Below are 104,685 nucleotides of genomic sequence, written 5' to 3' on the forward strand. Positions count from 1 at the left end.
GCTCTCTAGGACTATTAAAGCTCAGTCAACTGCAGCATATCTGTACAGAGGAACATGTTATATCGCTGCTGAATTAAGTCCAGGAAATGAGATTAAACTTCAGTGGAATACAGGACTTCTGTAAAATAATGAAGACCCTGGGGGGCAGTTGGCTTTTTCTTTGTCCAAGTATTTTTCTTAATTCCTGGCCTTTTCGCCATGGAGCTTTTACTTGTGCATATATGTATGCATTGCACTTCTGCGGCCATCTGTATGCCTGAGCACGCTCAGTCAGTTTCTTGGCCTGCCACAAAGAGACAATATAGCATTATCTTAAGGAAGCCTCTCTTTGACATCATTATATGCACAAATAGTAGAGAGGGGGATCTTGACCAGACTAAACTGCACTTAATGAAATATCCAAGAGGCACTTCAGTAAAGTGGTAATTTTTTTTTTCCTTACTGCGACCGATTCTGTAAAGGTGCTGCTTAATCCATAAAAGGGACGTCTTACCATGCCTATAAAAAGTATTCAGTTCTTTGGATGTTTTTTCCTGTTTTGTCGCTTTCACAAGTCAACAAAATTTGGCGTTTTTGACTAATACATTGACAAAAACAACTTTATTGTGAAAATTGGTTTCTATAAAATAATGACAATGAAATAAAGTTAGTGAAGAAAGTAATCGTATAAATATTCACCCCCTTCGGGTCAGTATTAGGTAAATGCACACACAGATTGACACAATCATTGTGCCAATCTATTCACACAGATTGGGACCGCGTGGATCGGTCTCTTTGACTAGACCACTCCAGAATATCCACATTGTTGTCTTCAAACTATTTCTTTGATGCTTTGGATCAGTGTCTTGTTGGAAAATAAATGTTCTCCTTTGATCAGAATTGATTTGCAACAGCAATAAAAAGAGTGAAACGTTCAAAGGGATGAAGACTTTATAGCACATTACATAATGTTACATGTTTGCATTCATGTGATGGCAGGTTGAATACTTGTCTGGCTCTTCCTGACCTGTATGCGTCTCATTGACTAATTTTGCTTCTGTGTAAATAAATAGCTTACCCAGAAAGTGCTGCTAGAAATAGGTTTCTTTATTATGGTAAAAAAATAAAAATAAAAAGTGATTCATTAGAGCACAAAAAAAAAAATCCTAATTTCTATCTGAAAAAAAAAGAAACTCTCCTCCAAATAAACAAGATTTGAAAAAAAAAACAACAATTGATTGTGCAGGGGACATTATTTTGTCTTTATGTCACAATACTCAAAACATCATTTGGGACATTTGCATGTTTATTGAGTGTTTGACTTTGTGAGGAATGCGTGAAACGCAGGGGCTGCCAACACTCTGGTATGAAGGTGAGAAAGAGATGAACAATAATGGACTAATACTGTCTGCAGGGATTTGTTGATAGTGGAAAAAAAGTCTTTAATAAAAATCAGCCGGTGGCTGCTAAAGTGTGCAAAAGCTCACAGTTTGCACAGTGTCGCATAATCATGACTCAGAGAGAGGCCGTGTACTTAGCAGCTAAAGTTCACCTGAAACTGATATTTGACTTTGTAAGCATGACTTGAATAATTAGACAAAGTGTAAATAAAAGTTATGCTGGTTTCCACCACTTCTGCAGGGGAGTCATTATCACCGTAGGATGTCTGATTACCTGTCTGAACACAACAGTGTGACTCGCAGCACTGACTGACAGTTTAATATTAATAGCGTTCTTTCAAATTATTGCAGTTATTTTGGTACTGATTATACCCCCTGAATTGGTTTGACATTTGGGAGCAAAAGAAGACAAAAAAGACACTAAAACATTCTGAAATAGCATCAACATTTAGATCATTAACATACCTTTGCACAATGACAATAATGTACAACTAATGCATTGATTCTCTTATTAGTAAGCTGGCAGGATTTATTAGTAGAGATGCACTAGTCAAAATTTTGTAACTGAGCTCTAATCTCAATAAAAAAAAACTAAAAAAAAAAAAACTTTGAATGTTCAAACCAAAAAACAACACGGAATAAATGTGTTATTGACATTCTATATCATCTTTGGCATGTTGTGATAGCCATGAGCTGGATAAGCTTTACTAAAATGGCTGCTTCAGCATTTATTATCTATAAAATGTCGTACTGTATCCAGGGTTGGGCATTTATTGTAGTGTTTATTGTGAAAAATTTGATTTTATGATGAGAATTTTCTTTATTGTCACAATAAACTTTAGTTAAAAAAAGAAAAACTAACTGAAATGTTACTTTTGCTGTTTCCTCCACTGTTCTTTCCACAGGAGTATCAATAAATAGTAAATTCAAAATATGATTAAATAAATTCTTTATGTGCAGTTCAGTGATAAAAGTCACACTTTTTTTTTAAATTAAGTAGCGTCCTGATGAAGCTCTTTTCAAATAGAAATATTATTGAAGACCTAAAATGACAAATAGTTGCTTTCATCATCGCTATTATTGTTATCACAACTGCAAAATATGGTAACAAAATTCTAAATTCATATTGCCCTCCCCTAACTGTGTCACAACTTAGGTTTCCAAAAGGCTCCCAATTTGTTCTGCCTTCCTGTTATCTGCTGAACGTCTTGTTCTCTCTTCCTCTCTCACGGTCTGAATGAACCACTCATGTCTCCATATGTCATGAAAATGTAAACATCTTCTTAAATGTATTTGTTTCCTCTGACTTATGAGAATAACTCGGTAACACTTTATTTGAAAGGGGTTGAATAAGACTGTCATGACACTTCCATAAACATGACATAACACCTGTCATGAGCATGAATAAGTCTTCATGAATATTTATGACTGTTGTCATAAAGCGTCATTCGGTAAATTATGACACTTTTAATACAAAGTTGACATTATTCAAAATGTCTTTGTTATGACAACTTGTCATTAACCAGGAAATCATTACTGTTTAAACTTTACCTTTAATAACATAAAGTTACCTAATTTTTAAAGTGTAATCAGTAATAATTTTATAACAAATTTATATCAGCAATGATTTCTTGGTTAATGTCAAGTTGTCATAACAAAGACATTTTGAATAATGTCAACTTTGTATTAAAAATGTCATAATTTACCGAATGACGCTTTATGACAACAGTCATAAATATTCATGAAGGCTAATTCATGTTTATGACAGATGTTATGTCATGTTTATGGAAGTGTCATGACAGACTTATTCAGCCCCCTTCAAATAAAGTGTTACCAATAACTCACTTTGGGTCTAGACTAGACCTTTCCAATCAGCCAGTTACCAGACAGCACTGATCAAGCTGATCATTTTCTCTGATTTCTATGCAGCTCACACTTTTATAAAATGTGGAGGTGCTTCAAAAAAATTCAAAGAAATTCAAAAAAAAAAAAAAAGCCCACATTGAGTTACAAACACTGACCGAACCCTGGACTCACTGCTGCTGCCTCTGCCATGTGACAAGAGCTCCTTTTGAACTGTGACAAATCTATACTGGATTGTAGCTGGAGGACTTATCAGTTGGAAACCGCAGACACAAAGTGCTTATCCCACTTTCTCTCTATGCTTAACCCATGTTCCACATTAATATTCTAGTGAGTGAAGGCAGCCTTGGTCCTGTGTGCTGTGATATATTGGTGTCCCTGCTGAAAGGTTGCAGGCTGACACTCTGTTGTCTTATGTTTACTGACTTTAATGAATGAATTGCTTCGCCGCTGTCCAAATCATTGAAACCGAAACTACATAAATTTCTAATAAATGTATAGGTCTTGTATGATGTGCTTGAAAAATGTGAAAAAGTGAAGAAGATCCCTTTACAGAATTAAAACTTCACTGTAAAAATGTGCAAAAATATTAGGAGGGTTTAAAATTTGACTAGAAATGTGATAAAAAGATTGAAGAAAATGCAAAAGTGAGTCTGAGTGTGGAAGTATTTTAAGCAGGAATAAACACCTGGAGAACTCGAGGAATTAGCTAAAAACATAGATTAGCAAAAAACCTACTTGAATTAAGTTGAAGAAAAGTCTGAACATTAAAAAATAACACAAGCTGAAATTGAAAATTTAGTTAAGCAGGTGAGTTTAGTCTTGAGTTAAAATGACAAATGAATTTAACCCTAAATGTAAAGAGCAAGAGGGTCTTAATAGCATTCATGCAAATAGTAACTGAGTAATAAGCTAGATATGTCAGGAAAATATATTTTCCTTAAGAAATGTATTGCTTGCAGTACTGTAATTGGTAGTGTAATTGTGTTTAACATTTAAATAATGTAACATAATGGACATACAGGATTGAGAAGGGTTGGAAAATGTTTGGTACATTACTGACAACATCCCAGAAGCTTCCCAAGCCTAGGCTTAAGTTAGTCCAAATAGGAATAGAAACTTTCTATCAAAACTTTGGTAATTATTGATAATTTATTAGAAATAACTGGAAATTAGGGGCAGCATCACATCCAACCACAAATATAAAAAAATATTTTTGTTTATCCAAAAATCTTCCTGACATTTACTAGTTGAACCATAATAACTTAAATAAAATGCATGTACCTACTCAGTTACGTCATCTAAATGTCTCCCATTTTATGTGGTTTACAGACTCAGAGGTGAAGATTCAGTAATTTGTTGCCCTGGGCTCAGAAGTGTAGCCTCGGTAGAAATAATCTGTGGATGTGATGGAGGAATACACGGTGCCTGTAGGGGGCATGACCTCAATACTGGTGCAGGAAGCAGTGTGCTGTGTGTTTTTGATTGAGGAACAGCTTTAAAAACTCTGAAGTGTACATGCATTAAATCTGGTTGTTGGGCCAACTACATTTAAATTCCCTGTTGCGTGCTAACCTTTAGTAATTTCGGATGTATTCTTGTTTACACCCATAAATTCTTGTTAATTCCTGCTCTTTTACACAGAATGTTTCCAACATTGAACATTCCCAGAAGTTTGCATCCCTCCTCAGAGGGACAGTTTACAACCGACATATAATATTGTATGCATCATACAATATTAGCCTCATATGAACTTCATTTAGATACACACAATGTGACACGCTCTGCACCTGACGCACTTAAAAGGGAACCTACGGTGTAAAATTCTCACTTTACATTTTTTCTACTTCCATTTGGGTCTCAACTGCTTCTAAAAACAGTCTGTGGCCAAAAAAGAACCACCCAGCTATTTCTGGCAACTAGTTCATATTTTGTGATATCTGGAAAATGAGCCATTTCAAAAACCTCCCGATTAAGTCATAATTGAAGGATACTGCGTCATTACCTGGCAACCCTAGAGGAGCTTCGCCCGTTGCCTAGCAACCCAAGTGGAACTCCAGCATGTTTGATTTTGGCGCTCTATGCACTGTACAATGGCTGCAGGAAGAGACACGTTTTGTTGTTTACTTACCATCCAGAAACCACTTGTCGCATTCTTGTTAGTTGTACAGGAGGCTCTACATCTTATTTTCAGAGATATACAGTTGTATAATCAGAGTTCTATATGCAGCCACTTTCATGTTGAGTTGGAGGACGTGGCCAGCAGCTTATTTGGATTTAAAGTGACAAGAGGCTCCAAAACATCTTGTTCTGTAAAGAGCTCACAATAGGCAGAAATGAGCAGACTAAAATCTTATCTAAGAATGATGTTGAACATGTTATGTATAGTTCATAGAGCTATCCTAACCTGTTCAAGAAAACATAGTAGGTCGCCTTTAAGACTTCAGGTGAGACTTCAGTCAGTTTAAACTTCTGTGTCTCTGGATATTCATTGGCTCATTCATCAATACATAACAGGTGCTTTGGGGCTTTTCAGTGCAAAAGGTGTTGGTTTCAAACTATAAAGCTTGATTTGAATCAAGCACTAAATACTAGTCAGTGGGTATTTACAAAATGTACTAAAACATATGACAAAAATTGCACCTGGTTTGAGACTGAAGCTGCTGCTGCGATTGGAAAGCGTTGGTTTGGTCACTTCTGCATTTCCAAACTGGCACTTTAATGTGAACCAATACTGCTGTCTGTCAGCGAAAATAAAATATGAAATACGTGAAGCCGTTACCGAGCTACTGGTTTTGTGGCCCCTCGAATAAGTAAAGTCCAGTACAATTATGAATTATAGATGATATTTTGGAGTAGGGACACTAACCAGAAATGTACGACATCAGTCAGCCAGTGGGGCGTTTCCTCAGGGGATATCCGTACAATATGGAGGTTGTCACGTCATAGTATGCATTCATTGAAGATGTTCAGTTCATTAAAACACAATGTGTGGTATGATTTGATAAGTGATGTCTCGTTTACAGAGTTTTTCAATGGAGATTACACAAGTGCCATTCTCACCTGTGACTGACCACCCACTGAATAGACATGGGCTCCTTAACAGACATGGCTGTCGGATTAGGTTAAGCGTAATACCTTTCAAACAGTATTCAGTGCAGCCCACCACATCAGATCCTGAGGGATGCTGCAGAGTCTGATAATGATGCCCTGCATGCATGCATGTGTTGCTTATAGGCTCTGCAGTTTTACTCCATATGAATTTGTTATTGCAAGTTGTTGCAGGGCCTTGAAAAAGTATTCGTCCCCCTTGAACTCTTATATTTTGCCTCAATACAACCACTTCAATGTGTTTTGTTAAGATTTGATTTGGTAGACCAACATTAAGCAGTGCAAAAACGGTTAAGTGGAAGGAGAATGACATATTTTACTTAGTCTTATACACCTAATTGATGTCCAGTACAAACAATTGCCTTGAGACGTCAACTAATTGGTCATTATATATAGGAAATCATTTACTTTAATTAATGCTATTTATACTTGCGATCCATCCATATCTGCTTGTCTCAATAGTTTCTATATAGCAACCAAAACAAGAGAGAAAGCTACAATTCCGTGCAAACGTACTGTAATTTCCAGACTATTGAACGCACCTGAATGCCACTCACTTAAAGAGAAAAACATAATTGTTTATATAAGCTGCATCTGTGAATAAGCTACAGGTGTCCATGTTTTAACATAAGATATTTACACAGAAGATGGTGCACAGAAAGCCTTTTTTAACTTGGTGAAATAAGTACCGCTGACTTACACAAATATGTAAAGTAAATGCTATTTCCAAACAGTGCCTGAAACATGGCTGCTAAAAAACAAAGATACATTAGCCTACCAGGAAAAATCATTTATTGCTGTCTTTATTTTCCTCCTGTGTGCTTAAACCAATAAAGCCGTCTTCTTCAGTGTTGGAACTGAACAGCCTCAGAATCACTTAGATTAAATGTGTTAAAATGATCTAGTCAAAATCTAGACCTGAATCCAAATTGAAAATTGTTCTTTGCAAACCTCCACAGAATCTGGCAAAGAGAAAATTCAGCTTCTGGGTGAGCAATACTGGTAGGGACATTCCCCAAAATGTTAGTGGCTGCGACTGCAGTAATAGTTGGTTCTACAAAAAAATGACTCAGGGGTGAGGAAAACATATGCACGCCTCACTTTTCAGATTTTTGTAAAACAATCTTTGAGAGCCTTTTATCATTTTCGTCCGCCTTCATAAACGACAGCCTACTTTGTTCTGGCTAATCCGAATGAAATCCGCTGAAGTTTGTTGCAACAAGACAAAATGCTAAAAGTCAACCATTTAGATGAGTGTGTTGTTCTCAACCTGTGCTTTTTCAAAAACACTGAAAAGAAAATGACTAACCCATCAGCATTACTGCCATGCAGCCCACATGGTGCTGCATTCTTGTTAAACCCTTGGTATGTTTGTGTGTGCTGCTGGATGTATGGGTATCTAGAGTGTGGCGAGGCCCAATCAGGATGGACCAGGCATCTGAACGCGTGGATAACAGCTCTCAGCTGATTTGAACTGCTGCGTTTGTGCTCATGCTTGTGTCTTTACCGAGCGCCCGGCTACTCCGCCTGCTGCAAATTACCGGGTACAAGACACGGACACTCAGGGAGTGTTTTTGTGTAGCCACTTATTACCACTCGCCCATGTTCTCTGCGCGCCGCATATGTTGTTGTAATTGCCGTGTAAGTGCAGTAATGGATACTTAAGAGCACATATGTACTCGCCACCCTGGATTCAGTTCTCCGGGAGTAAATAATCCACTCTTGACGTTGTGTATTGAAATGTCATTAAACTGGTTAGGGCTTGGCAACGGCAGCGCTGATGATGCATGAAGGTCTGAGCAGCTTTGTTGAATGGCTGCTCCTTCCATTGTGTTGCTCCTGTTTATTTGCCCGTAGCCATGTTGGATTATGAATTTTTAATGCGAAGTACACCAAAAGGCGGAGATCATCTCCATCTGCGGGGAGTCTATTAACTCACCTCACACATGTGTACGTGGGTGTCCGCGTACATGCCTGCTCTATTTATCTTGCGTTTACGAGCATCTTTATTTCTGTCGGCGAGCGGTGACACCGCACGCGGTTAGAAGTGGATGTTGTGCTGTTATTTGGCAGAAGGCGCGTTGTTCACTGCAGAACTTGAGTTTTGTGCATCCTCCTGTCCATCAGGGTGTTATGTGGAGGCATTTTTGAAGTGTTACTATGGAAACCAAGCACTGCTGTTATATCCTGATGAGCCTTTCTGCGCTGCCTCGTCCGCTGTCACACTCCTTGCGTGATTTTAAAAAGATTTTTTTTTTCTAACAGTTTCCCTCAGCTGCTCTCTCTGAGTGGATTCATCAGCTTCTCTTTTATTCATCAACACCATGAATTGTGGCCTTTCTCACTTTTTTTTTCTCCCGTTTTCCCTCCCTTTTAAGCTCGCCCCCCACCATTTTTCCTCTTTTTTTCCATCCTCTCGTATTAATCACATCTTTCCTCCTTGCGTTTCTTCTTCACAGTTCCTGCTTTTTGCTCTCCTTCCCTACCCTTCCCTCCCTCCGCTGGGTTCCTTATTGCTGTTCCTTCCTCCACCTCCATCTCTTTTGTGTATGTCTCTATTTATTCTTTGCTCTCCTCTCCTCTTTTCTCTGCTGCCTTCCTCCCACTCGCTTCCTCCTCCTTTGCGCCTTTTCTTCTTCTTTGCCGTCCTCGTGGAGAACTCAGCTCGTTTACAATTAGCATGTGCACCTGCAATTAAGCCTGACAAACCACTGGTAATTAGACCTTTTTGAGAGACAGGTTTTCTTTTTATGTGGAGATCAGGTCTCCTCCACACTGTTCGGACTCTCCACTCATCTCTTGCCCCTTTTCCCACATTTGCTCTCTTTTTTTTTCTCGTAACAACCTGACCTATTTATTTTTGGGTCCCTTGAACTTTAAATGTATGGATTAGCTCTGCAAATGAGACCTGCATTTTATTTACCTCTTTTCTCAAATGCTGCTGCATGCTTAATTTAGAATTAGAGCATGAACTTAGTTTTATTAAGATGTCTCATGTATAGCTCTGCAGGAATTGTGGCCCAATCTGTCGCTCCCCCAGTTAACTTTTGGTTCAGACTATGACTAATTGTATATTTCTCTGCTTGTCACCTATCCCTGCTTACATCTTTTCATCTTTTTCCTATGTTCTTCCTCCACCATCTCCTCCTCCCGTCTCCCTTTTAGTCTGTGTGCAGTGAAGAGCTGTAAATGATTAAAGTAATAGTAAATAATAGGTAATCAGTCGACTTCAAGGAGCAGCGTATCGATCTTAGGGGTTTGGAGGGAGAAGTGATTCTAGAGGGTGATGCATTGGAAATTTCAGACAAACTTTATTGAAGGGATGCTTTAATATCGACATTAGTGTGCTCAGTAACATTTTACCCAACTCAAAGAACAAATTTCAGTGCGTTTTATCTGGATTTGATGGAGTGAACCAACACAAAGCACTGCAAAATAGTAGAGCTGCACAATATATTGAGTGTAAACTTCCTTCCCATTATCAGTACATGCAGTATTGCAAGTAAAGGAGTACTTGGACACAATATTTAAAATTACGCAATGTGATAATTGTCAAAATATCATTCACTACATTTCCATAATGTATTTGGCCAGTTGTATACCCACTATGCTCTCGCCTGATGAGATTTTTAGTAGCTGAGATGCTTTTGTTCACAGAGAGTGATGGAGACTTTGCATAGCGTTAAAGTAAAACAACAGTGAGATAATCATGATTGATATTGACGTTGCAAAATATAGTAAGAGTATTACAATTACATGTTTTACTTCCATCATACAAAGTGGTCCAGTGGTTTTAAAATGTTTTTTTTTTTTTTTTTGTTTTTTTTTTTTTTACAAATACCTTCAATAACCAGTCAGCAAGGGCGTAGGAACGAGTCTGTCATTGGGGGGGACGCATATCGGAAACCTGACAGATCAGTAAATAGCTTGAGCAGAATTGTCAAACAATTATGCCATCCAGGGCCGTGCAGGGACCACTAAAGGGGCAGGTGCTCAAAAAAAAGGGTACATCTCACCGCATTCTAGGACAGAATATTAACAAAGCCTCACACCTTTCAGAGTTTAATAAACAATGATAATTTACAAAATTGTGAGATACACAATCAAAGCTAAGGAAAAGACCATACAACTATGCATATGTAAGATATTTTATTAGTAATTTCTTTCTGCAGGTCTATTTTGTTATAAGAAAGTATTGCCATATTCAAACCCGCAGTTTAGCAGGATATGTAAATCAGAGCTAAACCACCAGACATATTTTGTCTTTACAGAACTAAACTATTAAAAATGTAAACAACAAATAATTTTAGTACGTTATTATGTGTCAGAAGAGGGCTTAGAAAATAAGACCAAAAAAAAAAAGTTTGACCAAAAGGGCACTTGGGGGCAAGGAGCAAAAGGGGCAGGTGCTCAAGCCCCCCCAGCCCCTCCCTCTGCACGTGCCTGATGCCATCAACACATCAGTAACGCGTTACTCTAATCTGACCCTTGTTTCAGTAACAAGTATTCTAACATGTTACTATTTACAATCCAATAATCAGATTAAAGTTATGCATAGTACAATGACCGTCATTCCAGGATGAACACTCACTTTAGCATTTGCCTCACAACTGGCAAGCTAAATATTATGGTAGCACAGACAGGCTACCAGATTCTGATATATTTTATTGGTCAAAAGACATTTGATTATTGGTCAAAATGCATTGATATAAATTGACTGGTAATTGAACTGGTTCTACCTCTTTCTAAAACCAAAGTAAAAACAGCTCATAAAATACGACTCCGCAGTTTTAAACTCAATACAGCAGTTTGACCAACAAAAACAAAATCTAAACAAGTTTTGTTCTTCTTGAACATCTCTCTACATCAGTGCAACAGTTTGATCTACAAAATAAATAAAAATTATACTTTTCATGTCTAACAGATACCTTAGCTCCTCACTGTTAACTCAGTCTCACTTTCCAGCTCTGCATTCAGTAACTTACTAAAGATCCATGAAAAACACTGAAGCAAAAAGACTAAATGTTTTTTTTCTCCTGTCATTTTCAGCCGCAAACATTTAACTAAAATATCTACAGATATGTGTTTCTGTCTCTGCCTCCCTCTGACTCTCTGCAGCCTGATGTTCCTGCATGGATTCATGTATTTACAACAGACACTACAGTAATGTACAGCGTCAGAATGTGAACTAAATATATAAAAAAATGTTTTTATCATACAGAATGAGAATTTAAACAACTTAATTTTCAGATGTATGCATTATTATACATCTCAACTCTATTTACTGTGTAGCAAAAATTTTCACTAATTTATCTTTAAACCTCTCCTCAAGCACTTTTTTTATTGTCTCCTGTAATTAATATAATTTTAATATAATTAATTAATATAATTTTTATATCTTTACACTGAAACTCCACCTGGCTCTCTTATGTCTTCCCTGATCTGCTCCTCTCATAATAAAATAGTTTAGCTTATTTAAAAATTAAAAACAGTTAATACATATTTCAGTAAACTAAATGAAGATCACACCAGAGCTTCTTCACCTTTCTTCAACATCATTCTAGCACTGCTGTTCTCCTAAATATCTAAATAATATAATATAATATAATATAGTATAATATAATATATAATTACACGTTAAGTGGTCGAGTATGATCAGATGTTGCTCACTTTAAATAATAAAAAGGCTAATTTCGTTGCTGTTTCAGTCTCATTCTAAATCATTGTGACTAGACTAGCTAACTTTTAAACAAAGTTAGCAGTAAAATTTTGGACATGTGACTATCCCAGAATTAAAACGGCTTAACCTAAAAGATTTAGTTCTATATATGAAAGTAAACTGACAACAAGATGTTATAAACAAGCGATATTCATGGCAACATTCCTGACAGACAGTTTACCTCCTTCAAACGGAGTTTCTCTGACTCCGTCTGCTGCTGCCTTTACTCTGAGCCGTTCAGAGGGGGGAGGGGGAGGAAGCGCTCCGCTGAATGCGCTGTTGTGCGCCTTCAAAATAAAAGCACGCGAGTGGAAGATTTTAAAATTCTTCGCAACAGCAGAGAAATTATTGGGGGGGACGAATGTGGCTCTCTTCAATATTGGGGGGGACATGTCCCCCCCGTCCCCCCCGCTTCCTACGCCTATGCCAGTCAGGCTTGATTTTTCACTTCTTTGGGATTTCTTTTGAATGTATTATGTATGAAAATATGCCCATGTTGTATTAATATGCTTTTGTAATATGTTTGTATTTTTATAATTTGTTTTGCTGCCACTTCTAGACCAGATCGTTGCAAACAATAATTTGTCTCTTAAGTCGTCTCACCTGATTAAAGAAAGGCGAAGTAACATAAAGAACTAAAATCAAAAGTGCCTTGTGCATTGGTATTCAGCATTCCTGAGTCAATATATTATAGAAGTGCCATGGATGGTCTCTAATAGCCATTAATTTATTTGTTGCAAGCTCCTTGAATAAGGAGTCACAAACTAAAACACTCCCACCATCATATTTCACAGCTGCTTTCTTCGTTCAAAATAAAAATCCTTATTCTGCATCAAAACCTAAACATGATTTAACTGTGCAAAGAAATAATATTTTTGTATTGCAGACAGCACTGGATTTATGTAAGTCTTGAAGTCATTTTGTATTTCTGCGCTTTGCAGGCTACAGAACCTGCAATACCACAATATTAGTCGTAGTGAGAGTTTTTGCCTTTTCTTTTTTAACTTGTATGTTTTTTTTTAATTATTATTTTAACTTCCCAGGACAGTCACAACATGAAAGCGTGTTGGTCTTACTCGTAGCTACTAGCTAAAACCTATTTTAATGTCAAACTAAAAATGGAAGAGTCAACAGTTTTCTAGGGGCAGAAAAGCAGTGAAAGTAATGTGGAAGTGGGAGAGAAGAAGGAGGAAGAAAAAACGAGTGAGAATCTCAGCGCAGCTCTGTTGGAGTGTCTAATGGTCACTTAGCCCGGCAACGAGTTCATGGCGCTTTGAGGCTGTCAATCTGTCAAAACGCACCCAGTACTACCCTGACTCTATCAAAACTGACTCACACATCCAGCCCACAATGGATTTAGTGTTGCTGGTTGACGCTCTGTGAAAGGAAGTCCCTCTCACTGTGTAGTTTGATACTGAGCCATAAGAGTCAGTTGTGTGTCTGACCCTTATATTAAACTAAGACAAAATACACAGTTAAAATATTCTCTTTTTTTTTTTAATAATTTGATCTTTTGTGTTTAATTTTTGTTTTTACTTGTATATAGTTTAAGTTTTGTGGCTTTATATATGAGAGAAATGTCTTTTACACTTGAAAAGTACGGTGTAATTTTCAGGTATTCTGTTTTGTAATTTCTGTTCCTTATCTGCTAATGTAGCTAACCCAGGGGTGGGCAACTCCAGGCCTCGAGGGCCGGTCTCCTGCAACTTTTAGATGTGTCTCTACTTCAACACACCTGAGTCAAATAATGAAGTCATTAGCAGGACTCTGGAGAACTTGACTGCACTGAGGAGGTGATTCAGTTATTGGATCCAGGTGTGTTGGGCCAAGGAGACATTGAAGAGTTGCAGGACACCGGCCCTCGAGGACCAGGATTGCCCACCCCTGAGCTAACCTGAACCACCACTGTCCCCCGTATTGATTGCACCAGCTACAGCTTCCCACCAAATCTCCAACAGTAGATGGACAGTATTATATTTCGCTTGCAGTGTTTACTTTCAAATTAGCATGTTTCACTGTGTTGCTGATTGTATCTTGGTCCCATACAGGAGCAAAACCTTTCACTTTGTGATACGTCACTCTTCAGACATCAGCTTTTGAAGGGGGGCTTTTATCCAAAATTCACATGTTTTTGTACTTCCATTTGGCTCTCTACTGCTCCTAAAAACAGCTCAAGCACTTTATGGACAATAAGTTAATGTTTTTTGGTGTTTGGAAAATGAGCCGTTTCAAAAACCTCAGAAAGGTCCAGTGGCCAATTGATTGCTTTCCCTGCATCGAGAAAAAGTTTCCCAGATCTTAACTGTGTCTCTCTTCTTTCCATACAGGGACGGCATTTACAATTCTCCACGATGCTTGTCAGCCTCCACCATTCTCCCTCCCATCTTCAGGACAAGTGTTTGGTGTCTCCCTCCTCAACTCGGCACTCTCCTCCTCCTTCGGACCAGTCGTGCCATCGCTCTCAACGCCAGCCACGGCTCACCCTGCCCTTTCTCTCCTTGTCCTTGTCTCTGCTCCTACTCTCCATACTCCTGTTGCCCATCTGCGAACCCCGGAGAGTTGGGGGGCCAGGAACGGGGCCTGGAGGTTCCCCAGGTGGACAAGGAGGTCAGAGAGGAGGCGGAAACCAGAGGGGCGCTGTTATCCCTCCTCATTACTCTCCGGGTTTGCCAGCACTTCCTCCTAACGCCCCCAAACTGATCAGCTCGCTCAGCATTGCCGTCATCCTGGTGGGCAACTCCAGCGAAGTAACCCTTGGTGCAGGACTTGAGAAAGAGGACTTCCTCCACATCCCTTATCCCCCTAAAGTCGAGGTGGTCACCATGAACGAGACGGACCCGAAGAGCATCATTAACCGGATCTGTGCGCAGATGATGAGGAACTCTCTACAAGGCGTAGTGTTTGGTGACGACACGGACCAGGAGGCCATCGCTCAGATCCTGGACTTCATCTCTGCTCAGACACACATTCCCATCCTGGGGATTCGAGGGGGGTCCTCCATGGTCATGGCTGCCAAGGTAAGAAGCCGAGCAATTTTATGTGGAGTTCATTTTCAAAAGAGAATAATTCCTGCTCGTGTAAATCTAACAATTCTCAACAAGTTGTGGTATCCTGTCAGCTTCAGCAGTTTGAACAGGTGGATCAGCCCAAATGGTCCGTTTTAAATCGAGGAGGTAGGCCTGCCCTCCGCCGTTGGCCCTCATTCCTTTGCAGCCTTTTGACAGATCGATTTTTTTTTTCCCTGTTAATTGACGTCACACTGAGCTTCCAGACAATGGCTCGACTCAACCTTTAAAGGACTCACAGTGTGAAGCTAACAAGTCCTAAAACATCTCTGTGGGACTGTAGTCTGGTCTGAAGGTGTAAAACATTAAACAGAGCAGGAAAGAAAAAAACAAAACAAAACAAATATCAAACAGGAAACACAACGAGAAAAGTATAATGCCACTATACAATATAAAAATGAACATAAAAGAATGAAAGTAGCTGATTGAAACTGACATTAGTGTTGAAGTCAGCTGTACGCAGCATGAGCCAGTCTGATAACCTCACTAAAAATACCCTGATTTTACGGTCTCATGTATTCACCCACGAATTTCAAGCAAAATAATTTCAATTGGGGTCTTATTGACTTTAATTAAAGCAAAAATGACTCCTCCTACTTATGCTGAAATATCATACCATATTGACTAATACAGTTTTAATAATCTGAACTAACAGAGCCTTTTTTTCTGCCTGTTGACTTGCAGCAGGAAGCAGATGGTGGGGGAGGGGAATTTAAACCATAGAAGAAGTAAAGAAGAAAATGTTGAGATTTTGAAACCACTGTCTGCACTCGCTGATTTATTTATGTTTCGTGGTTTCACTCTCTCTTTTGGTGTGAAATGTTTTCTCAACAGAGAGGCACTTATTGAGGTTTTCTTTTTGTTTCTATAACTGCAGTTAACCATGTATTATTTATACCCTTGGTAGGTTTAGGTTTTAATCTTACCAACATGTTTCTTCTGATTAGAAGTGATAATAATATTCCCCAGCCAGGATCCCCACTTGAATCTGATAGAGGATATGTGGAATGAGCTGAAGATTAGGGGGATTCTTTCACAGACTGATTTATGAGTGTGTCAATAAAGATCGACATTTTTTATGCAAATAAAAATCTAAATTATTGATATCTTTCAATGGCATAATGTGTTTATGCTGATACTATATTTTGGAAATTTTCCAAACATCATGCTGCCGGTCATTAAGAAGCAGGTCCTACTTACCAATAGCTAGACAGGAATATTTAAGGAGTTATTTTTATATGTATGATCATTAATATGCTACAATTTGTTTTAATCTGCAGACTTTATCATCATTTCAACCATGTAAGTTTATTTTTTAACCAATGCATCAATGTGGGTCGTGGCTAATCGAGTTTGCAAGTTTGTATGTGGCTAATTGAATGTACTGATAATTAGGTAATAAGTTGTGAGCCCAAGAGAATGCCAGTTGTTTTTTATTTCCAAACAGGTGGTTATGCAATGTCACCATAGTACATATACAACGCGTTTGAATTACACCATTTCTTTGGCTTCCCCCCCCCCAAATAATTCCCCCGGCTGCAACTTTGACCTACAAATTACTCATACTTGTTCAGTTTTCTTGCAATTGCACTGTCATGAACGTTAACGTTTTGCATTCTAATTAAGGCCTATGTCATATGAGAAGGAGCTCTTAGAGTGTTTTTATGTCTTAGTGTTTCTGAACACATTTCACAGTGTGACTTTGTTGTGAACTTTCTAGTACATCCTCTGGAGTAGATTGGCATCACTCTTACATGTGAATAATCCTTCTGAATGCAGCATAATGTGACTCTGAATTGTATTATTGCTTGTCTAAGGTCATTGCTGATGTCTTCCCTAGCTGGCATCGGGGTAAGACACACTTGTATGTTCCAGACCTGGAAGCTGTCAAAACCTTGTGCTGTTTAAGAAGTAGTAACACTTGATCCATTGCCGAACGGCCAAGTGTGTAGTTTTTCTTCCCTATGGCAGTAAAAAAAAAAATCTAAATATAGATCGGATTGCAGGCAGTTTTGCTAAATTTTGCAGTCTCTCTTCATAGATCTAATCTGAAACTGTTTTTTATACTGCTGCTTGTCTTAGAACGTTCCTACAAAATAGATTGTTGATCACAATGAGTCCTTTACGAGTTATAGGTTAATAAATAAGTAAATACAATGCAATAATAAACTGCGATATTTGTGTTTCATGAAATGTAAAGCCTTATGGGGGCGGGATTATGTAAAATTGACTTTTCACAACTTTATATTAAGTTATGATGTTACTCTTTCATTAAAAACTGCTTGCATATTGCATATTGCTTTAATTGCTCCCACAAAGTGCTGCCAATTTCCACAAAGTTATATTTAATACATGCAGCATTTTTTTTTTAACAACTGAAGGTAACGGCATATTTGATTGTGTTATGAAGTGCATAAAACCACCCAAATGAATCTGGTTTAAATTGAGTTCTCATAGAACATTTTAATCAAGGACTACATTAACTTGAGTAAGCAACAGAACCGAGTCCAGTTGTGTCCAGATTTTCTCCAGAAAAGCCGAACCAATCAGGAGACCTCGCCGTGTTTTTCTTCTAATAAAAGGCTGTTGCATAATAAACAAAAAGCGGCGAACAAGAAGACAGCGGCGTCAAAGATGAGGAACAAGGCAGATAAAGAGGAGAAGGACGGGGAGATTTTTAAAATAACACAATTATTTTCTCAACATATAATTACCACATTTGCAGCTGACAGCGTGACAGAGGCCACAAACCGAAAGAGACGGAGGTGAACATGTGGATGATGCTTAACAGCACGCCCGAGGGCAACAGGAAACAATGTGCATCTATGACTGAAAACTGCTTTAAACATCATCAGATGCTTAACACATTTTTCCAGTGATTACCATTCACTTGGCCTTTTTCTTCTGAAGCCTTTATTCTCGCTGCGCTACACATGTTCGCTGTCAGTCACACGCTCACGCGCAGAGCGAGGGGGTGAGCGCGGTGGATATTGTTCGCATGGCAACCACCTGCTTATATATTTCTCCTTACACACTGTACAAAAGCAGGCAGGAGGGCGAGATGACTGTTTTTTTAGGCAGACAAAAGCGGTGGCAAAAGAGAAAATGTCGCGGTCAGAGAGGGGCAAGTTCTTGAATAGATGAACGGGGAGATTAAAGCTAAATAACACGAGTGGGGAAAAACAGGAAAAAAGGCATCAAGAATAGGATGGTGATAAAGTGAGGAGGGTATTGACTGGAGAATTGCCTCTTACTGCTGCCAAGTAGCAATTTTTTTTTTCTTTTAGAAATGCTGCTCATGATTCTGTTATTTGTAGCTTTGACTCACACATCCCATGAATATAATCCAGAACCCTGCTACGGTGCTGAAAAATCCCCCCCAGAAAACAAAGAAATGGACCTTCTTTCTCAATATCTTTCTGCAAAAAACAGGATACTGACAAAATGAAACAAATTTGTTGTTTTATTGCTTAGCTTTCTTCACTAAACTGGTGCAGTTGTTAAGCAACAGTTGTAGTATTACTCAAATAATACCAGAATAAAGACGTACAACAATTTTTTCTCATAGTTTTATGACTAATACATTTCATGACAATATTCTGCTAATATTGTGCCTTTATTTTGCTGATGTTCATATTATTCTCATGATATTATGAGTTTATTGTCCCAATTAAAAGTCTCACACTAGTATATTACCAATATAAATGTTTTTGTAGCAAAATTTAAAGCCATGCTTTCCTCTTCCTTACTTACTTCGTGCTGAACTTTCACATAAAAATCCCAGCAAAATTATTTTTCAGTTTTGGGTTTTTAACCTTTTTTTTTTTTTTTTTAAGTGAATCAATGTAAGGATTTTAAAAATACTTTTACAGGACTCTGCATACAGAGTGTGAGTAGAGCAGTATTTTATAAGCCTTGGCTGTTGCAGATTTCAGGAATAAAGGACGTGACGGTATAGAAAAGTGCCATGCTGACATCCCAGCTGTGTGTCTGTGTCAGAACATGAGCCCCGTTGACCTTACACGTCTCAGCAAAGAGGAAGTAATTTTTGTCAATTAACCTCTTGTCTGCACCCCAAGCTAGGCTGTGTAGGCCTGGATTGGCATCTGCTTTTATTGCGCACAAGTCTTAATGCGTTCCTGGCCAATTTATAACATAATTTGTACCCTGAAGAACGGAAGAGGAGCTGGTGTTTAGACCCGCATGTGCGTTTTCTGTTATACTCTTCATTTGCTGGTGACGGCAGTATTCGTATTATTCCCCATTCCTATCAGTTCATTTCTTTACTTTTATTGTTTGGTAAAATGACGTACAGTTTGGAAGTTACGTTGAACTTCAACTAAACCCACCATCGTCCCTCGTGCTCATTGCAGACGACCCGATTTGTGACTGTATTCCGGCTTCCAGGAGCTCATTGTAATAAAGCCGTGCTACATCCAGGTTGGTCCATTATCCACCAAGCGATTTGCACGCTTCCGTTTAGCCATTAATTCACACTGTGCCATGTGTCGGTATTGGGGATAATAGGACGTCGAAGTTGGCCCCTGCCTGCACTCAACTATGGCTCCGGAGACTAATGAGGCCCTTCAGATCTTTTGTTGGGACATAAGCTGTGTGTGTCTGTGCAGGAATATGGACACGTACAGTGTGCTGGTATAGAAAGATAATAGCCTCTTTGCCTGCGTTTGGGGAGATTAGCAGCAGTTGTTTTCAGTGCAAACAAGGTGCACAGGAGCGCTCTGCTTACCCGGTGTCATCAGTCATAAATGGTACGCTCTTGTTTTTCTTCTCGGATTTGAGTGCTGAGTTTAATACTGTCCAGCATTCTTTTAAGCATCATAGTAAAATAAAAAAATAATAAAAAAAAAAAAAAAAAAAAAAAATATATATATATATATATATATATATATATATATATATATATATATATATATATATATATTCTAGGTTATATTTTTTAGACAAAATTGTTGTGATCCGTAGTTTTCTGTGTTTATTTTTGAGTTTTTTTCTGTTTATTGTGATCTTGTTCCCTGTGTGTCTCAGCGTCTTCCCCGTTGATTGATCCCAGCTGTGTCCCGTTCCTGTGATTACCCTCCCAGTGTATTTAGTCCCACCTGTTGTCTGTGATCCTCGTCTTTGTTAGCGTTTTTTACGTCTCTTGTCAGTCAGTCAGTTTCCTCAGTAGAACTGTGAAATCCTGAGGTTGCTTGTTTCAGTCTACAGTCTTCATGTCAGTTGCTTCCGGTATTAGCTGTGTGCTAATTTGCTGCCTGATCCTGGACTGTGAGCTTCTCATTAAACTCATCATCATCATCATCTTCATCTGGGTCTCCGCGTTCATTCTCACCACCACCAACCACACCTTATGACAAAAATATACAAAGTTCTTCAAAATGAAGCGTTCCTTCTAATTCAACGTGTTTTTTTTTTGTTGTTTTTTTTTACATCCACACATTTCAGTGCACTTTATTGGCATTTTACAAAATGTACCAACACAAAGTACTGCAAAAATAGCTAAGTGAAAGGAAAATCTAGCTACAGCTGTAGAAGTGAAAGAGAAACTCAAAACACCTTGCTTTTACAGAGGAGTGGCCAAAAGACATCCACATGACGAAGCATGATGGTGGCAGCATCATGCTGTGGGGATGCATTTTTTTTCAGCTACAACAGGGAGACTGACCAGAGTTAACGGAAAGACGAATGGAGCTACATGCAAGGTAATCTTGAAAGAAAAATGTTCAGTTCTCCTAAGAACATATTCATGTGTTAGTGTCCTAGTCAAAGTCTAGCCATCTATCCAATTCATGATCTTTGGCAAGACTGTTAAAATTGTTAATAGGTCTCCGTCCAACCCGATGTGTTTTATGTGCACTCCACACATTTTAGATTTATTTGAATTAAATGGTCATGTGTCATTTTGTTTCCGTTTCCCAACAATCCTCAACTTTTTATTGGACTGTCACCTAAAATCTCAATGAATTGCATTGCAAATTGTGGTTGTAATCAAAACGATGAAAAAAAAAATTCTTGAGAGAAGCAGTCCCTGTACAATCAGTAAACATTGCAGAAAACAAACAGGCTGAGTGTCATGAAGCCTCCCGTATCCTAAAGCCTCTTCTTCTGCTTACGGTTCTTTATTTTTGGATTTAATGTCGGTCTGTCTCGGGTGAAAAACTGTCTATATCAGGTGGTCAGTAATAAAACTCAGAGATGAATGGGCTGCTGTGTTTCGGCTCGCTCATGGTGGGATTTCTCCAGCAAAGAGAAAGATAAAATACTGTGTGTAAGAGCAGCAGGCCGCCATTGTATCCCAGATGAAAAAAAACCCTCCTCTCCTGTGCACACACAGCTCGCCCTGTCACTGAAAACTGATTCACTGCTCTTTGATTGATCACCGCAATTATACACCCTCTCTATCTTGAAATAGGCATCCTTTTGTTTGTGTGTGTGCTTGTGTGTGCGGTGTGCGTGTGTGTGCTCTTGTTAGACAGATGTGATCTGGGAAGTAAATTATCTCGCAGACCTGCTTGGCTACTTGAGCTCGACATACATCAGGCCAACTGTACAGCGATAAGTAGCTCCTTGTCAATCTGCAGCATCTGATGATGGTTTGAGTGGGTCACCTCAGTTCCTCCTCCGTTTTGGTCTCATTTCCAACTTAGGGCTTTTGGAAGCATCCTTCCTTAATACTCCAACGTCTGTTATGCAAGTTGATTGTACAAAATTAGATAATAAGCTATATTTGATTCCAGGTCCACTAGACTTAAAGAGCAACTATAGAATGCACATAAGCGAATAGAAAATCATCATCTCTGTAACATAAAAAATAATCAGAAAAATATGCAAATTTGAAACATGAACATAGAAGGAGAGAGTAAATAGACACCAATTTTGAGGCTGTCTCATTTATGTTTTAAGTACAAGCTTTGACTAGGCCATTATCTCATAAAAATACTTTGATTTAAACACCAGCTCTCGGCCCGAAGCATCGGTGTCCTGCATGATTAATGTGACCTCGCTCCAGCAATTATATTAACATCATGCTCTGTAGATATCTTTAAATGCTCATTTGATTCAGGTGTTTTAAACACATCAGAAACCGGGAAAGGTTTGGCTACCCCAATCTAACTAAACCAACTAACCCTTTAAACGATTCTCCCACCTCAGCTGTGGATTTCTAGAGCTCTTAAAATTTTGATTAAACTTTAGTTGAAACAGGCTTCTTGGCTGATTCTTTGACGGTCTTCCAACGATGACTGAACAGAGCTCCACAAGATGTGCAAAACTTGAGATATTGTTTTATAGTCTAAACTTACTTTAAAACTTTCTTCCTCATCTTTCTGCAGTGTTCCTTATTTTTCAAGATATTTCTGGTCACTAATGTTCACTTTTCTTTCAGATAACATGATATCTGAAAGAAACATGATAGCGTGTATCATTTTCATTCCTTCACATTTATCTGCGACTTTGACTTGATCTATCACCAAACATGCCAAAACTAATTAACATACAAAGTTAAACTTAAGGTTGGGGGATATGGATTAGATCTTTTTTTTTTTTTTTTTTTTTTTAGGATATTTGGTGGTACAGTTGTGATTAGGGATGTGCCGATCAGGTTTTTTCCTCCCGATACCGATACCGATCACCCATGAGGGCCGATACACCGATACCGATCACCGATACCGATCACATAATTATTATTATCATAAACACTACTGGTTACATTATGTGGAAAAAGGAACCATGAATTCACCTTAATTTAGACAAAAACTTGTTTTTAATAACTTTTTCCAAGAAGAAAACTAAACAAAACAGGCATTGTGCAAATTGTACTGCTATTGATAAAACTATCTTTAACAGACTGATAACATATGAAGGCTCTGAAGAGGCTAAATAATACAAAGAACCAAAATAAAACCTCTCAACATTGCCAAAAAAATTCAAGTATAAAACTTAACATTCAAAGGCAAAAACAGGTTCCATTACAATAAACAATCCAGAGTTACTGAATGAAAACTTCCTGATAGCATGGCGGCTAGCTGATTACTGCTAGCTCTGATTGGCTGTTTCTGACTGAGCGGAGTAATTATGCAGATCAGGGAGGAGATGGATTATTTTTTCAGAGATTATCTGTCTCATGTTAGGACAGCGGAAGTTTTAATACATATGTAAAATTTGTTTTTTAAGTTAGATGCTGCAGCTTTAAGCAGGTTCGGTGTGAGAGTCACTACCAGGTGGAGCAGAAGCGAAGCTCCGTCTGTGAAATATTACTACCTGTAGCGTAGCAGCGGTTCAACAGGAGAGCAGAACCAGCGTCTGACATCGCAGCTCGAAGACTTAAATAATTTCGCGGGTTATTTGTTTAGCTTTCTGACCGTCATGCTAATCCGGGTGAGTGTTTGTAGCTGTGCGCTGCTTTACCTGCTATCTGATCCTCCGTATGTCTTTTTTACTGCAGTGAGCCTCGATGTAGCCAAACTCCGTCAAGTATGGCATTGTTTTTATTCCATACTAGATTCGTCGTGTTGATGCATTTTGACCTGCTTCAATTTTCCGCCGCAACACGCAAACTTCCCCATTCACTCAGTGCGTTGTAGTTCCACATCGCTTAGGATTTGTTGCTGCGCGTTTGCGCAGTGTGACGGAAAGAGGAGACCAGCTGCACAGGCAGGTTGGAAATGAGAAGCAGGTGATCGGTATCGGTAAAAGAGACAATGATCGCCGATCACCGATCATGCACTTTTTCACGAAAATCGGCCCGATTGTGATCGGTGACCGATCGATCGGCACACCTCTAGTTGTGATAATGATAAACGTGACGATAAGAACTATTTATTACTTCTTTTTTATGCAACTGTGTGGTTGTGACTGCATGGCACAAACACAAACCCGTTACAGTACGCGCTTCTTTGGGAAACCAGTCACATGTAGAGGTGTAACTTGTATCACTAAGCTGCACACAGTCACTACATTTAATCATATTTTCAAATGTATTGATATTTATTGACAATCTCAATTAACAGGCAATGAAAAAAACCCCCAGTAAAACTTAACATTCCTGACAATAAAGACAATTTTGGGGGATTTTAAACATTTATTGTGACAACAGCAGAGATGAAGCTGCAGTGTCTGTCGCTGTCCTCACTGTGGTTAGGCTAATCTCATCCTGTTAGAGCTTTAAACACACTTCCTTTCGCTCACAATCACTCTGTCTTCATGAGACGCCGTGGCAGACTTCATTTGATTGATGTTCTTATTTTGCTACCTTTAACCCTTAAAAGCCCTTAACAGATGGAGCTTGCGATAGGATATAAATCTCCTCAGAAATAATCCTATTTACCATCCCTGTGGTCTTGGAGAGCCAGACGGAGGTTCTCTACGAGGACAGGAATATTTGACTCAGAAAGGTAAAAGCTAAGGAGCTTTGAGATCCGAATCAATCCAAGGAAAACGTTTGGAACTGATCTGCTCTTTTGTCCCATTTTATTGCTTTAAATTTCCAGCAACTTCCGTTTAGTGCATTTGAAAGCATTAGTAAGAGTCAAATATAGTGCAGTGACCTATGCGATGTTTCACCTCTCATTTGTTTCTGTTTTTCAAACCCCAAACTTTTTACTGAACCAGTCTCTTCAACCTTCTAAAAGCTTCTCAGAGTCTTCTTTGCCAAATTATTAATTAATCTTATGTTTGAGTGTACATCAGAAGTCCTTTTTATATTGGCTCTCCTTTACAGACCAGGAGCTATAATACTTAGTTGGATGTGAAGAAGCTCAATAAAGATTATGACACTTCTGAAATGCATTAGCCTTCTCCAGGCACCTCCATTAAAAAAAAGAATAGTTATAAGACTGACAGTAAGTTTATGGGATGAGTTCTGTGACCCTTAAAATTAAAAATCAAATCAATAAATTTAAGATTATTTTATTGCTTTTCTTCATCTTGCTTGGACAAATTTAAAATGAGTGTTAGATAGAGCTTAATTTACATTATCCTATTAATTAATTACAAATCCTGAAATTAATTTGATTAAAAGTTTTAATCTTGGTTTGTCAATCTCAATTAAATACTTTATTCGAGTCCCATCAGAGGTTTCCTTAATCCTTAAACATCAGAGTGTTTGCAGATCCTGAACATGCCACTCTGATAAACTGTTACTTCTGGAGATTATCGCTTCTGATGCCAAAATAAAATCAGTCTATAAATATATTGTCTGGAAATTATATTTTCTTGTGACTCAGTTGATTATTGCAGCAGCCAAGAATGTAATTTAAAAAAAAAAAACATTGATCTAGTTCCATCAAGCTGACTAATATATGTGCATAAATGTCTAAAATTCATGCAAATGATTAGCAGTTAAATGAAACATTTACCAGGCAGTTCAGGGAGTCTGCTAATTGAAAAAATAAATACAAGATGTAGAAAAGAAATTTTATTTTAAAAAGTCAAGAAGAAAAAAGTCAGATTTAGCATTTTTAGAAATAAATGTGTTCCCTCTTCTTAATTGTAGGTTTTAAGACTTACTTAGAGATGTTAGTGGCTCAGGGGTTTGCCCTGTAACCAGCGGGTTGCCGGTTCAAACTCCTGCTCTGTCTGTCCCTCACCATCATTGTTTCTTTAGGCAATACACTTCTCCTACCCTGTCTGATGGTGGTTAAAGGCCCCGGTGGCACCAATTGATTGAACTGTCAGCCTGCCTCAGGGAAGCACTGGCTACATTGTAGCTCACTACCATCAGTGTGTGAAAGGGTGAATGACTGATTGTAGCACTTTGGCATCCTCTTGAAAAAGCACAAAGCAAATTCAGACCATTTAACTGCCTTTTGAATGGTTGCTAACTACTATGGGAAGTTTCTGCACCTCCATCACCACACCTGCTGCAGATGGGAAAACACAGTCACTATTACAATCACTGTACAAGCAGCATGAGAGCTAAACAACCAATCGGTTTTAGCTTTCACGTGAAATCTTTGTGTGTTAATATGTTACTTAAGCTGCATCCTGAAAAAAAGACTTCATCCGTTAGCTTTCCAGATGTGTATGAAAATAAGAGCTGTTTGCATGTTTTCATGCACAGTAAAAGCAGGTTGTTCATTTCTACAGCTCAGTCATGCTGCCACTGCTGTCTGGAGCCACCACAGTCTCACCACAGAAGTTGTGTGCTTGCTCAAAACACTTTGGGAACTTTCACATTTCATGCTGCATAATGCATTATTGATGCAATCCAGAAGATCTAGGATTGCTACTAGGTCCTGTAGAGACTGTGGATGTTCTAGCAGATTTTTTTTTTTTTAATGTTTGATGTGCATTTGTTTATTTACTCCTGTAAGTGCACAAAAAGTACTAGAAACTGGAGGAAATGGAAATTTATACCACAGTAATTATAAACTACAATAATCACCATTCAATAGTTTCAGAAGTTGAGCTTGGACCACATTGGTTAAATGATGGTGACTTATGTTTTGCTAACTATGTAACTTTCATGTCATTTATGCTGGGTATTTTATTCTAGAGATTATGTCTTAAATTGATTTTAAGGCATTTTACTTTGTTTCCTGTTGAGTTTGGTTTAGGTAAAAAAAAAAAAATACAAGTTTAGATTTAGCAACAGACCATAGTTGGGATGTACTGATCTCCCAGAAAAAAAACAACAACATAAAACCTATTACCTCGTCACCTTGCTAAAACATTTTGTAATTTGATTACATTTTGTTGACAATTCACATCTGTTTATGCAATACATTTTTAAACTTAGCATATTAGTGTTGCTTTCATACATTTTTTAGCAAGTGGGGCTTTCATTGTCATTTTATTACTGTGTCTTATAAACAGGCACGTTATTTACTTTAGCCTTTTACAGCCAGCATGCAGACAGACTACACAACCGTCTTACAAAATGCATGCAACAATAACAGCAGAGACTACCGCAATGCTAGGTAAAGTTTTATTGAGTTAATATTTCATGGAGGAGCGGTATCCTAGCAGCAGACCACCACGACTCACTTCACAGTGCCCCCAGGATTAGACGGAAAGCTTGCTGTACTGTTACACTCCCCACTTTCTCACACACACAAATTAAAGGAAGTCGGGAAGGGTTAAAGTGAAATATATTTTCTCTTTTCGTAACACCATTTGCAGATACATGTATCTGCAATGTTGCAGATACATTTTTGGCTATACATTTTGCCCGCTTTTGCCTTTTCTTTTCCTGTGTTGGTTTCTGAAGCCACACCCTAACGACAACAACTCAGGTACACTGTGTCCTGCTAGTTGACCGAGCCCTCCATCAGCTTCTTCCCTTCTTTTTTTTTTTTTTCCAGTTAATTTCGTAAATTTTAATTGTGTCCTTCAAATGAGCTGAAAAACTTCTCCTTTCCCTTCTCCCTCCCGCTTCCTCTTTTTTACTTCCAACTCGCCTTTCTTTCCTTATAATGAGTTCGTTTTATCAACCACCGCGCAGTGCGTGGACAGGATGAATAATTCTGGAGATCACAGGAGGCTTCTCTGCATTACACTCGGTTACAACAGGTTGTCAGGCGGCTTTGGGAGCCGCATTCCGCTTCTCCCTGCCAGCAGTAACTATCTTGCCTTTTTAACATTCCAATTCATGAGGCCTAATTAGCCCCGCTAATCTTATTAAAGAAGGCAAAGATGGGTTATGATTTAAACGGAAGTGGATTAGGTTTTTCATGACGCCATACAATAGTGTGCCACTGCAGTTTTCTTACCAGATCACTTCTTAGATAATTTTTTATTTATAATGTGCTGATAAATGTTATATTTACCTTGAACTTTATAAAAAGGTTGAAATGCTGGAAACACAGTGTTGCTAATAGTACTTTAGACTATTTTTTTTTATTGACCTGAATGTCCCCTTTTTGTATCCTGATTCAACATGTACTATCTAAAAGAAAATAAAAAAATAGAAGGGAAGATTTCTGACTAGTTCTTAGGGTTGTCTTGAATTCTTAAAATTTGAAACTTAGTACTGATACCGAATCACATCTTGAGACGCAATACCATTTTGAAATGTGAGTTTCTTTCTAATTTAGATTTGCTCTACAAAAAATAGGCAAATTTTCTGTGAATTATTTGAAGTCACATTTCACAGAAAAATCTGTATATATTCATCAGTTGTTCATTTTTTGTGTGGTTCTGGTATTTTTACATGTTTTTTTCTGGGGGGGGGGGTGATTAAGTACAGCCAGCGGGATAGGATACAACTGAGTTGGACTTTTTCTGATTCCACAGTTTACTAATGTTTACTTGTTTTATTATTAGCCACACTAGCTGATCATTTAGTAGCCAAAAAAAGCTGCATACTTAGTAATATTTATTCTGTATTTTCAGAGCATTGCATGGTGCAGACTCTGCACCACATCCACTCCAGGGGAAACATCTCACTTAGCGCAGTCATAGGGTTATGAGAAAGTAGTTGATTTTTGAACAGATAATGTTAGCTAAAGCCATCCAGGAGGTTTACTGCGTCATTGTTGCAGATTCAAGATGTTTACTGGTGTTTTAAGAGTGCTGGCTATACATTGCATTTGTGTTTCCCTGAAAGACGGCACGACTCCGATCCTTGAAATGTTAGTGGCATTTTAAACTTCCAGCAGCGGCTTGTTGTTTTGATTCTCAGTCATTAATGTTCAGGTGAAACTCTGCAGAGAAGTGCAGAGGTGGGAGTCTGTGTCTCTGTTACTGGGTGAATTTGTGTGTCTGCTTGGAAATATTAAAACGTCCCTGTTTGTAATGACTTAGAGGCAAAGGAATATCTTTAAAGATGTCATCATTTCTTGGAAATATTGATTAGTTTGAGATAAAATATTAATTATTTAGACAACCTGTAGTTCCTAGAAGTTAAAGATACTTCTCTGAATGTATGAAGTACAAATTGTGCTGAGGTTATTGAGCGTACATCCTTTTGCAAGCCTGTTCTGCCTTCAACTTGAACAGTGTCGGTTCCAGAACATGACACCAACTGCATTTCTCATTTTAAACAGCAGATGTTACAACAGACTAAATCTGCCTGAGTCAAAAGAGACATAGCAGAAGATGGAATCCAGAGGAAGTAAAATTCTCATATATACAACCCTAGCTACGCAGTTTGCCCTAAGGGGTGTAATTTTTAAGTTCTTTTAAGATATTGAAACATTTTGGATCTAATTATTCCCCTTGGGATCATACTTAGCCATACATATAATTGTAAAAACAAAGATGCCTGCTGCGCTTCCTTGTAGGGTTGCAACAATAAAAAATTACAACCTTGAACCTAATACTAAGGAAATTAATCGACGGTTTTCAGTACTGACGCAACAACAGAATCAGGATCTTTTAAGGATCAGAGTTGAGCAAAAAATCAGATTAAATTACAATATGATAAAATGTTAACATTCAAGATAAAACTTTATACAATCTACATCCTTTGTGGAAATATGTTCCTTTGATTCAGTCATACAATTATTTATGTTTTATTATAACTGTTCACCTTTACTCTGCCACTGTGAGCTTTCATTTGTCTGTTAATTTGCTGTTAACAGTTTATCTATAATAAGATAAATTGTGTTACAAAACAAACATGGATCTGGAGCATACAAAGCAAACATTTTTACAGTGTAAACAAGGACCTGGTCTATACAAAAACATTTGGCAGCAGTTCTGTACAATTTCTGTCCTTCTGGTAATTTTGCAAAATATTCTCTGTAGTGACCACCAAGGAAGGTTGCGCTGGTTTGTGTTATTGTTTCACTGTTTGGAGGCCGACTGACCCACCGGCTAATTAACATTTTTCTGTGTTAATTCGTACTGCAGCCGAACGAAGCATTATTGGAGCGGAGTGTTTCAAAACCTTGCAGCTGGGAAGCGAAACTATCAGGACTCGGGAGCTCGGTTTGACAGAACATCATTGATGCTGTTGCTATCCATGAAGCATTAACACGATTAGCTTATGATGTTTGTTTGTTTGGAGCCGAGTGTCTTTTTACAGCAGCACAGCTGCCAGAAGAAGTGCAACAATATGGGCATATGTGAAATTGATTTTGTCACAAAGTAGTGTTTTTGAGTAATTTTGTTTTCTATTTTCAATTATAAATCCTTATTTTGACAACCACGGTTCCTGATGAGCATCAGTTGCGCCATGGCCAGAAAGGTATAATGCGTAACTTATAACTTTATTATAAAGTTATAAATGATCTCTTTTAATTTATTTGTTTTACATCAGAGTACAAGATACCTGGTGCGGTACATTACATTAGTGAAAAAACACAAAACAAACAAAAAAACCCCTGAAAATATTGTGTTTTAATGAATGAATATTACTAGCGGTGTGTGTGTGTGTGTCTAAGCAATGATGATGATCTGAATGACATTAACAGTATTTATGGCAGTTAGAAAACAACAGTCAAGTAATAATAATGACTGTAATAATAATAAATCGGCCCCTCTTAAGGTGACATGACACCGTTTTAAAATTGTGGTTTGAAAGCAACAAGTGGTTTATGCCGATGACTTGTTCTTGTTTCTGTAAAGAGCAGAAAAGAGAAAATATTCTGCCCTTGTAACCTGTTGCGAACCTGATCCTACCTCCATGCTGAACCCTGCGTAAGTGAGCAGCTGCACAAGGCGACTATGCTTTAGATTTTTTTATTATTTTTGATTTTCTTTTTTACGGAGCTTGTCATGATCACTGACTGACAAATAATTTGTTCCCACGACTTTTAAAAAAACAAGCAGTGATCAGCTTGAGTGATGGACTGCTGTTCTGCGTCTGGTGTTGTGTTCATGTGCCAGTCACAGCGGCCGCCTGGCTCGTTTAAAATCACAATATTAAGCTGTTGCCAGAAGGGCTGAACACATAAATGATAGATGCTTCAGCGCTGGCATGTTATCAGTGAGGCCATATTGAAAGAGGAGGTACACAACCCTGTCATCATGTTGTTTTATTGCAACGCTGAAGAGGATAGCTAACATGTGCTACACTGTCTAGGTGGTAGAAGTGCAGCAGCATACATTTCTCTATTCTGTGCATGGTAGTTTTTGTGCCGTAGCTTTAAAACATCTTTAAACTCTTCACAAACTCTCGTGAAGTGCAGTCAATATTCTCCAAAGCTGTGTGTGTTAGAAAGAGCTCCGCTGCCACTGTTTATGAAGCTGACCTTCATCACAGATGTGTTTGCAATGGTTAGGGGAATTCGGAAAGATAAAAAGCCAGCAAGAGATAAAAGACACAAAGATAAGAGCCGGTGGTGAGAAACCTCTCACATAATGTGGTGGTTTTCATGGTTTTGCATCAGGCTTGTGGAAGGCCTCTTAAACACAGAAAGAAAGGGCTGACTTGTGGGTATTTAATCCCTAAAAGCCAGAAAAAAGTTGAGTTTGTTCTAATTGCATGGAGCAGGGGATTGCAGTCATTTACATTCATGAGCGAACCCTCGTTTATTGGGATCGAGATAAGCGCAGCCGCGGAGGATGCTGAAAAAGCAAGGTGGAAGTTTTTGTTCCTGTATCAGTAAAAACACACAGTGTGTTTTTCTCTCAGCGTGGCCTAATGTGTGTTGTCATATTGCAGTCGGTGTGAATAAAATACAAACTAAAAAGAAGAGTTTGTTCTTTACAAGTTGGAATGAAGGTTGGAAATTGATTTTTTTTTTTTTATCCGTATCGAATTGTGGAGCCTTTTATTCATGATGCCTTCACACATCTATTCATTGTTACACCGCAATGTTTATTAGCTCAGAAATAATATGTTTTTAATAAAATTCCTTCAAAGCAACTACTAAGGCTTGGTCAAAGCCTCGTGCTGTTGCTACATCTCCTTTGTGAGAACAGTTGCATCATATATCCGCAAAGAGCAACAGCTTCTTAATGCGACTGCTGGTTATTCATAAAACATCAGTCCAGCGGATCATGTCCCATGCAGATGGAAAACTTCATAAATGGCTCCGTCTTTGTGGGATCCCAGAATGTCTGGAGTAGAAATCAGAATAGTTAATGTTGATGTTCATTTATAAAATACATGTCAAGTGAACCATTTTATAAGTTTGTGATGTGCATGAAAAAATAAAACTCCTTTTTTTTTTTTTTTTTTTTTTTTTTTACTTGCTGATTTTCTCTCTGTTGGTAAGGAGGATGTTCAGTTGTTTTCAGCTTGTCCCTATATTTGAAACTTTAATACAGGCAGATTTCACCAGCAGCAACATGCGCTATTTAAAATATATTAAAAAAAAACTACAGTGAACATCGAGCACATAAGCCAAAATTTCAGAGTTTACTACTTTGCTTGGCAACTCAGAGGTGTAGCAACAGGGTTTTGACTTTAACCCTCTTCGCCCCCTCAGTCTTTCAGAAATCACACAAAGTCCCAGCTTGACTAGGATGCCAAGCTGGGACTAGGCATCCTAGTCACAGCTTGGAGTGATTTTTTTATAAACAGCCTTTAAAAGGCAGAGAAGGCTTGAATTCTTTTCCAGCTGTTGTGTCAATTAGTGGACATTAATTCTAGTAGAATTAGAAGGTTTGTCACACTGTGTGAGAGAGCATTCGTTGCAAAACGAGGTTTTAGAAAGTAATATTTTAAAACATCGAGAGAGTCCATATTTATCAAAGGACCTCAGACATTTCTTGATCCATCATGTTCCATCACAGATGTTGAACACACAACTTGTCCTAAGATGTTCAGCCTCTCACTTGTTCTTTGACTAAATCCCAGACAGGTTTCTACATGTCGTAGCAAATAGAGCTTCTTTTATTTGGCTCTTCCATTTCTGTGCTTCAGAATGAACTTTATTGGCCACGATTGTGTTTGACATCTGTTTCAAGCACTCAGAGTACAAACATTCAGTATAAATATATAAACTTTAGAGTTAAACATCTCGCTGATGAATTTTGGGGTTTTCTTAATGTTTTCATGACTCAGTAGCTGTCACACGTGATGTGTTCATTGGCTGGAGAAGTGGTACTTTTTAAATTCTGACCAGCTTGTTACAGGTCGGCACCAGTCAAGCTGAATTTCAGCTGATTTCAGTCACCAAACAGGTTACTTGGTGTACAACCATTCAAAAGTTTTTCTTTTATTACTTGTGGGTTTAGTTTTTTTTTTTGTTGTTGTTCTTCTTGATCTCTCTACAGTATTTTGAGAATTAAAGCTACATGTCATGTTTACCTTAGCAAATTGATCTGGTGCACTTCGCAAAATTTAACCAGCAACTCCATAGTTTTATTTGTGTGTCACTAATAAAACGTGTGAATAAAACATTTCGATCACTGTTTACAGTTTTTTTTTTTTTTTTTTCAGTCAGACCTGACGCAGTTTCAGGAGACGGTACTAGATATGTGCTGCGTGCATTTATCTCCTCTGATGTGAGTCAGTAGGCTGGATTAAACACTCTTAAATCCTCTTGTAGCACAGAGTAAGTGCTGCAAAAATGTCAGAAAACATAACATTTATTTGAATATGCATCTGCATGCAGGAACATGTCATGTGCAACGTGTACACGTCTCCTCCGCTGTGTGTGTGTGCGTGTGCGTGTGTGTGTGTGTGTGTTTGAGCGGTGGTGAGCGGGAACTAGTATCTGTTGGTGACAGCTGGCGAGCCCCTCCAGGAGCCGCCACTCACACATTCAGCTCTGTTGTCTTTATCTGCGATGAAAATGACACACAGTGAGTGGCACCATGACTGGCGCCTTCAGCTTGTCCTTTAATCAGCCTCGACCCTCGTTCTTAATTTCCATTCTCCTGAGCTCATGTCTCCTGCGCGACTGAAAGTCCTCGTAATTTCTCGAAAACAAGGCAACTTCCATAATTTAGCTGGATCCTTTTGCTTCTCTGTACGCCGCCATCAGACTGTCAGCTTGCAGAGAATTGGGTCTCCAAACTGTTGCTGATGCATCCAAACGGTGACAGAGGCAGAGCCACGCCGCACAATGAGTCTACCACGTAAAACCTCATGTGCTAAATAGCGGATTTGGACTTTCAGGACTGGTTTCTATTTATAGTTCAGAGGATTTGAAATGCAGTTACACGGAGGACCTCGCATACGGTTTTTATTTTTTTAGCCTTAGTTGATATCTTACCGCCCACAACTTTCTATAGAAAGCTCCAGGTATAAAGTCAGGTAAGCTTGTTGTAGGTGTGTAGCTCTCGCTGAGTCTGAGAATGGTAGATTGAAGGTAAGCAGGGACTTTGCTGCTGTTGGAGCCTGCAGAGTGCTATCGCACACAGCCCTGTTTATGCTACCTACACTGATGGGGAGCAGCAAACCCCAAAATGTTCAGAGTCAAGAGCCACTCGCCTCCGACTTTATCCTTCTGCTTTTTTTTCCCGCACCCGTCTCTTTTTGCCTTCGCCGTCTTTTTCCTCTATCTTCACGCTGCATCTTTCCCTCTAATCTTCTCCTCTGTCCCTTTTTTTTCTTCTTCAGTTTTGGATCAAAGTAAGCCAGCACTAACTGGCAAGTACAGGCTCAAAGCTTACATTCCCACCCTTCAAAGGCAGTGCTTTGGTATTAGTCAAAGAAATTCAATGTTGCTTGCATTTTTGACCTACTGGGGAAAAAGTTGAATGTTACATATGCCATTTATCCATTTCTCACTTTCTGCCACAGACTCATTAGTCAAAGACACTGCTAAGCTAGTTATCTCTTTTTTTCCTTAATTTACTTTACCAAGTCTGCTCAATAATTTCTCTTGCATTAAAACATCCTTTCTTTCATCTCTTACATGATCAGCTGCCAATATAAACTAATAACTTCTAATGTTATAAAAAAAGGTTAAAGCTGACTTATGTAATGTAGCAAGCTAATAGCTAATAAAATCTTGCTACATTACATAAGTAGCTTGCTACAAGCTAATAATTATCTATTAGAATGGTTTTAAACAGTGATGTTTAATTCTAATCATGTTGGGCATTTGCACCATTGTTTAAGTTGTTTTCTGCTAAACACCTATTTTAGCTAAAGTCAAAGACTGCAATTTGATGCTAGCTCTGAGAAATAAGATCTAGTTTTATGAAGTAAGGATAAAAGAAAAAAGCAGTCAGTGTTATTTATTGTAAAAAAATTTTAAGTAGTTTGTTTTTTAAAATGTGAAAAACGTCTCTCTGAAGAATCTTCATGGAGAGATGGACATTTTATTAGCATTTGACATTTGAAATAAATTGCCAGAGGTGCATTTCCTTTTCAACAACAGCACAGACATAACAAAAAGCAGCAAGATACAAATCCAAAGTAGTAATTTACCAAAATCTAAAGTTTTCTGTGTCAGAGGAGAGCATGAGGACTGGTATGACTACAATAATGGCTGACATAAAGAAACTGTGATTTTAGTGACTTTTAACAGATTGTGTCGTGGATTCTGAAGTATTTTCATCCAGTTCAGACTTTTCTTTTTTTTTTAACTTAACAAAAATAACTTTGACAGATACAGTTTACGCTGAAAGCAGTGTATCTCTATGTGTCTCAGCCAGAGTTTGACTATGAACATCTGTGAGCCATGATGGATGATAATTGCTAATTGCTGCTGCCGCTAGTCTGGAGGAACTGGGATCTTGGTTGGAGAATGCAGCTCCAAGTAGGAGCTTTGTGGAAATAGGTGCTGCTTTGTATAAGCAAGCGTTTAGGTACCCCTAAACGGCACATTCAGGGATTTCTCAAAGATACATCAAGAATCAAAGCTGCATTCCAGGTGCGGTTTTGATGAGGTAATAACATTATAACATGATGTAAAGTTTTAAAAAAGTTGATTTTATGTAATAAAAACACAGAGAGGAGCTTTGTTGTTTTCCCATGTACGGTGATTGGATCAAATGTTTGACTAACAGGTCACCAGTCCAGCTGGTCAAGCTTCCAGTCACAATTTAATTTCTTTGTGAATACTAAATCTAGCCTTTTTGATGTGACTTACACTGTAGGATTTATAAGCTAAAATGCAGTTTAGATGTGAACTGCCCTTAGTAAAATCTTTATAGTCCATTCTCTGAGAGGATCTCCTAAATTATTTTGTTACGGTTCCAACTTCTAATTTTCTTTTATGTGATTTTCTCAGGGTGCCATAAAAAGAAGCAAAGTGCCTTAAAATGTAACTTACAAAACCACAAAATCTTAACTTTTAGGTTGTCCACATTCTTTTAAGAAGGGCACAGTGATCTTAGTAAGTTTAAACACTTAATAATTACCTCGGAAAAAATATCTCGAAAAATTTTGCAGCCAGAAATCACTTCGCTAATCCTGACAGACCCAAGACAGGTTGAGTCTGATTTAATCCCAACTAGTGTGAAAGCAAAAGCTACCAGTAAAACTTCTAATGTTAGTGAAATGATTTGTCTCATCCTTCTGGCAAAAAGTTATAATTAGTCTACAAACTTGAGTATTTTTTATTTTTACTGAGCTGCTGTTGCTGCTGACCTCCGGTTGTTCAGTGAGTAAACTTAACATGTGAGAGTGGCTATGCTCCAGTATCTGTGTGCATACAGTGCAGCCCGGTTTAAGTAGGTATTATTTCACACTAATGGCATCTTTAGCAAGGCCGTTTCTATGGCAACCGAGTTGCCAGGGTAACACTGCATGTCTCTTTGAGTTAGAAATGGTTTTCTGTATCCCTGACGTGCCTCTTTTCTGCGAGTCTCGCCTTCACTTTTTTTTTTTTTTTTTTTTTTTTTTTTTGCTTCTCGCCCTCCTCCTTCCACGACTTTTCCTTCTTTGACAGACCAGCTGCTGCCAGTCAGCAAGTCTTGTGCCGTGGAAGGAGACGCGCAGCGCAAACGCAAGGAAAGTAAGGAAGATGGCTTTGGCGTCAACGAAAAAAAAAAAAATTAAAATGGGAGTTATAAGAAAGAACGGATATTGAAATCGGAAGGAAATGATGAACAGCACTGAGGAAATAATGATAATGAGAAGCGGGAAAATTGAAAGAGGAGGGGAGGGCTACAGAGACACAGAGGGAGAAAGAAAGCTGATGAAAGAGACAGGGCGAAGTGATTGATATTTCCTCTGTGGCGCCATGTGTCTGTAGAACTACGTTGCCACACTTAGCAGCCTTTCTGATTTCACCGAGAGAGAGAGGGGAAAGGAGAGAGAGAGATGATGGATTCGGGAGAAAAGGGGCTGGAAAAAGTGCAACAGATTGAGAGAAACGCATGCAAAGACGAGAGGAAGTGGATGTACGGAGATGATTGCACAAATGAAAAAGCGACCAAGAGATTAATGCCTTGAGGAAAGTGGAGTGGGAGAGGAGACGCAGCGAGAGAAAATGGAGTGGAGACACGCTGAGGAGCAGCACGTCATGACAAGGTTCTGAACCGCGTGTCTCTCATTGCACGCTGCGCTTGACTTCAGCCTGCACTCTCACCCTGCGTGCTTGTAAGAGAGGAAGGAAGAACCGAAAAGGCAGAGTGCTGGGATGGGGGGGAGTGATGGATGGATGCAGAAGGAGAAGTGGAGGAAGGAGTCGGGGTGAACTTGACATAGTTAAAGATTCAAATGAACATGTCCAGCTGTAGATCAGCAGATAGGCATGAACTGTGGTGATCTGCAGCATGTAGTGTCGGAAAGAAGTTTGTATTGACTTATTATGGGCCAGAATTCCTTAAATAATGTTGGATACATTTTGGGTCACTCTCAGTGAATATGCAAATAAAATCAACTTGTATAAAAGATAAAAAAGAAAAGAACTGGATGCACAAGTTTGAATTTATTGCGAATATTCTCCAATCTACACAGAAAAAATTTCACATGCAGGCTCAAGGTTGTCTCCACATGTTGCTTGTATTTCTATAAGTCGCAAACAAATGCCACACATTTTGTTGCCTGAGCAGAAATTTGACCCCTGTTCTTTTCAGAAATGGCACAGTTCAAGTAAATTGATTGGGTTCCAATAGACAACTATTCCAGAAGCTGAAGATTTGCTTTCTCTCTCTATGTTCTCCGTGTTTCTGGAATTGTTGGCCTTTTGGAAAGTCTTTGGTTGTCCAAGTTTCAACCTTCTAACCCGAGCGGTCAGCAGGAACACCAAGACTGAAGCTGATCAGAAGCTAGACGATGCAGGAACACTTTTTCAGTCCACAATAAAGCAACATTTACGTCACAAAGATGGGTAACCAAGAAAGAAGCACAGGGATGTGTTAGAATGAACGAGTCGATGTTCAGACCTAAATCCATTTGAGAATCTGCAGAAAGGCGTATAAGTTGATGTAAAGTTCTCCATTGAATCTGACTGAGCTTGATTATATATATATGTATAAGAATGAACTAAACCTTCTGACTGTGTTTGTTTAAGACTGGTTGAGATATGCCCCAAAACTTTCTCTACATTTCTCTTCAACTCTAACTGCAGAGAAATGTTATTTCTACAGTATCGACTCAGGGTTACTGAATACAAATGATTTTCTATTAGTAATAAATATGAAATCCATTTTTTTTTTTTTTTTCATTTCTTAACGTGCACTACTATCACCAGAAATCTCACTGAAATACTCTGAAAGTTGTGTTTGTAGCTAAGTGTGAAACGGTTCACGGCTGTTCTTGGAAATCTTCCCTCCATTTTTTTCCTCAGACTTTGTGTAATGAATAATCTCCTGAACACCCATGCAGAAGCACAAATGCACAGTTTGTGCACACCAGTTGGTTAGTCAGGGTTCAAGTCTAATTATGTCTCACGCTCATTCGGTTTGGTGGAAATTGACCCAAGTAGCGAAGAAAGCTGCTGTGTGTCAGTGATTAATTACCTACTTTGCTAACGAGCATAATCAACTCCTCATGGAGGAGCTTTTCATTAGGTCGCTGGGTCAAAGGTCCCATTAATTTCCACCCCTTCCTACTGTCTTGCTCGACTTGCAAGTTTTTCACTCAACGATCTGGGCGCAGCTAACTGGTCGGCGCTGCTCGCTCTCATGTCCATTATTCTCATTAAATTGAGCTGTTTCAAACTCATTATTTGCTCCGTGGGCTTGACTCCGTCCATTGTTCTCTGTCGTCATCTCTGCCACTCTGCGTTAGGGCCGGGGGTTGTGGGCCCGACTGTCATAATGTGAGCACTGCCGGAGCACCGAATGTAGCAGCGGGAGATTGAATCAGACAATTAACTGCGTCTTCCTTGTGGTGCGAAGAACGGCAATGGCAATGCAGCAGAAAAGACAGCTCGAGGCAAACTCTTGCTCCTTGTTTTTTCTTATATCTTAATGTGTTTCAGTGACTGTGTGTGTGTGTGTTTGTGTTTGTGTTTGCGTGTGCACATGTGGTTTACTGGGCATCGCGTTGCTTCCAGTACGTGTGTGTATCTGTTTGTTTGAGGCTGAATGTGTTAGTGAGACAAAGAGATTAATTTGTTATAATTAGACATTCAGTTGATGATTAGTGTTGCAGAATTGAATACATGATGTCTTTCAGAGCAGATAACAGGCCGCTCTGGTGTTTTAATGAATTTAGATTGTCGAGTGTTGATTGTTACATAACATAAATCTGTTTCGAAACAAAAGACGGGCTCAAATAGGAAAAAATAAAATGAAGTGCTTTGCGGAGTATCTTAAGTCGATATTGGGTTAAATCATGATGCAGGTGTTTGTCACAATTAGATGAAATATGGAAACACGTTTCCTTAAGTTACAGATCCCGAATATCCTTATTTTCCTATCATTCAGGGTGTCTATGTTGCTAAAATGAAGCGAGTTAGAGCTGTCCTGTGTTACGCCCAATGCTCTTCAGGCTGTTTAAGAATCATGCAGAGTCAGCTTTTTTTTGTAGAAACTGCAGATTGTGGTGTTGTGTTGAGTTGCAGCTATCTGAGAAAACAACAGCACAGTCCAGCTGTCACTTTGCTGTCTTTAGCATGTAAGGCAAGAACAAATAGCAATAGCTCAATGATCGAAAGATTTAAAATTGGAATCATAGATATATATATATATTTTTTTACTATGCTTTATTGAAAAAGGAATGACTAAAAATGTACCAAAAAGTACTAGCATACTATTAATATAAACATAAATGAGGTAGTTTTATAATGAACTCTTGCTTGGGTTTAAAAATGCCTCATTAAGTCGGTTGTAGGTGGAAAGATAAGTATGTCACACTGCTAGCGCCACAAAGCTGTGAAAACGGCTCCATCTGGGCCGTTTACAACAGACTTTAGAACATAACTGAAAAAAGCTGGCACTGCCAACTCTGTGGTTTTATAGAAGTTTAAAATATTAACATTGTGTAAATGCCACCGCATCCGGCTATGAGAGAGCAATGATTATTCATGAACAGAGATGAAGAGAAATTGGAGGTTAAGCAGGAGTTTACTTTTTAGACGAATAATTTAATTTAAAGTATAAACAAATAAATAAATAAAGCAGCTTTCTCTAACCCAGTTAGCTTTCCATCTGAAATATGATATATCAGATCGGTGTTTTGGCCAATGGCATGGCAAGTAGCAACGTGCCTGGGTATTTCAGCTGCAACGTATTTTAAATATTGTATATATATGCTGTTTGCTATCCACTAGGCAAATTTATCTTGAATAATTTGGAGTCACATTCCAAAAAAATAAAAAATAAATAAATAAATCACAAGTAGGTAAATCTGCAAATGCTGAACTGCAAATAGGCAAGAGTCCACTGTACTTGATTGAATCAGGCTCATGTCTGGTATTATACTGTATTATTTACTGTAATATTTACCAATATATCACTTAAAATTAGGCGGAGTTCATCTTTGATATTGTAACAGAAACTCGTTTGCAGTTTTGCCTCAATTCTAAATGTATTTGAAAACTATTACTTGCTTGCTCTGTTAAGTACAAGTTATTATTATCTTTAATAAATTAATAAATTAGATCAAACACAAAAGAGTGAACCTGCAGCAGCTTGCAGCTGACATGTTGCACATTAAACACGTATTTCTTGGCCTGTTCAGCCACTGAATTGACTAATATTTTATTTTTTTGTGGCCCAGTTATTAAACATCATGAGTCAGTTTACACCTCGAATTGTAAGGTATTTACTGAACAGCTTGCTGTCTTGCTGTTTTGTTTGTCTTATGTCGTTTATCCTGCTGAGCAACTGATGTCACTCGAGTTTCCAGGCTAAATGTAGATCTCTAAGAAACATGACTCAACATAAAAACTCAGCTGCAAATCAGCGATGGATAGCTGGATCCTTTGTACTAACTGTCATTTAAAAAATTGTGAAGTTTTGTGTGGCAGTTTGGCGGCTTTAAGGAGACAACAAGGGTTTGGTAAAGCATTCAAGCTTTTACTTTCTTCTGCTTTTCAAAGATGTACAGTTGCAGACTTGCGGATCTTTTTGCATTCATTGTCACATGCAGACGTTGAGTTGGTTGGGCGTGGCCAGCAGCAGTTTATTTGGACTTAAAGTGGCAACACGGCCTAAAGCAGCTCATTCTGAGAGAAACTCGAAATAGGCAAAAATCTCATTGTTTTAGAATGACTTTATTCAAGGAAACATAAGATGTCACCTTTAAATTGTGACTTATAATTGTGACGCCATTAGATTTTAATCAGAAAACTGACTAAAAGTACAGTTTGCTCCCTGCCTGGTAGTGTTGGTACTGAACTGACTGTAAAAAGATTTAATTTTTGAGTTTCTGATTTACCCATCATGGCCCGATGAAGCTGGAAAGGGGGTTGAATAAGACTGACATGACACTTTCATAAACATGACATAACACCTGTCATGAACATGAATTAGCCTTCATGAATATTTATGACTGTTGTCATAAAGCGTCATTCGGTAAATTATGACACTTTTAATACAAAGTTGACATTATTCAAAATGTCTTTGTTATGACAACTTGACATTAACCAAGAAATCATTACTGTTTAAACTTTACCTTTAATAACACAAAGTTACCTAATTTTTAAAGTGCAATCAGTAATACTTTTATAACAAATTTATATCAGTAATGAATGATTACCAATAAGGGAAACATTTCTAGGATTCACCCCATTTGATCAGTGTTTTGTGCAAATGAAACACTCTCACCTCCAGAGCTGATAACTGCGACGCCTTAAACTTTTAGCCATTCTCGTTTACCTGCAAATTATTCAAAACATTGCTGGCAGCAAACTTTCTGCGTGGCAGAAATAATCCCGTGTGTTTCCAGTGCTTTTTAGATAAGATCTTTTTTGGCTTGTGTTGTTATTCTCTCAGGAAACACTCACTGGCTTGTGGATCTTATCAGCCTAGCATGCTCTATCGTTATCTACTATCTCATGTTCTGAGATCAGACTGTAAATCGCTGTTGCATGAATCACCTGCAGGCTTTTGAGAGGTTTCTTGTAAAGCAATATGTTTCACGGTATACTTCTTATTATATTTGTCATAAGCGTTACATTTTGGGCTGCACATGTGTGGATTATGCCTCGGTTGTATTTGCTGCTGTGCACCAAATGTCCCCATGTGGGAAAATAACGAACGGAGCTCAGTTAGATGACAGCACATTCACTTGTTAGAATGGTCCAGTCAAAGTCCAGATCTAAATCTACTTTAGAATTAGTTTCAGTACTTGAAGATTACTGTTTACAGACACTCCATGTGATCTGGAGCTACTTTGCCCAGAATCACGGACAAAAAAAAAAAAAAAAAAAATATATATATATATGTGTGTGTGTGTGAAAATCTTTACATTTACTCACAACTTAAGCACTTAAAACCACTGAAAAATATATTCAAGTCTGTACTTTTAACATCACGTCTAAGTTTTTCAAAGGTCTTACTTCATATTAATGTGATTTAATTATTCCCTAAAGATTTGTACCAAACATCAAGATCTTAAACACCACATTGGTTGACAGACATTTTATCTGTGTTTCAGAAATGCTGCCAAAAGAGAAACTTTATGACTTCATGACTGTTGAAGAAGTTCAAAGAACTGATCTAGAAACAGTTTTCAGAATAACTTGTGTCAATGTCTGAGGCTGGTTTAGTCCTTTTTCAACCAGGACACTGAGAATGTTTCCCCCCTTGGTGTGAATGACTATCACACAGATGTGCTGTCAGAAGCCCAGCGTGAGAGTTTTCATTTCCCCATGCGGAAATCCGGCAGCCCCAACAAGTAAAACACTGGTCGGCTGTTAAAGGACTTTAGTGTGTGGTGGCTCTGCAGGTGCCCTCTGGAATGAGTAATAGTTTTCATTTTTTTTCCCGGAAGCGGCTATGAACAAAACGTACCGCCAGCAGTGTGGAGACTCTGTGAAGCACAAAGGCGACGCAACCAAAGATGTTAGTTTCAGTCGGAGATTTGTGGGGAATGTGTTGATAGCGGCGTCGTTATGCCGAGACATGCTTTCCCTTTCTCACCTGTACCAACTTCATGCTGCACACTTAATGTAGTGTGCCTATAATAAGCGGCGTTAAGTGATTCACAGAGAAAGAAGACAGAATGCTGTCCTCCAGGCACCGCAGAAAGAATAAACTAATAACGTTTTTGAAAATAAATCACACTTTAAAAGGTCTTCTGCATTAGAAACTTGCTACGAGTTGTTTCTGGCGGTATGGATTTCGTAAAATACTCAATGGGCATTTAGAGCTGAGTGTTTGAACTTGTCCACGAAACTTAAATGGCAAATTGAAAAAGAACATAACCATCTAAGGAAATATTAAAACATTTCTCCTGCATCAACGTCTGCGTTTAACTTTCACATTTTTAACTTGTTTTGTGATGTGCAGCATCATTTAAAGCCTTAAATAAATCTGAGGTTGCAGCAGATTTGTCTCAGCTGTGAAGACAGTAGCCACATTGATTTCAGTCATTGCGACTATTTAGCACCGTTAGTAGACATATGGAGCCGAGGATGTAACCTGCCATTCCTGACACCGGTACAAATCTACTACCGCCACCTGAACCAGCCACCCACCAACACTGACTGAAAAGGTAGAAACCAGCATGTGCTGCTGCAGGCTGAACATTACGACACTTTGGTTGTCTTTAAGGTGCCATCGGTAGACAGAAGACTAGTGTGCAAACAGCTTCTGATGTACTTTTGGCTGTTCTCCTTGTAAAAAAAATTGTAAAGTTTATTCACGTTACAATGTGTATGCATGTTATTTTACACGTTTCTGCATATTTTTTGACATTTTATGAATTAGAGAAAATCCATAATAAATTCCAAACTTAAGCAGCTACCCCAACTGACCTAATTTAAGTAAAAATAAATTTAAAAAAAGTAGTATCCTGCTGCTTTCCAGCTAAAACATAACAGTGGTGAAAAAACTATTAGATGCACTGCAGATTTTTAAAGTTTCCTCACTTATTGGATCACTGTCACTTCTAAGAACACAAAGACAAGTTTTAGGCATAAGCGTTCTTTGTCTCAAAATGCTCACTTTCTTTAACCTCCCGTTTCATCCCTGAACACCATTCTGGGTCACACACCCGCTTCCGCTGCTCATGGCGCTGACGGGGTACGATGCAGGGCCGTAATTGCAGTTTTCAAGGACCTAAAATTTTTATAAGTATGATTTTAAGAACATAAAACTTGAAAGGGGGAAGTTGCCCTTTATTTCCCCATGCAGACTCCTCCTGTTATTTTAGTATTTTGAAATAAAGTTGTTTTGGTTCGTATGGACGGTCACTTGAACCGCCTTTGTTCAAGCAAGAAGTCGTGGAATCAAATCAACAAAAATCTTTCCGAATTTCAACTCAGCGTGACGTCCCCTTTACGCGTTCTGTTGCGAAGGTTCTGATTAACACTCGTAGACCCGATTGAGTAACACCACGTCGAACACAATGTGCTCTGATTGTTCAACCTGCAGCAACGGAATACAAATCAAAGAATATCAGCCGCATTAATGTTACAGGATGAAAATCACTGACCAGAAGTGGCTGCCGCTGATTTAATCGCATCTATTGTATTTACGCACGCCACACAATCATAGTGAATAAAAAACAAAGACAGATTTAACAGCATCGACACTTCATAGCTGAAGATTTTCATTATATGGGCTATCTTCATTAACTGTGACCTAAATAAATAAATAGTGTTTCCAAATATTCCCTTCGTTTGTCATTTTTCTGTCGCTTAGCATATTTTACATTATAAAAAGCAGCTCAGATTCTGACAGCGTGAAAAAGTTGTGCTTTTTAGCTGTGTTTCACCGACACTTTTTTTTTTTTTGGCCCAAAAATAATGTTATTAACTCTGTCGGACATTAACGGGAGCTTTAAAGTAAAACTAACAATTAGAAACGAAAACTTGCTCATTTATTATTAAATCGCTGAGTACAAAATGAATCAACACAAGATGCTATGCTTCATTGGAAATGTGAGGCTGAGGCAGGTTGGGCTTAAATGGAGCAGGAGTGGCAGCAGCAGCAGCAGCAGTGCTCAGGCTGTGAGGAGGAGAGGATGAAGATAAAAGTGCTGAAAGAAGAGTGTAATGAAGTGGAAAAAGCCGAGTGTTGGAGGGAAAGATGTGTGCACTGCCATCGGATGGGAGCTTTTTTTCCCCCACCCCTCACTTTTTTTTATGTTTGTGTTTGTGAAGCCTTGCCTCTGTGACTTCTGAGGGTTGCTTGCCTGTTTTCTCAAGTAAGTCTTTCTCCGGCTTTAGCAGCCACCCCCTCTCACCACCTCCCCCTCTCCCCACCCCCAATCCTTCTCTCCATCAGGGGTTGTCGAGCACTGGGCCGAAATGTCGCTCTTCTTCTACAAATCTAATTGGAGACAGGCTTTCTTTGGCATGACATGGAGATGAGTTGCCAAATCCTCTCAGCCCTCCCTCTGGAGGATCGCTCGGCTCGGCTCAGCTCTCGTGCGGCGCCGCTGCACACCGATGCAGCAGCTGCGGCGGCTGCGGCGGGCTGATCACGTGCCCTGAGAGGTGTCTGTGACAAACGAAGGAAAAACTCACTGTCCTAATGGGTTTAAATCAAGCAGCAGCTCCTGACTCGTCTCTGGCAGGCGTGTTTCATTCTAATGCCTCCTGCTGAGAGGATAAGACGCTCGCTCCGTCTGGATCATCTGGGGGAGGGGGGGAGGAGGAGGAAAAAACAGAAAACTTTGTGTATATTTACACAGATGACTGCATGCATTAGCATGTGGTTATTTCTGTCATCCGCTGGGATCTCCAGTGAGTTCAGTGAGAGCGCCGGCGTTAACCTCTTAACTGGAGGTCATGCTCGCACTTTAGGCTGCAGATCAGTACGTCAGGGAGCAGGAGTGACACACAGAGGTTTGTTTTACTTAGAGAGCTCTCGTGGCTTATCTGCACAAAGGTTGAATATTGCTCCTCGAGTGATTCACTCTCCCACCAGCTGCTCTGAGGAGTGTGTGCGCGTGCGTGCGTGTGTGTGTGTATGTGTGTTGTGGGGAGGGGGATTCACACAACTGTTGCAGGGTTTGTGCAACTATTTTGAGAATGGTGGGCTCAGGCTGAAACATGAAAGCAATGTTTGATGTGTCTCACGATCAGCAAGAAAACAAAAGATGCATAAAGGCAGCGAGAAAAATGATACAAAGAAACATGACAGCAATGAATTAACTGGCCCTGACTCGCCACAGATAAAAGAGTACACCAGTGGATTCTGAGATGCTGGGAAGATCTTTGTGATCAGATAGTTGTTTTATTTTTATTTTATATTTATATCTTTTGTGCTGTGATCTTTTTGTTAGGTTGACTGTAATAAACAAAGACAAATAAGTCGCAGATAAATTCCAGCTGAATGCTTTGCAGTTCTTCAATGAATTTATTGCGGCTGAACTAATCCCATTAATTTTAGTTTTTTTTTTTTTTTTGGGTCGCTTTTTAAACTGTCGAAGCTTAAACGAAACAAAGGTTAATAAAAATGAAATGCTGAACTGGAGGAAATGCGTTCTCCTGATGTCACATTAGCAGTTTGGACTGTTTGTAGAGTAAAAGCTACTCAGATTACCAAAAGTTGGACTATAACCATTAAAAACCAATCAAAGTACTTTAAAATAGATAATAAACATGCAAGTAGTCAATGCAGAGACTGTAAAACTGTGGTGACGATGAGCTTGCTTTATGGTCCCCTTCAACACTTTTTATGAGATTTTAAATTTTTTTTAGCAACTCTTTGTTCTGTTTAGTAAGATCAGGGCATTGCATTAATTAAATTAAGTTATGAATTATTTATGTTATGTATTAGGGTCTTATTAGGACCAAGGGAGAAATGGTCCAAGCCTGTTTTTTCTTCATATTATAGAATACTTTTTCGGAAAAGGTTTGTTTACTTGTTCTGAAAGGTTCATTGCGACTGTGCTGTAAAATTCTCTGTGAATTTTAAGGCCAGTTACTGAAATTAAAGATTTGTTTTGATTGTGCTGAAGAAAATTCTGCCATTCAAGACTTGTTATCTGCATTTCAAAAATGCATTAAGTAGATTATTCGGTCATGTGGCAACATGGGAGCTCTGCTTCATCACCATAGCTTTGGAAATTATTGCAGTGTCTTGATGACATCACGAAAATGGCCATCATGTAAATGGTCACGTAATGACTTTTACTATTATCTTCTATTGAACAACTCACATTTGAAGCATTGATACTTTTGATAAAGCTGGATTTCAGGCTGGATTCCTGTAATCTATCCTCGCACTCTAGTGTGGCATGCCTGATGTGTGTTAAAGGCAACAACTGCTAAATTCTCCCAATGTGTGCTTCCCTAATAAACATCAGACCTAAAATCCAACCTTGTGGAACTCCCATGTTTAAATCTTAATGAGCATTATCAGTATTCACAAGAAAACTTGACTATTTTTGTGAATGATCACTGGATCATTTAACTGGCTGGAAATCGGTTTTGTCTCAAGAAATGAAAAAAAATAAATAAATAAATAAAAGAACCATAAAACTCAAACACTGTGCAGAGCATGGCGTGACCTGCAGATGTGTATATTCATTCAGGTTTTATTTAATGGAGCATGATTAATATTAATTTTTCCAGCGAAAACAAACTGCTAATGCGGGATTATGATGTCAGTCAAATCTGATGCAGACAGATGTAATCAAACACAGCAGCTTGGTCTTTCAGCGTCATTAGCTAATTAGATTAGTCTATGAATCTTTTAAAAAAGCTCAGTTTACAAATCAAGTCCCCACTGTGAAAGCTGACTGAACGCCATCGAAGTTTATTTTTAGCTCTCCTCTCGCCGCATGTTTCCCTACCGCAGTGCTCGTCTTTAAGGACGTTCTTTAATGCATGCAGGTTAAAGGCATAAACAAAAGCCAACCAGTGCACCAACATTCTTTAATAAATAAAATGACTAATTATTTTCTCTGGCAGCCCCGTCGAGCGCTTTTCTTCTCTGAAGAAGTGCAGAGGCCGTTCGACACACATTTAATACATCAGCGTGGCTTCTGCAACAGTGATGGGAAGCCAGCAGGTTTTGTGGAACAATGTATTTCCAAGGATCTTCAGTAAACACATTCTCTGCTGAGCCTCATTCAGCAGCTCCTTGAATGGCACTCCAGCTCGATGTCCAGAAACCCAAACACGGGTACTTTCTCCACAAAGGCCACCATCGATCATGAGTGACTGGATGCCTCTTTTGCTCTTCCTGCAGTCAATAACAATGGCCTTTGTTTTTGTGGTTTTGAGGAGCAGGTTATTGAGTATGCACACTCTGAAACCCGCTCTCTCTCTTCTTGCTCAAGATTAAGCTGACTATTATTGAGCCATCCAGAAACTTTACGATCTTGTTGTTTGTTTTGTTGTGAGGAGTGGCGACACAGTCATGTGTGTAGAGGCTGTTGAGGAGTGGGCTGAGCACACAACCCTGTGGTGTCCCGGTGTTCGGTCTGAGAGCAGTTGAGGCGTCGGGATCCAGTCTGATTCTCCTGGAGCAATCTGGCAGGAAGTCTATTATCCTATCACGCATGTTGATGTTGGAACTTCCAGATAGCCAGCCTGGACACCAATCGTTGTGGGAGGAAAAACTGGATGGAAAAGCAGTTTTTACATACATGGATTGATCAGCTCTACCCTGGAAACTTGGAATAGTGCTCAGACGTGTTTCAAAAATGCCATCTCATAAAATGACGATTGTTCCGCATGCAGACCAGTTTGTTTGCTCTGCTGGCTTCAGTGGGCGTGAAAGACTCTGGGTGTTAAATTGGCTTGTTGGCAGTTCAAACCCCTCAACCACTGAAAACATTTGGTGCATAATGAAATGATAAAATGCATCAAAGGAGACGTTGGACTGCTTAGCGAGCGAAATCAAATTTCCAAATGCAAGAGAAGAAATATTTTAGCTGGAAAACTACATTTTTCTACCCAGAACTTTTCATACACTGATCATTGGAATAGATGTCATATTATTTTGGGCTTTCATATTATTTGAATTTGTCTTGATTTTTAAAAAAAATTTCTGTAATCTACACAAGGTCAAATATACATATACAGACACAAATATACATCCTCATTTTTGACCACAATTTTAATCAGAAATGGTGAATCTTATTTAACTTTGTTGGTTTTCAACCCTGCCGATGTTGAAGAATTTAGAAACGGTTCCACTTCATTCTTCCATTTGGCAAAAAAACGAAGCTTCTTATTGCAGCTTCCGATTCAGAAAATGGTTAAAGGGCGAGTCCACCTATTTTTTTCACTACCTTGAGCATCTTTAATCTGCTCTTGATTAAAAACATCAATACTTAGACTCTTCAAACCTGGACTAGATTATTCTACACTGAAAGTAGAATATTCGAAACCTAGTTTGTAATTTGTGAAACCTTTATTTAACGTTAATTCTAAAAGATTTCTCAGAATTGGAAGCTGCAATCGGACATTCATCGAAACTTAATTTGCAATGCATGGAGAAGGGATTGATTAAGCCTCCCCAAAGCCTTGAACTCAACCCTGTTTAAAATCTGTGGGGTAAACGTTTGACCGTTCACAGAAAGCTAATTTGTGAGTAGACAGAGGCATACACACAAAGAGTGAAGACAAATTACTTCTTTCTTTTTTTTTCCCCCTCTGGACTCTTGATGGAATATTATATCAAAAACAGACAAGCAAGCGAGGAGGCAAGCAGCTCCACTAAATGCTGCACACAGACTTTACAACAACCATCCCTTCACACCCCTGTGACACGAATTAATGGAGCCACAGGCCATTATGTAAAAATGGAAGACAAAGAGAAAAAGACAGGGCAATGTTGGAGGAGTCAAATAAAAATGGAAGAGGAAAAAACTCGCACCGATGTGAATAATAGATATGACATAAAATAGGGTTATTAGGACGTGAAGAAGAAAACAGAATGTGACAATGAATAGCTGCAATTTTAGAAAGCAGTGCCCTCACAATAGCCGACGAATGGCAGGTTTGATTTCATGAGTGATTACATCGTACATCACTCGCGTTTGGAAAGAAGACGCAGGGAAAAAGTGAGATCAAGACAAAGCAGGGAGACATGGCACTGAAGGGGAAATGATACTGTTTGAGTAAATTAGAGAGTACAAAGGACATAGACTGATTCAAACCAGCTAAGGAACTAAACAAAAAGCTGCTCTTTGCCTGGATCTCTGGATATTACAACCCTGCTTCAGTGAGGATGGGTCGTAATGAGGCATTTTGTGAGATTTTGAAGGAATGGTCTAGATCAGACATATCACATTACATTATTGCCTAAATCTCAATAAGAATTTATGGCAAGAGTTAAAAGGCGACGTTCAGAGACGATCTCCATCTGTGTGATCTCTCAAACATCCGGCAAACTCTAGACAATTTGAATTAGGATCAGACAGGGAGCGCTTCACACTTTTAGCACATTTATAACGGCACAGATTTCAAAGCTTTAGCAGATCGGGCTGCTCAGACTGATTAGGCAAAACCGATCATTTTCAATGGCAGTAAAAATCACAACACCTCCAGCCTTTTTTATTCTCTAGTAGCCAGGGAGACGTGTGAACGAGGAGGCAACAGATGGAAACCTAGATTTGTGACATGGTTAAAGAATGGCTGAATAATAAAGGGTGAGATAAGGTGCACATAGCACTCATCAGTGAGTCATTCAGACGTGCACCGCTGGAGGGAAATGCTTAAACAAGTATGACTTTTTCAAAGCAGGTGTGAGTTAGAGGGTGAACGGTGCGCCGGCTGCCAATCAACGTGAGAATGCATTCATTACCTCCTTTAACAGAGTGGAGTGTACGCACCGCCATGCTGCCAGGTTGGATAATGTGTCAGGGTTCGGCCGGCACATACACACGCTACTCAGACAATTATTTCCAACACTGCCAGTATCTCCACCGTGATTTGACAATGATAGGATATAACCATATGATTAAAGCGGAAACTATGGAACACGTTCATTCTTTCCCCTGGGGGAAAACGGCGGATGAATGGGAAGATATAGGCTGACATCAGAGCAGGGGTAAATGCATTAGTCCTACCCTGCTGCCATGATTGATTGATTTATAAGTATGTGTGTAGGCAGAGGTCAATATTTAAAGGCCGATCCAACACCTCCCTCCGTCTTTGTCACCTCTCAGCAGGACGTCTTGTTCTGTACAAACTGGGAAACAACTGACAGGATGAGTTTCTTATTACAGCTTGTCTCTTTTGTCGCCGCTGGTTATTTGCATTTCTAAATAACAAGTGTGGACATCTTCATCCCCACAAGTTTCCTGGCTGTTTGGAAGTGAGTTACTGACCTGTCCTTGATGGTATTTTAGAGCCAAATGTTCTCCCCGAGCGAAAAGAAAACATCTTCCATTGTCTCACAAGGAGAATGACCTTTTAAAAAAAAAGTTTGGTGTCCGTGAATCAGACGCCTGAAAATACAAATAAAGAGTCTTGGAAAAATAGTCGTAGTTAAAACTGTTGAACATTGTGTAAAAATTTACAACAGTTAAAGAGTTGTGCATATTTATTATTGCACCTGTAAAGAAGTTGGGTGTGCTTTGTTCCAGTTTTGTGTGGCGCACATAGGAGGTGTTAGTAATGAATAAAAACGTAAAAAAGAGTGGCATTTGAATTCCCCAGCCGAACCTAAGCTTTATAGAATCACTTTTGCTGCCGTTACAGCTGAAGTTTTCATAGTTCATCTTCACCAGTTTTTTTTTTTTTTTTTTTTTTTTTTCTGCCAGTTTTGATTGGGTGGAGAACATAATAGCAGCAATCTTCGTTTGTTGGCTCAAATTTAGCTCTGTCTGACCGAATCATTCTAACACATCTGCATGCTTTGATCTGCGTTGTTTCCCTGGCTTCATGATTGGGGCTGATTTCCTGCTGGAACAGGAACCTCCTTCCCAGTCTCAAGTCTTTTTGCGGCCTCTTGACAGGTTTCCTTCCTTGACAGTTTTTTATTTGTGCTGCTTTGGATTTTTCTTGAAGGGTGAACTGGGCATAATCTCACACCTGAGCTAGTGTCATTCTAGTTATTAGTTAGAAAATCATGAGATTTGCTCATTGCCGTGGTGGCAAACTGTTCCTTCCGATACAAAGTGATTGAGCCAGGTTTTACTATGGGATATCAGGCTAGCAGTGACTTAAACATGTACATCCAACTTTGCCATTTTTATTCGCAGCATTTTAAAAAGCATTTATCAATTCTCTTATCACTTTACAATATTGCACTGCTCAGTGTCGGTCTATAACGTAAAGTTCCAAGAAAACACATTGAAGTATGTGGTTGTAACTTGGCAAAAACTCAAGGGAATACTTCAGCAACCAAATGTTTACTTTAGTAAATGTCAATTTATGTACTTTAATATTTGACACGATATGTGGAGCAGGATATTGCTTAAATGACTAAATGTGTCAAACTGTCTCACATTGAACAAACAGAAAAAAAGCTCAGTCATGCAAGACCTGCTTTGTTTCTGAGGCTCTCAGGAACTGGACATGCTCCACAATTATCCATGCCCTAAACCTTCTTGCTCTCTCCCATGATGTGTGACTCATGACCTTGTTTGCTGATTGGTCCCATGTCTCTGGTTTCCAGGACGACCACTCCATGTTCTTCCAGTTTGGCCCCTCCATCGAGCAGCAGGCGTCCGTCATGTTGAACATTATGGAGGAGTATGACTGGTACATCTTCTCTATCGTCACCACATACTACCCTGGGTATCAGGACTTTATCAACAAGGTAAACGCACAAAAAGACACTTTGGCGGCATCCTGCAGCAGTAACTGTTGTCTTTTCCTTTTTGCAATCCAAGGAAAATCACTTAAAGTTTATTCTTATCTTCCGTTTTATGGGATTCGTTCTGTCAGGACTGAGTTCAGCTACTGAAATGGTCTGAAGCTCATCTGTCTCCAGGCACATATCCTCTGGTTTTGAAGCCCTAATTATCAGCATTTCAAAATGATAAAGTTTGTCAGAGTTTGCTCCAAGTGGATAGCTCTCTCCCGTTTCTCTTCGCTTTAATGGAGAAGGCTTAACATGCCCTTCTGAATGCAGCTTCAGCCTGCTTATCTCTGAGGCAGGGAACAGACCAGTTAAAATGAAAAGGGAGAGCATGAGCTCCTGAATAACTTAGAACATCTGAGAGACACGACAAGGTTACTGAAAGTCATCTAATCAAATTTCATAGTGATAGTGCGGCAGTGTCAAGCATCTTTGCTTTGAATATTAAAGCAGCGAGCCATTTAAAAATGAAAAATAAGAATATAAAAGAAGAAGCTCATGCTCCTCTGATGAGCTTTTTTACAATGGTCAGATTCACTTTGTATCAACTTACTAATTCAGAGGCATGCAAAAGTTTGGACACCTCTGGACAAAATGTTTTTTTTATAGTTGTGTGAGTAAAATGGGGTTTTCTAAATGCACACAAGTACCAATAGTTTTAATAAGACAAAATAACCTTTTTGTACTGCTAGTAGCATGGGCTTGTCTGACTTTCCTATAGTATCACAGCAGAAAGTACAAATATTATACTTTTACATGACTTACACAAAAATTAAACCAGTCGTCTAATTACTTTTAGCTGAAACAAAAAAGCAATAACTAGTCCTACTATGTAGCGTTCCTGCAATATTGCATATTGACTATTGTAATTAAAATAATGTTATCTACATATTTTTTTTAAAGTTTTATACATGACCTTAAGCAAGAATATAGATTAAAAACCTGAGTAATTGAGCACTTGTAAAGAGCGTATTCTGTGTAATATTGGACTTTCTTATATCAAATGATCTACCTAACCTGTTTTATTCAAAAGTGTTGATTATTCTAAAACAAATCTATGCAAATCTTGAGTCCGGTAATCGGTCCTGCCTCGGCACACTTCAGCAAAATGCATTTAATGTGTCATGATCCGCGTTTCTGTGTGTTTATTTTTGAGATTTTCTGTGTTCAGTCCTGTTTTCCTGTGAGTCTCTGTCCTGTCCTCTCCATTGATTGCTTCCCAGGTGTGTCTCATTCCTTGATTACCCTCCCTGTGTATTTAAGTTCACCTGTTGTCTTTGTCTCCTGTCGGATCCTCGTCGTGTGAACCAGTCTGTTTCCCTGTGTTCTTTGTGCTCCCCGTTGTTCTGTACCTCGACATTAACATTAAATCACCATCATCTTCATCTTACCTGGGTCTCTGTGTCCTCTCCTCACCACTACCACCACCACCATATGACATCATGTGACTTTTTACAGCTATGCGTCTTTCTTGTGAATGCAGGAAAAGTTCAGTAGCTTGAAGAAAGTATGGAGCAAGAGACTACCTGGCTCTTAAAATGTTTTAAACCTTGTACACCTTTTAAAACTTGGCATACCAGTAATCAGTCCTTGTTGAGCATGTAATGTTTTAACCAGTGGCAAAATTTATTTTTGGGCTCTTTGTTACCAGCAGTCAGTCACAAAGACACCGTTCTTTAAATTAACTTATGAAAAGAGCCAGTTTAAGACAGAAAATAGGATTTCCTAAAGGTTTGATTGCCTCAAAACCCAGCATATTGTAGCTCAGTGGTGTCTGACTCTTTGCCAGGCAGACCAAAATCAGTTCAAGGATCAGGACATTTTATTAAAAAAAAACTAAATTTGCTATAAACACAAGAATAAGCTTACTGTGAAAAGTTCAATTTTTAGCTTCCCACTAATACAATAAACATGCAATATATTTCTACGAAAGGAATAAAACCAGATTTCTGTCGATGTAAATAATTGTAGAACAAACAAAATTGAAAAAGGTTGTGCTTGTTCGCTTCATAAAAAGAAAGGCATGCGATGTACTACAACTTTGATTGGATTGTAACAAGAGCAGCATACGAGTCAGTCTTTGTTCAAAACACTCTGTCTGCCTTTAGCTACGTTAATTTGAGGACATATCTGTGATTCTGTTTACTGTAAAAATTAAAACAAAATCAGGAAAAAATGGAAATTTAAAGATAAATACGTTGTAATTAATTTTGTGCATCCAACATTTTCCCTTACTGTTTTGCCTTATTTCCAGTCAAGTTCATCTCCCACCAGCTTCCTCCTCAGTGAGGGCATTTCTTATAAGCTGTCCAGGCTGTCTAAGCTTGACTCTTTGCCCATTTACCATCCCTAATTTCATGATTTACCAAGCTGCATACAAATAAGTTTTCTTCAATGTTTCTTCTTGACCATCTCACTATCAAATTCGTAGCAGCAAATTAGACGTCTTGACAAGGTTATTCCTCTCATTCACCTGGTCTGGCAGATGTGTCCTGTGTGCAGCTTTTTAGTGCAGACTCAGAAAAAGGGGAAGGACAATTCCGATTAATTGGTCGTGTCTACATCTGCACATGGAAAGTGGTAATTTGTTTATTGATTTAGTCACAAATACAGCATGCATAAAGCATGACACTAGCAGACACAAACATCAGAAATGAATGAATAATCACATTAAATTATGACAAAACAATTTCATCAGACCATAGTTTGAAATTCAGATTTTTATGTTGTGTGTGAGAAGCCAAGTGCTCAAGTGGGCCCCCTGCTGGCAGGGTGTATGAACTGAAAGATGATGGCGCTCCCTGTTCAAGTTTAACATATACTGTAGTATTTTTGCACAGTACTGTTTAGTCCTGTTATGATAGCAAATTTTGCTCAAAAATAAATTGTCCCAAAAACTATTATGATAATCAAGAACACTGCCTTTTTGAGAGTTTTCAAGTGACATAATAATAATAATAATAATGGCATTATACCGTAGGTACACCCTCTCAAAATCAGTAAACTTTAATTTCTAAAGAACACTTTACTCTGGAACTGGAAGACATTTTAAATACCCCAAATAAATAAATAGAACAACTGAAGTCTATCTAAACAAATTTGCCTTTCAACAAAAGATACAATCATAGTCTCAGTTTGGGGAAAACAGGGAAAACTGACAGGACTTTTGTAAACAAAAACGCGCAAACTAGCAACAAATACTACATTTAAATAACTCAGTCAGCATTTCTCTGGGTTGCTCCTAAAAATAGGACTCCAAAAACATGTTATTTTCATCCGTATGCTTTATTTTGATTAAAAATTCAGGAGTAAGTGCAAACAGAAAGACAGTGAATTACTTTTAGTGTCACAGCACCTCCATCTTCATGTGGTTTTGTGCTACTGGTGTACCACAGTGCCTCCAGCACAGCTCCTTTCCTGCCTAAAGCTTATGGGAAACAGATTGTCTTATTTTAGTTTTGTTAAAACAGAAAATTGAACGCTCTTTCCAACTCTCCAGGGGCGTGTACAGAGTAGTTGTGTAGCAACCTGGGAGCAGAATTGGGAGGATGCATCTCCACACTCCATCGCCTGCGTTCACCCGACACTTCCTCAGCTCACCTCTTCCTTTTCCAACCAGGTACGCAGCACAATTGAGAACAGCTTTGTGGGCTGGGAGCTTGAAGAAGTCATCATACTGGACATGTCTGTGGACGACGGAGACTCCAAGATCCAGAATCAGATGAAGAAGCTGCAGAGTCCAGTCATCCTGCTCTACTGCACCAAGGAGGAAGCGACCACCATTTTTGAAGTGGCCCACTCCGTAGGCCTGACAGGTTATGGCTACACCTGGATCGTACCTTCGCTGGTGGCTGGTGATGCAGACCACGTTCCATCTGTCTTCCCTATAGGTATGCAAAGAACTATTAATTCATATCAGTGCCATGCAATTAGACTCTAGGAATGCAACATATGCAGCAGAATGCAGTCAGGAGTCATTTTTTATGTTGCAACCAACAACTTTTAACACTGATGTGAAGGTAGTGCTATATAGAGAGTTAATTGTGAGGTCCTTTTTAAGTTTCCTGTCCCTAGTGTAGAAATCCATCCCCACAGCAAGATTCTGCCACCACCTTAGTGGGGGTGGTATGTTCAGGGTGATGTGCAGAGTTAGATTTCCACCAAGTTTGATGTTTCATATTTGGTCACATCTGACTTTCTTCCTCTACATGATTTGTCGGTAACTGTAAGTAGGCCTCGTTATGGCTTTCAGAGAATTGCTTTTTAGTTGGCACTTCCATAAAAGCCAAACATGTGTAATAATAATTGACTTATCGATATATTGTCATTGCCTGAGATGTGGATCTTTGCAGCTCCTCCAGAGTTACCATGGCTGTTTTTACTCTTTCTCTGATTATATCTCTCTGATCAGTTTATATTGACAGACATGGTTGGGTAGGTTAACATTTTTCTGTTTTTAGATAGTGGAATAAATTGATCTTCTTAACAAACCTCCGAAAGCTTCACAGATGAATTTATTGTGGGACTGGATTGAACGCAGGGGAACTCCGTTTAACTCTTAAGGAAGTTGGTTATATCGGATCTTCTTTAAGAGTATCAGATTGACTGAATGCTAACCACAGTTTGTTTTATTTATTTTGTAAAAAAATAATGAAAAACATGACAAACACAATCATGTTTGTGTTTGTCTGTCACATAAAATCCCAATGCAGTATATAAAGTCTGGGGTCGTACCGTAACCAAATGTTAAAAAGTTAAAGAGGCTAAACATACTTTTCTAAGACAATGTATTTGCTTCCAAGATTAGCTATAATAACAGAAGTATGTGTCCCAAAAATCAGTATAAAAATAAAGTCAGGTGACAGATGGGCTGTTTTGCATATGCAAATGTTCTCCACGAGTATTTGCACTACACTGGTAGTCACTGTGGGGCATAGATGGGTTTTGAGTTTAATTAATCTAAAGTTATTTTGTTTGGGAAATGTTTTAGACTTTATATTTTTACATGTGTTATTTTTAATAAAAATTAAATGTCTGTTGGTCCTAAGTTTAACCAGCAGCTTTTGCAGCAGTCCATCTGTATCTGAACCCCCCACATTAATTATTTCTCCTAAACGTCAGACCCTGTCACAGTGGCTCTATAGTGAAGATCTCTTCTCTCGCCACAAAGAGCTTATCTGAATTTCTTTTTTTTTAATTATCATTTGTTTCAGAAGGAAAATAAAGAACGGTTAGGGTTGTTGTTAAATTGCTTTGACACTCTGAAATATGACCAAAAAAAAATAATGCAGATTTGCCATTTTCTGATGCATTTACATTACAGGTTATAAAAAAGAAGACATAATCCAAACCAGCGGTGGGAGAAAAAAAAAATGACCTGAAAAATTGTTTGGGTGTAAGAAATGGATGTCGACATTTGATAGCAAGCAGTTTCTCATGCTTGAAAAGCCAAGAGCAACAAAGTGAGCGTTTGGAAAGGGGGGGTTCACAGTCTAGACTGATGTTCCAATTCAGCTATCTCTTTCTATTTTTAACCAATAGTCTTTTTTTAAGTGTACTATACTTGATTGAGAGTGATCTCTTCGATATTGTGCTAAGAATTTGATTTATATTTTCACTATTAGTTTTGCTTCTCTAGCAAAATGCGTAGTTTTTTTTTTTTTTTTTTTTTCATGGAAGCCTTCACCCTCCGGGAATTTTTAACAGCTCTCTGCCTGCTATTTTCTGCATCCTGTCTCCTCACTGTTCTGTCTCTTCCCCCTCACTTTCTCTTTTGTTTCCTTTTTCTTCAATCTTGCCTTTTTCTCACCTCATCTCTCGTGCTTTTTCTCTCTCTCTTAGGGCTCATCTCTGTGTCATATGACGAATGGGACTACAACATCGAGGCCAGAGTACGTGACGCAGTGGCTGTCATTGCCACGGCAACCTCAACCATGATGTTGGACCGAGGGAAACAGACCCTGCAGAAGTCCAGCTGCCTCGGGACGCCTGACAAAAAGGGCTCCAGCATCGGCCACTCCAAGGAAATCTTGAAGTGAGTCAGTGCTGGGGGGAAATGGAGGATGTGCAAAAACAAACATGGCCTTCCTCCTAATGACCCGTTCTACTAGCTTCATCTACCAGGGTCCCTTTATTTCCCCTTTTACAAACCAAATATAATTACACTTTGCATGTCTAAGTGGGAGTTTCCCAAAATTGTCTTTAGAGCCACTGAATTTTGTCACTAAAGAACAATACTTAATAATCAGTAATCATTACCTTTTTCTGGTAAACAAAGTTGAGGTTGTTTGAGCAGAAAGTTGATCATTTGGACTTGTAAACAAGAAAGCAAGTCTTATTAACAGTGTCAAGTCTGTTAATAAGACTTGAGACTTTACCTGGCGTTCAGGTAAAGTCTCAAGTCTTCGGGGCACAAGTAGAATTTCAGTTTTCATTTTTGCAACGTAAATGTGACTCGAGTTGGAGTCTCAAACGTGAGTCTCGTTTTGTGTATGGTGCGGTCTAATATAGCAACATATTATAACCAGATTTTTTTTTTAAATGTGTTGAATATTCTTATCAAAAATAGATAGTCCTTTTAAAAATAAAACCTGAATTCAATATTATCCAACCCAAAATCCAGTAGGTATGTATCACTTCTATCTGCCAATCCACTACTGATCAAAATCATGAGTGCAGGAAAGAACTTGCAAGCATTTGCATTTGGTGCTGCAGGATATTTACTAGCAGGTTGTAAGTAAATAAGGAGGCCAAACAAATGAAGGAGGTAATCAATTGAAAACTGTTTGAAACGGAAACTCTCTGTTAAACTTTTTTTTATATCCATTAGCCTCAAAAATTCTGAATCTGCACATAAATTTGGCTTTCACGTGACTTTCTGTCCAGCATTCACATAATCAAGACACCTTAAAGAAGCAAAAATATCCAGATTTAAAACATTTAAAGTCTTAGTCCCAAAAGGGTTAAATGGCAAAGGCAAAAAGACGTTTTGTGTCTTTGAGTATTTCAGGGCTGTTGAGATGCGCAAGGTTGGAGGAAGGAAAACAATAATTTCATATTTCAAGATCCTGACAGGATGGGGACAAAACAATCAAGTGCTGGACTAAAAATAAATCCACCTGTGCTGAGGCAGAGGATCATAGGGGCTGCTAATGAAGACACAAGAAGATCCTTGACCTGAATTAAGATCCTTCCAAATACTTATTGCTTACTACTAGACTGATTGGAATCACTAAGTCACATCAAAGAATTCATCACGGACAATAATTGTACAATTTTGACTTTATGAAAGCACTGACCTCCAAGTTGTTTTGTTCAGACGTTTTGATATTTATTGGTTTGTTCAGCAATGTTAGGCGGGTCTTTGGTTGTTTTCTTGGTTATATGCAGGCGTTGGTGGGAAAGAAAGTACCGAAACTTTACCAGACGTGGAGCATGACTCAGTTCACCCTTATGTTTTTGATGCATATGTGGATCAGGAATTACATCTGTTCAGGCTTGTTGGATGTATGCACTCCCACAAACGGCTCTGACTTATTTCTATATTGGTGCTGATGGTTTTGGCTCCCTGGCTGCAGATCATTGCTTTCAGTTTCAAGTTGGAATTTATTTCCACAGCCAGTAAAAAATCTAAAACCTAAAGCAAACACAGATGTTAGTTTATAATGTGATCTCCTCTTATCTTTATCCTAACCCACAGGGATCTTTAAATGAAAACATCCTTCTCTTCCTGTTCCTCTGAACCTCCTTGTTGTGCTTTTTGGCACATTACGTTGCAAGAAAGGGGATTCGTATTCAATAATTAATCCTCATTTAACTTCATAGGGCATGCTTTTACTGTTCAAATTGATCAGAGATTTCACAGCTAATTGACTGCCCGAGGACAACCAGATTAATGAAAAAAGAGGCAAAGAACAACTCAGAGAATGTGTAAATACTCTCTTAGACTCACATGCTGGATTTGCTGCTTTAAACAACACCGACTCAAAAATGTGTTCACTTTGGCTCGTTTTTCTCTGATGCCACTAAACAAAATTTAGATACTGGGGAGAACAGCAGGCAGGTCATAAATATTGTTGGGTAGAAGATAAAAAACTATCTTAGGTGACAGAACAATACAGCTTGGGTCTGATTTTACCCAATCACGCTGCACGTAATGTAATGTGTCAGCTCAATTGTGAAGGAAGCTACTCTATGAAGCTTACTGAAAATTGCCACATGAGATAGTTGTTAATGAGAGCAGCAGCAATAAAATGTCTTAAGCATTCCTCTTGCTCCGAGTTTAATTGCTCAGTATTTGGAAGCGTGACCAACGCAGACTGAACGCCTTCGTTCTCTTCGTTCTCTGCCGTTGTCAAACTACAGGCAGACTACAATTCTAAAATGAACAATTTTTCCCAACACAACTTCTCCTTTTGTTGGCTGATTGAACAGTACAAAATTCTGCTGGAGAATTTCACCAGGAGAAATGAGAATCGAGTGAAGCTGGCAACGGCCAGGCTGCTGTGTGTTGGTCTACTTTGAAAATCTCAACAAAATACATGAAAGTTTATGGCAACAGGTCAAAATATGGAATATTAATGGGGTATGAATATTCTACAAGGCCCTGCAGGGTATGTCTTTGTGCTTAACAGAAGAAAATGTCAAGAACTGCTGGATACAAATCTTTGTTACAAAACTAATGTTTTAGTCCACATCAGTTATCATCTTATGATTTTCATTTTGTTTCCCCCCAATTCTTTTGTTGTTTCCCTGTCAGGCTCGGTTTGAGGAATGGAAGCAGATAGGGAAATTATGCAACCTCCTCTGCCACAGCAGCGGTAATATACAAGTGAAGGTTGATGTATTACTGCAACTTTTGCCCTCGTTTCTGCACGTAATATCAGGAGCACTTATGTATGCCATTTAGGATTCAGCCACCAACAGCACTGAGACAACAATGGGACCACAGCTATGAATATTTCAGTCCCCGAGGGACACTTTCAGACACAGGGTTGGCTCTCAATCATCCTTCAGGCACACACCTGGGATGCAGCGCGCTGTTTGTGTGTCTGTGTTGACGTGAGAACAGTGTGTGTGTGTGTGTGTGTGTGTGTGTGTGTGTGTTCTCTAACTAGCCATTCCATTTTCCTCCTCTCTGCTGAGTGAAGGTAGAGAATGTGAATCGGTGGATCTTGATGCCGACTCTAGGGGATAGCAAGGCTCTTACAAACACACACACACACACACACACACACACGCACACACACAAGACACCTGTGCTGCACACACACTTAATTTCACCCCTTCCATTCCTTGGACCCCCACCTCCAGAGACAAAAGCAATAATAAGGCCATATGTCTCTGCAAGGTCCTGCATGGCTACAGGCCACCATGGGCTGCACGCTGCATTAGCGAGACATCCTGTCAGCGCTGACGGACAGAGAGGGAGGACCCAAGTGAGTCAGAGTTTCCAATTTGTTTAGAGGCTGTTGACCTTATGGGGCACTTACACTCATAAAAATATGCATAAATAAGTATATACTCAACAGAAATTACAACAAAAATAAGCAATGGGCAAACGGGTCTCTAGAGGCCATCCATCGTTTCCTGTCAGACAGAACAGGAATAAGGAGATAACGGGAATATGTGGTCCGAGTTGTGTTAGCTGGAGTTGTATTTTAGGCAAATATGAGTCCAATTGTTCTGTTTGTTAGAGAACGTTAAGAAACAAACATCACGGAAACCAGAGAACGCAGCAGAAAGGTCAGACACAAAGCTGTGGACAAGTTCAAAGCAGGGTTTGGTTTTTATGTTTTTAACTTCTCACAGAACAAAACTCGGTTTCTGTTCAGATCGCCCTGAACTCGTGGCGTTGGCAGCATCATGGATTTTCTTTTAACGGATACAGGAAAAACTACAAGCCTTCCGTAGAGTCCTGATTGATCTGTTGTAATCTCAATCTGGACCGCAACTCTGAAATAGTTTCAAGTAACAGCATAATCTGCAAAGCTAAAAAGTGAGAAAGACAAAAACAAACCAAGTAGAGAAGTCGATACCAAAATAATAAATGAAAAAAAAACAACAACACATGAATAATATTTAAAATTATACCACCTAAACATGATTCATCTACTAGGATGAGATAGCTTGGATTAAAGTGTTCTTGTGTTACAATGGCCCAGTCAAAGTCTATGCATAGATATTTTAAGAATCTGTGGTGAAACTTGTAAATTAAGAACGGGTAAAAAGTGAAGAGGCACACTTCAGATGATTTGAATTTGGAGACTAAAAAGGAAGGTGGTTCAACAAATTCATGAATGAAACGAGGGTACGTATAGATGTACGGCACATTGTTTTGAAAACCATGTATTATCGTCTTTCCATTTCACAGTTATGAGATAGACAAACACTACATTGTGTTCGTCTATCTCATAAAATTCTTATAAAATAGTCAAAATGTAAATAAATCTGGAAGAACTGAGGGAGCGAGAATGCTCCTGCAATCTGCTGTTTTTCATTGTACTTACACATCTGCGTATTTGGCAGCTGATTTTAAAGCCAGTTTTAAAATAAAACCTAGATAATCACATAATCTTTGTGTTTCCTTTGCAGACGCTGCACAAGTGTTTTTCCCCCCATCTAATTTTACCTTTAAAGTAGTGTTTTCCTGCAGCAGGAAGGAAACATTATTGCATTTCTTAATGGCACAATGAAAGTGTCTGTCTTATAAATTTGCTTCTTATTACAAGGCACACAAGCCATCCCAGTGTGCTTCTGGGTATCAAGAGCTCCCATATCTCCTCCAAGAATCTCTTTTGGAAGTGTATTTAGTGAGGCTATCAATAGAAGCACTGCTTTTCCCGAAGTGGTTTTCTATTTTCCTCTAGTTGTATTAGATTTTTTTTTTTCATTTACCAGTCGGATTTTTTTACCCCAATATTTAGTAGGACAGTCATATGGCTGTCCGACTTCACAGAAAATGTGTTTTAATCACATGGCGCACATGAAGTCATTTGTTTTATTTAATGCTTTAAATAGAGAGTAATTTGTGTTTCTCTGAGGATAAATTTTAACATGAAGCATGTTTCTCTCCTAATTGCTGTGGAGGATTTACTCTTAAATGTCATAGATACACAACAAGATCTCTCATTAAGGAATAAGAATTAACGTTTTACATGTACAGCACTGTTTCACCCTGCTACTGCTTTTCTATGCCCATATGTGGGATTGATAAAAAAATAAAGTATATATGTGCAGATATTTATTTCTCGATTTTACCTTTATTTAACCAGGAAAGTCCAACTGAGACTCAAAACCATATGTTTAGTGGAATCATGTGCTCCAAACTTGAACTTTATGATATTTTATTATGAAGAAAAGAAAGGACAATTGTCATTTTCCTTTCTTTTATCATTTGACTAAATGTGTTATTTGAATAAATGTGTCAGATTAAAGTTACAGAATATGGGATGATAAAAAAAGCAACATGTTTTTCATTAGAGATAATAAAAATGGATGACGTGCCTACTGACTAAATGGAGAACGTCTGCCTCTTTAGCATGATGCTGCCACCACCATGTTTCACAGTGGGGATGTTTCAGTAGAAAATGAAATGTGTTTCTACACACGTTTGCTGATGCTGTTTGCTCACTAAAGTTAATCAACTAATCTCTGCTGCTTTCACAGTGACATTAAGTTAAGCTGGACCAGCTATGGGACTCCGCAAGACAAGTAGATTCATCTCATTTTATTCAAGGGCATCAGAGTAAAGGGGTTTAAACGTAAACGCACACCAGTTTTCAAAGTTTCATTTGCTAAAAGCTTGAGAACCATTTATTCTGCATACTTCCCGATGATGCATCATTTTCTGTTGGTCTATCACATTTTGATTAAGATAAACACGCTGAAGTTTTTCCGTGTGATGTGGCAAAACGTGGAAAGGTGTGAATACATTTGCTCGGCACTGGATGTCCTGGTAATTCATCTTTCAGATCAAAGACATACCCGATACACCTTTTACTCAGTTTAACAAACACAGAATGCAATCAGTCACAAGGCAAAGGAATTCATCCAGAATTAGAGAGACTGTTTTCTTAAATTCCTCCTGCCTAATTAACCTGAGTTACCCCACTTACCATCCCCAGGGACACAATCTGGAACCACTTAGGTTAACAGCAGCTTTCTGCTAAACCGAGACGGTTGTTTGAGCTGCTGGATAACATTAATGCGATAAATACCCTTTTGAACCTTTTTGACATTTCCCCTCAAAGTGAATGTTAATGTCAGAGTTGAGACCAGATAATAAGAGCTGTCGTTGCTTGAAGCTCAGTCCGACACTGTGATGGAAGTGTAATTATACCTCACCGCTTTGATTCAGCAAGATATAGACAACTTTGAAATGGAGTTAGTATGCAGTCAAGGAGCTACTGCAGGTAACTGAGATGGATATATTTAGGAGTTTAAATCAGATATATATTTTTTTCTTTAAAGAAATTCAAAGTGAAGCCCTGATCTCCTTGTAGCCTGTGGCTTGATAAAAATAGACAGAGATTACTCTCCTCCTCTCCAGTCTTGATCCCATCAGGGCTTTCAGGGCCCTGGCTCAAGGTTTTAGCATCTCAGTTTAAAAAGTGTCTAATATGTTATTAGCATTTCCCTTTCGTATATCGCCTCTTCAGTCCAGTGAGGGCTAATTAAATGTATTGATTAGGCAAGAGAGCGGATCATATTTCCTACGTCATATCAGCATATCCTCTGTAATCAAATCTTCAACCGTAAGATGTCATAAATCGACAACTCTTGGAGTTTTGTTTAGTGTAATTTTCCTTAGCATATTGTCATATACTATCTGACCTTTTGTCAATATTTTTACTTTATAATCTGTCAAAGCTTTTAGAGAAAATAACACCCTGGAGAATCTCTTTCACTATTGTATATTCACAGCTAAAACATAGTTCTATGGGCGCTGCAAGCATTTTTATGCATATCGCATGCAACGGTATACTTACCAATGTAGGTAGGGAAATAAAAACTATCGTTTTTAGTCTTCTCGTTCACCCTTTGAACTACTAGACATTTTGTCACATTACACTCTCTAACATCAGTGTATTTTATTGGTATTGTGTCTCACAGACCTACACAAAGTAGCATTTTGCTGTGATTTCCTAAAAAAAAACGTACAAAACAAATAGATGAACAGAATGCTATCAAAACGTCGCTTCCATGACATGGTGAGCAGTTGTTCCACTTCACAATTGTCCTACGTTGTGCTCACATGACATCCAAATAAAGTTCATTGCAGTTTGTGTTGTAACAGGACAAAGTGTGAAGCTGCATGATTTTTTTTTTTTTTCCACTTACTTTGACTATAGGACGACATATAAAAAGTATGGCTTCTCAGTTTGAAAGCAGCCTAAATAAAGCACAAATCAGTTACCTGAGCTTTTTCAGAAGGTCATTGTCCCCGACTCTCGTGTTCACATCCAAAATAAGAGCGTGCTCTGATGCAGGCTCGCTCTACTCAGGCTCCACAGGTACCTGTCTGATGTGTCCCGCTCTACGGGGGTCCTCATGGGCCTAGATCACATGCAGCTCCTGTGGACTCACTTATTAAAGGCTGCAGCTCAAAGAGACTCAGTGTCTTACATCTTTCCTGTGTGGAGTCCTCGTCACTCTCCCTGTATGTGTGTGGTGCCAGCGCTGAGCCTCAAGCTACGAATGACTCAATAAATAAGCAATAAAATTATGTTGGAGTTTAGAATGGGAGTGCAACTGCTTTTAAAATTCAGCAGGGTGCCGTGCAGTGGCAGAAGAGATCCTGCCAGTCGTGATTAAGAGCCTCACATTGCTTTATACCATAAGTGAGCAAGCAAAATATATTTCAATATATTTTGAAATACAGTAAATTACAAATATATTAGTTTATCTGCACTATAAACACATGCATAGGTCTCCCCACTTTTTTCACAGCTGTTCATTTTTATGTACTCATTTTAATTTTTTAATGCTATATGCATATATTATTAGTTTTGCAATAAATGTGATTAAATGACCCATTTTTTGTATTTCTATTAAATATAATAATCCTAAATTTGTGTTCATTTTCCATCCTATGGAAATCAGCACAGAAGGGTGTCAGTTGTGATGATTTCACTTTTTTTTTTCTTTAGGTCGGATTTAAAATTTTTATTTTTATTTTTTTTGCGTGTAATATTGTTTAACATGATCTAAATATGGTTGGCTGTAAATATAGAGCGCACTATAAATTAACATAACAGAATCTAAAATTAAAACCAACATAAACGAGGTGTTTCACATAAAATGTAAGGCAAAGGATTTCTTGTGCATAGCTAATTTTAGAGCAAAACTACTTAACTTGTATACAAAAGTAACATGTAAAAATAAACTTTGACTTTTTTGTTTCAACCAGACAATCCACTCAGGCACTCTTGTGAGTCTCCACAAGTGTTTGGTGCTCTCTGTTGGCTTTAGTTAGCCTGAAAAATCTCATCTGTGATCCTTCGATGTGTGAAGATATTAAGCCTGTGATCCCCCGTCTTTCGGTCAGGACACAAAAAAACCAGTCTGTTAGTGTGAACATCTAGTCTTTTCAAAATCTGTGATGACTGTGAAAGTCATGCAATGTGTCCCTGGCTTTAGACTCGTTGCAAATTCTCTTACTGTCGATGCATCGATACTTAAATGCACCGATAGTTTCCCATGGTCTGCACTGCATTACGAGCAGATCTCAGGAGTGCACAACCGTCCTCAAACCTGCATAAGAATAGGAATAATGAGAGCAAAACTTGTCATGTACTCGGTAGATATATTGAAAATTTTGAAAACGTAATCATCTATTGAGTTGTTTAATTTAAAAATTACTTCATAACTCTGTCTGCGTGTGGACAAGTCCTCCAGATCTTGTAACATATTTGTATAAAGGACACAAATAAGCGTGCCCACCTGTTGTAATTTTTGTGTGTAAATTAAGTACGTTTTGTGAGTAGGACAGTAGCCCAGATGAGTACATCCTCGAAACCCCGGGCTATAAATGTCTGAAATCAATGTAGCTGTTCTCTGTATACAATATATTCCTTTCTTAAGAGGAGCTCTTGTATTTTGATCAAACGCCAACAGTTAACTGAATATTTCACCCACTAAACCTGCTATTTGCTGGTTTTTCTATTCAGTTTGGCCTTTTACAGAGTCTTTCTGCAGCTTCTGTGAAGCAGACATTTTCAAATGAAGCACCTATTTCCTCTCTTAAACACGTCTTTTCATAGGTTGATCTTCTGGAAACTGTGAGTCATACATCCAAAGCCGATAGATACAGTATGCCAGTGTGTGTGTGTGTGTATGTGTGTGTGTGTGTGTGTGTACATGTCCACACGCAACGGAGAAGACATAAAGTGTATTTTTACATTACTGCATTGCAGTGACAGAGTTTGTGATCCCGCTCAGCTCCGCTTTGATATATAAGAACCAATTTAAGAAAGGGCACTTCAAAAGCTACGAAAAGAAGAAAGTGTAGCAAAGGAGAATCATGTGCATGCGACTGATGATTCATTATGTCTGCAACTAAGAAATAAAAATCCCATCGCAGCTATGATTAGAAGGGGAGCAGTTGGCAAGCAAGGCGCAGCGTATAGCTGTGATGAAGCCGCATGAGGTTCTATTAGCGGCTCATCCCAGTTGTTTCCACATTTACTCTCTTTCCACTAGAGTCAGAGGGGAGCTCCGACATGTGGAGGATCAAACGGCACATAAATGCTACGTCGGGGGTAGAAGGCTACAAAACGACAAACAGAGCAGCGCCGTGCACTGTACATTCGCAGCTTGTATCGGCCTTTGTAAAGGCACAGGTCAATGCATGGCCAAATGAGCCGTATTGATGTGCGATTGGGGGGAGGTGCTCGTGGGTTAGATGTTCAGATTGATCTGAGAGTGGAAGAGCGAGTGGAAGTTGGTAAACGCTCAGGTTTGGAATTGAGAAGAAAAAAAAACTCCCTTTGCTCTCTCTTTCTCTTTCTGTCTCCCTTTCTTGGATGAGATTACTGTTCCCATAGCAACACAGCTGATTGCATAAAAATTGCTGTGGTTGTGGGTGCCATGGCAACACGTTAAATGACATTATACGGCGTTTAGGACCTCCTCGTGTCCCCATGTTGAGGCTTTTGGCCCCCCACCCGCACATGCGGGCCGTTTCACTGTCCACGCTCGCAGCTGCAGCCGCAACAGGTTGGACCTCCGGATCCTCCACCCACACCCGCCCTGATCTTCTCTGTCGCCTATTCAAAACTGAGATTATTCCTAGGAGGCTAATCCCATGTTACACACGCATTACAGCTCTTGGAATGTTGCTAGCCAGCCTGCATGCAGCAGTAGGCATTTCATGGAGGCTTGGGTCGTATTATTGACTCGCTCGGAGCATTTAGCCTGCTCGTGTGTGTGTGTGTGTGTGTGTGTGTGTGTGTGTGTGTGTGTGTGTGTGTGTGTGTGTGTGTGTGTGTGTGTGTGTGTGTGTGCGCACGCGCGTGTATGTTAAAGAGGGCGAATTGCTCTATAAATAAAATCAAAGACACAATGGATAGAGGCGCTGACTGTTTTAGTGGGATGTACTTGTGATAAAATCTTGGGCAGATTTCAGCCTCATCTGTTCTCTGGATTTAGCCGTGAATAGACTGATTGTCTTTGGTGGACATGATGATGACGATGATGATGGGTGAAATGTAAAGGTCTATACACACACACACACACACACTGCTCCTTTCTGCTTGCATTCAAGATATTTATTTCTCCGGTGGATTGTTTCAGAAGCGCAGCATCTCCATGGTGATGGCAGCCCACAGATCAGGATGAGAAAGAGGGAGAGAAGGAGGCGGCTGAGAGCGAAAGCCATGCTTCCAACTTATCTGCCACCGCTCTACACTTGTTGACACATATACTGTATATCCTGATATGGATTCACCAGGCAGTTAATATACTCTTTCTCTCTCTCTCTCTCTGTCTCTCTCTCTCTCAGCTTTTCAGTGCTTCAGGCTCTCCGGTCTGGTTGCTTGTCGCTCTGCTTTCACTCCCACCTGTTCTCCTTCTCCTCCGCCTCCTCCTAAGTCTATCGGGTGGCATATGTTTCAAAGTGGGTCACCTTTGTAGTGGTCCTAGTCCTGTGCTTTGAATGCAAAACTGTCAAGGCTACTACTTCTACTGATAAAAATAGCAGAAAGAAAAGGCTAAAACTTCATCCCATTCCCTAGTACTATCCATACGCCTACACCTGCCCTGATCTCTTGACACTTAATTTGAAGTGGTTCTTAAATATTGCACGATACTTGGAAATGAGGTACTTATTCAAGAAGTTATGTCATCGACTGTGGCCACTGGATATTAGGTAATCATCCACTGTTTCTGCATATCGTGTCGACAGTTATTGAGCCAACAATAGGCATCAGCGTGCAATATTAGAATCGGTAGTAAGCGCCGCTGTCTAGAAAGTTTGTTGCGCTATCTCTAAAACTGAACAAAATGAACAAAAAATATTAAGACTTAAATTCAACCATGTTTATACCCGTCGTGTGTCAATAAGATAATACATGACATATAATTTCCATGTGTTACAACATAGTATGTTGCCCTCAACAGGGTGAAATGTGTTATTGCACGTCTGTCTGTACTGTCGTACTTCAGGAAGTGATTCTTTGGAACAAATTTTTCAGTCAAGGTTTCAGTTTTATACTTGTTGTATTGCTTACTCTGTTTATTTTTTCATAATTCTCCACAGTATCTGTTTACACAAAGGACTAAACTAATTTAGATGTTTCTGTGGTTGTTGGAAGGCTTGTAGTAAAATATTTTAAACATTTTTCACCATATTTGTTTTGCTTGTAAAGTGTAGTGATAACGGTGCCTAACAAAAGCATCTGTATACTTAAAACTACATTCTACATGGAAAGACAGAGATCTTTGTGTCTACAGATGCTAAGCAACATTTCTGCAGCGTCACCTTACCAGATATTCTTTTCTTGATTATACACAAAAGATTAGAATAAAATTGCATTTCCAATACTATGCTGGACTAAAGATGAATGCTTACCAGCGAGTATTCATAACAGTGAGTCAGACTCTTTGACACTTAAGTGATTGTTCTCTGGTTTCCACTTTTAGAAATATCTTGTGTTAAAGGCACCGTTTTGTACGTCAGCTATCAAGCAAATAACTGTGTGAAAAGTTAAAATGTGGCTTGGTTTGAGGTGCTGCTCTGTATGCTCTGAATTTGTTTGAGCTTAAATGTTAATCAGTCAAAAATGTTTATATTATATATTTAACCTGTCATGGATTAATTAATTAAGCCAAAAATAGGTTAGATTACCATTGTCTACTCGTTTTAAAAAAAGTGAATGAAATTATGAACAAAACATCACAATATGCCTTAATCTTTTCTATCTGTTCTGAATTTGGTGCAAACTCCTAAGTAATATGTATATATATTAATTTCCTTCTCAACAAGGTTTTATTTTAAAAAGTTGCTTCTGGGTTTTGTCTCTTGTTTTGGCATTGAAGCAACTTGCAGTTTTTTAATTACAGGCTTCGCCACCCTACCACTTCTTTACTTCTAATATTTTATAAGCTGCATTAAACAACAAGTGGCACTAAATATGTTACAGCCGTAAAGAGTCTGAATGCAATAATGAGCTAACATTTATTGCAGTTCAGGCAGTTCTTTGCAATATGTATATTGCGTACAGCCAGTCGCTGTTCCTGTCAGCAGCCTTACAAATTTCATACTCAGTATTTACCTGTCAAAATGTACTTTGTTCTCCTTAAAGCATCTTGACTAAAACTTCAAAAAGTAAATAAGCATTTACTCAATGCATATAAAACTAGTAATAATATTCAAATAAAATTGCAACATAAATAAGAAATATTCTTATTTCAGCCTGTTTTTATTGACTTTATGACCAATTGTGTGAATTTAGAACATAGTTGACACTAGAAGCAGGTGTGAGTGAATTTCAGTGAATTCACATGTTAGTTCAAACATGTTCTCTTGTTTGAACTATAAGCCGAACGGTGGGCGACGTCTGACCAGGGTTTTTGTGAACGACAGTTTCTGAAGAATGATGAAATTTCCTTCGAGATTATTTCCTGGGTCATTGTTTTAGAGCTCGAATTTGATTGAGATTCTGCAGAGTCTGTCCCAACAGCATAAACAGAACATTTATAGAAATAACAAGCAGATTCCTGTGTGTGCAGGTGAAGAAAGTCCAGCACACATGTCAGGATATTTGAAGGTTTCCCACAGTTACTAGGATGTAGAGATTGGAGCTTTTGGGGCCCTGAGGGTTGTGAAGTTTAGTTTTTTGTCGACCAAACTTCCTTTCCAGAGATGCCAAAATGATTGCATCAGCTTGGTATCAGTGGCTCGGACAGAAAAATATCAGATTGTTTTAGTGTGTTCTTCCAACTTTTTCAGTCCACTGATTTTATATCTATTAGAAAACATGGAAAACAAAATATAAACCTGGAAAAAACTTTCACTCATCTTACTGTATATTCTGATTTAGGTCTTGTTAGAGTTTCTACTCTCCAAAAAAAATAAATAAATAAATAAATAAAAAGGATTCTTGTGACTAAAACTTAAACTCTTTATTTTTCTAGGTACGTCATGAATGTGACATTTGAAGGTCGAAACCTGTCATTTAGCGAAAAAGGCCACCAGATGTTCCCTAAACTAGTCATAATACTTCTCGACAAGGACCGGCAGTGGGACAGGGTAAAAATGTCTTCTCCTTTCATTCCACCCTCTTCTATTTCCCCGTCCCTGCATTCTGCTCCTTGTGTGAGGTGTGTGCCGCTGCTTTCGGTTTTGGAGTGTCTCCTTCTGCCACTTGAAATCAATGTTTTGGAGTTGCCCGTGCATCACACGGCTCTCCCTCCGCAGGTTGGCAAGTGGGAAAGAGGCTCGTTGACGATGAGGTACCATGTGTGGCCTCGTTTCGAGGAGGAGCGGGAGGACCACCTGTCCATCGTGACTCTGGAGGAGGCGCCGTTTGTCATCGTGGAGGACGTGGATCCACTCAGTGGGACATGCATGAGGAACACTGTGCCGTGTCGGAAGCAGCTAAAACTCAGGTACAAAGTTTACATTAGTGCTTCGTCTATAAGTAAACTGAAGACAATTTGTTTTGTAAAACTTTCCAAGTGTTTGTGTTACACCACAAAGTTGCTACTTGTTACTTGATTGTGCTATAAAATGGTACTTTAAGGAATGTCTTTATCACCTCTGAGCATCTACAAGGTTTTTTTTTTCACTTAAAGTGGAATGAGCACATCTTTGAACACAATTTTCCATGTGTTGTGAGAAATAATCAGCTGGATTTATGAAAGAATTTTTTTTAATTTAAGAAACAGGTGTTAAATTACCAATAAAAATGGCTACGTTTTCTGTTTGCCATTTGCTCATAAACGTGTGGAAGCTTAAATGAGTATTTACGTGTGAATCTTTGTGTGTACAAGTGCATACACAAGCATTACAGTACATTTACAGTTTATTTACATTGTCAATCAATCAAATTTTATTTGTACAGCACATTTCAGCAACAAGGCATTTCAAAGTGCTTTCCATCATAAAACACTAAAATAACACACAGTGAACGATTGACTGTGGGGACGCAGGGCAGGACGTTACAGTAGAAGAAAAAATAAAACTTAAAGTTTAGGATGTCAAAATGTGATAAAATGTGATAAAGTTAAAGAGGTGTAAGGGTGTGTTTGCAAGCTGGTGTATATTAGTCAAAGACAAAACGACAAACAAGTCAGTTCCATTTAGAAACATGCCTGTAAGTAAAGTGTTTATTATTATTTAGCTCCATTCTGTCTCTTTTTGTCTGCTTTCTATTGTTTTCTGCTGCTACAGCTCGCTGTAATCACTCTCCAGCTCTTCTTTTCAGTCCTGCGATTACTTTGACTTGTTTCACCTCTGCAAAGTAGAACACTTGGCTCGGTTTCTGCCCCTGCTTTCCTCCCAGTCACATTGACCCCCTCTCCCTTCCCAGCTCTGCTTGGAGTGTGATAATGAATTTTGTTCAGTGGTCTCCTTTTCTATCTCTGGGCTACCTGAAATCTCCCGAGGCAGCACCACATCTTTGCTCCATGTTTTTTTTAATTTTTTTTTTAAATTTCTTTATTGAGATATCTTTCACCTCCATTCTTTCTCCCAATGCCCGTCTTTGCACTACCCTCCTCCGCCTGTCTCCCTCACAGCATATCAGGCATAGGCGCACCAACATGCAGGATTATTTTCAGACACAAATGTGCGCAGAGCCACGTGGAGTCGTCTTTAAACGCATAGCGGTACTCAGCAAGCTTCTGCAGCGTCGGTGCTAAAACCTCGTGCTCTCTGCTGCATTGTTTTATCGCCAGGGCTGTTCACTTAAAGCAGCTTGATTTCAGAAGGCAGCTGTAGGAATAAATAAAATTAACACAAAAAGCACAAACACTTTTGTCCTTGCTCTGGCGAAAACAGCATCCACTAACTGTGCCAAAGCTGCCATTGTGTTGGTGCACAGCTGTTCTGCACCTGTATCTGCTGGGAGCCAGCGCAGCCTATTGACTGATGACGCACGGCTCGGTTAGATGTTTGCCTTCCCTGTGAGTTATTCTGAGGCTTTCATTACTGTATGATTTGGATGGAAGAGTTAAGCCTGTTTTCTTGTGTCAGAATACAATTGGCATCTGGGAGTTTTGTTGTTTATTTGTAAATGTAAAAGTTAATCAACTGACGGAAAAACAGCATCAACTCAATCTGTGACTCATTCATTTACAGGTTTAATGTGAGAAAAATGATGGCTGCATTAGGCTCGATTTTTTTTCTTTTTCACATTTAACTAATTTTATTGTTTTGTTTTTGGTAGATGAAAAAAAAAAAAAAAAACATTAAAAAATGTATCCCTTTACTCAAATTCTTCTGAACAAAATACACAGAAAACATTTCCTTTTAGAAGTTACCTAGTTGAAAATGATTGATCAATGATTTGTGAGTAAAAAAACCCCATAAAAAGTAGTTTCTGCAGTTTGCCACGAGACAAGCAGAAAGAAAGTGTTCAACATGAACACACCGTTCAAACAGCGAAATATGGTGTCGGCAGCGTCATGCTTTGGAGATGCTTTTCTGCAGCAGAGACACGGAAGCTGGTCGGAGTTGATGGCACGATGGTTGAAGCTAAATACAGAGAAAAACAAGAAAAATCCAGTTGAAGGTAATAAAAGACTTAAAAACGGTCTGGTTTCTACCAGGAGATAGCTGGAGTGAGGGTAGAGGATGCAGGTGATGGCACTAAATGGAAACAGGTGATCCGGTTCCTACGACCTGTTATATGGAAGGTTGATAAAGCACACAGAAGTTTGACATGGTAAGGAAAAATGTGGAAGAGTTCATGAGGTATGAATACTTTTACAAGCCGCTGTATCCGTTCTGTTCAGACTTGACGTGGTTTTTTGTGATGAACTGATCAATTCAGAGACACATTTTGTGTCAACCCACGACTTTTGCATTTCATAAATACTGACCTGCCACTTCTGCTTTTTCTCTGCTCCCCTCCTCTGCTTCCCAAATCGCAGCAATCAGACGGGCGATTCGGGGATTTACATCAAGCGCTGCTGCAAAGGCTTCTGCATTGACATCCTGAAAAAGATTGCGAAAACCGTCAAGTTCACGTACGACCTATATTTGGTTACCAATGGTAAACACGGCAAGAAGGTTAATGGGACCTGGAACGGCATGGTGGGAGAGGTAAGAACACTTTTCACTAATTACTGACTAACAGCAAGTAGTCACGTTACTTTTTGTGTAAAATCTTAAAATAATACTGCGAAGAAAAGAGGAGTGTGTTGTTGTGACAAGTTTATGCCCCCTTTGGAGAGAAGCACCAGCTTTGTGTGGTCTGTAAGCAGGTTGAAAATACCCACAGTGACAGTTCATGCAGACCTGCTGGCACACCAGCTGATTTTGGATTTCACAGCTGGCAGAGCACTGCAGCAGAACGCAGGAGATATTACCATACAAATGTTACTGAGCCGCCGGAGTGACGCAACCAGGCAGTGCACCAAAAACAACGAATGTGATGTGTGCTTAAACCTGCATATTCATCGCAGCAGCGAGATTGCTCATGTTTGCAAACCATAACACATCCCACGTAACCCGAATACATAGAGGGCAGCCTCGGTTTGATCAGTTTAGCATCTGCTGGTCTGCAGCGAGAGATAAGCTGTCGTTCCAGGTGTAGCCTTTTAATTTAGCCTCAAGCAGATGTGAGCGAGAAGCTGCACAGATGTGAAGCGACTCTTTCTGTGACGGGGCTGCGCATGCATCTCTGCGGGTGTGGGTGAAAAGGCGCACCAGATATGAATGCATTTATAATTCATCAATAAGTGTGTTTATATATTCAATCCATAGAAGATCTTTGTCTCCCCCCCCCCCCACAACCCTCCCCATCACTTTTACCGCCTTTACTTTGAGCATGCATAAAGCCGCTTTTCAAGCCCTTTTGAGTCGGCGTCTCAATGAAACGTCTGAAATAAAAAATTCTGCGCAGACACTTCGACAGCCAGGAAATGCAGTCCCACTCACAGAAATATATATCTTTTTTTTTTATTTATTTATTTTTTTATTTGCTATGGCTGATGATGCTGTCTAAGTATCTGTCTCTGTTAGTTCCTCGCCGTCTCCGTCAGGACGTCTAGCACTTGTTTCCCACAACCCGGCCTGAGGGGAAGCTTGTGATCAGATCCAGCAAACCTCAGGAGGACTCAATGAAGGTTCCTAATCAGAGATGGAGCAAGAATACAGAAGGCGCGGATTGGAGCGAGGGGGAGAAAGCCGCCTCGGGCAAAGACCCACTCCACTGCTGCACACATTACGCAGTCGGCACAGCTCAGCCGTCTTGCATAGACGTGCAGCTGATTGTGTCTCATCTTAAAATACGAAGTCTTTAGCTGATGAGGTTTCCACTTAGGCAACGCTGTGCATACTTTAAAGCTTAAGCGAGTGGCGAGTGATTTCATTTACATGAGCAAAAAAGAAAAAAAAAAAAAACAGGACAACAGACAGAGAACAGATCGAGAATAAAAGAGGAGGCCTCGAGGAATAAATGTGATGGAGGAACAAAAGTGTGCGAGAGTATTATTCACTCCAGCATACGTAGTTTTTAATAACATAGTCATTTGTCCACTTTTTTTACTCGTGGCCAGAGGCTCCAGAAACATGGAGCTAAATATACCTGAGCACACAAGGAGAGCATGCTGGTGGGAGTCAAACGCTGACCCAGAATAGAGATTATGTAGACATTAGTCTCTCCGCCGCTTTCTCCTAATGTGAGAAACCTGGAAATCACATTAGCTCACTCTTTTTTTTTTTTTTTCTTATCTATTTCTATAACGGAGCCCATGTGTTTGTGTCTGTTTGACCCCCAGGTGGTGGCGAAGAATGCTCACATGGCCGTGGGTTCGCTCACCATCAACGAGGAGAGGTCAGAGGTCATCGACTTCTCCGTGCCGTTCATCGAGACGGGGATCAGTGTCATGGTCTCCCGCAGCAACGGCACCGTCTCCCCCTCTGCCTTTCTAGGTGAGGAGAAACACACCCGGCGCTTCTGGCAAAACACCCACTAGATGCACATGTACTCACGCTTCACATCATAAATGCACAGCAATGCACATCTAAATACCTTTTTACTGAACTGAGTAGCAATGGAAACAATGACATCAGCCTCCACTGACTTTGATTCGTTTTAGCTGTCCATGTTGTTTCAGCTCAAATTTTAGAAGCAATAAATGTTCCTGCAAGGACAGCAGCCAATCTTCAGCTTTTAGGCTTCGATCTGGAAATCAGCTCAACGCTTACAAACACATTCTTCATTTGTGTTGTGTTGTTGTGAAATCCTTCCTGTCTTCAGGTTTTGTGGCACAATTGTTTCAAAAGGCCAAATTTCATCATTTTCACACCTTTTCTTTTTCAGCTGCATTTGGAGACAACAATTATGCTAATTTCCATCTCTGCACTCAAAAACAAGCATACATATGCATAACGAAACAGGATATGGTAATGGCCAGCCAAAAAGAAAATAGTTCAGTCTCTGCTCACATGTGAGCTTTTACGTTACTTGGGGAAAAAAAAAAAAAAAAAGGTTACCAGCTGGATTTAGCTAAGCAAATAGATGCCAGCATTCTGTTGGAAAATTACTGCGTGTGTGATTATCTTTGCGATGGTACACAAAGGTGGAATGATCCATGTGGTTGTAGAAAAAAGGTTAGTCTGTTTCAGAACGGTCAGATCATTGACATCAAGCAGATAAATCCTCTGCTTGATTTTGGAGATTTTGCAATCAGCAAAAAAAAAAAAAAAAACTTGAGCAAATGTGATTAGCGATCATTTAAACATTTGGAGTAATCAAAAACAAAAGCAGAATTCAGAGCTATATTTAACAAGTTAAAGTTAGAACGCTTCCACATTCACAATGTAAAAAGAACTAAAAAAAAGGAAAAAAGTTTTAGAAAAGTTTACATTTTACCAAAAAGTTAGCTAAAGAAGCATCCGAAAATTATGATAAGACTTGTGTTTTGCATCTTATTTTAATGAGAAAAGTTGTTGCAGATTAGTTGCTATCCAAATGTATTTTTAATTTAAATAAAAGCACTGACAGCCTTCTAGACCCAGCCAGTGTTTCCTCTCGCTCACTGATCGCTGGTATAGACAATGGACAGATGGATGAATAATACTTTTTCCATTTAGCTGTAAAAATGACACTATTATAAATATTTTGGCACTTAAAAGAGTTTTCACTCAGGTCTCCTCATCTCTGGTGTGATTACAGCTCAAAAACGCAATTTTGTAATAAAGCCTAACACTCCAGAGCAGCTGTCAAAGTACATTAATCTAATAGCTTTGTTTGTAAAGTAAATTGCTGCGGGTGAAAATTGCAGTGCAGAATATAAAGCAACTGGAAAACATGCTCACTTCTATGAGTTTTATATTCACGCTTACTTCCCTTCCCGTCAGTTCTGCTCGTCGTCGTTCACACAATCTCAGAAAAATCCATAAACATTAACAGAACAGTGGTTGAATGGAAAAACAACAACAACAACAAAAAAACCCATATTGTTTTAAAATGCTTTAACACATTTGCCCTGTTTTGTACCCCAACACACGCTCTCCTTCAGAGCCCTTCAGCGCCGATGTCTGGGTCATGATGTTTGTGATGCTGCTGATCGTGTCGGCCGTGGCTGTCTTTGTGTTCGAGTACTTCAGCCCGGTGGGTTACAATCGCTGTCTGGCAGACGGACGAGGTGAGAGGACGCGCACGCATGCATTCAGAAACACACATTTGCACGTCTGGGCCCGCTTGATTCATGCTGGAAAAATGGGGCAATGAGGTTCAATGTCAAACAATCTAACGTGCCGAAATGAATATCGAGTTTTGGTTTCTCCTTGAATGCACCGTTCAGATAGAGAACTCCAGGTGCTAAATTGCTTTGACAATCTTTACTGAATGAGAGCAACTGGAGTGCTGAGACTTTCTGCGTGATGTCTTTGAGTGCTTATCTACATTGACAGTCGCTTAAGCTCTTTCACTAATGAAGGGGATCATTGACAAGAACCAGATAGGTGGTCTTAAGTATTCTTAGCCTCATTGTGTGAACTAGAAATCACCTGTTCTGCTATTGGAATGCCTTTTTTTTTTTGTTGTAATAATATTAAAGTGTTACACCGCTGAATGGACGGAGTTAGATAGAAACATGATTCAGATTTAACGGCGTCTGTTGAATCAGATGCATTTTTAGCAGGTAGGTGCACTCAATTTACTCATCAGATTCACTGGTTCTGATTCAGCTCTTTATTTTCCTTTTTATACACAAGACTCGCTTTAGAGATTGAATTTTTATTTTATTTTTTTTATCATGGTTACAGTCAAACAAGAAAAAAATAAATAAGTGTTAGATTTCTGTTGAGTGCTGAAATTTCTGAATGTCTGGATGCCTCATAAAGGCACATAAATAGCCTGATGTTGTCTTACATCTGGCGCCTCCAAAGAACATCATCTCCTGGAACACTAAACAATATAATTTTGACATGAAATATATGTAGGATCCCTGCATATACGAGACTCTTCTGTGCTTCCGCTGCGGCTTCATCACAGCCTGTTGTGCGTCCATCTGCCACTTTGCCCTTCTCACTCCCTCCTCATCTGTGTTGCCACGAAGCTGCTGTAGGTAGTATTTGCTTCCTGACACCTTGTCATACAGCCACAGAGGCAGGTGGAACAGAGTGAGTGTATAAAAGCCGGGCTGTCCCCAGCAGTAGCTGCAGGAGTAAATGGAAACTCCTCAGTACATACTGTGATCCCTGACAAATTCAATGGTGGCGATCCTTCAAAAGGCCTCCCACGACGTCTGGTCGAAAGTAAATAAAGCACGCTGATCCCACCACTGTCCTCTCGTCTTGTCATTCTGTCCCTTTAGAGCCCGGCGGTCCCTCCTTCACCATCGGCAAGGCCATCTGGCTGCTGTGGGGCCTGGTTTTCAACAACTCCGTTCCTGTGCAGAATCCCAAAGGCACCACCAGTAAAATCATGGTGTCAGTGTGGGCCTTCTTCGCTGTCATCTTTCTGGCCTCCTACACTGCCAACCTGGCTGCCTTCATGATCCAGGAGGAATACGTGGACCAGGTGTCGGGCTTGTCAGACAAAAAGGTGAGGATTTAGAGCGACGTTGCGAGCAGGTGTGTGAAAAATTTGTGCTTCTAGAGGTTGTTTGCAGACTTTTTCATGTTACTGGTTTAAGACATAATGACACATTTTGTCAAATTATAACATCCTAAGTTGAAATTCCTTGCTCACTGTTGCTGTCTCTCACCTTGTAAGAGTGTTAAAGTGAATTATTGTTTGTAGGATTATGTCAGATTACTGGAAAAAAAAGTGTATGGTTCTATAAAGAAACATCTTTCTTTTTTCTTTCCTCCCTTCCTTCTTTCTTTTGGCAAAGTTACATCACAATTAGTTAATCAGAAGATCTGTGGGTTGCGGTAGCTAGATACCAAAATGTAATGCTTGGAGCTCAAATTTCAAAATTCAAAGTGGTGCTGATATCATCTGATATAGTAGCTTTTTTTCCCCTTGTTTTTGGTTCCATGAAACCTTCACGTTGCACCAAGAAATTTAGATTTATCTGCGATTGTCTTTTCATATACGTGCAAAAGGCTGAGTCCAATTAATTTCTCTGAGACTATCTCTAACGTCTCCTGGTGTGCAGAGCGTGCTTGTCTAAAATGTTCCATTTCTTTTTGCTGCAACTCTAGGCACTTGTGTAATTCTCTCCTTTTCCTTTTCTTATCAGTGCTTTAGCAGCTTTTTGCTATTTTACATCCAAACGAGAATATCTCTCTATTTTTTTTTCTTCCTTTCTACAGTTCCAGAAGCCGAACGAGTTCTCTCCGCCTTTCCGGTTTGGTACGGTGCCCAACGGGAGCACAGAGCGCAACATCCGCAACAACTACAGAGACATGCACGCCTACATGACCAGCTTCCACCAGAAGAATGTAGATGAAGCCCTGTACAGCCTGAAGACGGGGTGAGGAAGGGACAGAGAGAAAAAGGGTTGGAGGGGAAGGGGTGGTAGACAGATGGGGGATGCAGGGAAGGAGGGAGTTGAAAGGATGTCAGCATAAATAAAAAAGACAGTGTTAAAGATCTGGAATGTCGCGCAGTGATGCAAAACAAAAACAAAAAACAAAAAAAAAATATGATGAAATGATAAGAGAGGGCTGCAGAAGAAGTGGGATCATTTGGGGGAAATGTGAAGGAGCAGCCAGCGGCGGTGCGCATCTGCCTTTACAGTGGCGTCCAGAACAGCAGTGGAGCTTGTGTTTGCTTTATAACTGAATCTTTGTCACTCTTTCTCTTTCGCTGTCTTCAAACATTTTCATCAAGCACTGCCGAGGAAACAGGAATGAAAAGTTGTGATGTTTCACCGATGCTGAATGGCCACGGAAGCCTGAGGTCCCCTGAGGCACATTTGATGGTAGCAGGAGAAGCAGCAGGCTGTCATGTCAATCAGTCAACTGACTGTGGGTCAATATGTAGAACATACACAGCTTCTCTGGAAAATGCTTTACTTTAAACAATGGGAAAGTGGATCCTGGACATTTTACAACAGTGTTTTAACATCATTAGACCAAAAACAGGAGCCATAGAAAAACCACCCGCTGATTTTTAGAGGAATTTATGGAGTTTATTACAAAAGTATTCACACCCCTTGGACTTTTTCACATTTTATAACTTTACAATCTTTAAACTTCGAAGTATTCTGTTGACATTTCATAGGACAGACTATTTTAAAGTAGTTCAAAGTTGCAAAGCAGAATTAAAAATTATTACATTTTTAAATTTTAAAATATTTTTTCCAATAAAGAAGAATCTGTAAAGTTTGTCATGTATTTGTCAGGCCCCACAAGTTAATTAATTTACAAAGGGTTAAGGTATGTCTCAACTAACTTTCTCTTCTGGAGTGTGAACATCGTTTATCAAGTCTTGCCAAAGTGATTCAAGTCTGGACTTTGACTGGGCCATTCTAATGCAAAGCTTTGTTCTAAGCCATTTCATTGAAGCTTTGGTCGAATGTTAAGGATCAAATGTCCTGCTGGCAATAAAACCCCCACCTCATTATTTTACAGCTTTAAATAGATTTTCTTTAAGGATTTTGTTTGTGACTCTACTGATCTTCCCATCAAGCCTGTTCAGCTTTTCTGAATTCCACCCAGCATGATGCAGGAACCTGCAAGTTTCACAGTGAGTAATGATTTCAGGTAGAGGTGCAGAGTTAGCTTTCCTCCTCATGTTGCTTTTTGCATGCAGCCTAAAGTGTTCGGTCTCGTTTAAAAAGAGCACTCTTTTCCACTCTTGCAGTGTTCACTTTATGATCTGTGGCAAACTGTAAACAGAACTTATTTCTGGCATTCTTGCAACACTGGCTTACTTCTTGCCACTTTTCCATGATTTGTAGAATATACAGCCAAAAATAGTTCTGTCAAGAAATTCCGCCTCATGATTTCTGCAGCTCCTCCAGAGGTGCCACGGGCCTCTTTTCTGCTTCTCTGACTTGCTCAGCCAGTGATTTTAGGTGGACAGCCATATCTTGATAGGTTTACAGTTTTGCCATATTCTTTTTATATTCACATTATTTTTGACCAGTGCTCTGTGAGATGTTCAAAGTTAGGGATTTTTTACAAAAGAAAACTTAACCTGGGTCTTCATACTGTTTCATAATTAGTCTAAATTAAATTACACACAGGTAGCTTGCACTTTTTAGTGTAATTTCAGGAGCAATTGATTGCATTGAATTTATTTATTTATTTCATTTTAGGACTATTAAAGTATATGTGACTGAATACAACTATATGCTGATAGTAGCTATCAAATGTACAGTATTATTCTGAAACAGTTTGTGTTGATCTTTCACATAATATCCCAATAAAATACATTAAGGTTTGTGGTTGGAACATTGAAAAATGTGAAAAAGTTCCAGGTATCAATACTTTTTCGGGTTTGATAGAGACCTTTGAGTTTTGACTACATAAAACCAATCAGCATGACAGTATGTTCACCAATACCATGACAACAGAGTAACTTAAAATAGATATACGTTATACATGAGTAAGAAGAAAGACAGCAGCAAATGATTAAACAGTGAAACTCATACATATTCATCCCACATGAAGTGACATATTTAAGGTGTTTATTTCTGGTCACTTTGATATGTTTTGATATTGAAAACCCAAAATTGAACTTTTCCCAAAAATTAAAATATTGCATAAAGTCGATAAAAGAGATTTTAAAAGCACAAATGTTGATTTACAGAGAAATGTGTCCATGCACTGCACAGTATGCACTCAACTTGGTCATCACCAATTCAGTGTGGCATGAAGGTGATCAGTCTGTGGCTCTGCTGAGCTGTTCAGAGGTCCCAGGTTGGTTTGATATTAGTATTTAGCTTCTCTGGATAGTTCTGATGTCTCTCATCTTCATCCTGACAATCCTCTGTAGATTCTCTCCACAAGCTTTAGGTCAGTCTGGTTTTCTGGCCTGTCAAGCACCATGGTCACTAAACCAGCTGCTGGTACTTTTGGCAGTGTGGGCAGGTGCCAAGTGCTGCTGAAGCAAATATAAAATCTCTCCATAATGATTATAAAGTTCTTGAGAATTTAACTGGCGGGCAACTGGAACACACACATCAACCAGGCTGTGTCTTGTGTGAGGCACAACGAAAGCCTATAAGGGTTTAACTGTTGCATGAGTTTCTCCACTGTAACAGCACATCTTTATGCTTCACAGGAAACTGGATGCCTTCATCTATGACGCAGCAGTGCTCAACTACATGGCTGGCAGGGATGAGGGCTGTAAGCTGGTAACCATTGGCAGCGGCAAAGTGTTCGCCTCCACGGGCTACGGCATCGCCATCCAGAAGGACTCGGGCTGGAAACGAGCCGTGGATCTGGCTATCCTCATGCTGTTTGGAGACGGTAAGGCTGGACAGCGTCGGTAACGCTCATGACCGATAACGAGCATAAACAAAACTTCACAGAGGTCAAGAGGTATTCGTGATTTCTTTACGTTGTGCTTCCTGTTCCAACAATACTTGCTCAAGATTTCTGAAGAGCAGTTTTTCTTTGAGTGCGTTTTTACTTATTTCCAGCCATTTTCAGATTTTTATTTATTTTTTATTTGTAACTAAATTGTAACCTGTAAATTATTTAGGTAGAAAAATATTCCTAAACTCAAAACAGTCCATTTTAAATGTGATCTTTAAACACTTTGTAGAAAAGAAAGCAGCTGGTCTCCATATCTGCATGAGAATCATGTAAAATTTACTAAGCAATTAAATGGACTGAAAAAGGCATTTTAGTAAGTTGACTGCAAACGTCTGTTGGCTTAAGAGACATGCTTGCTGGATTTGTCTCGACTTTCAGATACTACATCAGCTGCAACTAGTTTTCTTTAGGCCTGCGGTGACTTTTTTTTTTTTTTTTGCTCTCCACATGACTAATTTTAAGCAAACGCTGCATAATATGTCGTCATGGTCAGCTGTTGGAGCTGAGCCGAAAATGAGAGAAAAGGAATTAAAAGAATCACACCAATCAGGCATTAGTAGCCGATTTCTGATCTCCTATGTTGTAACACTGTAAGCCTGCTGACTTTCATTGACTCCAATTTTTCTTCAAGCACTATATTTAACATCATCATGTGTTTTTCTAGCCTTCCTGCTGCGAGCAGTCATTAAATATTAATATTCGGAGCAGAGCACTATGTGCGAGAGAACGGTTCCTGTAAATCAAGGTTTTACCATTATTTTACAACACAGATAAACTGTTATAGTCCAAGTTTCAGACTTCCTTTAACGCACTAGCATGACTAGTGTGCTTCGGCGTAGTCAGTGTAAACGGCAGAATCTGTGTGTAGAGAGTGCAAACTCTTACCCCTGAGATTTCCTAAATGCCTGAATCATTTACAAGTACAGCGTGTTCCCTATCAAACAGGTTGAAAACGGAAAAGGATAAAACAGAGAAACTTTTATCTAATAGATATGCCTTGCTGGTATCTGCTGCAGATCACTTCTGGGTCACTTCTCTCCTTTGCCAGTAATGTCTGTTGCAGCCTGAACAAACGGCTGACGTGAAAATAACACAAGTTATTTGATTTTATGTGTTTTGTTGTTGATAGCTGGAGTATATTTGTTGGGTTGACCTTTTAGGTGTGGTGTCTTAATACATAGGGAAATGAAGATTTTCAAATTCTGTTCACCACCCATTTTCTAAACAAAACTCAGTTAGAAAATCTGGAGAAGTATATCTCAAGATCGCTACAAAAATCACTTCACCTTTGAAGCACACAACACATATTTGGAGTTGAAACGTGTCATGTTCCTACTACTTAATGCATATCTCTGCTTTGTAGCAACTTGCGCCCAATGCCTCTGTTTTTAACAATGATTATTAAAATTTAGAACTTTAAAATGTTTAAACGGGCAGCTTTCAGTGTTTGATACAGTAGAACCAGAGAAAACACTCAGAAACTGTTGGGCTGCAGGATGAAACAGCCCAAGAGCCAAGCTTTGCAGAGCAGTCGACATATAGCAGCAACCCTCCGGTTGTTGTAGGTGTAAAAGCTTTAATGTAGTGTGAGTGTGTATATTTAGCTGCTCAGGAAACGCTGTGAAAACTGTTTGCCACAAACCAGAAAAAATACTGATGAAATTACCTCAAAGCAACATGGTGGATGGAATCCTTCATATGGATACGCTTCTATATGCTGCCGCACATGTGTGACTGACAGTCGGTGTCATATGGATTGCAGAAACTGCCTCCATATGTTGGCAGGCTGACATGGAAAATAAATTCACCAGGGGATATGGGACGCAGATTTTTATCTGATTTATACTGCAGCATCTCAACAGAGAAATTATACTGAATTTGTCAGTGATGTAATTTGCTGCTGCATTTGTTATCAGTTTCTGTCAGCTTCTTTTCAGGTTCACTTTTTACTCCACCAGTTTGATCCTGCTGACAGTTTCTTTTCAGCAGTTGGAAACTGAGTTCCTACAGTCTGGAAAAATCTGGAAAAGTAATCAATTTGATCTTCAGTTGAGCCCAAAGTTATTCATACCTCTGGCAGATTTAGATCGATTATTTTTTTCGATAAAATAAAAATGTCAGAGAAGCAACCACCATGAGGGAGGGTTATTTGCTGTGATTCTTTTACAACATCACAGCCGTCAAAGCCCTTCTAATAATTGCTGAACATATATGTGCATATTTCCACTTGTATTTAAATAACCTTTATCAATGAGCTATATACTTCTTTTAGGCTTGGAGGTTTCCATACTGCCATCATAATCATTATATATATATATATATATATATATATATATATATATATATATATATATATATATATATATATATATATATATATATATATATATAATAATGTGTGTGTGTGCGTGTGTGTGTGTGTTGTATTTATCCCCTCACTTGTTTCAGGAAGACAGTTTTAATGTTCTGATATCCAGTGCATTTATCTCTGTATGAATTATTACCTCCACATAATCTTACATGTTATTGTGGTCTTGCTATAACAGAACATATTATTTCAATATGCATATGCAGCAGGTTGTCTGAGTGTCTGATTTATCTCCCATTAGCATCCACTGGCTGCAGAATGGTGACTAATGATGATGGTACAGCGTGGAAAAATGAGATAGCTTTTGTTTGTTGTGACTAACCAAGCCAATCTTAGCAGCAATCTAATTTCATCATTTTCAATTATGGCATAATTTAGTTTGCTTGATTATAAACCTACAGTAAATTATTACCAGGTAACTTCAGACAAATAATGTTTGTTTCCCCTATGAATGTTTGCAAGTAACTATTCATTCCAGACACTGTGTAAATTCCTATTTGAAAAAGTAACAGGAAAAATTTGAATGTTTTGCGAAAATGCACTGTGAAAGGCTGTAAGCTGCATATTTTCAGTGAAAATTGCAGAAGCGTTTGGAGTTAATTGCAGAAGACTTGCTGAAATGTAAGAAATAGGCAGAAACAGCGAAGTAAAGCAAAAGGCAAGGAGAAAAACTGTATAAAAGGAGCATAATGCAAGCAAAAAAAATTGCCGAGGGATTTTATGAAATCTCTAAAAGATATTGAAAAGCTGAAATAAACAGTAGTATTTGAAGGATGTGACTACATTTTAAAGTTTGAATGATATTTCAAGGTGAAAGCACTTGGAATTATTTAGCTGTGATATATATATATATATATATATATATATATATATACAACATCACAGCTGTCAAAGCCCTCACACTCACACTGCTAGAAATCTTAACCTTTATGTGTACTTTATCTAAGGTTTTCATTACTAGTTCAAATGAAAATATAGTCCTAATAAAAACAAGCAGTATTATTTTGGGGTAAACTTATTTCTAATAACACACATTGTCTAGCTGTCTGCCTATTTGAAAGTTATTTTTGCAGTCAGTTATTCCAAAAATAAGACACAAAACTGCCCTCTACTAATTAAATAGGCTTTTTTAAAATTTGTTAGCAGTGAGTCATAAAGATGATTCTCCAGCAGGAATGAATTAATTCCCCCAATTATTTCATTCCTGCTTTCATTAAACTCACAAATGTGAGACACTTCTAAAATTTAGCCTCTTTTGTGGAACTATAAATACATGGTGCATCAAATTACACAAAGTTTGTTTTCAACCAGTAGTTTTATTTTTCCCTGACTTCTTGGTGTTCAGTAATCCACGGGTTATTAATGGATGTGTAATAAAAAAAAGAAGCCTAAGAAGTGGGTGACAAACACACGGTAAAGTCTTGTAACCATGATCTAACAGGTGATATAGAAGTTTGAATCATCATTCTTGATTTTCCTAATCTTATCAGTATGGTCTTAATCTTCTTTGGCTATTTACCTTCACAAGTGGCAAACGTTTAATTGTGTAATATTTTGTTTTCATTAAAATATGTAGACACATTTGTAATTGAGGTCACACAAAACATTTTGTGTTCTAGCCATTTTATACAACAACAGGCACGCTTGTGTTATGTTTATTTGCCTATGTCAAAGATAGACCTGTTGGTCCTTTGTTACTCTTGTCTACCTGTCTCTGAAGCAGCAACAAAATGGACTCCATTGTTGTTGTTTCTTTGAACTGGCAGCCCAGGTAGTTGAACAATTGTATGTGTGAAAGACTGACACAGCATGTGTAGAAAGGGCACAGCTATGTACCTGCTATTTTCTTTCTCATGATGGCTTTACTCAGCTAAACCTTTTCTGGCTCTCTGTTGTAGATGTTATTTGACTTAATCAATCCCTCCAGGATGTTTTGGTGTTTTTTTGTTGTTGTTTTTTTTTTTGTGGGGGGAGGTTGCTGCAAATGTAGCAATTGTTATGCATGTTTTTAATAAGCATACAGCTCAAAAAAGTCATAATACCACCCCTTTTTAAAAGTGCTATGAGCTGGTGTTTTGGCAGCATTTTAAAATGTTGTCTCTCAGGAGAAGTTTAATAGAAAAGAAACAAATGTTCCACAAGTGAACTTTTGCCCCCTGAGAATCCAGCAAACCATTCATGTCTTGCTGCTTACTTCCTGTCACATCTCATGCGGAGCGGCATGCTGACGCGCACACACTCGTTCAAAGACGGTGGCCTTCAAGGTGCTATCACTTTCCATTGTGTCCTGTGTGATGGATAAATAGGTCAGCACAGGGAACACATTCACCATGGATTAGATCTCTTAGCGTCACACTGACTCAGACTTTTACACAGATTGTTTGAAACTGTGTCGCGTGCATGCATGCAACATGTTTGTTACATAAATAAATGCATTTGGGCACTACTCTTTCTTAATTTTTTTTTGTTTGCTGTGCACATAAGGCTAACTATTCTGACATTACCTCATTACTTTATATGGGTTGTTTGGACGTCAGGATACATGCAGCAATCCAGGTTAGGAGATCAGACTCATCGATGTTTGCTCACATCTGTCGCGTCCCGTTTTTGTCTTGGTGAGAGCTTCGTGTTTGTGTGTGCACGGGCGGGGTTTTAGCAGCGTCCTCACAACAACACCCTGAGAACAATTTTACCTGAGCAAATGTAAATTAAGAACAAAAAGAAGAAGGGTTTGTTGGTGGAGATGGATGAGCTGGATAGTACAAGAAAAGAGAGTAATTCAAATGGATTTTAATTCTGACGGACTGTTGGTTTATGAAATGCGTAGTCAGCTCCTTTTGTGTTTGGTTTACATCGCTTGGCGTAAAACAAAGACATATTGTTCAGATGACGTAACTGCAAGCATCTATTTGGAGAGAATATCTCTTTATGTCTAAGCCTGCTGCAGGCCGAACCAGTTAATTCCCGTCCTGTGTTTTATTTGAAATCTCTAATTTCGCTTTCATTTATTTTATAAAATGGATGTCAACAAAAATACTTTGCTGTATAGATATGACTCAAGTCATGCATAAATTGCAAAAAAAATACTTCGACGGTCGAAGACTTTCAGTCTGAACTATGGACTCAGTTCAGAGTCAATGCCTCATCATAAGCAATCTGTCTCATGCAATCAGCAGTGAAAGTAAGTTCAAAGGTGTAGATTGTGTGAATAAGCGCTTAATTTTGTAAGTGCACATTCAGAATTTTAATGGGGTAAAAAAGTATTACCTTATTCATTTTCAAAATGATTCACAAACTGTTTTTCACATATTTAATTGAACCTGAAGCAAAAGATGTCGATCTTAGAGGTTCGTTTGTGAAAATAAGCTGAAGGATAATGATGTATATCAGAGCTTGTAGCATTTCTTTCAGATTCTATCAATGGGGTTTGGGAGGAAAAAAAAAGACTTTACCCTAGACATCAATCAGACCTTGTAAAGATCTCTGTTACCGAGTCCAAAATCGCAGCAGATTTTGGTCTCGGTAACCAAAATCTGCTGGTTACTGAAAGGCTTGACCAAAATGTTCAAGCCTTTCAAAAATGATTATTAATGGTAAGGATCCTCTGGGCATTCAGAAATAGAAATTCAAAATGACATTTGTTCCATTTGACTGGTGGTCCAGTTCTTTCTTCCTTCACTTAAGAGACAAACTGAATAAAATGTGTCGATCACATGATCCCCATGACGATTCCTGTGTGACTGTATTTCCAGGTGACATGGAGGAGTTCGAGGCCTTGTGGCTGACAGGAATCTGTCACAACGAGAAGAACGAGGTGATGAGCAGCCAGCTGGACGTAGACAACATGGCGGGGGTCTTCTACATGCTCGGGGCTGCCATGATCCTGTCACTGATCACCTTCATCTGTGAACATTTGTTCTACTGGCAGCTGCGTTTCTGCTTCATGGGCGTGTGCTCGGGGAAGCCCGGGGTCACGTTCTCCATCAGCAGAGTGAGTGTTCCCAGGTTTTATTTTAGCTCTGACCTTTGTCCTCCTGACAGAAAGATCACAAGACCGGCTGTTTTGAAGCCACCGGCGCTGGTTGAAGTGCATCAAGTCGGTCAGGTGGATGTGATGACTCATCTGGTTTACCTGTAGCTTTTACTAGTCTAGACAGCTAAAAATACACAATATGTATCCTTCACTTCACATAAAAAGCCATTTAAAAATCTGAATTTGCTGTTAATACGTTAGCTGGTGTATTGGCACTTCTGGTAAAGATGTAAAACAAGCCTTAAAGTTTTTACTGCAGTGGCATGATCTCAAGATTAAGAATAAAAATAAAAAAAAACTTTTATGTTCAGTGGGAAGAAATAATTGTGCTTAACAAATAGAAAAGACAAACAAACTTTATAATGTGTCGCCAAATAGTTAAGGTAGGCATAATAAATAACACAGGTCACAAGAAGGCATCTCAGTCCAGCCTCAAATTGTTTGGTGAAAAGTAGTGAATTGTGGAATAGATAGCTGAGACGAAAAGGAGCTTTAGAGAAGAAAACATTTTAGTCCTTGTCAAGTTCACACAAGTAAATTAGATCCAAATAAATAATCCTTCTATTGTGCTTGATTTGCATAATGTTACCTTTCAGGGGGCAGAGAATTGCTTTGTGCAAATTATTCATAGCTAGTTACTGGAATAAAGGCCACCAGTATTTATGTGTTAAGAAGCAAGGCCTTTCTAATTATAATGTCATTTAGTTTACACCCACACTGACTAAGGTGAAGGACCTCAGACAGAGATTGCTTTGACAAACATGAGAAACTGATTTTGCTTGATGAACTACTTCCTTCTCAATCAAAGACACAGTTCAGAAAGGGCAACCTATTACGGTTGTTTCAGGACACATTTGCTAAAGATTGAAGCAGCGATCTAAGATTGTTAAACATCTACGACAGTTTGAATGCAGTTCGTTTTACTGGAACGCATGAGGAAGTAGCACGGCAGTGAAAAGCTATTGACACTGGCCGAGTTAAAGAGATCAGGTAGTGGAAGAAGTGATAAACAATCACGCCGGTGACAGAAAAACAGAAGAGGTGAGAAGTACCAACATAGAAGTGTGCTCACGACCTCGGTCCCGTTACCTTTCAGCCAGAGAAGCAGCAGATGAAGAGATAAAGACAGACAGCCCCATTGGAGCAGCTGTCGCTCATCAATGCACCCTGAAAGCAAGATAAAAAAAAGTACAAAGGGGGGGATCAAGCCAAGAGAGAAAAGAGGGTTGATGGTTAACAATTATGAATGCAGCTCAGTGACGTGGAAAGTGACTAAGAGACAGACAAAAACTGTTTCTGACAAGTCGACGCCTTCGAGGAGCGTTGGCCAGCGCACTCGCTGGTGGGCAGTGTGTCGTCAACCTTTCAGATTTGACTGTCGCCTTGACCAGATTCTCGCAGCCTGCATTTGAAGAACATGTTTGCTTGACCCAACACCAAATTAACCATTTCACCATTCATCAAAAGCCAAACACACACTTTTTTTTGGGAAATGGCAGATTACATTTATCAGACATAATATCGTGACCACTTTCCTAGCAGTGTGTTGGGGACCCCTGTTACTGCCAAAATGGCTAACCTTTTGAGATGTGGACTCTACTAGACATTGGAAGGTGTGTTGTAGTATCTTGCACACATGCATGTTAGCAACAAATCCTTTAATTTAGGCATCTCAAACTCGAGGCCGTAAAAGGCCGTTTCCCAGCAGCTTTTAGACATGTCTCTCTGTTACAGTCAAATTAAATAATTAGGTCACCGGCAGGGCTCTAATCAATTGTTTGAGTTTGATTGAGTGAGCCAGTTACACATCTAATTGTTACAGGACACCAGCAACATTTACCAGCAATGGATTGGAGTTTAAGATGCCTCCTTTAAAAACCTATAAGGCGATATTCACTTGTTCCCACAGACACTCAATTGGATAAAGATGTGGAGGTTTCAGAATTCAAGTTGATACCTCAAAATTGTTGTGGTCCTAGAAATCATTCTTGAACTAGTTCAGTCTTCTGGCCTGGTGCGTTATGCACTGGAAAAATAGAACAGACATAATGTAAAGCTGTGTCCATGAAAGGCTGTGTATCGTCTTTAACACTATACATGCCCTTTCATTACTCTGTCTTTGGTTCACGACTGTTTCCTCCTTTGACTGTTTTTCATAGACACTGATCACTGCAGACCTCTAGGCATATGGCCCTTGGAAAGCTCTTTTACATTTTTACACTTCCTCATCTTTCCTCCTTCTGAAGGATCAAATTTGAAGGCAAAATGTTTAGTCGCCATTGAATGTATCCAGTCCACCAATGGTTTGCAAATCCTGTTGTTTCGTTCAGTGGTCATAATGTTATGTGCCATTTGTTTATACAGACGTTAAGTAATCAGTTTCTCACATATAAAGACGGTTAAAAGGAACTCCTTGGCAGTGATTTATTTTACAGTTTAGTGAAGGGGAACATGCAGAACTCTTGTGTAGCAGCGATGTACTGTCAATTCAGATTACATTGATTAATCCTATTGATTTGTGGTCAAAACCACAAACTTAGTGCTTCTTGTGTGGCTTCAATCAAGACACTGATCTGCTCAGTGAATACCTGGTCTGTTATATGTCCCTGAGCCTTGGACTGTGGCTGAGCCAGTCCATATTGTTCCCCAGAGGTGATTCATTCATGAACTTAGATCCTATAACTGTTTAATAGAGTAAACATACTCATAGTCACAGAGAAGATGGCAATGCATTAACTTCTCTTGTTTCTGTTTGCCTCCGTCTGATGTTTGTGATGCTCTCTCTCTCTTCCTGTTAAAACCTTTTCTGGTTCTGTCTATTTACTATTTACTGTTTCCTTTCATACCTTGCCTCACACTCTCTTTTTCCCCCTATGGTCTGTCTCACCCTGTCTTTCTCTCTACCCTCTTTTTCTTCAATTTTCACTCTCCAGGGTATCTACAGCTGCATCCATGGGGTACAAATCGAGGAAAACAAGTCGACCATTGACTCACCATCTTCTACCATAAAGAAGAACATGAACAACACCCACTCCAACATCCTACGGTTACTTCGAACTGCTAAGGACATGACTGCAGTCCCAGGCGTCAATGGCTCTCCGCATGCAGCCCTAGAGTATAGCCACAGTAGCCGTGAAGCGGCCATCTATGATATCCAGAAGCACCGGCACAGCCTGGTGGGTCACCCTGCGGATTGTAAGTCTGCTCCGCCCTATCTTCCAGAGGATCCCATGTTCAGTGATTATATCAGCGAGGTGGAGAGGACTTTTGGCAACTTGCCCCTGAAGGACAGCAACCTCTACCAGGATCATTACCGGCACCACCACCCGGCCTCGGCTCTGGGTATGTCCGGCCCCCCACCCAATAGGCCGCGTAGCTTAGGCAGCGCTAGCTCGTTGGAAGGTGGCATGTTCGATGCTGACAGTTTGGGGGGAGGGGTAGCGCCCATTTTCACCACCCAGCCCCGCCCCTCAATGACTCACAGGAATACAAGTAAATTTGACTTGATTGCAGGCCACACCGCTGCAGATACCAATCAGGGTGGGTTCAAAGGAAGCAATGTTTACGGGAGGTTTTCTTTCAAAGGAGGAGCATCCAGCACTGGGCTCATCGGGGGACACGACAGGTACTGTGGCGGGGGAGGGGGAGGCTCAGGGGGTGACGATGGGAACATTCGCTCTGATGTGTCGGATATCTCCACGCACACTGTTACCTATGGAAACCTGGAGGGCAGCACCAAGAGGCGTAAGCAGTACAGGGACAGCCTGAAAAAGAGGCCAGCCTCCGCGAAGGTCAGACGGGAGCAGGACGAGATAGAGCTGAACGCCTTCAGGAAGAGACCCCACCACCACACCGTCCACCACCACTTCCCCCATGGGCCTCTGGCACACCGCCCGGTCTCACCTCCCCTGGAGCGGAAGAGGGGAGGAGGAACGGGTAATTCTTCACCTTACATATTCCGCAAAGACAAAGACAACCTGAGGGATTTCTATGCGGACCAGTTCCGCTCCAAGGAGGGCAAGGCCAAGTGGGAGCAAGAGGGTGGAAGTGGAGGAAGCGGTGCAGGCGGTGGTAGTGGTGGTGGTATCTGTAAAAGCTTAGTGCCTGTGGAAGACTTCCTCAAAGGTAAAGGGAAGAAAACAGAGTGCAAAGGTGGGATTGGTGGAATGTCAGCAGGGCAACAGGCTCATACTTGCTGGGAGAAAGGAGTTTCTGGCCTTGGAGGGGGAGGTATAGCAGGGGGTGACTGGGAGTGTCGTAACTGCCACACTGTGTGTCATCACAGTGGAGGAGGTGGCAGCACGTGCTCAGCTAGCGGAGTTGGGGGGAGTGGCAGTCGCCCCAGCTCTGCTACGCTCTGCAAACGCTGTGACTCCTGCAAGATACAGCCAAGCAACCTTTACAACATCAGTGAGGATAACAACATGATTTTTAGTGGTGTGAAGAGCAGCATAGGACCTAGTCAGACACAGACTCAGACACAGCGCAGGAAACTAGGGCCAGGTGGGAAGGTGTTACGGAGGCAGCACTCTTACGATACGTTTGTAGATCTGCAGAGAGAGGGAGCTGGTCGTATGGGTGGGGTTGGAGGAGGTATTGGCGGGCAGTTTGTTCAGCCCCGAAGTGTGAGTTTGAAAGAAAAAGACCGTTACATGGAGGGCCCCAGTCCCTATGCACACATGTTTGAGAGGTATTCGGGTGAAAGGGAATCTCCCATGTTTGGAGGAATAGGAGGGGATAGAGCAGCAGGAGGGTCCTCCTTCAGTTTGTACCGTGGAGGAGAAGGTGGGTTGCATCGACGTTCAGTGGGGGAGAGAGACCTGAGGGACAGAGACAGAAATATGATGGGAGGAGGGGGCTGTGGTGGTGGTGGTGGTAACAGAGGGGCTGGGACTTACTCCTTGTCTAAATCTCTCTACCCAGATAAGGTGAACCAGAACCCCTTCATCCCAACCTTCGGTGACGACCAGTGTCTATTACACGGTGCCAAACCGTACTACATCAAAAAGCCACAGACGCAGCAGCAGCAACTTCTCAACAACAACCGAGGAGGAGGGGACTTCCGCGGCTCCATGGGAGCGACTTCCTATTTGCCCGCGTCCGCCACAGCTGGGGTGATGTCCAATGTGGCCACAAGGTACCCCAAAGAGCTGTGCCTGGGTGGGGTGGGAGGGCCCATGGGGAACCACCACGGGGCCAACAAACTGCTGCCCGGAGGCAGGGACACGTTAGGTCTGGGACAGGGACAGAGACCCTTCAATGGTGCCAATGGACACGTTTATGAAAAGCTCTCGAGCATTGAGTCAGATGTCTGAGACTGGTCAGAGGAAGAAAGGGAGAGATAGAGAAGATGAAGTGGGTGAAGAAAAGAGTGGAAGAGGACAAAAGCTAATGACTTCTCTATGTGAAGAGAATGAGGGTACACAACAGTGTGTGTGTTGTTCTCGGTCTTCTAAAAGGAGAGGTTCTGGACAAAACACAGGGGCCTCTGCCACATAAAGTTTGGCAAAGTTCAAAGTGAGAGAAGTTTTTAATGAGACGAAAGGATTCTGGTGCTGCTCCAACGCTTGAGTGATCTGAAGGGAAGGGAAGGGAAGGGAGGGTTGGAGGGAGTGGGAAAAGGTGAGATCAATTCTCCAGTCTCTGCTCTCCTCACATCCTTACGGTCTTTCCCTCCTTCCTGCAGTCTGTCCAAACATTTTGTTTAGCAACGGATATACAATCATGAATGAGAAATCTACACTTCTGCCGAAGTAACAGGGTAAACTAACAATAATTGTATTGATGATGTTAATAATATTATTGAATATTATTCTAGTGTTTAATGATGATGATCAGTTTGGATTGTTTTATAATATTATTATTATTATTGTTATTATTATTATCATTATTTGATTTATTTAAATAGTTCATGTTATATATTTGTAAGATCTTAATTCTTTCTTAGTTCGCCAACATTACAGGAGGCTGGGCAACCAGTTCACCGATATTTGTTGGTTTTCTGTATCTTCTTTCCTATAAATTCTTCATGTTTTACTTTTTTAACTTTTCTTACTTTGACTGCAGTGATTTGTATGTAAGAGGCATGATAAGCTGAGAGCATTAAATGTACTTTTAAATTTGTGATTTTTTTTTTTTTTTTTTTTGCAACTGCAGAAACAACATCATCATACTGATTTGCGGTTTTTGTTACTTGCTTCGCCAGTACCAAAAGGGTTTCTCAATTTGCGCTGGATGTGCCTTAATGGGACTTACACTGATTTTCTATCCATTTTCTTTTGATAGGAAGATCCTCTCGCAGTCAGTCAACTGCTTTGGGAACAAAGACACACGAGAAAACCGTTCAATATTATAGTTTTAGTTTCATCTGGTGCCATCAAACTAAGTTTGCAATGAACAAATTGAAAGACACCATGGGCATTAGATCAAGAGGAAATATATTACAACATTCCTTTATTTTTAACACTTTAGTTAACATAACTATGGGAGACTTATTTTATTTAAATAATGTATTGATCCCAAGCTCCTTTTACGAAATGATCAAGAAACTACCAACGCCAATCTAATCTAATCCACAGATATCTACCATTACATATTGTTTTTATACATTGCAAAAAAATATTGTTACACGTTTATTTGAAGTAAAATCTGAAGCACTTAGTTGCAGTGTCTCATAGAAGTTGCAATGGCACGTTGCAACTTCAGAGTGCATAAAGATAACGAGGCTACTACAGCCACATGCCAGTATGGGAATAAAGGCTGGAAAGAGTGAGACAACAGTCCTTCTGGTTCTTTCTGAAGATAGTAAAATGACTCGTTCAGCACCTCTGAAGTCTACTAACTAGTATTGAATAAGATAGTTTTGTTTGCAAGTTAAAAAAAGAGCAAAATATTGCTGCCTAAATGTCAAGTATATAGAAACAGTGATCCAAATGTAAGTTGTGTAATTGAAAAACACATGAGCAAACATTATGATTTGTCCTGTGCTGGGAGACGGGGACTCCAACACCATTGACTCTTTAAGAAAATGGCTGCTTTATTATTCCCCAATTCTTGAAGATAATGGTAAAAAAAAATAGACCATAGCTGTTCCCTCAGTCGGTGTCTGCAAAGTGTTTACTTTTGCAGATGAAACAATCAAATTGTTGTCATCTTCTAGGCTCTGGTTTTTATAATGCTTTTACCCACCAATACCAATTTTGACTCGTTCCAATTTCTCTCTAAGAGCTCTAATATAAAATATCTAAAATGTGTGTTTAGGTTTTACTCAGTGTGAAGCCTAATGGAAAAAACAAACAAAAAACAGAAACGTTTTTAAAGCACTAAAAATCTACTACAATTAGCCTTTTTTATTTGCTTTATTATATGAAAAATAGGTTATTATAAGTTATTTTAAGACTCTTTTGCGGCTTCAGTGCCAGAGGTTGCAGAAGTACAGTGGCCACCGTACAGAAGCCATGTGGCTGGTCATGTCACTTTGTGCAGCAGCTCTTGTCTAACATTGTCTAATTGTCGGTATCAGGACTGTGACTTATTTGGGTTTATTCAGGGGTCATAATTTCTTGTGCTTCACCAATTATGACCAAAATTGGAATCAGAAACAGAATCAATGGGAATGTGGTGTAGAATAAAATCCTCAAAAAAAAAAAACAATTAGGCTATGTGAGGTTTGAGCAGGTTTGTGATTTTTTTATTTTGATACTTTTTATATTGTTTACCAGTTATTTAACCACAGGAGAAATAAACCGGTAAGCATTGGCTTGTAACATGGAATTAGGTTAGGACAACTGGCAATGAGTGGGTAAAAAACAAGGGTAAGAGTTACCGTTGTGTTAAATTAACCTTAGAGTCATTTCTAGTTGAAATAAAACATCTGTAACACAATTGTTGACCCACTCTATACTGGATTACATAGTTAGTGTGAGGACAAATCGAACATTGTCTGATAAATTTGGTCTAGTGGATTTCAAAAGCCGTGTAAGAGGAAAAGTGCAAGTCCTGTAAAGATGCCACCTTTAACACAAGTGATACAAGGCTGCACAGAAGACAAGAGTCAGAAAGTCAGAAAGCTTACAGAGAAAGCTCAGTAAGCTTTCTGGGGGAAAACAAGGACTTTTTCTGTTATAGCAGACAGTACTGTAGACATAAACTGTAAGAACAAAACAGCTGCCTGACAGTCCGTTTCAAATCGGCATGGAATCCATTAAGGTTTTAGTTCCTTTTCTAATTTGAGAAACATCTACTTAAAAGGGACAACGTCTAACCAATAAACAAGTTGCTAGCAGCATTATCAGAGGTCAGCAGATCACTGTACACACATTGAATACAAAAATAAGTTGCAGAAAAGTTTTTACTGTACGATCAGAGGTGCAAAAATGTCACGCCTTGTGATGGACTTGCAGCCCATCTATGCATATATTCTATTTCCTTGCTCAGATGTAATCTTTCAGACTCAAACTCCCAGAGCTCTCAGTGCTTTAAAAAAAAAAAAACTTCACTATGAATTTATGTCATTCCTGTTGGAATCAGGCATTAAATATGGAAAACTGCAAAAAAAACAAAACAAAAACAAACAGAGACTGAATGGATGGATATTTCTACATATATATTTTTTAAACACGTATCCAGATTTTAAAAATACTATAGGGAAAAGTCATTTTTCAATCTAACTAGAAACTCTGTAGACTTAAACTAAAACTTTGCAAGAACTGTCCAAAACGTGCCCAAATGCTGATAAGATCTGTTTTTATCTATTAAGCATTGAAGTGCTTTATAGTCCAATGCCACTGGAAGGAAAAAACAATCAAACAGGAAAAATCACAACAACTTGCTTACTAAAATATAGTGCTCGCACAGACATTTTGATACCTTTTAGACTGAGCCTGACTCGCTGTTTTTGTGCTTTTTACAGTCTTTATTTCAAATAAACTCATAAAAAAAAAAAGAAAACTATAATCAGTTTCTGAATTAACTATGGGCAGTAGATTACCCCCACAAATACAAAGATGCACTGGTTGTTCAAAGTTGTGGGTCCAATAGTTTTAGCTACCAAAATATAAAAAGCTATAGCCTTAAATCGTCCTATGCTGAACTGTAAAGCTGTCACATATTTGGACTTTGAGAAAGGATGAATTTTGGCTTCAAATCCAAAGTCCTTTGTTCAGTAAGTCATCTGTTGACGTTTTGGAGAAAATATGAGAATGAGTTATATAAACTTTTTGTATAAAAGAAAAAAAAAAACCGCTAAGTCTTTTAGGATTTTGACACCTACCAAATCTACAATTGCCAAATTACTGACAATTAGAGAAAAATAAATACATATTTTCAGTCTCCTTTTGCCATTTAGCATGCATATTCAGTCATTTTACCCGCACTAGATCTAATACAGAAGCACAACGTGACTGAATGGATATTAACTTGTAAAGCCCACTCAGAACCTTTCTAGACTTTTCTTCTCTTTGGCTGACAAGTCAGTATGTATGATACTTAAGGTCTCTAGTGTTTGTATGGGTTTGCATGTATGTGTTTCTTTTTCTTATTTCATTTTTTTAACCTTGACTTTTAACCCAAAAGTGACGCGTGTTTTTAAAAACAATTTTTGGAGTCACATCACTTTCACTGATGCCGATGATCCGTGCAGTCCTGTAGATGTGTGTGAGTGTTTGACTTTATTTCTCTGCAAGAGAAAACACAAATCCAAGACTGAAATTCATGCTGAAGTGCACAAAAAATATGGCTGAATTAATAGGGGGAATTTTTTTTATTTATTTATTTTTTTTATGAAAAAGGTCATATTGTGGTGATTTAAATACCAGTTTTCTTGACTGTTTCATACTTTTCTTGAAAGCTGAGGTCTTGGTTTGATTCTTTGTCACTAAGAAAGTGACTCTTTTTCATAACCTCTGCTTTTTTTTTTTTTTTTTTTTGCTTTTCTCCCTTTTTAAAAAAAAAAAAAAAAAAAACTCATTATTTGTTATTGTATGTGCCTGAATACATACGCTTGATTACCTCTGTGTGTGCTCATATGGAAGAGAGGCAGAGTGAGTGAGACCACCGTTTGTTGTACATGTACAATAAAATGAGATGTAAATATCTTACCTCACATTCATGAACTTTTGATAATTGTAAAAAAAAATGAACAGAGTACATCTATTTGGGATAAATCTTTGATTAGTCAACATCCCTTCAACAAAAGTGCTTTTGTAACGACTTCAGGCCAGGAATTGTGCAATGATTTATTATTACACTTAGTGCACATATTTAATGAGTGAAGGTCTGTGTTTTCATTTTGTTCTTGATTTGGACTTTAAAAAAAAGGATGTTTTTCTCAAAGAAAAATAAAAGTTCAGGACCTTCATTTATTGGTAAACAGAAAGCACAATCGACATTTTTACAGAGCTGTTCTATTTTCCCCTCTTTGTCTTAAAAAAAGAAGAGTCTTTGTTTTTTGTGTGTGTGTTTTGCTGCAGAGGATCGAACTTCATCCCTGAGCTGTACAGATTGTGAAAAGTGTACATACAAGAAAACTCTAGTTCATCCTTGCATTCTTTTGTATGGAGAGATATTACTTGTGTGAAGAGAGTATTTCAGATTTGATTGAATATTTAGTAATATTGAAAACGAGATTAAACACAGTCAATGTGAAAATAAGTGCTGAGAAATATTATTCTTCTGTCTCTTTGGAATAAAGGTGTTGAGTATTAATAAAAAATAAGAAATCTCAACTGAGTCGCCTTTTCATTGTCTGATGCTGTTAATCCTGTTTTGATCATGTGTAATATTGTTAAAACCTTCATATAACTTGTAAATTGCAAACAAAATGTTATTTGTACCATTTTTCATACTGTGAAACTGTGAAATGAAATTTTTATTTTTTTTTTAACAGAAAATACTGTAAAAAATGTTTGCAGTTCACTTACAGTTCTGGAGCAGTTTATATAAAATCAGATCTATATTGGGATTGGAAGGATTTATTGAACTGTTTTTCTTGTGATGGAATGATTTTTGCAATGTTTTCTTACAGGGAAGAGTCGGATGCTAATGTTTAAATTCATGGTGAATTTTCTTTAAGGCTAAAAGTATCAATATAACCTCAAATATATACATGTACCCCACTATTACTTAGATAAAAGTCCTTCAGCAAACTGCAGAAAAACCATAGGATATTTCCCAATATTCTGGCTGAATTTGACCACTCTTTTCACCAGATATGGTTGACATCATTCGAGATGTTTCATGGTCTCCCACAGCTCGTAAATTTTCAATATCTTTCCAGAAGCTTGATCTACCCCAAACACTGTTTTTTTGTTGTTATTGTTGTTGTTGTTGTTGTTGTTGGGTTTGCTGTGTCTAGATTAAAAAAAAAATAATAATAATAATAATTGTTGCTTTGAGCTAAAGTTAAAATTTTTGGATTTAATCTTACTTTTTTATTATTCCATCCACTTTTAACAGAGTAAAAGCAAAGACCCTTAGCATGGTGCTGCCACCACCATGCAAACACAGTTTTCTTGGGCCTAGAAAATAGGCCTTGTCTTGACTCCTCTAAACATGTTGGTGATTGCTGTAGCCAAACAGCTCAAAGTGTGTCTGTTCTGAGCAACACTCTTTCCTGAAGAAGCATTTGGCTTCTTGTGTATGCAGCATCAAGCTTTTAATTGTGCTAATGTTGGAGCAAACCCTTCAAAGTAAATCTTATGTCAGATCTATTCCACTGTTGACACTGGTGTTCCAGCAGGATCCAAAGAATGGCTTGAGCCTTGGTGGATTTTGAATACAGTACATTAACTAATCCCCTGGTCTCAAAGTGAAACATTTGCCACATTTAGGTGACCATAAACATCAAAACTTTAGGAAGGCTAACACTAAACTTCCTGATTGGTCGACCTTAAGCGTTGACCTCAACCATATTCAGATCTATCCACTATGCTTCAAAGGGTGGGCCTGTGCTCTGAAACTGGCTAATTTACATTAGCTTAACTAATTCTAACAAGAACAGAGGTTTGATACCAGAAGCTTGTTGAAATTTACCCAAAGTGTAAGTGACTTTTATTTCTATTTGAGCTTGTATGTAAAATGACCATTGCTTTATAAACACTAAGAGACATCGCATACAGTGGTTCAGATTTACTATTTTGTAAGACATTGGTCACGTTAAATGTTTAAAAACTGATTTATTAAGAATTTGTAACTAATTTGTTATAGATTTTTACTGAAAATTCGTATCTAACATTTAGTTTGAATAAATAAATCTAAAAGATAACGAGTAGAAAAAAAGAATGTCTTCAATTACTTTGCACAAACTCAATTGTTTGCTTAAATTTCTATTTTACACTTTCTGAGAGGAATGAGATAAAAGGGTTTTAGTAAAATTTTCATCATCTGTGGATTAGAAATATTAGCTGTTATCTTTTGCTTTTTTAATGTTTCATTTGCTTCCCTCTGTCTGCTACACTAACCTGGACTCTCTTCTTGGAAGGCTTTCCGACAACGGACAAGAAAGGGTTTGGGTAAAAACACCTGAGGAAAAAAAAAAACAGACAGAGCGAGCTAGTCGATCTGTTGAGGGAGAAGGAAAGTGATGCAAGCCGAGAAGCACAGATCAAAGCTCCCAAACCTCGCTCACTCCTCAGACTCGCCCTTCACTGTGAAAGCCTTGTCCAGCAACAGGAGTTATTTAAAGAAACCAGCAGGTTGGATAAAAAGTACCAATGCCTTGCACAGAGATTGGGTGGGAGACTCCTTAACATCTGCAGTCCTGGGTGGTGACATAGAACAAGGTGGGGTGCTGGAGGAAAGCTATTTTGATCCGTCTCGAAACTTTCATCTTCTTCTCAAAGGATGGAAGGAAAACAGTTTATTTTGCTCACTTGTTCGGCTCCTACGCGAAACCCAACAAGCTCGGGATGCAGCGAAACACATGTAACTACTTCTTGACAATTAACTGTTACCTAGCAACTGGCTCTTTTTCCCAGGGACGGGAGGGAGAAGGGATGAAGAAAGAGAGACAGGCAGCGAGAGAGAGAGTTATACAGTATTCCCGCAGCATCCTCACTGGATCGTATGCAACAATGCATTGACAATACAGTACCGAAATGGAAAGAACAGCCTGAGCTTAACGCCCACACCGAGCAGCATGGAGGAAGGAGTGAGTGAGTAGAGGAGGGTCTGGAGGAGGGTGGGCGGGATATACAGCTTACAGTATGAAAAAAGAAGCCGAAACGGCAAAGGAAGAAGGTTGAGGACCAGGCCGCACGGCGGAGAGGGTGACAGTCTGCAGGAGAGCAGCTTGTTGCTTTAGGAACACTTGGCGAAGTTTTAATGAAAGTGTAAACTTCGACGCCTGTGCCCGCAAACTTGCACACAGAAGCACACGGCATCGCCGTGAAGACAGAGAATATTAAAATTATGTTAGAAGATAATGCACCAGAAGGGTCACTTCTGACTTTGA

General features: G+C 39.1%; 1 protein-coding gene across 1 annotated transcript; it reads left to right on the plus strand.

Moving 5' to 3' along the window:
- The first annotated feature begins 14,423 nt into the window (after window positions 1-14,423).
- Window positions 14,424-96,997, plus strand: grin2bb (glutamate receptor, ionotropic, N-methyl D-aspartate 2B, genome duplicate b). The gene is made up of 14 exons (XM_088007526.1): window positions 14,424-15,089; window positions 53,034-53,177; window positions 56,839-57,109; window positions 59,061-59,253; window positions 72,855-72,969; window positions 73,138-73,328; window positions 75,816-75,987; window positions 77,667-77,820; window positions 79,413-79,538; window positions 80,712-80,941; window positions 81,658-81,818; window positions 84,578-84,765; window positions 90,955-91,193; window positions 94,169-96,997. Exons 1-14 carry the CDS (start codon window positions 14,424-14,426, stop codon window positions 96,548-96,550), a joined length of 5,232 nt encoding a protein of 1,743 aa, XP_087863652.1. The 3' UTR covers window positions 96,551-96,997.
- Window positions 96,998-104,685: the final 7,688 nt, after the last annotated feature.

This window comes from Poecilia mexicana, unplaced genomic scaffold (assembly GCF_051168715.1).
Source record: "Poecilia mexicana isolate PSO_F unplaced genomic scaffold, ASM5116871v1 scaffold_1, whole genome shotgun sequence".
NCBI lineage: Eukaryota > Metazoa > Chordata > Actinopteri > Cyprinodontiformes > Poeciliidae > Poecilia > Poecilia mexicana.

What these genes read in the sequence shown, in the direction of transcription:
- grin2bb (XM_088007526.1), top strand. Translation starts at nt 14,424, where the DNA reads ATGCTTGTCAGCCTCCACCATTCTCCCTCCCATCTTCAGGACAAGTGT. An exon ending in CCATGGTCATGGCTGCCAAG is followed by an intron (nt 15,090 to 53,033) that starts GTAAGAAGCCGA and finishes TCTGGTTTCCAG; the next exon opens with GACGACCACTCCATGTTCTT. An exon ending in AGGACCGGCAGTGGGACAGG is followed by an intron (nt 72,970 to 73,137) that starts GTAAAAATGTCT and finishes CTCCCTCCGCAG; the next exon opens with GTTGGCAAGTGGGAAAGAGG.